This window comes from Siphateles boraxobius, unplaced genomic scaffold (genome assembly GCF_051911475.1).
Source record: "Siphateles boraxobius isolate OS27281-9 unplaced genomic scaffold, OSU_SipBor_1 76, whole genome shotgun sequence".
NCBI lineage: Eukaryota > Metazoa > Chordata > Actinopteri > Cypriniformes > Leuciscidae > Siphateles > Siphateles boraxobius.
Window position 1 is genome coordinate 2394267 of NW_027509204.1, and position 144179 is coordinate 2538445.

The following is a 144179-nucleotide window of genomic DNA, read 5'->3' on the forward strand; positions in this document are numbered from 1 at the left end:
GTGTGGCGGACTTGATTTGACTTTTTAACATCAGAAAGAGTCTTTAAGCACATCATGTAGCTTTTAGACCTTCTGGGGACCCTCTGAGCAGAAAAAAGTTCAAAAGGTCCCATATGGACTACTGTATGGCGGTTTTAACATCAGAAAGAGTCAATAAGGACATCACGTAGCTTTTAGACCTTCTGGGGACCTTCTGAGCAGAAAAAAAGTTCAAAATCTCCCATATGGACTACTGTCTGGCGGACTTGACTTGACATTTTAACATCAAAGAGTCTATGTGGACATCGTGTAGCTTTTAGACCTTCTGGGGAATCTCTGATCAGAAAAAAAGTTCAAAATCTCCCATATGGACTACTGTCTGGCGGATTTGACTTGACATTTTAACATCAGAAAGAGTCTTTAAGGACATCACGTAGCTTTTAGACCTTCTGGGAACCCTCTGAGGAGAAAAAAAGTTCAAAATGTTGACTTTTTAACATCAGAAAGAGTCTTTAAAGACATCACATAGCTTTTAGGCCTTTTGGGCACCCTCTTAGGAGAAAAAAAGTTCAAAAGGTCCCATATGGACTACTGTCTGAAGGACTTGACTTGACTTTTTAACATCAGAAAGTGTCTATAAGGACATCACATAGCTTTTAATACTTCTGTTTACGCTCTGAGCAGAAAAAAAGTTCCAAAGGTCTCATATGGACTACTGTATGGCGGACTTGACTTTTTAACATCAGAAAGAGTCAATAAGGATATCACATAGCTTTTAGACCCTCTCAGGACAAAAAAATTCAAAAGGTCCCATATGGACTAGTGTCTGGCAGACTTGACTTGAATTTTAAACATCAGAAAGAGTCTATGATGACATCTGTAGCTTTTAGACCTTCTGGGAACCCTCTGAGGAGAAAAAAAGTTCAAAAGGTCCCATATGGACTACTGTCTGGTGGACTTGACTATTTTCTAACATCAGAAAGTGTCTATAAGGACATCACATAGCTTTTAGACCTTCTGGGGACCCTCTGAGCAGAAAAAAAGTTCAAAAGTTCCCACATGGACTACTGTCTGGCGGACTTGACTTGACTTTTTAACTTCAGAAAGTGTCTATAAGGACATCATGTAGCTTTTAGACCTTCTGTGGACCCTCTTAGGAGAAAAAAAGTTCAAAAGGTCTCATATGGACTACTGTCTGGAGGACTTGACTTGACTTTTAACATCATAAAGAGTCAATAAGGACATCACGTTGCTTTTAGACCTTCTGGGGACCCTCTGAGCAGAAAAACAGTTCAAAAGCTCCCATAAGGACTACTGTCTGGCAGACTTGACATGACTTTTTAACATCAGAAAGAGTCTTTAAGGACATCACATAGCTTTTAGACCTTCTGGGCACCCTCTTAGGAGAAAAAAAGTTCAAAAGGTCCCATAAGGAAAACTGTCTGGCGGACTTGACTTGACTTTTTAACAGCAGAAAGTGTCTATAAGGACATCACATAGCTTTTAGACCTTCTGTGGACCCTCTGAGCAGAAAAAAGTTCAAAAGGTCTCATATGGACTACTGTCTGGAGGACTTGACTTGACTTTTAACATCATAAAGAGTCAATAAGGACATCAAGTTGCTTTTAGACCTTCTGGGGACCCTCTGAGCAGAAAAACAGTTCAAAAGCTCCCATAAGGACTACTGTCTGGCGGACTTGACTTGACTTTTTAACATCAGAAATAGTCTTTAAGGACATCACATAGCTTTTAGACCTTCTGGACACTCTCTTAGGAGAAAAAAGGATCAAAATGTCCCATATGGACTACTGTCTGAAGGACTTGAGTTGACATTTTAACATCAGAAATTGTCTACAAGGACATCACATAGCTTTTAGACCTATTCAAGTCCACCAGACAGTTTTCCTTATGGGATCTTTTTAAAAAATGTTCTCCTCAGAGGGTCCCCAGAAGGTCTAAAAGCTACATGATGTCCTTAAAGACTCGTTCTAATGTTAAAAAGTCAAGTCAAATCCGCAAGACAGTAGTCGATATGGGACCTTTTGAACTTTTTTTCTCCTCAAAGGGTCCCAGAAGGTCTAAAAGCTACAGATGTCCTCATAGACTCTTTCTGATGTTAAAAATTCAAGTCAAGTCCGCGAGACAGTAGTCCATTTGGGACCTTCTGAACTTTTTTCTCCTCAGAGGGTCCCCAGAAGGTCTAAAAGCTACATGATGTCCTCATGGACTCTTTCTGATGTTAAAAAGTCGTCAAGTCCGCCATACAGTAGTCCTCATGGGACCTTTTGAACTTTTTTTCTGGTCAGAGAAGGTTTAAAAGCTACATGATGTCCTCATAAACTTTTCTGATGTTAAAAACTCAAAAGGCTTTGTTGAATTGCAATGCATTCAAGAACTAACTCATTTTGTATTTTATTAAAGAGATGGGCAATGCAATCTGTTGTTTCAATAAATGTTTTGTTTATTTCATTCCATTGCATAAAAGGACTAACTTATTCCTTTGTGCAATGAAAAAAACTAACGCTTAAAAACTGCTATTAAATTGCACATATGATAAAGCGATAGAATAAAAAATAAGCGATATACACTTTTTTAAATTGCAAAGCATTCAAGAACTAACTCCTTTGTGCAATGAACAAACTAACCATAATCATTTGTGTATGAAGGAAAATAGTTGCATCAGCTATTGAAAGGACAACTCACAGCATATTGTCGTATTGCATACAGCTCATTAATTTGTGTACTCGCGAAAAAACATCACAAAGCATCCAATGCATGCAGCAACTAACTATTTCCAATGTTCAACGAAGAAATGTGCAATGTAGCGTGCTGTTGCATTGCACAAGCGTTTTGCATGGAATAATGACATTTAAAAGCAATATACACTTTGTTGCATTGCAATACATTCAAGAACTAATGTGTTTCATTACATTGCACAAGCGTTTTGCTTGGAAGAATAAAATTTTAAAGTAATATGCACTCTGTTGCATTAAAATGCATTCAAGAACTAATGCGTTTCATTACGTTACAACAGCGTGCTGTTTCATTGCACAAGCGTTTTGCATGGAAGAATAACATTTAAAACTAATATGCACTTTGTTGCATTGCAATGCATTCAAGAACTAATGCGTTTCATTCCATTGCAACAGCGTTTTGCAAGGAAAAATAACATTTAAAAGTAATATGCACTTTGTTGCATTGGAATGCGTTCAAGAACTAATGCGTTTTTTCCATTGCACCAGCGTGCTATTGAATTGCACAAAGCGTTTTGCATTGAAGAATAACATTAAAAAGTAATATGCACTTTGTTGCATTGCAATGGATTCAAGAACTAATGCGTTTAATTACATTGCACAAGCGTTTTGCAAGGAAAAATAACATTTAAAAGTAATATGCACTTTGTTGCATTGCAATGCGTTCAAGAACTAATGCGTTTCATTCCATTGCAACAGCGTGCCTTTGCATCGCACAAGCGTTTTGCATGGAAGAATAACATTTAAAAGTAATATGCATTTGTTGCATTGCAATTTATTCAAGAACTAATGCGTTTCATCCCCATTGCAACAGCGTGCTGTTGCATCGCACAAGCGTTTTGCATGGAAGAATAACATTTAAAAGTAATATGCATTTGTTGCATTGCAATTTATTCAAGAACTAATGCGTTTCATCCCCATTGCAACAGCGTGCTGTTGCATTGCACAAGCGTTTTGCATGGAAGAATAACATTTAAATGTAATATGCACTTTGTTGCATTTCAATGCATTCAAGAACTAATGCGTTTCATTCCATTGCAACAGCGTGCTTTTGCATTGCACAAGCGTTTTGCATGGAATAATAACATTTAAAAGTAATACTCGCTTTGTGGCAATGCAATGCATTCAAGAACTGATGCGATTCATTACAGTCCACAAATTGCACAAGCGTTTTGCATGGAATGCATAACATTTCAAAGTAATATGCACTTTGTTGCATTGGAATGCATTCGAACTAATGCGTTTCATTACATTGCAACAGCGTGCTGTTGCATTGCACAAGCGTTTTGTATGGAAGAAAAACATTTTAAAGTAAAAGTAATATGCACTCTGTTACATTAAAATTCATTCAAGAACTAATGCGTTTTGCATGGAAGAAAAACATTTAAAAGTAAAAGTAATATGCACTCTGTTACATTAAAATGCATTCAAGAACTAATGTGTTTCATTACATTGCACTAGCGTTTTGCATGGAAGAATAACATTTAAAAGTAATATGCACTCTGTTGCATTGCAATGCATTCAAGAACTAATGCGTTTTGCATGGAAGAAAAACATTTAAAAGTAAAAGTAATATGCACTCTGTTACATTAAAATGCATTCAAGAACTAATGTGTTTCATTACATTGCACTAGCGTTTTGCATGGAAGAATAACATTTAAAACTAATATGCACTCTGTTGCATTGCAATGCATTCAAGAACTAATGCGTTTCATTACATTGCACAAGCGTTTTGCATGGAAGAATGACATTTAAAAGTAATATGCACTCTGTTTGCATTGCAATGCATTCAAGAACTAATGCGTTTCATTACATTGCAACAGCGTTTTGCATGGAAGAATAACATTTAAAAGTAATAGGCACTCTGTTTGCATTGCAATGCATTCAAGAACTAATGCGTTTCATTCCATTGCAACAGCGTGCTGTTGCATTGCACAAGCGTTTTGCATGGAAGAATAACATTTAAAAGTAATATGCTCCCTGTTGCATTAAAATGCATTCAAGAACTAATGCGTTTCATTACATAGCACAAGAGTTTTGCATGTAAGAATAACATTTAAAAGTAATATACACCCTGTTGCATTAAAATGCATTCAAGAACTAATACGTTTCAATACATTGCACAAGCGTTTTGCATGGAAGAATAACATTTAAAAGTAATATGCACTCTGTTGCATTAAAATGCATTCAAGAACTAATGCGTTTCATTACATTGCACAAGCGATTTGCATGGAAGAATAACATTTAAGTAATATGCACTCTGTTGCATTGCAATGCATTCAAGAACTAATGCGTTTCATTTTATTGCAACAGCGTGCTGTTGCATTGCACAAGCGTTTTGCATGGAAGAATAACATTTAAAAGTAATATGCACTTTGTTGCATTGCAACGCATTCAAGAACTAATGCGTTTAAGTTTGCAGCGTGCTGTTCCATTGCACAGCGTTTTGCATGGAAGAATAACATTTAAAAGTAATATGCACTTTGTTGCATTGCAATGCGTTCAAGAACTAATGCGTTTCATTCCATTGCAACAGCGTGCTGTTGCATTGCACAAAGCGTTTTGCATGGAAGAATAACATTTAAAAGTAAAAGTAATATGCACTCAGTTACATTAAAATGCATTTAAGAACTAATGTGTTTCATTACATTGCACAAGCGTTTTGCTTGGAAGAATAAAATTGTAAAGTATTATGCACTCTGTTGCATTAAAATGCATTCAAGAACTAATGCGTTTCATTACATTGCACTAGCGATTTGCATGGAAGAATAACATTTAAAAGTAATATGCACTCCGTTGCATTGCAATGCATTCAAGAACTAATGCGTTTTTTCCCATTGCATCAGCATCTTGTTGCATTGCACAAAGCGTTTTGCATAGAGGAATAACATTAAAAAGTAATATGCACTTTGTTGCATTGCAATGCATTCAAGAACTAATGCGTTTCATTACATTCCACAAATTGCACAAGCGTTTTTGCATGGAATGAATAACATTTCAAAGTAATATGCACTTTGTTGCATTGCAATGCATTCAAGAACTAATGCGTTTCATTACATTGCAACAGCGTGCTGTTGCATTGCACAAGCGTTTTGCATGGAAGAATAATATTTAAAAGTAAAAGTAATATGCACTCTGTTATATTAAAATGCATTCAAGAACTAATGTGTTTCATTACATTGCACAAGCGTTTTGCTTGGAAGAATAAATTTTTAAAGTAATATGCACTCTGTTGCATTAAAATGCATTCAAGAACTAATGCGTTTCATTACATTGCACAAGCAATTTGCATGGAAGAATAACATTTACAAGTAATATGCACTCTGTTGCATTGCAATGCATTCCGGAAATAATGTGTTTCATTTTATTGCAACATCGTGCTGTTGCATTGCACAAGCGTTTTGCATGGAAGAATAACATTTAAAAGTAATATGCACTCTGTTGCATTAAAATGCATTCAAGAACTAATGCGTTTCATTACATTGCACAAGCGTTTTGCAAAGAAGAATAACATTTAAAAGTAATATGCACTTTTTTGCATTAAAATGCATTCAAGAACTAATCCGTTTCATTACATTGCACAAGCGATTTGCATGGAAGAATAACATTTAAAAGTAATATGCACTCTGTTGCATTGCAATGCATTCAAGAACTAATATGTTTCTTTTTATTGCAACAGCGTGCTGTTGTATTGCACGAGCGTTTTGCATGGAAGAAAACATTTAAAAGTAATATGCACTCTGTTGCATTAAAATGCATTCAAGATATAATGAGTTTCATTACATTGCACAAGCGTTTTGCATGGAAGAATAACATTTAAAAGTAATATGCACTCTGTTGTATTGCAATGCATTTAAGAACTAATGCGTGTCATTACATTGCAACAGCGTCCTGTTGCACTGCACAAGCGTTTTGCATGGAAGAATAACATTTAAAAGTAATATGCACTTTGTTGCATTGCAATACATTCAAAAACTAATGCGTTTCATTACATTGCAACAGCGTTTTGCTTGGAAGAATAACATTTAAAAGTAATATGCACTCTGTTGCATTGCAATGCATTTAAGAACTAATGCGTTTCATTACATTGCTCAAGCGTTTTGCTTGGAAGAATAACATTTAAAAGTAATATGCATTCTGTTGCATTCCAATGCATTCAAGAACTAATGCGTTTCATTCCATTGCAACAGCGTTCTGTTGCATTGCACAAGCATTTTGCATGGAAGAATAACATTTAAATGTAATATGCACTTTGTTGCATTTCAATGCATTCAAGAACTAATGCGTTTCATTCCATTGCAACAGCGTGCTGTTGCAGTGCACAAAGCGTTTTGCATGGAAGAATTACATTAAAAAGTAATATGCACTTTGTTGCATTAAAATGCATTCAAGAACTAATGCATTTTATTACATTGCACAAGCGATTGTACAAGCGTTTTGCATGGAAGAATAACATTTAAAAGTAATATATGCACTTGCATTAAAATGCATTCAAGATCTAATGCGTTTCATTCTATTGCAACAGCGTGCTGTTGCATTGCACAAGCGTTTTGCATGGAAGAATAACATTTAAAAGTAATATGCACCTTGTTAGATTGTAATGCATCCAAGATTCAAGAACTAAAACTCATTTCCGTTTTTTAATAATAAAACTAAAAACATTTTTTAAGGTAGCCCATGTCCTACTCTTAAACCGACATGATTTTAATTATTGCTAATTGCCCTGCTAATTTAGTCAGTATAGATGTACGTTCACTAGCTTCTCTCCTTTCTGTCTCTTTCTCTTCATGTGAAATGAGTAGGCTAACCATGCTTACATTCATAAATATAAACTTTATTTCTATTAAATCTTCAAAACTATACATGTGTATACATGTGTAACATGATGATGTTAAGACCGCCAGACAGTAGTCCATATGGGACCTTTTGAACTTTTTTTTCTGCTCAGAGGGTCCCCAGAAGGTCTAAAAGCTACATGATGATGTCCTTATAGACACATTCTGATGTTAAAAAGTCAAGTCCGCAAGACAGCTACATGAAAAGCTACATGATGTCCTCATTGACTCTTTCTGATGTTAAAACGTTAAGTGAAGTCCGCCAGACAGTAGTCCATATATGACCTTTTACAACTTTTTTTCTGCTTAGAAGGGTCCACAGAAGGTCTAAAAGCTACGTGATGTCCTTATTGACTCTTTCTGTTGTTAAAAAAAGTCAAGTCCCCCAAGGTCTGCTGTCTTGCGGATTTGACGACTTTTTAACATCAGAAAGAGTCTGTAAGGACATCATGGATCTCTTAGAGTTTCTGGGGACCCTCTGATCAGAAAAAAAGTTCAAAAAGTCCCATATGGAGTACTGTCCGGTGGACTTTACTTGACTTTTTAACATCAGAATGAGTCTATAAGGACATCATGGATCTTTTAGACCTCTTGGGGACCCTCTGACCAGAAAAAAAGGTCAAAAGGTCCCATATCGACTACTGTCTGGCGGACTTGACTTGACTTTTTAACATCAGAACGAGTCTATAAGGACATCATGGATCTTTAGACCTCCTGGGGACCCTCTAACCAGAATTTATTTTCAAAAAGTCCCATATGGACTACTGTCTGGCGGACGTGATCTGATTTTTTAACATCAGAAAGAGTCTATGAGGACATCATGTAGCTTTTAGATCTTCTGGGGACCCTCTGAGCAGAAAAAAAGTTCAAAAGGTCCCATATCGACTACTGTCTTGCGGATTTGACTTGACTTTTTAACATTAGAACGAGTCTTTAAGGACATCATGGATCTTTTAGATCTCTTGGGGACCCTCTGACCAGAAAAAAAGTTCAAAAAGTCCCAAATCGACTACTGTCTAGCGGACTTGATTTGACTTTTTAACATCAGAACGAGTCTATGAGGACATCATGGATCTTTTCGACCTCGTGGGAACCCTCTGACCAGAAAAAAAGTTCAAAAGGTCCCATATGGACTACAGTCTTGCGGACTTGATCTGACTTTTTAACAACAGAAAGAGTCTATAAGGACATCATGGATCTTTTAGACCTTCTGGGGACCCTCTGACCAGAAAAAAACGTTCAAAAAGTCCCATATGGACTAATGTCTGGCGGACTTGACTTGACTTTTTAACATCAGAACGAGTCTATGAGGACATCATGGATCTTTTCGACCTCCTGGCCAGAAAAAAAGTTCAAAAGGTCCCATATGGACTACAGTCTTGCGGACTTGATCTGACTTTTTAACGACAGAAAGAATCTAAAAGGACATCATGAATCTTTTAGACCTTCTGGGGACCCTCTGAGCAGAAAACAGTTCAAAAGGTCCCATATGGACTACTGTCTGGTGGACTTGACTTGACTTTTTAACATCAGAAAGAGTCTATAAGGACATCATGGATCTTTAAGACGTTCTGGGGACCCTCTGACCAGAAATAAAGTTCAAAAGGTCCCATATGGACTGCTGTTTGGCGGACTTGACTTTTTAACATCAGAAAGAGTCAATGAGGACATCATGTAGCTTTTAGACCTTCTGAAGACCATCTGAGCAGAAAAAAAGTTTAAAAAGTCCCACATGGACTACAGTATGGCGGACTTGATCTGGCTTTTTAACATCAGAAAGAGTCTTTAAGGACATCATGGATGTTTTAGACCTTCTGGGGACCCTCTGACCAGAAAAAAAGTTCAAAAAGTCCCATGTAGACTACTGTCTGGTGGACTTGACTTGACTTTTTAACATCAGAAAGAGTCTATAAGGACATCATGGATCTTTAAGACATTCTGGGGACCCTCTGACCAGAAATAAAGTTGAAAGGGTCCCATATGGACTGCTGTTTAGCGGACTTGACTTTTTAACATCAGAAAGAGTCAATGAGGACATCATGTAGCTTTTAGACCTTCTGAAGACCATCTGAGCAGAAAAAAAGTTTAAAAAGTCCCACATGGACTACTGTATGGCGGACTTGATCTGGCTTTTTAACATCAGAAAGAGTCTTTAAGGACATCATGGATGTTTTAGACCTTCGGGGGACCCTCTGACGAGAAAGAAAGTTCAAAAGGTCCCATATGGACTACTGTCTGGCGGACTTGATCTGAATTTTTAACATCAGAAAGAGTCTATGAGGACATCATGTAGCTTTTAGATCTTCTGGGGACCCTCTGACCAGAAAAAAAGTTCAAAAAGTCCCATGTAGACTACTGTCTGGCGGACTTTACTTGACTATTTAACATCAGAACGAGTCTATAAGGACATCATGGATGTTTTAGACCTTCTGGGGACCCTCTGACGAGAAAGAAAGTTCAAAAGGTCCCATGGACTACTGTCTGGCGGACTTGATCTGAATTTTTAACATCAGAAAGAGTCTATGAGGACATCATGTAGCTTTTAGATCTTCTGGGGACCCTCTGACCAGAAAAAAAGTTCAAAAAGTCCCATGTAGACTACTGTCTGGCGGACTTTACTTGACTATTTAACATCAGAACGAGTCTATAAGGACATCATGGATGTTTTAGACCTCCTGGGGACCCTCTGACCAGAAAAAAAGTTCAAAAGGTCCCATATGGACTACTGTCTGGCGGACTTGACGACTTTTTAACATCAGAAAGACTCTATGAGTACATCATGTAGCTTTTAGACCTCCTGGGGACCCTCTCACTAGAAAAAAAGTTCAAAAGGTCCCATATGGACTACTGTCTGGTGGACTTGATCTGACTTTTTAACATCAGAAAGAGTATTTAAGGACATCATGTAGATTTTAGACCTTCTGGGGACCCTCCGACCAGAAAAAAAGTTCAAAAAGTCCCATATGTGCTACTGTGTGGTGGACTTGATCATTTTTTTAGCATCAGAAAGAGTCTATGAGGACATCATCGATCTTTTAGACCTTCTGGGGACCCTCTGACCAGAAAAAAGTTAAAAAAGTCCCATATGGACTACTGTCTGGCGGACTTTACTTGACTTTTTAACATCAGAACGAGTCTATAAGGACATCATGGATCTTTTAGACCTCCTGGGTCTCTAACCTCCTCTGACCTCCAGAGTCTAAAAGACTCTGACCAGAAAAAAAGTTCATAAGTTCCCATATGGACCATATGATCTAACGTTACATTGCACAACGTTAGATCATGTGTGCAATGCAATGCACAAATGTTATCTCCTCCTTGTAACAAAGGTATTAGTTAGTTCTTGTATGAATTGCAATGCAACAAGTGCATGGCTTATATGTTATTCTTAATTGCACAACATTATATCGTGTGTGCAATGCAACGCAAGAGCACAAATATTATCTTCTCGTTGCACAATGAAATGAGTTGTTATTGTGTGCATTGATAAGCAACAAGTGCATGGGTTATGTAATTATTTTATTGCACAACGCAATGCAATACAACAGTACATTTGTTATCTCTTCTTTGCAAAAGTTAGTAGTTGTATATGCAATGTAATGCGAATGCATACGTGCTATGTGGGTATTTTCAGTGCACAAATCTATAAGTTAGATATTTTATGCAATGCAATGCACAGCTGTTATCTCTTCGTCGCTCACCGGAATGAGTTAGTTGCATTAATATGCAACAGGTGCATGCTTTTATACTATACCATTATATTTCATTGCACAATGCCTGTGCAATGCAATAGCACATTTGTTTTGTTGCACAAGTTAGCAAATGCAATGCTAATCATGTCAGATCGTTAGATACGTTAGGTATTTTTTTCAATTCAATGCAACAGCACAAATGTTATTTCTTTGTTGCACGGAATGAGCTATTTCTTGTCTTCATTGCAATGCAAAAAGTGCATAGCTGATATATTATTCTTCACCGCTCGTTAGATCGTGTGCAATAAAATTCTCAAATGCGATTATTCATTGCACGTCTGTGCAATACAATGCAACAACACATTATCTATTCGTTGCACAAGTTAGTTGTATGCAATGCAATGCGAATGTATTTTCAATGCACAAAGGAAGTTAGATCTTTTATGCACTGATATGCAATGCAAAGCGTTGTTTCTTCAATTCACAACGTTAGAACGTGTGTGCCATGCAATGCAACAGCACATGTTATCTCTTCATTGCACAAGTTATTTGTATGCAATGCAATTCAATGCACAAAGGAAGGAGTTAGATCTTTTATGCATTGAAATGCAACATATTCTAGAGTGTATTCCCAATTGACCATTTGAACACATTTCTGGCCAAAGAGACCACTATCGTGAAATTTCTATAATTACTCAAGCAATCTGATGTTAGGTGCCTATGGACAGTAGCCTAGTCCATATTTAACATATTGAACACATTAATTGCCCAAAGACTCCTCAAACTTACTATACATACTTTAAAACTCCTTCTGATGTTATGTCACCCACAGAAGTCCATATTTGACCAACTGAATATATTTCTGGCCAAAGAGTCCTCATCTTTCCATACATACTCATTGTCTCTCTCTCTTGTTATATAAGCCCTACAGAAGACCATTTTTGACTTACTGAACATATTTGTGGTCATGGAGTCCTTGATCATGAACTTTCTTTACACATTGCCTGCTTATGATGTTACATGAGACAGTAGTCCCTATTTGACCAACTGAACATATTCCTGGCTAAATATTCCCTGAACATTAACTTAGTATTCATATTCATGATCATTACTCATACTTCTGATGTTACTTCAGCCATACAGAGTCCATATTTTCCCCTACTGAATATATTTTTGGCCAAAGAGAATTTTTTTTGTTATTTGAAAATAACTTACTATGCATACTCAGAGACTCCTGGTTTTACATTACCAGAAAGTAGTCCATATTAGACCAACTGAGCACATTTCTACCCAAAGAGTCCTCAATCTTGAACTTTCTATACATATTTGCTCCTTCTGATGTTACATGAGTCAGACAGTAGTCCATTATTAACCCTTTGAGCAAATTTCTGGCAGAAAAATAACTTACTATGAATACTAATTGACTCCTGATTTTATATCAGCTAGCGAGTAGACCACATTTCACATATTGAACATATTGCTGGGCAAAGAGTCCTCAAATATTATTTTATTATACATAGTCATTGACTCCTTCTGATGTAGTCAGATATGTAGTCTGTATCAGCCATACAGAAGTCCACAGGCATACTTAAATTTGACCCATTGAACATATTTGTGGTCATGAACTTTCTTTACATACTCATTGCCTGCTGATGTCACATCAGCCCCAGTCCTTATTTGACCAACTTAACATATTTCTTGCCAAAGAGTCCTCGATCATGAACTTTCAATACATACGCACTGACTCCTGATGTATGAAATACCCATATAAGAATTATCATATATACATATATTAAAATTATTTATATGATGGCTTTTTATATGGTACTGTTTGTTAGACAATATGTGATCATTATATTGTATGTCCAAATTATATATGCAACTGTTATAATTCCGTATACTCATATAGCATTTGTTATGTTATGTCATATATGAAATACCCATAGTAAATTTAGTATGAATACGTAAATTAAAAATATTTATGTGATGGTTTTGATTGATTTTTTACAAGGTAATATGTAAACAATATATGTATATTTTATGTATACGTTTATTTAAACAACATATATGCAAACATTCAGCATACTTAAATAGGATTTTATATGGTTTTATATAGTTTTATACCACATACGAAATATAGTAAAACGTGTTTATATGCATATATTAGATATTTATATAATTATTTTTTATGCGGTACTGCAGTATATGTTTAAAATAACATATATGCAAACATATGCAAACATTTTGTATGCTTATAGATCTCTCCTATTCATTTTAAAAATAAATGACAGAGCAATAGATAAATTGCGACAAATTCTTCATTTGTGTATTCATCTGTAACACACTTTCATTTCCGTAAAAAAAAATGTTTTAAAGTTTGAATTCAAATCAAATATTAACATTACTGCACAAACTATACTTCTCGCAAAGCATGGAAATAAATGGTTAAATTCACTCAAACCATATACTGTATGTAAATCGAAGAGTCCTTGTGGTCACCTGTGGAGTCTGGATGTCATCTAGTGGAAAAGTTTGGTACTACACACAAAATAAATCTTACTGTAAGTTATTTTTTTGAGATATCAACCTAAAATTTAGCACAGACATGTTTTGTAAAATATGTCTTTTTATATAAAATATAAAAACATTTATTTGATATATTTTATATTTTCATAAACTTAAACTTCCATAACTTTTTCAAACTTTACTTTTACAACTTTTTATTTCTACAACAATCTGTGAAGTGTTCCCTTTAAAAAGAGAGATGGTTCTCACTGCGGAACATGAAATTCACGGGGAGGAGTCGGATCCAGATCCAACTCCTCCCACCTTACATACACCTAAACCTAGCCAACTCCGCCCCCTGATCCCTAAACACACCCCTAATCCCTAAACCCAACCCTAATCCTATCCATCTCCACCCCTTGGATCTTGATCCGACTCCTCCCCGTGGATCTCATGTACTGCATTGAGGTGCTACTGGAGAAAGATACCAAACTTAGGTCTGTGCTCTGAAGTATTCAAGATTCTTATCAATTTAAGTTGGAAAAGTCATTTTCATCAGTTCTCCTCTGGCCAACAAATGAACAGTGTATGATTATGATTCAGTCAGCATTACATGTCAGAGGTCAGATTGGATCAGAACACCATATTATGCAGTTCATCTGTTTGAAGACCGGAGTCATCACGTATGGACAAGAGTTTGTTGAGGATCAGTGTCGATCGCTGTCGTGTTGATGAGGACTTCACAGGAGAGTCTAGTGGACACAATCTCTGCTGACAATTCAGGGATGTGTTGTGGTCGTGTCCTCCATCTGATCTGGATACGGCCCGGGTCCGGCTGATTAGAGTAACCTCGGAATAAACAGAAAGACTAAAATTAGCGTAGATGCCATTCTTCTTATGATGTTGCGCTGGGTGCGATTTGTGAAAAAAAAAAAAAAAAAAAAACAGGGGGGGAGGGGTGTTGGTTGGGGGATGTTTTGAAACATTTTTATTCATAAAGCATGGTCCTTCCAATGGAGACCAGGGAATAAGGCCAACTAGGCTGAGGAAAAGAGGCAGCCGTGGCGGGGTCCAGTGGCGTCATGCCCATTCAAAGTGATGCACGTGCCCCCTCAGATTTTTCCTCCCTGGTCATTTTTTTGTCACAACTTTATTCCTATTATGCTCCATAATACCAGAGCCTATAACGACTCAAATGTATTCTTCTGGATGTGTGATAAATCGGTCAGCATCAGCCCGCCCCCTTTTCCTAATATGGTGTCTGTGTATATCAAATCTAGAACGCTACGCGTGTATCGCTCTAGAATCTTTGCTGTGTATGTTCAAGCAACTAGCTCGTCTCGCACGTTGAGCTGGCAATGTTTTACAGATGGTCTTTAAGTGGTAAGTGGGCAAAGCAACAAATCGGCATTGAATTAGTTATCGGATGAAATTAAAAGGTAGTGGGATTATTTGTGGTTAACCTGGAAATTTTAACTTGATCAAAAAGTTATGGATTTGATATTAGCTGCGAATTCAGAGCATTAACTTAAGTTGTGTCAGTGTAACGTTATCGATAGCTAGCCTAGTCTAACCGTAAACTAGTTGGCTAACGTTACTGCCTGCCATACAAAGCCAATAAGCCATAGTAGGTTAAATGTATAAGTTACTAGTTGTTCTGTTAGCTCATAAATTACTCTTTACAAGTTCCTTATTTAAAATATAATAATGAGCAGTGTAGCTATAGTATTTCAATGATTTTACTAAAGTAATGTTACATATTACATTTGATTTGTTTACTTTTTTACATTTCTGTCAAATATTAACCATTTTCAAATAAACGGGGTAGTGTTAACCTTATTCACCACTGAAATCTGTCAAACTTGTTTCAAAGTCCTTCATCACATATTAATATTAAAATAACTTAATTCTAGAGCACCACAAAGTCAGACCTCAGCACCTTTATGTACCTTTAATGTAAGATCGTTCTTAGGTCACATACCAATTTAAAATCATAATATACTGCAATGTACTGTTTTTAAAATCATGTGTAGTAGGCCTTTAAGTGTACAGTAAGTGTGTGTGTAAACATGCTTTAATGAAGTAGACTTCAAAAGCTTTTGAATTTGAGCTTACAGTTCTTTCATCAACCTGTCTTTTACATAAACTTACAAAATAGATACTTTAACTTAGTCCTCAGATAGAGGGGGGTTGCTGCTAGCTCCGTTAAGGTATTTCTGTCCCTCCCAAACTGCATTGAAATGGTATGTTTAGCAGCCAGAATTAAAAAAAATTCAAGGAGACCCCTGCTAACATGATCCATATCACCCGTCAGAAAACAATTGCAACGTCTCAGATTGTGCCCCCCCAGAATTTTGGCTTGCATGACGCCCCTGGCGAGGTCCGTCGGAGGCTGAAAAGACAGGGTCATCGGAGGATCCCTCTCCCCTAAATAATCCTCGCCAATGTACAATCTCTCCGGAGTAAGGTGGACGAACTCCAAGCAAATGCCAGATTTGTATCGGACTACAGGAATGCATGCCTTATTGCACTGACGGAGACGTGGCTTAAAGAGCAGGATCTACAACCCGATCTGGAAATCGATGGTTTTGGAGTACCGTTAATTGCGACTTGACAGGGACCCGGCAGCAACAGGAAAATCACTCGGTGGTGGTCTATGTTTGTATGTAAGTAAGAGCTGGTGTAACACAGTTACGGTCAGAGAAACTGTGTGCGCCCCTGACATTGAACTTATGTCTGTCTCTCTCCGTCTTATTACTTGCCGAGAGTTTCCACAGATATTTGTCACACTCGTAGGCGTATATATCCATCCGAGGGCAAACGCGGAGAACGCATCAAAGACAATTGTAAAAACGGTGCAAAGGTTACAAAGCATTGCCCCTGACGCGCCGAACTTTATAATGGGCGATTTTAACCACTGTAGGCTTGGTAAGTCGCTAAGTAACTTTTCTCAATATGTCACCTGCCCTACAAGACATATGAAATGCTTAGATCTCTGTTATGGCACCGTTAAGAAAGCTTACAGGTCATTTAGTAGAGCTCCTTCCTCTAGGTCTGTCTGACCATAACAGGAACTATTGGACTGTTACTCATGCACAGACTGGGATTTATTTAAGGAAGAGTGTTCTGATTTGGATGAACTTGTTGAGACTGTTTCTGCTTATATAAATATCTGTGAAAATGAAATAATTCCTAAAAAAACAATTCCAATTTTTCCAAATAACAAACCATGGGTGTCTAAATCTGTTAAACATATTATTAATCAGAGAAATATTAGCTTTATGCTGGGGGATGCCATAGTCTATAACAACCTACCAGAAGCAAGTTAAGAGGGAGCTCAAATTAGCCAAACTCAAATATAAGGACAGAGTTGAATCCCTTTTGAGCAGTGGCCACTCTCGCCCTGCATTGGATGGTGTGAAGTCAATGATGGGCTTGCAATCCAATACAAATAAAACCCTCTCCTTTAAGACAGAGTCTGAACTTGCAGTCAGTGATTGTTCAGTTGGTCAGTGATTGTGCCTGTGCCGAAGATAAAGGTACCCAAATCACTCAACGATTTTAGGCCAGTGGCTCTTACATCTCTTATTATGAAATCCTTTGAGAAAATTATTAAACAGGAGATTATAGAAATGACACCGTCTCAACTTGATCCCTTACAATTTGCCTATAGAGCAGGTCGAGGAGTTGAGGATGCGATAGGTATGATAGGTATGAGATAGGCCTGCTCAATACAGTTTTTAATCATTTGGAAGGGGCAAAAAAATTTGTGCGATTATTATTTATTGATTTTTCATCAGCTTTTAACTGCATTCAACCCCACATTTTAGCAGATAGACTTTTAAAGAATTATAACATTAACCCAGGTCTAACAGCCTGGTTAGTTGACTTTTTAACCTCAAGATCTCAAAAGGTTAAGGTTAATGGTGTCTTATCTGGTAAACTTTTATCTTCTACTGGCTCCCCCCAAGGATGTGTCCTTTCTCCTCTTCTTTTTGTATTATACACAAATGAATGCCGTTCACACTAAGATGATAGACAGATTTTAAAATTTGCATATGATTCTGTAATTGTGTCTCTTTTAAATGAAAATGTGATTGATCATGGACCAATAATGAAGGATTTTGAGTGGTGTAAGTGTTACTTTTTAAAAATAAATGTGTCCAAAATGAAATAACTAATTATTGATTTTAGGAAACAGAGCCCATTTCTCCCCCTCACTATACACAAGAATACAAGTACCTTGGCACAACAATTGACAGTAAGCTATGTTTTGATTCTCACACTGATGCTGTTTGTGCTAAAGCCCAGCAGCGAATGTATTTTTACCGTAGATTGAGGAATTTTAACATTGACTCCACTCTGATGAAAATGTTTTATTCTTGTTTTCTTGAGTCTGTTTTAACTTTTTGTTTTATCTGTTGGTTTGGTTCCTTGTCTACAAAGAACAAAAACCGACTTGAGAGCATTGTTAGAACATGTAGCAAGATTGCGGGTATTAACCCCCCCCCCCCCCCCCTCCACATCTATTCCAACAGAGTGGCCAAGAAGCCTATAGCTATTGCAGCTGACCCCAGTCATCCTTTGTCCTGCCAGTTTAAGCTACTCCCTTCAGGCCGTAGGTACTCCATGCCCAGATGCAGGTCAAATAGATACAGAAACTCTCTTATCCCGACTTCGATATCGATATTAAACAAATTGCCAGAACTGTTTTAATGTACTTAATAACTAACTTTTTCCATGTATTTTTAGAGATTATGTGTGTTTTATACCTTGTGGTAGTGTTGTGTGTTGTGCCTTGTGTTTATCTGCTGGCTGTACAAATAATTGCCCCTCGTGGACAATAAAGTAACCTTGAACCTTAAAAATAAATCATGAGAACATGAACTTCATCACTGCATTTGCAAGAATTGTAAAATATTTTTCTTATTAACTCATGAAGTAGCCTAACGCAATATTTTTACTCTAATAGCTTATCTTTCCCCACACATATGAACTGTGATCATGCACAACGAAAAAACATGCAAGAATTAAATCCCCCTCCCAGTAAGTTTTACTGCTGCTGTTAAAGTAATAATGTTAACGTTACATCGCGATGCTGAGTTACAGTGAAATGATAGAAAAGACAGATGCATTATCTGTGTTAGTCAATTTATGGCAAGCCAAAGTATTCATGAACGCCTGGTCAGGCGTCTGATTGCACACTGACCCGCCAAAAGAGTGCGTTTCGACAGCCAAACCATAATGATTGCGAAACGAATAACGATAAGCCGATAAGCCAAACCATAACGCGCTTTTTTCTTTTATTTTTTTACAATAAAAACGCGCGTTTTTAACGTGCGCTTTGTGGTCACGGAAAACATGCGTCAGACTCAGCATCAAAACGCGCGTCTTCGACGCCTGGGGTGCTTCTCATTTCTTATTTATGCATCTTCGTTTCCTTTCCTCGCTTCCTTTCCCAGCTCCTCAGCTCCTCCCCTGTAGGTTGTGAGGGAAGGACGCAAGGGGTGCTTCTCAATATCCATCCTCGTCTCCTCGTTCCTCTGTCCTCCATCCATGACCCGGAAACCGATCGAGCTCAGCCATCTTGAAGGACATCTCAATTCTCTAATTGCACCGCGAGGAGGCGAGGATCGAGGAGTGAGGAGGCTTTCAGAGGAGTCATGAGCGAGGATACACAGGTGTATCCTATGCGGAAGTGTTTTATTGACTAAACGTGACGCACGTATACATTCTCCTCCCCCTTCACATCGGTCACAATCTGTTTTAAAGTATACTTTACCTTTGCAGTTTATATAAACCACACATTACACATATTTCAACAGGGTATATTGCTTTATTATTATTTATTATGAATTTCTTAAATAAACAAACTTCAACAACATGAGGGCAGATCCTTTGAGCGCTGCTGATGACGCAGTGAAGTGACGCTCGAGTGATCAAGTATTCCAATGTATAAAAAAAGCTTTCATTCGATTCCTCCGTCCTCATTTTCTTTCCTTGCGTCCTTCCCTCAAAACCTACAGGGGGAGGAGCTGAGACGCTAGGAAAGGAAGCGAGGAAAGGAAACGAGGATGCACGAATAAGAAATGAGAAGCACCCAAGGAAAGAAAATGAGGACGGAGGAATCGAATGAAAGCTTTTTTTATACATTGGAATACTTGATCACTCGAGCGTCATTTCACAGCGTCATCAGCAGCGCTCAAAGGATCTGCCCTTATGTTGTTGAAGTTTGTTTATTTAAGAAATTCATAATGAATAATAATAAAGCAAGATATCCTGTTGAAATATGTGATATGTGTGGTTTATATAAACTGCAAAGGTAAATTATAAATTATAAATTAAATAAATTAAAAAGATTGTGACGATGTGAAGGGGGAGGAGAATGTATACGTGCGTCACATTTAGTCAATAAAACACTTCCGCATAGGATACACCTGTGTATAAATTATTTATTATAATTTATACACAGGTGTTATTTAGCTCATAACTCCCCCGAAAGCCTCCTCACTTCTCGATCCTGAACTGGCCTACAGCATTTATTAATCTTTGCTAATGTTAATTTCAACGTTTACTAGGCCTATTGATTATTAAAAAAATGTTTTTGTTAACATTACTTAACAAATTACTTAACATTAGGCTACTTAAAACTGCAAACTAACTAACTTTTTATTTTATTATTAAAATAAAAAGTTTTGTTAACATTACTTAACAAATTACTTAACATTACTTAACACTGCGAACTAACTAAAAGGGCACACTTCTCAGATTATTAAAGAAGTAAAACAAAGTTGTAAAAGTTAAGTTTAAAAAGTTTAGAAGTTTATGAAAAATTAAAAAAACTGATGTTTTGTAAATATTTATAACATTTTCAACTCTAAAACGTCAAGAAAACCAATGCTACAAATCTCAACAAGTTCTGGGCCAGATTTTAGGTTGATGTCTCAAATGAGCTTTAGGAATGTTTTTTTTTTGTTTTTGTTTTTTTGTGCGCAGTACCAAACTTTTCCAGTAGATGTCATTCAGACTCCACCGATGACTCTTCGATTTCCATACATGTTTTTAGTGATCTGAACCTTATATTTCCATACTATTCCAAATATTAATGAAGTACACATTCTATTCAGTAATAGTTAGGGCAGTAATGTTAATATTTGATTTCAATTCAATCTCTAAAACACATATAAAAATGTACGGAAAGAAGGTCTCTCTCGCGCACAGACACTCGGTCTCTCTCACGCAGTTCGTTTCGCATGGAAGTTTAATGGACAACAATAATCAGTACAAACGTCTTGTTTTGAACTATTGTTTAATAAATATAAATAATTCGAGCACATAAACTTTAATATGGATGATTAAATTAGATTGAATTTATGTAATAAGATTTCATTAATAATCACTGTGTTTTTTTTGTCAAAGATGTTAAAATCTTTAACAAAATGTTTGACATTATTTGACAAGCATACACACATACATGCACACAAAAGACACTAATGCACAGAAACACAAACCTATAGCCTACAGTTTTGTATTGAGTTTTAATTGCATTTTTAATTAAATATTCTTTAAACTTTCTATTTAATGAAATACATGTATTGTATTGTTGCTACTACAGTGTCAATTTACTGTTAAAAACACACTCGGCGTCTCTCGCGCACTGTCGCTCTCTCGCAGAACATGACATCCACGGGGAGGAGTCAGATCCAGATCCAACTCCTCCCACCTTACATATACCTAAACCTACCCATCTCCGCCACCTGATCCCTAAACCCACCCCTAATCCCTAAACCCACCCCTTATCCTATCCATCTCCACCCCTTGGATCTTGATCCGACTCCTCCCCGTGGATCTCATGTACTGCATTGAGGTCCTACTGGATATATTGACCAGAAAGGGGGAAATCCCATGCGTCCCCCCGGCAAATCGCATCCTGGTTATATCAGGTATAAGTGCAGAAAATAAGGGAAGATATGGCAACAAGTTAGTCTAGTCCACAAACACTGTGCATGGAAGAAGTTTTAGCAGTTGGGCTTGTGTGATAATGAATTGTTGATTGAATTGATAATGAATGAACAATGTTGTATAACAATGCTTAATCACAAAAGCTTGTGGCTTGTGGCTTGGTTTATGTTAATACATTGCTGTTAGACATTAATACTGTCTAAAAGTTATCTAAACTCATTGTATTGTGTTTTTTAGATGGGGATGTAAGCATGAAGAGTTGCGAAAATGCGAAAAAACAATGAAATGTAGCATCGCCTCTCACACTCGAATGTCCTGGTAGAAACAGATGTATTCCAGATTTCACTCTCACATCCTTTTATTGGGGCCTTGCCTGATGGATATGTTTCCTGCAGCTGTTTATGGTTCAGGCGTCAAAGAAATGAAGTGCCCATTTTGTACCAAGGAGCTCTCTGTAAACGAGGCAGCAAACTCTGCTCCAAACTTTTGCCTTAAAAAAACCGATGAGTGTGGAAGCATCAGACTGACTGAAGCGGGACCATGCCTATTATTATCAAGTTAACATGCAGTTATTTGTTACTGAAAAACCTTATTGTGATTTTAGTGATTTTATACTTTGGACTGCAAAGTATTTCACCTTTTGTGGAACGAGTGAAACCATCCTTAATAAGCCTGTTAACAAGCAGAATTATTGAAGGAAAGAAGAGAACAGAAAAAGAGACGAGCAGAAACACAAGAACTACAACTGACTTCAGACACAGCTTAGATGAAATCAACTGAAGAGAAAAGAAAACATTAAATCTCTGAAGATCTCAGCAGAGGAGGATTAAACAACTCCACAAACAGCATTACCAGCTTCACTTATTACTAACCAGACTGACTTTATTTCTGTCAAACGTCTACAAAAGTTCTTATTGAGAATTAACAGAGGTTTTACTCTATTGTGTTTCATGTGAAGTCACCATAACAGTGATTAGTGTTTCCATTAGTTGGGGGCTCTTAACTCTTATTATATATTTTGTCTTTTTTGGCCGCTGTGAGTGTGTTTGTCAAACACATTTGCAGCAGCAAAGACAGCTAAAGTGAATGAGATCAGGTGATGCTGGTTACCTGTTGATGGTTTTAAAATCATAATGATGATGTAATTTAAAATCTAATCAAATATAACAGTTTACAAATCAGCAGTATTATAAAAATCATTTAGAAGATCTTAAACATCTTAACTAAAAGTAAATCTACGATGACACATACAGTTATCAACCTGCACAACTTCTGTCAGTCATGGTTCATACCAAGTCAGTTAGCCCCAAAAAGACAAAAATAATTTTTCAGATTTTCCGAAAAAGACCCAGCCGCCAAAAACAAAACATCATAGTTTTAAATTAGACAACATGGTCCTCGAACACTACACTTACAAAATCATTTAATCGTCCTCTGCTGAGATCTTGAGAGATTTAATGTCTTCTTTTATTTTCAGTTGATTTCATCTAAGCTGTGTCTGAAGTCAGTTGTAGTTCTTGTGTTTCTGCTCGTCTCTTTTTCTGTTCTCTTCTTTCCTTCAGTTATTCTGCTTGTTAACAGGCTTATTAAGGCTGAGAAGAGTCCATATTTAATATACACAGATTTTGTGGCTCAGATAAGGTCCAGTTCTGGTTTATTTATTTGCTCTTGGCTGACATGTGGCATTGCTATGGCCTGCTTGTGGCCCAGATCTGGCAAACAGGAGTGAGCCACTGAAGAGCCGTCATTCGTCAAGAGCCGAAATCTGCATCATCATCCCACATGTGCCAGATGTGGGCCGGATCTGGACCATCACAATGTTGCTATGCGGGATGCTTTGTGGTTGTGTCTTTCCTCCATCTGATCTGGATACGGCCCGGTTCCGGCTGACCTAGTTTATGCAGTTTACAGTAAGAGAGAAAGAACATGTTATCTGGATGTTTTGGGAAAGTCTCCTGAGCTCGAGCAATTTAAACCTTGAAGAAGCGGTGTGTCTGTGTGTCTGTGTGTGTGTTAGTATTCTTTGTTACAGGTTGGGGAACAACTGGCATTATTGGAGATTGACTGACTCCTTATTCCGGATAAGCTGGCGCCCAGAAACGCAGTTCTGTGACCTGGAAGGTCACGATGTGCCTATGTGTGTCAGCTGCATAATCGATGGAGATATTCTTCTGTCTATCTGTCCATGTAAGGGAAATCATTATGTTTATATATTTCTTAGCCAATCAGAATTATTCTACCTGAAGTAATGACATAGCTTAGACCTTGGTGAAGGGTATAATTGCTTTGATTTTAGTGAATGTAAGACAGAGTAAGGGCTCACAGGACAAACCCCTGTGTGAGTCTTGAAGCTGACTTCTGCCTGCTGAAACTGCAAACTATCTTCAGTAAAGTTTTTCTTCAATTTATTATAATTGCACACAAATAGTGTTTTATTTTTATTTTTATTTTTTTACTCAATTCTTTAATTGAGTCAGAATTATAATAAATTGGGTGGTGATGGCGCAGTGGATAAGACACATACCTGTGGTGTGAGAGACCTGGGTTCGAATCCACTGTGAGACACCAATGTGTCCCTGAGCAAGACACTTAACCCCTAGTTGCTCCAGAGGCGTGCGACCTCTGAAATATAAGCAATTGTAAGTCGCTTTGGATAAAAGCGTCAGCTAAATGAATAAATGTAAATGTAAATGTTCTTTTCATTAGTTCCAACATAGTATTGCTATTTTGGTATAATTTTCTTCTGTTTATATTTACTACTTTATAGTCTTGTAAATCTATACACATTTTCAGGCAGATTTTTTTCCCCCGTTCTCAGTAAACCATTTCTTTATTATTGACTTTATTTTTTAAATTTATTTTCAGCTGCCTGGATGAGCTAACACTGAACACTTCTGATGCTGCCCAGTCTGATGCCTTGTCCAAATACCCACTCTTGAGAGCGACAGAGCGTGCGCACGTGACAGTAAGTGAGTGCACAAGACTGTCAAATGTCTTAAAAATGCCAAAGTGCAGTGCTCTTAATTCACACTAAACCCACACTATCTCCAATTAGTGCTTCAGAGGGGTATTCGAGGCTAAGCGTATCCCATCATGCATTATATTCAGGAACTCATGTAACCCAAAATCACGAGATGTCGGGGAAAACATTCCACTGTAATTTAAATTAATTAGATACATATAATTTGGTAGTAAAAACATAAAGTGTTGCACATTTTATTGGTACAAGATAATTTATCTATGTTGTACAACATTTGCAACGATTTAATCACTTAAGCACCACAGTTTTTTTTTGTCAATTTGTGTCTTCTGTTAGTTACATAGCAACTACTGAACAGACATGTAGAAGTTTATTTTAAAATGCAAAGTATTGAAAATATAAAAAATAGTAAACTCTGTAAACACTTGCATTTTTTTGTGTCCCATTGAGTAATCAAAACTGACTTTGATTGTCAATCACAATGTCTTAAGTCCAGTGAGAAAAAAAGGTAAAGGGATAGGTCCCCCAAAAATGAAAATTTGCTGTTAATTTACTCACGCTCATGCCATCCAAGATGTAGGCGGCTCCTGACGATTCATTGAGGTCTTATGAAGTGAAAACGATCGGTCTTTACAGGATTCCTGTCATCATTAAGCATCAGGAAGCTCCAGACAGCCATACGCACTCAGGACCGTTTGAATAGGCTCTGGATTACAGGTAAAAATGCAGTAATAAATGCTCAGTTTCTTGCACAGGCCGATCATTTCACTTCACAAGACCCCAATGAATCATCAGGAGCCATAGGTATTAATTCTGTTTTGCCTGTATGTGTTTTTTGACCCAAGTGACGGCACACTTGAATCACCAAGGACCACGGTTTCTAGTATAGATCTTCTTTACTGTTCTGCTGAAGAAGAAAAAAAGACACCTACTGTACATTTTGGTTGACATGAGGGTGATTAAATTAACAGCAATTTTTCATTTTTGGGTGACCTATCCCTTTACAGGATTTAAGTGATTTAAATAGTTAAAGAACTAGAATTTTATTGTAAAGTAATGCAAATAATATATAGATTTTTTTTAATATGCACACATTCACTCTTAAGCATATGCCTAATATGGAAAAAATGACTATTAATGTTTCATGTCTTGACACATTCAATTATGAATTACATAAATCTCATAAATTAATCAATTTTTTCAAAATGGGGAATTTTGACAAAAATAAAAAGTTGAGTAGTTTCTATAGTGCAAGAGATGTCAAAGTCTGCCTTTTTTTATTTGATTGGTCATCTCAATCATGAAACTTATTGAAAGAGGGGGAGATTTTGAACACAGCGGGACTTCAGGAGCAGGGTTGAAGAGAGATATCCATAACTGTAGACATTTAACTAGCACAGTGTAACAAGTCTTATGCGTAATCAGTCTGTTGATCCATTAGTGGCTGCACCGTGCTCTCAGAGACATTAAAGAGCCAACTAAAAGCTGGAGCACACAACTTTGGCCCAAAGATTCAATGTGATTCAGAGTCTACAGTATTCAGATTTTGGGCAGATGGAGTTGACATCACAGAAAATCACGTATTGTATGATGGGAACAGACTCAGATTTCTTTAGCATCTGATTCCATTCCATTTATGAATGACAGAAAAACACAGGGAGATAATGCCTTATCTAATGCTTGAAGTCAAAACCAATCAAGTCCGATGGTGTGAAACTTAAAGCAAGTAAAGCTGGAGACAAAGCTAATAAGAATTATGCATAACTGTATTATATATCTGTGCTGAATGTATGGGATTGTTTCTGTCATGGATTGTTTTGTAAAATATTAGGTAATTTATTATTGTGCTATGTACATCATGGTTATGTTGATGACACGATGCAAAGCCTTAAAATGTGTCTCAGTTTGTGCCTATAGTCCTCAATCATACTTCAGCCGCCAAGGCTGTTTAAAATAAATTACTTTCTACTCTTGGTTACTACTACCTTAAATATGTATGTCATACTGTATATATAATGCTGATAAACAAATACTCTTAATTTGATGTTTTGAATGTATATATATATATTTTGTTTTTGTTCAGTTTTTTAACCAAATCTTGGACATGCAATGTAAAAAACAGTGATTGGTCAATGGTAATGCCCAAGTATTTGTAATGTGACACTTCTTCCATTTCTGTACCAGAAAGTGTACAAATGTTTGGGAAATAGTTTTTAGTTGATTTTCCCAGAGTGAAAGTCATGACTTTAGTTTTTTTAGAGTTTACAACCAATTTTAAAGTAGGCATTGCAAGATGTTAAAAGCGGATTGCAAATTTGTGATTGTTCTCTATTGTTCTGGGTCCACATTAGATCAAGCAGTGTCATCAGGATAGTAATGATACTTTGTATTTTTTATATTATTGCAGAGGTTGTTTGTATAAATGCTAAAAAGAAGAGGGCCAAGGATTGAACCTTGAGGCATTGAGCCTTTTGAAATATTTATGAAGGCAGAAGTGAGAAGTACTTTAATAAAAAGTTAATTATATAAAAGGTTAACATTGTGTTCTCCCTGATAGGTAACTGTTGAACCATCCCACTTGCTTGTTCTGATATTCCAATAGAGGTGAGTCTTTGAAGGAGTATTTTATGGTCCACTATGTCAAAAGCTTTTGACAAGTCAATAAACAGTGCTGCACAGTGCTGTTTATAATCCAAAATTTTAACCAGGTGATTGACAAATTTTGAAACGCTGTTATTGTACTATGTTGTTTCCTAAAACCGGATTGAAATTCATTCAGAATATTGTAATTAATTAGATAATCTTTTAATTACAAACTGATGAGTGATTCCATTAATTTAGCTAATACTGACAATTTAGAAATAGGCCTATAGTTATTTATGTTTGCAGGATCACCACCTTTGTGAAGGGGGAGCAGATTGGCAGATTTCCACATGGCTGGTACTTGATTCGTGGCTAAAGAAAGGTTAATTAGGTGTTCAAGCACGAAGTGCTGAAAACCTATTGTAATTGCTATTTGAAAAAAGAAATTCCCCTAAAACGCATTGTGCAGCCCAAACCGTAAGACCTAGAGACTTGAAGGTCGGCCAGATGGTAGGCCACACTTTTGGGGAGAACCTATCAGAGTATGACCCCGATTGGCCCATAGGTGGCGCTACAGCAACAAAACATACTAAATTGCCCATAACTCATAGACCGTTGGTCATTTAGAAAAGGGGCGTGGCAAAATACAGTCAAAAGCCTATAAGATCGGACCATAGTTGGCGCTATAACTGTCAAAAATCTTCGAAACCATGTATTTCCTATGGTAAATTGCCTGTATTAGCTGTAAAAGGTCTATTCCATCTATGATCATTTAATGTTCACATCATAATGTTCAAAACCAGTGCAGTATAATACTCTGGACTGTCTAGATCAATAATTATCAGAAAAAGTTGAACTTCCGCATTTGGATGACTTTAATAGGGTCACTTCAATATCTGGCCTTGACCAAGTGTCCCCGAAAGCCTATATCTCTTCAATGAATGCTCAGATCTTCTTAAAAACAAGTCAAAACATGTGACTCTAAATAAGCATGACAGTTTTTAGACAGATTGGACCAAATAAGCCTCTATAACAGTTAAAAAGGTGAAAATGATATGAATTTACACTCACATTAACTCAAAATTCATCTATTAAAGTATTGCTACTGAGTATTGTAACACATTGAGAAATGTGAATCCTGAAGGAGACTTGCAGTAAACATTTTGTTTTTCCATCACATAGTTCAAATGTCTGTATCTACAACAGAATGTGTGTGTGTGTGTGTGTGTGGTTGTGTGTGTGTAGTCCTATATTTCTGAATAAATGCTGAATAATCGGATTAATAGTTTACAAAGACATTATGTGAAATGCTTATGGACCATTAAAGTATATTTTCATAATGACACATCCCAATAGCATTGAAAAAAACAACAACATTTGTCTTTGTGTGTGTGTGTGTTTATGTGTGTGTGTAAGCATATGTCTAAATAAGAGTGCAAAATCACCTGTGAAACATTTTATTAATAAGTATAATGGCCAGCAGAGGGCAGTAGAAGACCACTTATTGGCTCAGTTTAATTTTGACAGACTTGATTTTTACCACTATTCTGCACTAAAGCAAACCTGTTTTTCCATGTTAACTATTATAAGACAATCATTTTTTTGTCAGTTTATCACTTCATTAATATTGACACTTCACATTAATGCTAGCAATGTGGTAAATCATGGTAAATCACGATAGAAACATGGTAAATCATAGTAAATAATACTATTACATGGTGTATCATGGCAAATCATGCTAGCAATGTGATGAATCATGGCAAATCATGCTACAATCCTGGTAAATCATTCTAGAATGTGGTATATCATGGTAAATCATCCTATAACGTGGTAAATCATGGTAAAATGGTAAATCATGCTAGAATCATATTAAATCATACTACAATGTGTTCAATTGTGGTAAACCATGCTAGAAGAGGGTAAATCATAGTGAATTATACTAGAACTTGGTATATCATGGTAAACTATTAAAATCATGCTAGATTCATGGTAAATCATACTGGAACATGGTAAATCATGAAAAATCACACTAAAATTTGGTATATCATGGTAAATCATGCTAAAACATGGTCTATTCCATCTATGATGTCAGTGTTTAAATGCTTGCTACATAAAACTTAATTTCTTTTGAAGCTTTTGAGCTTAACTGCCTTAACTGCTTGAACACCGCTAAATGCTGCTCGCAGCTTAAATTAAATATGTAACTGTATTGGCTATCAAATCTGCAGGTATTTTTTAAAAATATGGTTCCAATTTGTCTGGACCTAAAGATTTTTTTGGATCTAGATCTTTCAAGGCCTTCCTTACTTCTGGTACGGTTACTGTCTTGAAATGAAATGGCTGGGCTGACAGTAACTGATCAACAGGACATGTAGTGGGAGAGCTGGAAAGTGGATTGTGTTGTGTTTCATAAAGGGAGCTAGCAGCAATGAAATGATTGAAACTATTGAGAATTTCATTTTTATCAAAGATTTTTTTGTCATCAACAACAATACAATAATAAATGATTATTTGGTTGTTGATAAGTTTATTCCTCAAGGCTCAACGCTGGGCCCTCTGCTCTTCCGTGCCTTCGCCTTCCCAAAACTTGCTCACAATCTTTTATTCATCTTTATCCTGATGACACTGTTATTTACTCTTCCTTATCTGATATTTCATACATCAGTCCTCTCTCCAGTCAGATTTGAAGAGGTTTTACAAAAAAAACTTGTCCTCAATAAAAATAAGTCTTATGGTGTTTACCAAAGGATGCCATCACTTGCATTCCTTTGATTTAGATATTAGTTTTGATGACGGGTCACCCGATCACTAAAGTTGATCTTGGTCTTTGGCTTGACCCCGAACTGTCCTTTAAGCCCTACATTGATTTCATTATCAAAAAATCGTATGGTTGATTATGTTTTCTTTATCGCTCAATTCATTGCTTTTCATTTCAAGTCGGAAAAAGATTAATCTCCCAATTAATTCTTCCTATTATTGACTATGCATACATTATTAACCAAAACACTTCAGATACCAATTTAAAACCTTTTAATGTCATTCACAATTGTTTATGTAGGTTTGTTTTGAGATGTGCTTACAGAAACCACCATTATACATCCAAAGTTTGTATGTTATTGGGACCCCCTCAAAAATGAGATGTTACATCTCAAAGGGCTATCCTTTCAATAAATTCAAATTCAGCCTAACTTTCCTCATGTACAAGATTGGAAACATTTTCAGCCAGTGTACCTGCCTCAGTTATCAGGACCTGAACTGCTTCCTCGGCTTTATCCAATCAACGACTACACTACAATCAAAGGCCAAAAGAAGAATTAACTACATAAAGAAAAGTTGGCTTAAAGTAGTACAGTACAGAAGGAAAGTTATAAATCTGATATGGATTTTAAACATTAACTGTTATTTATATTTTGTTGGTCAATGCACAACTCACTCCACTATATTTAATGTCAAATTAGGTGTAAAGACAGACCTTAATAGTGATATTTTTTTGTAATATTGCCTATTGGGAGAAAATTAGGTTTACATGCTGCTTTTCCTAACAATGCAAACAATTTCCACATTAGATGCAAGTGTTTTCGAAATTCACTTTTAATTACATTTTTGTAATGAAGTTATTTCCTCTGCTCATGCAACACTAACCCATCATGAAATAAAACGTTTATTTTTAATTATTATTCAAATCGACAATAAGAAATTTTTCAGAACCTAAAAAAATGCAATCAGGTGATAGTAAAAAAAGAGCATATTTAATGTTTATAGATCACAAAAAGCACAATGTTCTCAAAGCAAAAGCTATTATTATTCTTTTTGAGGGAGGTATGATAGACAGAAGATCAAACACAATGACAAAAGCTCAGAAGTGGTTACATATACAGATTAAACTCGTGTATGGATTATGATAGATATCACAATTTGTTTTATTCAGTGCAGCAGTTCTATGAATCACATTATGGCTCTTGCTTACAACGGCAGATTTAGAAGAAAACAAATTATTCATTAAAACAGTTTTTCTGTCTCTCTTAAGCAGGCTTCACAAAGCTGAAGATTTATTCTGTCAAAAATGGCCACAATGTTAAATCTGACTCAAACTCACAGTAACAGAATTATCAGTATCAGTATCAATGAGCATGTCAAAAGCTGCTGTAGGTTTACGAGAAAGTCTTCTGTCCTTTCAGAACCACTTTATCTGCCAAAGCAAGTCAACTGAACTAAGCCCTAAAACATTTGAACATTCACATCAATAACTGAAAGAAGCTGCACTCAAGAATTCTTCAAAATATTAAAAATCAAAATATTATTGTTCACGAAATGAAGCGACTGGCCATTCGTTTTTTGCAGATAAACACTTGTAAGAGCACTTTGGACGGAATCAGTGGTTGCACTATTCACACAATAACATGCTACATAATCACATTAGTTTCCAAAGGTTGTCCTGAGCTTCAAAAAAAAAAAAAAAAAGACACGTTTCACATCACAACTCACTAATACTTAGACTATCTCAAGCTATAAAAACTACTGGAAAAAACTACTGAAAATAATAATGGCAATAATAATAAATGAGTGCACACAAACATTTAAATAATCAAACAAAAGCAGACAAAACTATGCAGCTCTGGCATATTCAATCAGATATGAACCAGCATTTCAACAAACTGGGATGCAAATGAAAAAGCTATTGTTTTAAGCATGCAAGCAATACTCTTGCGCAAGTATCCAGCACGCTTATACTCCTGTATTCAATGATAAGGCACTTTCTTCGGTCTTCAGGTGGAGAAGATTTATCTGGAGTTGTAGTCTGGAGAATACAAGCGTAATCTTGGGCTTCCCTTCATGTCTGAAGACATGCTGTTGTTGAAGGGGCTCTCAGTCAGCTTAGCTACACCTGAAACAACAGAATCATTTACAACCCAGTCAGTAATCAAGGTTACAAATTTTACTAAACCAGAAGAAATAATAATAATAATACAAGCAAAATGTGGTAAAGTCCATCGGATCAGTTGCCATTTTCTGCCTGTGTGCAGGTTGTGTTCTGAACAACAAGAGTGATAGACTCTGCTGTCAGATAAAGAAACTCAGATGTTGCTCTGTCAGTGGATGCAAAGAAACGATAGGTTACTGTTTGTTTCTCTGAAACATTGTGTGGAGAGATCCTCCTATAGAATGGGCATCCGTAATTGACCTCTGTAGAAGCATCCATTTCATTCAGGAAGGCTAACTCTGAAGGCTAACTCTGAAGGCTAACTCTGAAGGCTAACCCTAAGAAGCTTGATGGATGGACGCAGAGAAGCCATACATTATAATGTTTGCAAAACAATGTACACCAAAAAAGTAAAAACTAACCTCAAAAAACGTAATAGATAAAGGAATCATGAAATTCAGATTTTTATAAGGAGAGGGTGGAAAAAGGGCCCATATTTATAATAAATGATATGAATGTTGTAACTGAAATAATAAACATCCCTTAGTGCATCCCATAGTGCACTGTGTAATTTTTAGCGGCATCTAGTTGTGAGGTTACGAATTGCAACCAACAAAAGTTACGGTGGCCGACCGAGAGTAGCCAGTTCAGCAATGAGGTTTCTTTACAAAGATAAAGAAATTAGGTTTACTTAATTATTCAGTAAAATGATATGTTATTGCGAATATATTGTTCATCATTGTGTCAGTGTTTTATTCGCTGACTTTGTCGTTCTTCATGCAAAGAAGCTAGCTAGTGACGAGATGCGTTTGTTACTTTAGGGCTCCTGTAGAGACACGTCGGCTAATTGCAATGTAAGGGGGCCTCTGTATTCGGTGTACAGTTGGTACTCAACCAGAATAATACTTTTAAATTGCGGGTGTGTATTTGCTGCCTTTTATAAGCATATACATATGCTTACATATACATAAATATTATAAACATAAGAGGCGCTACAATCACAGACTTTGAAAAGAGTCAGTTTATTCTCTCTATTGCGTAATGTGGCGCTGCGGCTCATTCAGAGCGATTGAAAGCTGGTAGCAGATTAATTCAAGTGAAAAATTGTAGTTAAACGAATTCATAATCACAATACTGAAATTAAATTGAATAAATATTGAAAACATTTCAACATAAAACATTGCAATAGAAACATAGGTTACCAATGAGGCTTTGCAAGAGCATAAAAGACGTTATCTTAACAGCGTTCTGACGGTAGCTCTGTGGTCAACGCAACATGAGCCTCACGGAACTTCAAGCCATCCGAGATCGAATCTCATTGAAGTCTACATGGAATGCAGCCTTTTATGTTTTACCATTCTTGGTGCTTAAATAGGTAACCGTTTATTAGCGAGTTTATTTATTTAAAGGCAAACTTTTTATTTAATTATCAATGGCACATTACAACATAAGTTTGCTACAATTCCAGTAGAGCCGCTGCAAAGATGACAAAACTGATGAAGGAAGATTGTCAGCCGATCGCGTCAGAAAATGAAAATGAAGAAGCTTGTCTTTAATCTGCTAAATTATTGTTTTGTGAATCATTCACGAAATTGAGATGACTGACCCGCCCATAGACTATACCCGGCCATAGCAACGGAAGAAATTTTTCAATACAGATCCATACATTGAACAAATCAGAAAAAGACTGATTTTGTCATGGCTACACAAAATAACAGACTAACGAAATAGTACTGCTTTCAATATAAAAACCAATGAAAATGTAAAAGAACACTAAAATTAATTAAGTTTGAAACCACATCGCACATTTCAAGGTTTAAATAAAGTCGGGACACTTTATTTAAAACAGCTGCATCGAGTTTAGAGCTTATTTCCTTTGCGATGTTAAAATAAGAAACACAGAATCTTATTCTTGCGACATTTTAAATTTGTATTGCAAAATAAATTGCAGCTAAATGAAACAATTAAAACAGTACAAAATGAAAATAGTCCAAAGCAACATAAATTAAGAACATGCGTTTTTCTTTGCCTCTCTCTCGTGCTGGATCTCTTTTTTAGCAAGTTTCGGGTCTCTCCCGAAATTAAACATTTAAGGGTTAAAACACATACCGCTGATAATACTGTATATGTCACTGCGTGTGTAATCCATACAAATCACGGAAAAAACGAACAAATTATTTAGCCTTTGTTGCTTCAAAGACACAGCATGCCTTGTTGAATTCACCTTACAATAAAACGAGGTGGATCGCAAATTAAAGAGCTCTGTATCTGCTGATCACTCCCATTCGTTTCTTGGCATGAACGCGTTTCGTCAACAGTTCATGTTTAGATAATGCCAGATTGTTGACAATCATACACACTGCTCAAACATTATAAAACTCTACAAAACCAGTTGAAACCACTGGATTGAACACTTCAATTTAAATTTTGTGTGGAAAAACTTTAAATATGCTACAATAAACTACAATATTTATAATTTAATAAGATATGGGGCCTACATTTGGAAACATCGAGAGATTTATCCTTAAAATAATTTTGCCTTTGCCTGCTCATCAGGCTATCCGACACTCTCCATATGAAAGAGGAACATTAACACCTATTGTCCTGCGCGCACGATAAAGCACTGAACTGTACCTCCAACAATCATTAACAATGATTTCATTTTCAATACAATCAAAAAACAAAGCAGCAAGACGGCAAGTTGTATTTGAATGAAATGAGAGCGCGCGTCCGTTGTGATGCATGGATGTGCGCTGTATAATGCGTTGCTATTGACGACGGTCATTATAAGGAAATGCCACACAATAGAATCTTGCTTTTAAAAGTGCATAGAGCTGCTTGTTTTACTTGTTGTTTGTTGATTTTCAAATATAAAACTTGTTGTAATGTTTTCAGTGTGAGCATTATTATCTAAAAAATACAAACATGTACATACATGTTGCTCACATATTACGGTAGCCCCGTTTGTGCTATATAGAGTGAATTTACACCTTTGCCATTAACAGGTTAACCCTCTGGGGTCGGCGTATCGCCGGCGATACCAGCTCACTTTTTTCCTTATCAGTGCAAAAGAGACTCAAATTACTCATTTGATTTTGATCTTACATATAAGTGCTGTACATCATTACATTCTGTTAAAGTGTGTATTTTTTTTTGTGGGTACTCACAATAAAAACAAAGTGTAGTGCTTTTCGTCAAATAAAGAAAAATAAACATGATGCGTTTTACCTTCTCTCGTCAGTGAGGTCAATTCTGAAACGCGTCCGAAAAATGAACTGTAACTCTGTCAATACTTGTCACAGAGATATGAGAGATTTATCTTTATGAAGCTGAAATTCTCTTCTTTTAAATGAAGTAATTTATATAAAAAACAAATATTCTCAGTTTATGTAATCTGTATGAAAAGAGAGAGATGACAGTATTTTTCTTTCCAGCTCATTATACCTCATTACACGTTAATGTGCCACGCCCACAGAGAGCGCGCGGTATTCAAACGCAAATGATCTAAGCTAGGGGTTTTCAAACTTTTTGTGTGTGTGGACCACTATTTGTAATCAAGAATTTTCACGGACCACCTCATAATACACATAATAAAATATATCTACACACGGTCCTTCCTGAATTAATCCACACCTCTAAATAGGTTTACTAACATTAAAACTATAACTGGTCATCACATCAGTACAACAGCTTGTTAAAAGAAAGTTTACTGCACACAATGGCTGCCACATATTTAATTTATTTATTTACTCAAGCGCCCGAGGGCATAATCAGGTTCATTTCAGGGATGCAAACATGTATGGTCAAAAAAGAGAGAGGTAATCGAAGCCCTCGCCCCGCAGGAAATATCCAGAAACTTACATTGCCGCCAACCCCTGCCACCCCTATAGGCACATATAGTAAAATGAAATTCAAATAAAGTTTTAACAAAAAAAGGTTTTATAAAAAGATAAACCTCACATATTTCAGCCTTTAAATCATTTTTATAAAAAGAATGAGTCAAAAAAAGATAAATTACTTGACATTTACATCGATGCACATTAGCTTATCTTTTATTATTAGCTAATAGTAAATTCGGTCCGATTTTCCCGTGCCGTCTGTCATTGCTATGCGCGCTCTCCACAACTTAGTTGTGCTTAGTAGCTAATAGATTTCCACCACCGAAAAACGCTTGCTGTAGCTCTGCTACAAGATTTATTTACGGAGAAGAGAAAAACACACGTAGTGTTTGGGTGCACGTGCATTCTTACATTCTTCATTGACTGAGCTTTCAATGTTTACGGAAAGGATGAAGCTGATTTGTTTGTTCTTGTCACATGAACTGCGGTGCGTTTGCGGCATTATGAAAAGTTGAGGTGTTTTCATCTCGCTGCGCCTAAAAAAATTAGTGCGTCACTTCAATTATGAGCCCACTTGCCGCGCGCCTACATGAAATAATGAACTTGAGAGCGCAAAAGACACGATATGTGAACGGCCCCTTGACGAGCTACCTCCAATCGAGCGACGTGTTGGAGACCCCAGTAAAAGATATGCACCAAGAAGAAACACTAGTGTTTCACGCTTGCGCGCATACTGCTGTTTTGGCGTGCAGTGTTCTGATTTGCTTATTTCCTATTTACTTGTTTGGTGGAGGCAATCCAGAATTACTGTTGGTGAAATTATAATCAGACAAATATTTTATATAATGACAAAATATTTGCCTCTGCCGCTTTCCTCTTCAGAGAACCTGTTGCTATCCACCGATCCATGTTGTGGTTCTAACGGCACTGAACTTGAACGTCACGGCCGAGCACCACTAGCCTATTTTAGTAATCACACAATAACCTGACAATTTAATTTAAATTTTATATCAATATAGGCCTACATATTCTTTTTACTTTTTATTTTTTTTATGGGGATTCCTGGTAAAATGAAGGTAAAAAATATTATTTTATATTTTATTTTGCCTTTCCACGGACCACCTGCAGTACCCTCACGGACCACTGTTTGGGAACCACTGATCTAAGACAAGCCATGCAAACATGGCAACGCCCACCAGCTAGATTATAAAATCATGTTTAGTAAGTTACCTACTACCGCTGTGTACATAGGGTATCCCTACCCTATGAGGAATAATACTATCTAATAACCCTGGAAAATGTATCAAAAGTGCTGGTAGTTTCATGTCGAGGAGCAACGGATCCAGCTGATGTAGTAAGTCATTTATTCTTAATTGCTTTGTTCTAATCACGATATTGAATAGTGTCTATAAACCCTAAAAAGACTGTTTAAATATGAATTGCTTGTCTGTGTGACACATAACGCGTAATGAGGTATAATGAGCTGGAAAGAAAAATACTGACATCTCTCTCTTTTCATACAGATTACATAAACTGAGAATATTTGTTTTTTTATATAAATTACAGCACTTATATGTAAGAACAAAATCAACAGAGTAATTTGAGTCTCTTTTGCACTGATAAGGAAAAAAGTGAGCTGGTATCGCACGCTTTGTTTACTACAGTTATACAGCGCGTGTCTGTGCCGTTCATTCACTCTCGCATCTACATTAGTAAACGTTATGTTTACATGAACCCATCCAAACTATATTGCTATAGCCTACTAAGATGAGTAAAAATAGACTGAAATATGTTGAAATAAAATCTGTATGAGTCTGTATAAGCAACAAACTGCAAATTAACATGTATATGCTAATATATCATACACAATATGTTACAGAATAAATATGAATGTTTAGACAAGATTTTGTGATTAGTTTTGGATAGATTATAAAGTTTTGACTTTAAAAAAAGACTACTGTCACATTAAATAGGTACGCTTTTGTTCACCAATTTCTGCTCATGTTAAATATACTATATGATGTTTTGTCAAAAATAAATTAGGTATATTGAATTATCAACTAAGATGTTATTATGGTGTTTGTTCCAATATTCAAAATAATGAATCCTTACCTTTTTTAACACGTATGGTAAAATGTATACTTTTTACAAAGAAAGAATACACTTGAAATATTGTTAAAATTGTAATTGTTGTTGTAATTGTAACCTATTTGTAATTGGTTACAATTTCTAATTGTAAAATATGTATATATAGATAATTTCTTTTGTCCTTGCATTCTTTGGGACCCTGTGACACACCTGTGTGAATGCTGCATATTAATTAGCCTCATTATGTATGTGGCACATTATCCGGCCTTTGTCTTCTCGGGTGTGAACACGCCTCCACGCATATTGCCTTTCCAAACAAAAGGTGTCTTATCAAATTTAAATCAATGTATTGTTTTGTGTAAATGATTAGGCAGGATGATTTTCAGATCATTTTGAAGCAAAAACTCTAGGCAACAATGCCCATTAGTCAAAAGTCTTGTAGACACATATTTAGTATGTGTTTTGGGGCCTTATTTCAGACACTTTAAGTTTTAGTTTTTTCAATAACCACGCATAAACAATATTCTCTCAAAAATACAAACATGTACATACATGTTGCTCACATATTACGGTAGCCCCGTTTGTGCTATATAGAGTGAATTTACACCTTTGCCATTAACATGTTAATAACTGAAAAAAGCACAAATGTCAGAGCATGTCAGAACAACTCCAGGACCCAGAAAACCCCTCAGACCCCCAGGGGTTAACATTATGCTGGGGTAAAGTTCATAAATGATCGTTCTTTCCCATTGGGTTTTGGAAAACTATGTTGTGTGGACCTCTATCCCTCTAGGGGGGTTCAGGGGAAATATTTTTACATTTTAAGGTTAAATGCATCAATCTGGTGCACTCTGAGAGCTCAAAATTAAGAGCTTTAACCGGCTTCGACCCATGAACTGTGCACATTGAACAAAGAAAAAGCATTGACTTGTACCTAAAGAGGGCTCAAACTTATTTTTAGTTATGATATAGAGTCTCAGTCCACATTACATTATCACTGGTCTTTTAGAATTGCAAACAATTATTATAATAATATAATAATGTTTTATATAATTATTCTTATGATGGAAAATCCATATAGTCTATAAATGTATGCTAGCCTACTATATAAAGGAAAATTAATATTTCGAAGTAAATTTTATATTACGCTATAGGAATAGGAAAATTACAATACTTTCGTCCTAATTTCTTCACTTGCAAGAAATAAACCCTTGAGTTTTTATTTTGGAGAAAACACCAGATCACCATGCTGAAACGATCGTGTGAGCAAAGTGCGCACTTCTTAATGCCTACTTAAATAAAGTATTGTGCTATTCTGGTCTAAAAAACGAAATATAATACCGAAAACACTCGACATGTAGACAAAACAAACATAACATCTTCCCAATCCCAAACACATATGTGACCGGTCACGGAAACTAGGGACACAAGTCGGTTCTGGGGCATTTTGAGTTATTCATAGATTCTGAAAGTGTAATCTCCAAGCTTTCCAACGATGTGTAACATGTGGAAATCTGATAATATTTGGAGAAGTTGTGGCCATTTGAAGCTAGGCACTTAAAAAAGCTCAAAGATGAGAAAACGACCTCTAAAGATTGTGCAGTTCTCACCTGTCTCTGCTGCTGGGAGTGACAATAGGGCTCATTTACATCTCATTTAGATAAGCCATACCCCCTGTAAAGCTCCCCCCTGTGCTTTACAGCTTTTTTTGCACTTCAAATGAGTGCACTTCTGCCGCACTAGGCGAAAAACAATTGTGCTGCCCCTCTATTTGCAACGTACCAGCAACAACACACAAAGACCAATAATGCCATATAGCCTACATGTAAGGCAAAACCAGCAACAACACACAAAGACCAATATGCCATATACTGTACATATAACGCAAAACCAGCAACAACACACAAAGACCAATATGCCATATACATATAACGCAAAACCAGCAACAACACACAAAGACCAATAAGCCATAGGTTCTACATATAACGCAAATAGTGCGCAACGCTCGTGTGCCCAAAATGTCAACAATATCAAAGTTTATGCAGGAGGCAAATGCCTGCTGGCATTTTTCTTTAAGCAGTCATGACAGGAATTTTCCAAATAATCACATTTCACCTCCTCAAATTACTGTTGCAAATCTCTTTACACCACTTTCTTATGTGCGTATACACACACAAAGAAATGTCCGCAAACACATTATATCATCAGCAGGTTCAGCATCTTAAATAACGACTAAAGAACAAATGAAGCTTAACTTACATTTCAGAAACGCGCACAGCGGGCCTTCATCGCAGCAAAGGTCTTAACTGCATCCTCTATTTCGATTCTCTGTGCCAGTTCATGTTCTATGGAGATTGTTGCCAGTCCATTAACTCTGTTCCCTGTTCAAAAAACGTTCCCCATTCAAAGCAATCGGGACGTCACATATGAAACAGACAGCCATCGCTGTCAGCGAGCCGAGCCGCCGTATTCAAGCACTGCGCCGCGCCCATACCTCCGGTTCAGTTTCCCGAGCCCACGAAGTGCGGCGAAAACATTTTCGGTGTAACTGCCACGGTTCATTTCGTCTGCGACAATCTTTGCGGCATCCATCTTCATTGAATTTTGATATCAGATATTATGCTGTGCTCTGGCAGGCTCTAAGTAGCCATGCGGTTCACTTGGAGGGCGGGGGCAAAAGCGCCGGGTTATTCAGTATGGATATACACACAGACAATTACACGCCACGCCCCTACTGCATGCTAGAATCTCCGAAAACAAGCCGATTTCAACCTCAAAATGTAAGCTTTTAAATATACCAATACTGCTATCTCAAACATGGAGAGGCTTCTTCGTGACTTCAATTAACAGATTCTGCAAAAAATGTAACATCACCAATATTGAAAAAAAAACTCTTCTTTCTCATTTTGCTCGAAAGTTGTGCTGCCGACTTGTGTCCCTGGTTTCTGTGACGGGTCACATATCAAGCTTATTTAAAAACCTTGAAAGCCTAAACACTCATTCAAAGTACCTGGAAAAGGGAGATAAACATAACCATAAGTTCCCGCGTCCTCAGCACAGCTGACTGAAAAATCTAACACACCAAGAGAGGCGGGACTTAAGCCAGAACAGCCAATCATCAGCCGGTCACACTGAGAGCCGGTGCCATGTTTGAGAGGGAGGGGGAGAGGAGGCGAGCAGCGAGCGCACACACAGAGCGGCCAGAGAAACGGAGGATCGACTGTAGTGAGGCGTTTCTGCAAAACTGCGGAAAAACTGCAGAAAAAGAGCGGGTGTTGAACCCTCTCACCGGGAAAAGTGTCCCCAAGAGGTGCAACGCCCCTGGTATCTACACTGTGTATGTAGAAATGTCTCATTCTAAGGTAATAAAAACATAGGCATGATATTGCATTTCTGTCAGCAGATCCTCCTAAATATTACACAATGCACCTTTAACTTCCTTTAGCACACAAATAATTTTGTTAGACATTTTATACTGCAAAAAGTGGTCAGGTGTTGATTGGGCAGCATTTATTGGGGTTATATTTGGTTACATTCTTGCAGGGGTATTTTCCACATGCATGTACCTGTGGGAGGCGGAGTCTTCTGGATGAATGCAGGATGATTGACAGGATCTCTTGGAGAAAACAGCAAATGGCACACTATAAAATAAAGATAGATAATTGTTAAAAGACATAAAAAAAGAATAATCACTGTCCTAAAACCCATTATTCATGATATTAAAAAGAGTTGGAGGATATGGAAGCATTTACCGATGATGACAACAGCAGTGGCAGCCAAAAGAGCGAATAAAGTGAAGAACATCACTTGATAGGAGTCAATAAACTGCTGAAGAATATTGGGCCCATCTGATCCATCTACTATTTGTGCTAAAAGAAAAGGTGAAGAAGCATGAGCATGAGCAGTCTGGTGTGCACCGGTGACAGCCATTATTAGACTGAATGCCAGTGGACGGTGCCATAATGTATTCATCAATAGTTATACATTATAAATAACTGCTCGAACTGAATATGACAGTCAAAAGGAAATTAATTTGCTTGTGTGACATCACAAATCCCACAACATCCTAACGAGCTATTTTTGGAGCTTGGTTAAATAAATGTTGTTTTCTGAGGAGGATGAGCTTAAGCTGAGCAACATGCAAGGCACTAGGGCTGGGCTGCATATCGAGTTTGTACAATATATCGATATTTTTTCCCCCACGATATGTAATGAGGCAATACCGTTTATATCGATACAGTAGTTTGATACGAGCACATCTGAAAAATAGTGGAGTACGCAGTGTGAGCTCCTGCAGTGAAAGAACAGTACAATTTGTCCTAAACATGACACAAGCTTATTAAGCACTTCAAAATAACTGGTAAGATAGTTAACAAGTTTAAAGCAGCTTGCCCTGTCAGATGCTGGGACAGATAGCCTACTGTTAGTGACTGAAAGATAAATACTTGCGCTGTTTAATGCGTTTGAGACGTGGTGCTTTCCTCCATGCTTAACTTACATTTCACTGGTATATTCTCCATCTGTAAATGCTCAAACAAATCAAACAAATATGTCCATTACACTGTCAGGAGAGGACGAGCTTCTGCAAATGTATCTCCGCTAAAATTCAAGCTTCCGTGAATGAGCGCCGCCGCGCGCATGCGCGCCAAACAGACGAGCACAATTGAACAGTAGCTTAATTCTGACTAAAATACATATAACTAAAATATTTGTTGTTGGAGACAATAAACGTGCCATATGTGGAATTTAAAACCTACAAGTATATTTTTATGGAAGTGACCATTATAATGGGGTAATCAAATGCAGGCCAATATAATTAGTTCGTGCTTTTGTTTTTATTTTAATTTTTAGTTTAGCCTTTAGTCATTTTTAAAAACAAAAGCATTATTTTTGTTTTTAGTTTGTAATGTTACAATGTTAGAATGTATTGTGATTTTAACCACCTTTTTGCACATAATATATTGCATAGCCTACATTACATTCCCTATATTTGTTTCCATATCCTTCAATATCAACATTGTTTGGATATCATTGAGCAGGATGTGAAATAACATTTTTTTTTAAATAAATACATTTTCTTTATCCAAATAGAAAAATGTAAAAAGTACCGAGATATATATCGTATATCGCCATTTAACTAAAAAATACCGAGATATGATTTTTTGGCCATATCGCCCAGCCCTACAAGGCACTATTTAAAAAATCCCGCAAATGTTAAATGATAATCAGATTTCTCATGTCATGACCCCTTTATCTACATGGCTACAAAATAATTATATGTTCTGAAACCGCTATTTTTGGCCATTCAATTGGGTGCCCAATAAGACACTACAATAAAAGACATCTTGTTAATGTAGTCTTGACCATAAAAACATTTCTTCCTATGCTATCAGACTGGTGTGGAGTAACAAACCTTGCACAGAAGTGGCGCTGGCTGCTAGATGCATGACGGACACAGGGATGAGCAGCACCTGATCACTGGAGCCGCTGCTCACAGACACTGACGCCGTCAGTGCTCCCTGCGGCTTCACCACACTAACCGTGTACCTGACGTAGCTCGGAAAGCTCTGGGAAACCTCCTTCTGCTCCACCACAACTGCAGGAGAACTGCTCTTCACCTGAACGTCACAGAGAGCCAATCAGATCCACACGTTATTTGAGCAATCTCAGACACATCAACACAAACAGCAGGGCAAGAGAAAGGTGCAAGCATTACGTCCAGCTGCTGCAGAGCGCCTGGCGTCCCGTAGATGGTCAGATCAGTAGACGTGTGCTGGTTACTCAGGATGATGTCCGTCTGATCCGCGTAGATGCCTGGATTGACAGGCAGTCGAGCGCTGATCTGATGACCGGTGAAGTGACCCTGCACACCGGCCGTGACGTCCACGTCAGTCATGGACATGCTCAACACCTTCACCTGCTGCTCATTCATGGGCTTGAAGCTTAGCGCACAGCTGTAGAAACCTGCCGGTCACAGGAGAAAAAGATGACGGGGTTAAACTTTGATTCATTCACTGAAATGTCTGAAGTCCAGGGCAGCCAGAGAGACCTGTGCTGGGGTCAAACGCGGTGCGAGTGTGGTAGACATCATGAGCAGAGAAGTCCACAGCGCTGCTGGTGAAGCGCAGGTGACAGCTGACGGAGGACTCCGGGTGGAGCAGAGCGATGCTGTCCGACTGGGACGAGGAGCAGATTCCTGAGGACACAACACAACAATTAATGATCAAATACAACAACACGTGTTTAACAATCTTTTACATGTGCATGTTCATTTAGCAGAGACTTTCAGTTCATTCACAGAATACAATTATTCAGCATTTGCGATCAAATCCATGTGTTGCTAGTCCTATTCAAATGTATTCATGTTTTTAGGGTGTACTATAATGTGTTTTCATACTTGATTGTTCAAAAAAACACAAGACTTCATAAAAGGCCATAATAGGACACATTTAAAGTGACAGTTATTTGAATGAATGTTAAATAAATGAGCTTAGCTAAATAAATACAAATAAGCTTCAACAGACAATGCCTAAAGCATCAAAAACACGTTTTAATAAGAAATCTTTAACACTCACTCTCACACAAATACGGATCCAAACTTCATGCTCACACAAGTACTCAAAACTATTTACTTGTGAGACTAACCTTTACTTGTAAGATTAAAAAAGCTTACTGTCTTTAGAAACCCAAGCTAATCTTTTAACATTATCAAGATAAAATTGCAATAATCAATGTATCGGCCTGCCCTATTCTGCACTAAGTTGATGATATATATATATTTTTAAATTATATAGATTTCTGTAGCTAATAAGAATTGCAAATAACACTGATCAGTTGTGTCATATGACAAACATTTCACTCTCAGGCCAAAGTGTGAAGACATTTGAATTAACATTATAATCACGTTGATCATACACATCAGGAGGTCAGTGACACACAACGTCGGACAAACACAGCACATAAGCATGACCCTTCATGAGCATGAAGTCAGTGTGAGGACTACAGTGTTTCAAGGAGTTATCTGTACCAATGAGGTTGCTCCCTGTGTCCCTGGTCGACATCAAGACTTTAGAGTCTCTGTCCTTCTTCACTGAGGGAGACATGACAGATGTCCGAGTTGCACCTTCAATTAAAACCTAAAGAAAATACAATGTTTCAATGCAATTACAATAATGACTGTCTTCAGTTTAACAGGAATCACTATTTAGACCACTGTCTTTTCATGATTCTTCCTAAATATCTTTGAAATATCTCCAAACGGAAGGAAGTGATTGTGATGAGTTTGGATGTCCCACAAGCGCTCACCTCTCTGTAAGTGCGGAGTTGTCCTGGGATGTCGTAGTAGACGGTGACGGTGCCCTTGTCTCTTGCCACTGCGGCTCCAGTCCTGGGATCAACCTCCAGCACAGCACTGGATGAGGAGCTCCACACACCCGACGCACCTGCCCATGACAAACACAACACGACACTTAAATACTCAATTGATTTAACGTCAAAATGCTCAGTTTGGGCTGAAATAAAGTAGTATGTAGTAGTTTTAGGCATCCGTGTCCTCTCTTACCCTCCTGATTAATAATCTGTGCAGAAAAACACACAACATCTCCCACGAGCAGCCGCTGGGCTTCGGCTGGATGAATGGCATGTTGGACGGGTAGAGCGATGAAGTCAGCGAGTCCTGCTTGCTCAGAGTCCCAAACTCCCAGAAGAGTCAGACCCACATTGACCGTACGGACCGTCAGCGTGCCGTTACTCGAACCCTTACCGACCTGCACCAAATCATCCCTGCACACATGATGTAGACCGTTAGAATCATTCATAAATAATAGATAAAATAAATATTTGTTTTATTAAAATTTATAAAAAATCATGGATCAAACTAAATAAAAGCATACCCACTGATTTTTATTAATATTCTATTGCATAAATATACATTTTAATTGTCTTTAATATACTCTATTATAATGTTCAAACACATTTGTAAATCAACATTCATTTGTGAAGAATCCTTAGGTCTGCAGATCTACTCCGTGTTACTTCTTCCACATTTACCACAGGCCATATAATGCATATCTATTAATATCCATTACTATTAAATTCAAGCATAACGTCTACACTGCAAGCATCGACACAGTAGACAGGTTTGTCAGCCTCCAGGACATTTTCTGTAGGCAAAAGTCAAAATCTACTGAATACACTGAAAAAGTGCAACTCTAGGATCTACTGATCAAACTTTTGTGCATTATTTTCCTGTTTTCTCTGTCTGCTTTAAAACAATCTGTATTGTAAAAAGTGCTATATAAATAAATGTGACCTGACTGGACGTTTTAGAGTGGCGTACCCCATGAGAGGTTTACGATCCTTCTGCGTACTCCCTCTCTTCCACTTAGACTGCATCATACCTTTCCCATTAAGATACAATATTTGCCCCCTAAATTGATTTTCCAGTGCATGTTTTTTACCTTTATGAATAGAGATTCAATAGAGAAATATGCAATGATGGTAAAAACGAAGTGATACTTTGAAATTTTAAACTAAAACCGCCAGTAGGTGGCAGTAAGTCACTGTCTTAAAGGTCCCATATTATGCCCCTTTTCACAAGATGTAAAATAAGTCTCTGATGTCCCCAGAGTGTGTATGTGAAGTTTTAGCTCAAAATACCCAACAAATCATTTTTTACAGCATTTTTAAAATGTCATTTTTTGGTGCTCAGAAAAACGCACTGTTTTAGAGTGTGCCCTTTAAATGCAAATGAGCACGGCACAGGGGGCGGAGATGATAATGATGATAATGATGATAATAATATCAGAAACTCTCAGTAACGGTGTTCATTTCGACCCGGAGTCTGAGTGCTGTATAGAGATAGAACAGGTATAGTTTACGGTTATAACGTATTTGTCATCTGCTTGTATGTATCCACTATTAATAGCCTACAAGTCTGCTGTTTCGGACCAGGTCCGAATGATGATCAAACATATACTGAGTTTAATAAAGTTTATTGTACATAACACAAAAGATGAAGCGTCAGTTTTACTTCAGAAACTCACCGTAAGAGCTGAGTAAACGGTAAGATATAAGAAGTGCGCAAGTACATAAACGAATTTCAGTAGAGTTGAGGGAGCATTTTCTTTAAAAACAAAATAATTCCACCTTGTCTTCAGCGGCTGCCTCAGATTTCGGGAGTAAATAGAGAGAGCTATGTGGATTAATACATCCAGCCACACAACACCTACAACGCTGGGAGAGATTCTCGTCAGTGCAGCAGCTGTGAACTCGATCAGGGCGGGTCTATGTTAGAACGGCAGTGTCTGTGAACACTCGTGGGCGGGGCCTGTACTTAGTGACGTCACTAAAACTGCATTCTGAAAACAGGTCGCTGGGAGACACTGCTGATGATTTATGGGGATTAATAAAAATGGAGTGAGTGGATTTTTATCACTATTGAGTGGTTATGTACACACACTGCCAACACACATTTATGTCCAAACAGCATGCAAAAGTGAATTTTGCATAATATGGGACCTTTAATGAGCATCTAGTAATTCATTCATCAGTAATGAAGCAACTCGCTGCATTTATGAATTAATCATTCAATGAATGACTCTCAGATTCGTTCAAAGCTTCAGAATTGTTCACGAAACAGATGTGTGCTGTAGTTCTCCTGTGGCTTTTGTTAGGACTATTATTTAAATAGTACTGTCAGTATTCACTCTAAACACAGTAAATAAATATTATCAAAACAAAGTATACGTTTTGTTTGTTGACCTGTTGTATGATCTGTTGTATAATGTCACGTTTGCAATAGTGTGTATCGTGTGCAATCGTGTGAATATTTGGGAACAATTGCATTCTTGCTTGTCATCAACAAAGGGTATGTTTAAGTCTTAAATCGATCTCAATCCACTGTGTATATATTTGTTCTTCATGCGAGTACATAGCAAATCTCGCTACATTACTGCCTTTCTAGACAATGTACTTTTGTAAAAGAGGGGATTTGCTAAGGCAACAATACTCTGCACACAACCTATAACATGCTTGATTGGATGTCATGCATTTACAGTATTTTTGCCAGTTGGAAATACGTTCAGTTTTGATATTTTAAGGTAGTGTAGAATTACACTAATTACATGAATGGCAGGACTCAGCATTCCGACGTGTACCACATTCTGTCACCTCACGTACCCCTGTTTGGGAAACACTGATCTAACCCATAAAAATGACTTACTTTGATACACTTTATAAGGCTAATAATCAGATTAAATGACATTTTAGACGTGCATTAAAGAGATAATTTAGATTTTCTCACATGAAGCACATTAGTTAGGTAATGTGAAAAAAATCTTTTTATAGCACGAACCGCAAAAACAAAAACATTAACATTTTCCTGTGATTGTGATTCCTGTGTAAATTCATTGACAGTCTTGCATTAATATATTACATCGGCCTACATTTAATGTCCTGTGAAACTTGTCTATTTGGATTTCAAACCACATTTGATGCTTCGGATGCTCCATTTCTCTGTGTGGTAAAAAGATCATATATTTTAGTATCAAATTACTTATAATTTTATCACAGTATATGGGCGTGTCACCCATTCTTATATTCATTTAAAAAATAAAGCCGATTTTATATGGTAGAAATACACTACATAAAATATCATACTTCAAGTTACAGAGTTTGTGATGACAGTCAAGAGAAGTAAAAAATGGTGAAATATGTTGCATTAAAGGATAATTCCGGTATTTAACACTTTGAGTCTGTTTTGTAGTTTGTTTTGGATGAACTAGAGTGGTGAACACAGACATTTTGAAAATGGGTCCTCTCTCGACCTTTTGATTATTTTAGAAACGTCTTTGACCGCTTCAGAGTGGCTGTCTATGGGAATGCACAAACATTTCCTAAAAACAACCCTTAACGTTCGTTTTCAAAACTGTGCAACTCACCGAGTGGTTAGTGGTGTTCGTTGATGATTAAAAACAAATATATCGGCTAGGGTTGTAACGATATATCGTGGTACGATGTATCGCGATGCAAAAATGTTACGATATGTATCGTAGAGTTATGGCGATTATTTTTTTTAAAACTATATGACGTCCGTTTTATTCTATTGGTTGAGTTACCGCACCCGCGTCACGCTTGCATCACTGCATTCACGCTCAAATGAATCGCTTGAACTGAGCAGTAGCAGGGCAAAATGAGTTTGACGGAAATTGAAATAGAGGAAGGTAAAAAAACAGACAAAACACGAACTGTGTGTAAATACTGTAAAGAAACACTGTTACAGTTATACACGACGTCGTACACAACAAATATGATGTGTCATTGAGTGCTTGAAGTGGGGGAAAAAGGTGCCAGTACTCTCTTGCATTGGCAAATCATGAAATTTTAGGTTTCTACAGTGAAACACAAAACTTGGAGATATTGCTGGTACAACAACAATTTATTGTTATTAACAACATAAATGTATTTAAACAAGTCTTGCGTGTGTGTGTGTTTGTGTGTGTGTGTGTGAAAACGGAACTCCTCCAAGTCTGCAAGTCCAAAAATTTATGGTGAAATTACAGCATTTTATTTCATTAAATGCATTTATGGTAAGATTATTATATTTTCATGTCAATCTGTAATCATGTTGACCACGAATCATGCGCTGTAACTTTAATTCAGCGCGTGCAGCACAGCAGAAATAGTCTCTGTGTGGAAACGATCGCTGTACTGCTGTATAAATTGTCTCTGTGTATACACACCGTTCCTGGAACGGATCGCTGGAGCGCATCCGCGTGCAGTGTGAAAGCTCTAGTCTAACCTGTTAACATGGGTGCGGAAAAAATACGCACCACAAATTCGCGTAGTATAGTGGTAGTATAGCCTACCGGCTACATGCGAGAAGCGGTATGCAAGAAAAAGTGCAGGTACGCTTAAGAGTAAAATGTAGAAGTGCCGGTACTGCGTACCGGTGAGTACCGCCCCACTTCGAGCACTGGGTCATTTAAAACGGCACCACAAAGACGCACTCCAGCAAAGAGAGTGGAAGAAGGACAATTGTATAGACGACATCTATACAACGTAGTGGTTAGTGACACCTAGTCAATTGTTAATTTTACATACAGAAGGTTAAACTAAATCTTGATTTATATTTAAGTATTGTAAATTCTTTAAGTTGTATGTATAACAGGACATTTATTGAACACTGTTAATGTTAAATAAATCTGTTATTTGATTTTCAGTAATTTTTTAAAATTTTGTTCAAAATATTGTGATACATATTGTATCGTGAACCCAGTATCGTGATACGGATCGAATCGTGAGCTGAGTGTATCGTTACACCCCTAATATCGGCGCAATGTAGGATTTCAATCCGTGGTATTTGCTATATTGGAACTATTTTTCAGATACCTCACAACCGCAAATAAACTTCCGCTCGATATTTGAGTCTGAAGCGTTAGCACACTCCCGACCACTTGATCCCGACCACCTGACCATTTCCAAAATTTCTGTGTTCACCACTCTAGTTCATCTAAAACAAACTACAAAACAGACTCAAGGTGTTAAATACCAGAATTATCCTTTAATGCTTACTTGTGCAACAAAGATTGATGCAAAATATTTAGTCCATGCTTGATAATATCTGTAAACATTAAAATATTATTCTATGTTAAATATACAAGTTTTTTAGGGGTGGCAACACTGATTTTTCTTACAGTGTAGGGATTGTGTAAGTGTTTGCATGTCATGTAGATGGTTTGATTTCCTGATTTCGCTGCACCTGTTGGTGGAGAAGCTGAGCAGGGAGTTGTGGCTGTGTAAGGTTTCTCCTGTGCTGTCGTGGAAATGAACGGTGAAGGTCAGAACGGCTCCCAGCGGAATGGTGGACAGAGTCTCTCTGTTAGACGTGTACATCACTGGACTCGTGCTCAGACGCAGGTATGATACGGTCACCACCTTAAACAACAAAACACAAACACTGAATGTTTTGGTTATTATTTCCGAATCAGCAGTCAAGAACTACTGTGAATTACAAAATATAAATATGCGAGTGATAATGTGCAGTCAGCCAGTCATTAGCCGCTAAAAATCACGAAACGTTTATTAAACTGCAATTTAAGTTACTTATCCTCTATTTTGTTCACCATTAAGAAACGTTTATTAGGTTCTGTAAAATGCACTTAAAATTTAATAAAAAGATAATCTGTTTGAAGACTGTATTGCACTTGCATAGCATCATGCATTTGGCAGTGTTACCTTCACAGCGATGATGATGGTTTGATTGACACCGAATGTTTCCTGCGAGCTAATCTGTAGCGATGCTGTTCCTGTCAGAGATCCAGATGTCAGAAGACCTTTATCATCCACTTGAATGAGAGCAGCTCTGTCCGGACAATCCAGCACACGGTATGACAGGGACCCCTGTCCATCTCTACAGGAAACAACACACAGTTGACACGCAGAGAAATACAAAAAAAACACAAACAAAAAAACAAAACACAAACTGAACCAAAAATATGCATTTTGTCTGTCAAGTTACTTAATATTATTCAATGGATCTCTGGAATACTTAAATCTATGGAAGCTTGTTTCCGCCACAGAATAAAAAATAAAAAAGGTAATTGTGAGTTTTTCCTAAATGATCAGAATTGTGTGATATAAAGTCGAAATGGCGAGTTATAAACTTGCATTGTCATGATTATGTTGTCTGCTATATCTGATTCTTATTTATTATTGGTTGATAAAAATATTATTAAAATTAAGATACAATTCATACAAAATGAAATTCACTTTAAAGAAAGGCCTTTTACAAAATGAAACTTAATTAAGTGGTCAATGTCTGACTCCTGATGCATCCCATCTTACTCGTGCTGTTCAGTTTTCATTATCAACGTAAAAAAAATAACATTATAATATCTTAACAAATATAAACTAATGCACTTATTTAATGAACTCGGGGCAAAATGCATCCTCGCAGCAGTGAGTGGGTGGTTGTTTCGGAGATGCGAAATTAGATTAGAGTTGTTTCCATCTCTCGCGGTCACCTTTTTTATTGCAACATTTACAAATTACCTCGTCAGTATTTACCGCCTCTCCCTTCTTTCTCTCTCTCTTTCTCCTCCACACTGTCACTTGATGACAAATACATAAGCATTTTTAGGCATTGAATAAATGATATTTATATATTATGTATAAGTGCCGGTAATGACGGTATTGAAACTGATACCGTTGCTATTTTAAGACCCTGCATGTATACGATATTACCGAAATACCGCCCAACCCTAATGCATGAATTGAGCTGTATCTATATGCATGTGTTGAGCTGTATCTATATGCATGTATTGAGCTGTATCTATATGCATGTGTTGAGCTGTATCTATATCTATATGTGTTGAGCTGTATCTATATGCATGTATTGAGCTGTATCTATATGCATGTATTGAGCTGTATCTATATGTTTTAGGGAATGGAGGAGGAGCCAACTGAGCAAAGAAGCGAAATTGAAAGGCAGAGGATTTACGGAGTAGACAAAGAGAGACATATATACGTTATATATATATAGAGAGATATATTATTGCTAGTTTTTGGAAGAGTTTGAGTAGATTTTGAGAGTAGTTTAGGAGTAGTGTAGATAGTTTAGGAGTAGTTTAGGTAGTTTAGGAGTAGTGTAGATAAACTGTTTTGAGGAGTGTTTACCTTTTGTATGGTATATTTGCACTATTAAGGAACCCTGGGGATACTCTGGGAATGCAAGGCCTTAAATATAGCTCTCTGTATAATTGTGTGCACAACATTTTTTAAAAAGTGGCTAAGCTAAAAAGAAAGAAAAAAGCCTATGGCTACACCCGCTTTTTTTTTGTAAATCATATTTTTTTGTATCTAACTTGATTATATCTGAATTGTACCTGTATATGTTGACATTTACAACTTGTGTTTACATTTTAAACCTTTTAAAATGCTTCATTGAGCATGTTTGTGTTTTTTGTAGTAGAAAAGCTATTGTTTTTCTATTCGGATTTTGTGTTTTTTGTGTGATTTTGGGTCCAGTATGTTGATACAGTACATCAAAGTGAAAAACTAATTGTCTGGTCATATAGGTGATGTTGTGCTGAAAAAAATTATACCAAACATTGGTATGGTAAACATTTGTTTATGTCGCAAAATAAAATAAAAAGTACTCAAAAACGGCCAAAATAGCCCAAGACTCCGAAGGGTTAAATAAGAGATCTAGCGCTAAGTGTGATGTTTTTGAAATCAAGCTGAGCGCTCATTGCCGCGGCGATCGGTTGCATGGATACAGTGTTCTCTTGTGGCTCACGTTCAGTGTTCTCAGTCTTCACTCGGACTCGCACTTCAATCTATCGCCGGAGACTCTCTATTCATTCCGGTGAAATCAGAAAATAAAATCCACACAAAGGTGTCCCTGCTTGATATAGACTGTAACCACTGATGAACAAATTCAGTTTTGATGAGATAAATAAAAAACTATTTGAGTGCGGATTAGAACCCGTAACCTCTGACACGCTTGGCAAAAGATCTACCGCTAGACCATTTAACTCAAACCATATCTGCGGATCGATGGATTTATTTACGGGTTGAGCAGAGAGGCTGCACAGAAATGCACTCAAAATGCACATCCGAATGCGTCTCTGTCCTTAGCACATTTCAAACCAAACTGACGCCTGTGGTAACGCACCGCATTTACTGTCCAGTAACGTTAACGGCGTTATTCCAAACACTGTTGAACTGTATCTATATGTGTTGAGCTGTATCTATATGTGTCGAGCTGTATAGACATTCACCATCTTCATTATATCTGCATGTATCCGACATTTAGGATGGGGAAAAAAAAGTGTTCAGTTTGTACATAAACCTTTATGCTCAACTATTAATTTTAAAGCCGTTTTATAAGTTTGTATTTATAGTGATAAATTTCACCTCTACACGAGTGGGTTGCTCGTATGGTGATCATTCAAATTATTGTTTTGTGATTTGAGAAATTTCTCAGATTTTAAGAGTTCTATGTTGTATTTTATTTTTGAGCTGTATCTATATATGTTGAGCTGTATCCATATGTGTCGAGCTGTATCTATATGTGTCGAGCTGTATCTATATGTGTCGAGCTGTATCTATATGTGTCGAGCTGTATCTATACATGTAGGAGCACTCTCCGGGCTCCTATGTAAGGATGTTATTTGTGGATTTCAGTACATGTCGGATTATCTATACATGTCGAGCTTAATCTAATGTCGAGCTGTATCTATACGTGTCGAGCTGAATCTATATCTGTAGTGCTGTATCTATACGTGTCGAGCTGATCTATATCTGTAGTGCTGTATCTATACGTGTCGAGCTGATCTATATCTGTAGTGCTGTATCTATACGTGTCGAGCTGATCTATATCTGTAGAGCTGTATCTACAGGTCCTTCTCAAAAAATTAGCATATTGTGATAAAGTTCATTATTTTCCATAATGTAATGATAAAAATTTAACTTTCATATATTTTAGATTCATTGCACACCAACTGAAATATTTCAGGTGTTTTATTGTTTTAATACTGATGATTTTGGCATACAGCTCATGAAAACCCAAAATTCCTGTCTCAAAAAATTAGCATATTTCATCCGACCAATAAAATAAGTGTTTTTAATACAAAAAAAAAAGTCAACCTTCAAATAATTATGTTCAGTTATGCACACAATAGTCAATACTTGGTCGGGAATCCTTTTGCAGAAATGACTGCTTCAATGCGGCGTGGCATGGAGGCAATCAGCCTGTGGCACTGCTGAGGTGTTATGGAGGCCCAGGATGCTTCGATAGCGGCCTTAAGCGCATCCAGAGTGTTGGGTCTTGCGTCTCTCAACTTTCTCTTCACAATATCCCACAGATTCTCTATGGGGTTCAGGTCAGGAGAGTTGGCAGGCCAATTGAGCACAGTAATACCATGGTCAGTAAACCATTTACCAGTGGTTTTGGCACTGTAAGCAGGTGCCAGGTCGTGCTGAAAAATGAAATCTTCATCTCCATAAAGCTTTTCAGCAGATGGAAGCATGAAGTGCTCCAAAATCTCCTGATAGCTAGCTGCATTGGCCCTGCCCTTGATAAAACACAGTGCACTAACACCAGCGGCTGACATGGCACCCCAGACCATCACTGACTGTGGGTACATGACACTGGACTTCAGGCATTTTGGCATTTCCTTCTCCCCAGTCTTCCTCCAGACTCTGGCACCTTGATTTCCGAATGACATGCAAAACTGAGCAACAGTCCAGTGCTTCTTCTCTGTAGCCCAGGTCAGGCGCTTCTGCCGCTGTTTCTGGTTCAAAAGTGGCTTGACCTGGGGAATGCGGCACCTGTAGCCCATGTCCTGCACACGCCTGTGCACGGTGGCTCTGGATGTTTCTACTCCAGACTCAGTCCACTGCTTCCGCAGGTCCCCCAAGGTCTGGAATCGGTCCTTCTCCACAATCTTCCTCAGGGTCCGGTCACCTCTTCTCGTTGTGCAGCGTTTTTTGCCACACTTTTTCCTTCCCACAGACTTCCCACTGAGGTGCCTTGATACAGCACTCTGGGAACAGCCTATTTGTTCAGAAATTTCTTTCTGTCTTACCCTCTTGCTTGAGGGTGTCAATGAAGGCCTTCTGGACAGCAGTCAGGTCGGCAGTCTTACCCATGATTGCGGTTTTGAGTAATGAAACAGGCTGGGAGCTTTTAAAAGCCTCAGGAATCTTTTCCAGGTGTTTATAATTAATTAGTTGATTCAAATGATTAGGTTAATAGCTTGTTTAGAGACCCTTTTCATGATATGGTAATTTTTTGAGACAGGAATTTTGGGTTTTCATGAGCTGTATGCCAAAATCATCAGTATTAAAACAATAAAAGACCTGAAATATTTCAGTTGGTGTGCAATGAATCTAAAATATATGAAAGTTTAATTTTTATCATTACATTATGGAAAATAATTAACTTTATCACAATATGCTAATTTTTTGAGAAGGACCTGTATACGTGTCGAGCTGAATCTATATCTGTAGTGCTGTATCTATACGTGTCGAGCTGTATCTATATCTGTAGTGCTGTATCGATACGTGTCGAGCTGAATCTAGATCTGTAGTGCTGTATCTATACGTGTCGAGCTGTATCTATATCTGTAGTGCTGTATCGATACGTGTCGAGCTGAATCTATATCTGTAGTGCAAATTGTTTTATGCAGGATCATTATTCCAGTGCCGAAGAAAAACAAAGCTGCGGACCTAAACGACTACAGACCGGTGGCCCTTACATCAGTGGTCATGAAATGTCTGGAGCGGTTGGTTCTGTCACATCTTAAACCTATCACAGCTCCTTGTCTTGATCAACTGCAGTTTGCTTACAGGGCAAACCGCTCGGTAGATGATGAGGTCAATTTAGGACTGCATTATGCTCTGGACCATCTTGACTCTCCTGGCTCCTATGTAAGGATGTTGTTTGTGGATTTCAGTGCAGCCTTTAACACCATTCTACCCGAGCAACTGTGGGAGAAGCTGTCACTGATGGGGGTGGGACCCTCTATCTGCCGCTGGATTATGGATTTTCTTAGTGACAGACAACAGTATGTTGCGGCTTGGCCAGCACATGTCTGATCCTCAGACTACTAACATTGGAGCACCGCAGGGGTGCGTGCTGTCACCATTTCTCTACTCACTGTATACCAATGATTGCACTTCCAATAATGGTTCCATCAAGCTGATTAAATTTGCAGACGATACTACATTGGCCGGCCTTATTAAGGGAAATGACGAGTCTGCTTACAGGCAGGAAGTGTCTAAATTGGTTGCGTGGTGTGATGCGAACAACTTGGAGCTTAATCAGCAAAAGACTGTGGAAATGGTGATAGATTTTCGCAGAACACCGGCCTCCCTTCCACCTCTAATTATTAAGAGCTCTGTTGTGAAGAGGGTGGAGTCAATTAAATTTTTAGGCACCGTTATCACAAATGACTTGAAATGGGAGGAAAACAGTTCCTCCATTCTTAAGAGAGCTCATAGTGGAATGTTTTTTCTGAGACAGTTAAATAAACTGAACTTTTCCAGCTTCGGTCTAGATTTTACAAGGCCACTGTGGAAAGCCTTCTTTCCGCATCGATTACTGTTTGGTTTGCATCGGCAACAGCCCAGGCGAAGGTCAGACTACAGCGTATTGTGCGCACAGCAGAGAGGCTGACTGGATAGAGGCAGCTGTCACTTAACGACCTATATGAGGCCAGAGTCAGGAATAGGGCAGCTAAAATTGCTGCTGATCAGTCCCATCCAGCAAGTGACATTTTTAGGTTGCTTCCTTCAGGAAGAAGGTACAGAGCAGTGAGGACAAGGACCTCACGCCATCTTAATAGTTTTTTTCCAAGGGCCATTTCCCTTATGAATAGCTGATCTAGCACTATTTGGACTATTTCATTATTGGATTTGATTGTTTTAGGCATGCTTTTTCCAGCTATACGCATATATGTTTGTGTGTTGAGTTTGTGTGTAACTGATGGCCATATCAAATTCCTGTGTATCTGCTGATGCATTTGGCGAATAAAGTGATTCTTATCTTATCTTAGTGCTGTATCAATACGTATCGAGCTGTATCTATATGTGTCGAGCTTAATCTATACATGTCGAGCTGTATCTATATGTGTCGAGCTGTATCTATATCTGTAGTGCTGTATCTATGTGTCGAGCTGAATCTATATGTGTAGTGCTGTATCTATACGTGTCGAGCTGAATCTATATTTCTGTAGTGATGTATCTATATGTGTCGAGCTGATCTATATCTGTAGTGCTGTATCTATACGTATCGAGCTGTATCTATACGTGTCGAGCTGATCTATATCTGTAGTGATGTATCTATACGTGTCGAGCTGAATCTATATTTCTGTAGTGATGTATCTATATGTGTCGAGCTGATCTATATCTGTAGTGCTGTATCTATACGTCTCGAGCCGATCTATATCTGTAGTGCTGTATCTATATGTATCGAGCTTAATCTATACGTGTCGAGCTGATTTATATCTGTAGTGATGTGTCTATATGTGTCGAGCTGATCTATATCTGTAGTGCTGTATCTATACGTGTCGAGCCGATCTATATCTGTAGTGCTGTATCTATATGTATCGAGCTGTATCTATACGTGTCGAGCTGATTTATATCTGTAGTGATGTGTCTATACGTGTCGAGCTGATCTATATCTGTAGTGCTGAATCTATACGTGTCGAGCTGAATCTATATCTAAAGTGCTGTATCTATACATGTCGAGCTGAATCTATATCTGTAGTGATGTATCTATACGTGTCGAGCTGATCTATATCTGTATTGATGCATCTATATGTATCGAGCTGTATCTATGTGTTGAGCTGTATCTATACTTATTGAGCTGTATCTATATGTTTTGAGCTGTATCTATACGTGTCGAGCTGATCTATATCTGTATTGCTGTATCTATACGTGTCGAGCTGAATCTATATCTGTAGTGCTGTATCTATACGTATCAGCTGTATCTATGTGTTGAGCTGTATCTATACATGTCGAGCTGAATCTATATCTGTTGTGCTGTATCTATATGTATCGACCTGTATCTGTGTTGAGCTGTATCTATACTTATTGAGCTGTATCTATACATGTCAAGCTGAATCTATATCTGTAGTGCTGTATCTATACATATCGAGCTGATCTATATCTGTAGTGATGCATCTATACGTATCGAGCTGTATCTATGTGTTGAGCTGTATCTATACTTATTGAGCTGTATCTATATGTGTTGAGCTGTATCTATACTTATTGAGCTGTATCTATATGTGTTGCGCTGTATCTATATGTGTTGCGCTGTATCTACTGTATACTTATTGAGCTGTATCTATATGTGATGAGCTGTATCTACTGTATACTTATTGAGCTGTATCTATATGTGTTGAGCTGTATCTATACTTATTGAGCTGTATCTATATGTGTCGAGCTGATCTATATCTGTAGTGATGTATCTATATGTATCAAGCTGTATCTATACGTGTCGAGCTGTATCTATACGTGTCGAGCTGTATCTATATCTGTAGTGCTGTATCTATATGTGTCGAGCTGAAACTATATGTATAGTGCTGTATCTATACGTGTCGAGCTGAATCTATATCTGTAGTGCTGTATCTATACTTGTCGAGCTGAATCTAAATCTGTAGTGCTGTGTCTATATGTATCGAGCTGTATCTATACGTGTCGAGCTGAATCTATATCTGTAGTGATGTATCTATACGTGTCGAGCTGATCTATATCTGTAGTGCTGTATCTATACGTGTCGAGCCGATCTATATCTGTAGTGCTGTATCTATACGTATCGAGCTTAATCTATACGTATCGAGCTGTATCTATACATATCGAGCTTAATCTATACATATCGAGCTGTATCTATACGTGTCGAGACGATCTATATATGTAGTGCTGTATCTATACGTGTCGAGCTGAATCTATATTTCTGTAGTGATGCATCCATACGTGTCGAGCTGATCTATATCTGTAGTGCTGTATCTATACATGTCGAGCTGATCTATATCTGTAGTGCTGTATCTATACGTGTAGAGATTAATCTATACATGTCGAGCTGTATCTATACGTGTCGAGCCGATCTATATCTGTAGTGCTGTATCTATACGTGTCGAGCTGAATCTATATCTGTTGTGCTGTATCTATACGTATCGAGCTGTGCCTATACGTATCGAGCTGTATCTATACGTGTCGAGCTGAATCTATACGTATCAGGCTTTATCTATACGTGTCGAGCTGATCTATATCTGTAGTGATGTATCTATACGTGTCAAGCTGATCTATATCTGTAGTGATGTGTCTATAAGTGTCGAGCTGATCTATATCTGTAGTGCTGTATCTATACGTGTCAAGCTGAATCTATATCTAAAGTGCTGTATCTATACGTGTCGAGCAGTATCTATACGTGTCGAACTGATCTATATCTGTAGTGATGTACCTATACGTGTCGAGCTGATCTATATTTATAGTGCTGTACCTATACGTTTCGAGCTGATCTATATCTGTAGTGCTGTATCTATACGTGTCGAGCTGAATCTATATCTGTAGTGCTGTATCTATACGTATCGAGCTGTATCTATACGTATCGAGCTGTATCTATATTTCTGTAGTGATGCATCTATACGTGTCGAGCTGATCTATATCTGTAGTGCTGTATTTATACATGTCGAGCTGATCTATATCTGTAATGCTGTATTTATACGTGTCGAGATTAATCTATACATGTCGAGCTGTATCTATACGTGTCGACCCGATCTATATCTGTAGTGCTGTATCTATATTTGTCGAGCTGAATCTATATTTCTGTAGTGCTGTATCTATACGTGTCGAGCTGATCTAAATCTGTAGTGCTGTATCTATACGTGTCGAGCCAATCTATATCTTTAGTGCTGTATCTATACGTATCAACTGTATCTATACGTGTCGAGCTGATCTATATCTGTAGTGATGTATCTATACGTGTGGAGCTGATCTATATCTGTAGTGATGTATCTATACGTGTGGAGCTGATCTATATCTGTAGTGATGCATCTATACGTGTCGAGCTGATCTATATCTGTAGTGCTGTATCTATATGTGTCGAGCTGAATCTATATCTAAAGTGCTGTATCTATACGTGTCGAGCTGAATCTATATCTATAGTGATGTATCTATACGTGTCAAACGGATCTATATCTGTAGTGCTGTATCTATACGTGTCGAGCTGAATCTATATCTGTAGTGCTGTATCTATACGTGTCGAGCTGATCTATATCTGTAGTGATGCATCTATATGTATCGAGCTGCATCTATGTGTTGAGCTGTATCTTTACTTATTGAGCTGTATCTATATGTGTTGAGCTGTATCTATACGTGTCGAGCTGATCTATATCTGTAGTGCTGTATCTATACGTGTCGAGCTGAATCTATATCTGTAGTGCTGTATCTATACGTATCGAGCTGATCTATATCTGTAGTGATGCATCTATACGTATCGTGCTGTATCTGTGTTGAGCTGTATCTATGCTTATTGAGCTGTATTATATGTGTTGAGCTGTATCTACTGTATACTTATTGAGCTGTATCTATATGTGTTGAGCTGTATCTATACTTATTGAGCTGTATCTATATGTGTCGAGCTGATCTATATCTGTAGTGATGTATCTATACGTATCGAGCTGTATCTATACGTGTCGAGCTGATCTATATCTGCAGTGATGTATCTATATGTATCGAGCTGTATCTATACGTGTCGAGCTGATCTATATCTGTAGTGATGTATCTATATGTATCGAGCTGTATCTATACGTGTCGAGCTGTATCTATACGTGTCGAGCTGATCTATACGTGCTAAGCTGTATCTATTAGTGGTGGAACTGGATCACAAAATTCACGGTTCGGATCATTTCCGGTGATCAGGACTGAAGTACCTGTTAGTTTGGAGCTTCAGCAGGGAGTTTGGTGACATCAGTATCTCTTCCGCTTGAACTTCTGGGTTCAACAGCTGCAGTTTCTCATAGACCTGAAATTTGATGTATGGTAGAGTCAATCTTTGCTTTCTGTTTAGCAAATGAATGACGAATGAGTTTCCGTTTACCTGAATCTGTATCTCATCATGGAGTTCAAGGGCATTGTCCTCCAGATGTCCTGCCAGAGGAACAGTGGCCTTCACCACCACCCTCAGTCCAGTGCGGCCTTTACTCCTGCCAAACACACTCATGGCAAAGTTGTGCTCAGCGCTGAGCTGCACGGACGCCTGCAGGAGAGATCACACACACACACACTGCTTACACTGAAGTCACTGGTGGTGACCAGACACTGTAGTCAAGGGTCACCACAGAAATGTGTATACTAGGGATGCGCGGTATACCGGTACTGCAAAAATACCGGTATATATTATATTTCAAACGGTACAATATCATAATTTTGTTCAATTCGGTGTTGTAGAAATTTTTATATTCTCATTGATTTTAGTTCTTTATCTGTGCTGTGTACGAGAACAGAGGACTCTGTTTTCCTGTTGGTATGTTTATACAGCTTGGAGGTGTGTGTGAGACAATCAGCAGGTGGTTGGGCAAGTGACCTCTGACTTCAGAGGTGAGAAGACCCTCTGCTTTTGGGGTAGTCATAAAGTTCCTTTGTTCCTCTTGTTTAGACAAGAGATAGAACAGTATAAGACTGCTGGCAGCCCGCTGCTCAAGGTCTCACTCCGCCTACAGCTGGACTGTATGGATGGACTGGGAACTTCTTGCAAGAATAAATCTTTTAAAACTAATTTGGAATCCTGATGTCTCTTATGCTGTGATGCTATATTGTTAGTTATTGTTTTTGCCGCAACAGATTGGTGTCAGAAGTCGGATTCCTTGAGGTTTTCTTCTGGTCCTGACAGCGGATTTGACGAATTGATCATCTCAAAGCACAGGCTTTGATCTTACCTCGCCAAATTTAGAGAGAAGAGCCAAAACTGCTATCAGGGCTAGGAGGAACCCACTGGAATCAGAAAGAACTCGGTGGCAGTAAAAGCATCTCAGGTAAGAGACAGTAAAATTATTTTATTTTGTGCAGTGTAATTTGATATAATTGTGAGTGAACATGAACCATATTGGCTGAGTTTGTCTCTTTGGTACGAGCAGAGTAAGTTTTGAGGGAGAGATTGATCTGACAGAATCAGACCGGTCTCTACAAAAAAACTAAGCTCCTGTAGGTGGGAACAGAAGTACCATAATTGCTCGTAGGTGAACGGGAAGAGTCACAACTGAAGTACTGGTTTATTCAAAATCTTTGATTGTAACTTAATTAATTCCAGTAAAAGCGCTTGAGTTAATTCTATGTAAAACAGCGTACGGAAGAAACGCGCTTGAACTAATTCTTGTGCACGCTTGATTGATTGGGTGCGCGGAAAGATTGAGTAAACCATAATTACAGAGCATAATTTGCTAAAACCTGGCCGATTTTGGGTGAAAAAGTCGGATCTGTCGAAGACGTTTGACAGATTAGTAAAACGCGCGTCAAAAGGAAAAATCCAAGAGAGAAGATTCAGCCAATATGGAGTCAACGTTAACGGTAAGCTAGCTAATTTTTAAACAAAAGTTTTCGGTCAAATGAAAAAGAATTATGGACATAAATGTATAAAAATGACAGAAAAGTTGATCAAATATCATGATTTTCCTGAAGAAGGGACACTGAGCAAAATAAGATTGAATGTTGTGAAAAGGACAGTTTAAAAAAAAAAAAAAGAAACAGTGAAAAGCAACAGAGTTGTTGCATCTTGTTTTAGTCTAAAGAATGTGAGCAGACAGATTGTTGGCTTGAGGAAGCAGATAGGAGGGAACGAAAACAAATGCAGAAAGAATTAGCATGTAGGACTGAATTTGAAGAAAGATTTGGTATGAAGAACTGAGGATGTAGAAAGAAATTAGAATGAAAAGAATCTGAATTTCGAAAGATGGTATCTGCATGTAGGGAGCAAGAAGACAGGAACACTACTAGTGTTGGGAGAAAAAGAGATAATAGATGGCTAGAGAAAGTATTGGTAAGGAGAGGATACAGAAGGAACTGGCATGTAGGGAAAGATTGAGAAGAAATATAGTAGAAAACTATATGTGATGAAAATAAAATTTCAGACAGAATTTATGGAAGTCAAATTAACTGTTTAAATGGTATGAAAAGTGAGTTTCATAATAAAATAAGGCATTGAGTATATTAACAGGGATTAATTTGGTATAAAGATAAGGAATGTTTTCATTAAGCAGAATGGGAAAAAAATCTATATTTTAATGATAAAATAATGATTGAAATGATGATGTGAATGTGCTGTATTGTATTAATGTTATGAAAACAAAGGTATTGAAGAATAGATTGCCATATTTTTATAACAAAAGTTGAAGGTGCTAACGGCTATGATAGCTGTCTGTGTAATGACTGAGACGAATAATAGAATCTTGTGGTTTCTGGGAAACAGTAGAGGTGGAACTGAGGAATAATGATAATATTAAGTTGAATCTGCAGATTTACCATTTGATAGAAGAATAAGTTTTCAAACCAGTGTTGATGAAATTGATGACATGCTAAATTTCTTTATACTGTATGAATAGTAACTGAACAGTCATGACACAAATAGTGAGACAGAAGAGAGCAAATGCTGTAAGCAGCTCTGCTCTGAAGCCCTCACCTTAAAGAGATTTGCAGATGATGTTTAGTTTTAGTTTGATAACCATTGTGTTTTTGAACCTAATGGGTCTATAAAAGGGGGTAGTGAAAAGATGGATTAACCATCAACCTTCGTTTATTATAAAAGGAATTGGAAAATTATAGTTTTATAAAAAACGAATGCATATATCCTGGTTGTTTTGTAGATGATGTCTGTATCTAATAAGGAGTGACTGAGGGTCCAGCTGTACTGGGAGTACAGCAACAGTGCTTGCTTATTTAGCCCGACTTCCAGATATTAGATATGTACTTGTTCTGTAATTAGTGTTGATGATAATACAAAATTAGTAAGATGTAAAGACAGCTATGTCTAAAGATTATGGAAAATCAATAATGAACAATGTCGGATATGATGTTTATATAAAAGTTTGATTCTGATTGGAAAGATAAACAATAACTTGACTGGCTCAAAACAAAGAAAGTGCCAAAAAATGATACAAATTTGAAGACAATTCTGTGTTAATATGAGTTAGAAAGTAGATTAAGGTTAATATGATGAAGACTATATGATTCGGCTATTGTAATTGTATTTGCAGCTGGGACAGTGGGGGAAAAAATGCAGAGAACTGTCAGTGGCTCTGTTTGCTTTTCCTGAATAGGACACACTGCTTCAGGGGTGTGAAGTAAGCTGGAGCTGTTTTGAAAGCTCACGTGACCAAACAATAGGCAGGATAACAGAGAGTGTTTTATTGCGGTCAGCGGGGGTCATTTTGCAGTGACTGTAAATGTTTTGAAAGTACAACAGTATTTAAATGACAATATTGAAGTTTTGTTCTGAGAAGGAACTAAAGAAAGTTGATAGATGGAACTTTTGAAAGTTGTAAGAAGATTGAAAGATTTAAGTGCAAGGAATTCCTTTTGAAAGGAAAGAATTATAAAAAGTACCGGTTGACGTAAAATTACAGATAAGACTAAATGAGTTGTAAAGAATTTTAAAGGTACCGGTAAATAAAAGGATGATTGTGTTTTGAATGAAATGCTTTAATAAGGTTTTAGATGATATAGGGAGACAAATCTAATGAATGATTTATAGTGATAATAAAAATGTATCACAAGCAGAGAGCGCAGCCTCAAAGGTTAGTATTGATCCTAATTGCAGATTGGTAAACTCCTAGAGAAAACATTGAAGTCGGGTATTAAATTATGGTAATTGAGAACCTGACAACTAAAATTTAGATGAAATTTGAAAGATTATTATTTTTATAAAGATAAAATAGGCTAAGCAAAAGCAGCGTTAGGGGATTAACAGTTGCTAAATGTAAATGACATTCGATTGAACAGAGAGCTTGTTAGTGTTGACCATGAAAGAACTAGAAGCTGATGTGTTGATTTTAGAAGATTTTAGCTTGTGATTTGGCTGAAACAATTTGATAATCTGAATCTGATGTGTGCTGGGGCTGAAACTGCCAGTATGACAGATACTCAATCTGAGTGGAAATTTGTAATGTCTAAATTCCCTGTATGGGCAAAAGAAAACTATAAAAATTATGCTTGTATTGAAAATACATGTAATTTATGGAAAAGATGCCTTAAGCCGGGCTAGAGTTAAAAAGATGGTATATAAAGCCTGAAGTTAGAAGTTTATGAAAATGCAAATGTACCAGTCCTGAATGCCTCAAGAGTCTCTCTCTCATTCAATGTCAGCAGAAAGCTGTCTGAGCACAATGTTTCAGTTGAAAATCATAGATATGGAAAAGCTAAACCAAATCATGCTACAGGTAGTTCAGATTTGATAAATTTAGAGGACAATTTGTAAATGTTTTAGAAATAAAACTGAGTGACTTTAAAGAAGTCTTTAAAATAATAATACAGACCTTAAACGATAGAGGTGACATTTTTAGCCTATTTTAGAACCAGTAACTTCTTTGTCTCATTTAGTCTCCACCGATGGCTCCGACTACAGATGAAGTACACTGAATGTACAGTTGTGATCTAAATTCTCTGAGTATAATCTAAGCATTGCGATTTTGTTGAGGATGTCTAATAGATTGATTTGATTAAATACTGTTGTTATTGTTTTAGGACACTCCTACTGGCTGTGAGGGTTCTTGAATGTCTTCTCACCCACACCTAAGAAAAGTTTGTATTTATTATTGTCAAATTTTAGAAGAGCCTCTCTGATAATTCTGCCCAATTGGATGGAGCTGTAACCAGTGCGCTGGATGTCAGCCCAGAGACGGGTAAGATCTTCCGATGGCCATAGGGGGACAACCCAAGCCAGGACTTTCATCACCACTGGGGCACCTGCCCACCAGGTTGTGGAGGTGTTTTCTGTGCGAAGAGAGTGGATATGATGCTACTTTGGGCCAAGAGCATCAGAGAGGTCCACTCCCAAATATACTTTAGAATGAACTCATCCTCCAAAACGGCTTAATTATCAGATAAAAGAAGTGAAGTTATTTTGTTTCTTCACCATTGGGATTACACATCCTGAGCAAATGGTAGTCAATTGTATAAATGGGGCCGGTGTGAGACACAGGGAACCTTATCAGACAATGGGGTGTCTAAACGTCATTAACATACAGACCACAGGGGGGTGCAATTATCTGATGTGGAGACAGTAGCAAAACTTTTTGTGATATTGGTTGCCTTATAGGCAAGAAAATGTATAGAAGTGTTGATTTTGAGCTAATATGTCTATGACATAGTTTGAACTCCTGAAGGTCACTGGACATGGTGGTGGCTAAAGATGAAGACAGCTTTGTAGATCTGAGAAAAGTCTGAATAACAATGGTCAAAGTTTAGTGTAAGGAATTTACATTCTGTCTAAAATACATTCTTAGGAGGCTGATTGAAAATATTATTAGTTTGTTCAAGAGAGAAAGAGAGAGAGACTGTCTGAGTGAAGGAAGGGAGATGGTACTCTGCATTTCTGTTATCAGTCAGCCAAGGCAAACTGAAGAAAAGTAATAATGCACCAAAACAATCCAGCTGACTTTTCTAAAATCAAATGAATAATGAACAGACATGCTCTGAAACTGGTTTAAGAGGCCATAAAACATTAGATAGAAGATACAGGGAAAATGTAAGGTTAAAATGTCATTTAAATCTTTTTAGAGAAAAGATAGAAATATGAGCGGTTCATAGTCAGGGACTATGAGTGTGAATGTTAATTCATGTTTTGTACAGTATGTGCTAGTTTAGGACAACTTTTTTGTCTGAATAGTGTGTATAAATGTGTCATTAACTTCTGGAAAGAGTGTTTTGGCATTATAGATGGGTTAAGGCAAATTACAAATTCGAAAGGAAGCTGAGAAATTTGAGTCAATCTGATGAGAAGACAACACAGAACATAGGAGGAGCTTTAAGTTGATTGATCATTGAGCTCTGTCTGTTAGTTATTATTTTGGTCATTTATGATGGGCAGTAGATTTGAATTACTTTCTGGACAGGTTTAAGTATTGATGTGTAAATTAGAATTGTGAAGTCGTAGATAGCCGTCAGTCATATGTTGAGAAAATGTAATAGATTTGACAGTAGAAAATATCAGATTATCCAGAGAGCCCTTTACAGTTAGGCATCGTAAAAAGGGGGAGATTGTTATTCGACTGACGTTGACGAAGTGTGCACACAAAAAAAAACCTGACCAGACAAATTGGTGACCTGAAGAATGTTTGTAGATGACTGAATTGCGAGACCAACAACAGGCCTGAAAAACAGATTACGCTGTGAGAAGAAGATAAAGTAATATTTTTGTTTCAGAGGCAGAGAAAGATGTCTAAAGGAAATTTGTCTGAAGGACAATGTTTGGGTTAAGCAAACTTTATCCAAACAAATGTTACCAAACAAATATGAACAAATATTGCAGTTTTTCCTGTTGTTCAAACAGTATTGGCACTTGTAACAACAAGGTCATGGGTTTGATTTCCGAGGGAAAGCAAGAACTGATAAGAATGTAAATGTGTCGTCTGATAAATGTAAGAGAATCTTAGTATGTTAAATTGATAAAAAAGATGAGATCTAATTTATCAAGAGGAGGATGATAATAATCTGTCTGTAAGTGTGCAAGTAACAAGAATTGCTTCGACAGGAAACGCCAGGCCAGCACAGCAGACAAAAGAAAACTTTGTGACAATAACCTCAACATTTGTTTTTCTTCACAGAAGATGTAGACTTTTGCGCACATGACATGAGCAAAGACACACACACATGAACAAATGGTCAGATTAGAGCCTTTCAACTCTCCAGGGAGTTAGAAGGACCATTTGTCTAAAACCAGCTGATCTTGTCATACAGAAGTGAACGGGCAGAGCAGACAGTGCCCAGTGAAAACAATGTGAATGAATTTGACTAGTTATCCTGACCTGGGTTATTATTGTGGCAGAAAGGTGCCACACTTTGCGCAGCGCTAACTTAAAAAGTTTCATTTTTTTAGGTTGTCAGAACGGATTGCATCAAACAGAACTGATTCTGTTCCAAATGTATACATATTGTCTTGTTAACATGAGCAAAAGTGAAGACAGAGTGCCTAACCTTGTGCAGTGCCTAACTTAAAATTTTCATTTTGCAGGATGCCAGGATTGAACCAAACAGAACTGATTCTGTATTGTTTGTTAACATGAGCAACATGGGTTGAGTGTTTTTTTTTTTTTTTTTTCAGGAGAAAAGGACCATGAGTGCTATTCAATGAGCAAGAAATTATCTGATGATATGTTTCAGGTTGAAAATTACACAGGTCACACCAAAAGGGATGACAAGACAAGCGGTCACTAACAAAATCACTTAAGGCCTCCATTTCGCAGGTGACAGCCGACAGCAGATGACTCATTCCAGTGGGGGTGCGATCGTGATCAAAGGGAAAATCTTGTAAGGATTTGAAAATGATTGGAGAGTTTTAGACCTGGGTCCAAACATCTCAGCTTAAACTACAGCAAACAACATCAGCAACCCCACACGCCAACACGAAGAATAAAGTGGGTGATCAAGGAATGTGCTAGAAACATACCTCGCCCGCCAACGCTGGAAAAACCATTTCAACGGCGCGCAAAGTGTCAAAATGGTGAAGATGGAACGTCCATGCATGGGGCAACGGATGATCAACACATCTGGAGAAAGATGTGGACCAATTGATGGTTCAAGTTTAGCAGAAGAATATGTTTTTGATGATGATTTTGACGATTGTATTTGATTGAATCAAACTAGATATTGATTTGTTTAGTGCAAATGTAGAAAATCTATTAACTAATGTGTAATAAGCTATAAACTACATTGGTTAGAAGGAATGTCTGCGGGACGAACGAGATAATCATCACACCTGGAGGAGGATGTGCACCAACTAATGATTTGAGTCTAGCAAAACTTTTTGTGATGATTTTGATGATTTTATTTGATTGGGTCAAACTAGGGCTTACTATTGATATAGATCTAATAATTTGATTGGTTCAAATATTTTCAGGAGAAGTAGAAAATCTATTAATTGATGTGTAACAAGCAAAAATATTTTTTTGAACAAATAAGCAAATTTTGAATAACTAACATTGGTTAGAAGAATGGATAAAATGATAAAACTTTTATGGAAAGATTTTATTAAAAAGGGCATTAAAATAGAGCTTTCTAAATTGAAATAGTAGTGAACAAAATATGGTTAGGAAAATCAAGGTGATTAATGGAAAAGGCTAATAGTAGGAATTAGGATTGTATGTGTTATTTTGTTATTCATGGGTGAATAGGATTCTGTTCAATTGGAAAATGACAGGCTAACCCAAGGCTGAACAAAATTATGCAGACGATACAAGTAGCGGAAGTTACAGCGAAATGCTTTAATTGAGTTAAGGTATATTTTTCCTACTAGAACCTATACTATTTACTGAGGTGACTGAGAGTCTGATTTAATGTTAGGAATGCGATAACAGTGCTTATCCATTTAGCCTGGCTTCAGATAAATTCTTTACTCAGCAAGTTGCTTGCTAAATACTATCCCCATAAAATAAAAAACAACCTAAGCTTTTTCTTCTAATCTTATTTCAACAAGTTTAAGCAGAAAATGAAAGGTAAAATTGAAGAATTGTAGAAGTGTGATGCAATGACTTAAAATTGTTGTGTTTATTAAGTAATCAAAGAGAATGATAAAAAAAGGGGGAAACTGTTGTAGAAATTTTTATATTCTCATTGATTTTAGTTCTTTATCTGTGCTGTGTACGAGAACAGAGGACCCTGTTTTCCTGTTGGTATGTTTATACAGCTTGGAGGTGTGTGTGAGACAATCAGCAGGTGGTTGGGCAAGTGACCTCTGACTTCAGAGGTGAGAAGACCCTCTGCTTTTGGGGTAGTCATAAAGTTCCTTTGTTCCTCTTGTTTAGACAAGAGATAGAACAGTATAAGACTGCTGGCAGCCCGCTGCTCAAGGTCTCACTCCGCCTACAGCTGGACTGTATGGATGGACTGGGAACTTCTTGCAAGAATAAATCTTTTAAAACTAATTTGGAATCCTGATGTCTCTTATGCTGTGATGCTATATTGTTAGTTATTGTTTTTGCCGCAACAGGTATTTGATGCGCTGTTGTTTCGAAGTTCACCGCTAGGCGGCAGTGCGCTACCTAAACTGACGCGGGTCACACGAAACCGGCAAACGGTGACAACAGAGGAATACAATGGATCAAACGAATTTCGACACGCCCGAAATTAATAAATAGAGAGAGCAGTATGAGTGAAATAAGGCATTACTTTGCCAACAAAATTAATGAGAAAAGTAAAGAAACAGATCTCAATGCACCACTCTGCAAACGGGGAGGGAACACATCAAATCTGCCTATAGCACTTGACTTATCCGTTGCTCATCTTGACTTGTTCAAAGAGTTCAGATATCGACAGGTTAGTCCATGATTCAACTGATTTAATTTAGACTTTTATTGAACACTGAACAGCGCACATACGTAAGAGCTTATCAATTATATATGATACGGTAAACACGAAAGCTCAAATCTGCTTGCATGACACGCTATAGTAAAATGAATGGCATATTAGTGCCGCTGTGGCGACCCCTAAAGGAATAAGCCGAGAGAGAGAGTAATAGTAGTAATATGAATATTACTAATATTACAATTAAGCTACATTTGTCAACATTCATTAGGAAACCTGACCTAACAGTATTATAGCATTTATTAATCTATATCATTCAGTAATTAAATGACCTAGCAAATTAAATATACTAATACATGTTTAGTAGTGATCGACCGATATTGATTTTTTATAACCGATACCGATACAGATTATTTGCATGTGTATGTGCCCGATAACCGATATGCAGAACCGATATTTATTTGCTGTTATACTTCTGTTTTTGGCACAATTATTACAACACAAATGAACTGAACAAACCATTTTATTTATAACAATCACTCCCTCCTTGCATACAAAAAAAAAAACCTTTATATTTATACACAAATAAATAGAGGGGTCTGAGTCTAAAAAATAAAGTGCACTGTTACTAAGTGTCTTTGTTTAAAAATAAAAGCTTTGATGAGGTAAAAAATAAAGCACAAAAACTATTCTAACATATTTGGATATGTTTATTTGTTTTCATAAATGGTAAACTAATCAAATTACAATAAAAACATTTATATTATTACATTATATAATTTATATCTAAATTATACATATCATTTATAAGCATCAGCGGCAACAATGTTAACAATAGGCAAAATAAATGTTAAAAGTCTAATGTTTTCATATGGAAAAAATAATTGACAGGGGAGTCATATCACCTTTGCAGAAATGTAATTCATTTTAAACAGTTTTAGAAGGTTTATGTGCCGTTTAATAGGTTTAAACTAAGAGTGAGGAATAATTCACTGGGTAATATTAATTCACTGCATAATATTAGCTGGAATAGCCTATATCATCAGGAAAGTAACAAACAAAACAGCACATCATTGCATTTTCCAACTAGTATGTTATTAATTATTATTAATATTTTTTTCGGTCTAGATCATGAAATGCTTTATGACAAAGTGCTGTTTTTATCTATGCATTTACACATAACTATAACATTAGGCTATACGTTACTCAACCGCGATCGCGAGTGCAGAAAATAAATAATTAATTTCCACAAAGCGGTATATTTAGATGTGTATTAGCGAAATAATTGCTATGTAGTAAATGATAATATAATCTAGTGTGTTTAAACAAGATAATCTTGTCAAAAGTTTCATTCAGTGGCCGTGCTCGAGCATTGCTGATCATCAACCCAGTGAGTGCTCAGCAATATGAACGAACTTTTTTTTCGAGACTAATGGTGAGCAAATACAACAGATAGAGAATTAAATTCAGCGCTTTTATTTTCAACATGCACTCATTCATGTCTGTTTTATTTAATTCATGTAAAGTTACGTCTTTATTGGGGAAGGACATGACGGATTACGCTACGTGGCTCAATGAGTTCGTCTCAATTTTTTAGAACCAAGCTGCATAAATAAACTATATCAGGCATTTATGTCTCAAATCTCATTTCTGCATGCATGTCTGTTATGTTAAATAAAGTTGAATAATTAAAGCAAAGCAAGTAGAACATATAGGCTACTTTACCTATGCACAGAGTTGTTATTGACTGATCTCCTCAGACGCGGGCTGCAATGGCGGAATTCTCAAAACGGCCACAAGATGGCGCCGTTTATCCGAAAATGCGATATTACAAAACCGATTCCCGATTATGGGAAAATGCTTAAATATCGGGAAAAATATCGGTTAACCGATACATCGGTCGATCACTAATGTTTAGCATGTTAACATTACTTTATGCAATGCATTAAACTAATATGAACCCAAACAGTAACCAAACTAAGATGAATAAATGCAATAAATGTTGATAATTCTCTGTTGATGCATGACAACTAATGGTTTACATGTCATGTCATTATTCTATTATTATTATTATTATATGTTAATCTATTATTATAGATATTAACTGTATAATTTCAGGGTTTTTTTCAAAATCAAAATTTAACCTACAGTATGTTCCCTGACTGAATTATTATTATTATTTTTTTTTACATTTTGATACCTTTTCTTTGCACATTTTGGTAGTGGAGAGTTTCAAGCAGTGTTTTTTAAGTGTCACTTACATTGAGACTTTTTTTTTTTTTTTTACCTGTGGTATCGATTTAGTATCGATACCGAGGTATTAGGTTCTGGTATCGTACCGAAGCCAGAATTGTGGTATCGAGCCATCCCTAGTGTAAACAGACCTGCCATTTGGACCAGGTCATGTGTTTTGTTCTTTAAATAAATGTAGCAAAAACCACAAATTTTTGTTTGATTTTCACATTTTTTAATTTTATATTTGGTTACACTTTATTTTTAGTCATTGTTACATGTGTTACATGTATAAGTGCTGTAATCAACCAAAGAAAATCTTGGTCGACTGAAGTCCTGAAATTTTGGGGGGTGGGCGGGGGGCAGATTAAAAAAAACGTTAGATTAATTAGCTGCGCAGTATTTGGTAACCTTGTCTGCCTAATTGAATTATAAATAAACATAAAAAACTAGTAGGCTACTTGCAGTATATTAAATCGTTTTTTTACCTAATTATTTTGCACTGAAATGAGTATGACACACGAGTCTGTCGGCTCTGACAGCGTTGCATCACGTGCACCTGCACAATATCATAGCCTATGATTTCCGAAAATAGTACTGTCAACCAGTGATATCAGCACAAGAACTGTTGAGGAATATGCAACAATTTAGACAATTGTTTTTGTCATGTTATAATAACTGACAGACACTGTGCATGTCCTCGCACAGAGCGAGGCTGAAGCTCAGCTTCACGGCTGAGACACCAATAGACTATTAACTTTAAACTTTTACTCTTAAACACACAAGGCACGTCCACTTAAATAAAAAAGGCGACAATTCCTTCCGTGATATTATTTTTGCGTTTGGATGATAGAGGAGAATTAACATCCAGTGTGGTCTGGGTGTGTCTGATGCTACTGTCGTTGCGGGAGGGTGCCCCTGCAGTTATAAAACGATTATTAGACTAAAACATTGAAATATGACAATTCTGATATGTTCATAATAGCCTACTCAAAACAGACGTGTCAACCTAACGCAGACAAGTTAGCTTACCGTTTTTAGGTGATATGCCATGTTTGTAGTCGAGCTGTGATATGCAAACTGTTGCTTGCAAACTTTGCATTCTACTTTTTTCCCCGGTATCTAGTTTTGTAAAATGCTGCCACACTGCCGATGTCTTTGACATGGTAAAGGAGGACTGACTGTAAATTAAACGCGCATGAATTAAATAAATATTCCGCAAACCACCAGACCAAGGCCTTCTAGTACTTTATTCAAACAAGGGGGAGTTCTGAAGACAGACTGTTACCTGTGAAATGGGTGCCCCCGATTAGCAATTAGTGCTTTCCACCTGATAAAATTAAGGCGAGACATGGCAGGCAAAAACATAGTTTTTTTTTCACTGGTCAATTTTGAGTCAAAGTCTTCTTTCAGACTTGGGGTGAAAAATGTCCGAAATACACATTTAGGTCTTTATTTTACTACACTTTGTCGGTTCGCGTCTGTAGATTTCTCATAAATTCATCAAAAGTTTTCGTTATAAATCATCCCTCTGCTCCGCGATCGCGATCTGCACCCTGTCATTACACACACCGTTAGAAAGCTCTCTCTCTCTAGTACAATACTGCCGGATCCAAATATGGTCATTTCCTTTTTATCAGCAACCAATCGTGAAAGTAAAAGGGGGGATTTTACTCTAAATACGCAATCTCATTGGCTGATGCTAAATCTTTAAAGCCCGTTTTCTCAAAATGACCTTTCTCTCATACTCCAAGTCCGAAATCTCCACTTCAGTAGCACCTATATACACCAAACTTTCCAGTCTTGTACCTAGTTATATTATGGAGACATTTACAGAGGGATTTGTAAATATATTATTCCTAGCCTGATTTATATAACATTTTATTCCAAAAAACATGGCGAAAATCATTTTTTTAATGCAATTGACAGTATATTCTGATTTACAGGATAACAAAAGTAGATATCCATATATCCCTCTGTAATTTTTTCCCCATCTAATATGTGAACACAATGAAAAAATAATTTTGAACCTGGCTTTATCCAATACTCAGATTTCGTTTTTTAAAATATATGCAAATTAGCGTATATTTAATTAGATTATGCCTCATTTGCATATTTAAACATTAAATTACAGAAAACTTGTAATACATTTTTTTCTCATCTTAATGTAGGTGATCAACTGGCAAAGTTTCATGGTGTTATCTGCTAGTTAAAAAAGTTACCCTATTCACCTGTAGTGTCTCGCCTTAACACACCAAAAAAAATCGACCAATCAGATTTTTGGTCGAGCCAGAACTTATCGACCAAAGAATTGACTAGTCGACTGGGAGATTACAGCCCTAACATGTAGTTATTATATTAATAACTTTATGCATAAATAAAATAAAATTATGCATAATTACATGCAATTAACCCTAAAACAAACACTAACCATATAGTTAGTACATTAAGTTACTTAACATTACTCAGTACTATATAATTAGTGTAACAAAGACACCTTAAAATAAAGTACAAGTGGTACAGTGAAAATTTTTTATTCATTTATTTTAAAAAACGGTCTAGATTATTAATTTTGTACCTAAACAAAGTTTCCTTGGCTTTCTATAATTACAGTGTAACAGTTACACTTTATTTTAAGGTGTCTTTGTATATTTTTTATATTGGTACAGTGTTATTTTTTTTTAAAGGTCTAGACTAATCCTTTTTTAACTAGTGTTTTGCAGTAAACAATTTTTATGTACATTGTAACAACAGTTGTTCATGTCTTTTTCCTTTCACTTTTTTAAACGTATCGAGAGCAAATGCAAAAATATTGATATCACACATCGTCAATACTTGAAAAGAATATTGAGATACCAGCTCTTACTGTGAAGTTAAATCAACACACGAACAGTGAAAACAAGTAGTGTGCATCCGAGAAAGTGTTTTGCTCTGACCTCTGCGTGGCGTGTGTGCACGTCCAGAACGTCTCTCTTCGTCACAGACCAGTGGAAGGTGAGACCAGGAAGAGCGTTCCCGAAAGAGAAGGGCGTCTGACTGCTGCTCAGGCCCATCACATACACCGGCATCTACAAGACAGCAAAGCTGTGTAACGAGACTAAACACTCGGTAGACAAACACTGCGCAAATCATGATGTGTGTTTACCAATGTCCCCGTCTTCATCCTGGTGATGGGAGCTCGGATTCTTATGGCCTTCAGCTGCACCACCTCAATGTCCACTTGATCCTGTCAATAACAATATCTAAAGGGTTAGTTCACACAAAACTGATCATTCTGTCATAAAGCACTCACTCTCATGTCGTTCCTCTTCGAAACACAAATGAAGATATTTTTTAGGAAATCTGAGAGATTTCTTTCCCTCCTTTGAAAGTCTGTTCACCCAAAACTCTGTTCATCATATAAAGCGATCGGGTCCCTTCAGAATATTTGGGTTAAACTGCTCATTTCTTTTGGATTTATTTTACAATCTCTTTATGAAGGTTTTGAACCGTCGTTAAGAGACTGTCATGGAGGGACAGAAAATTCCAGATTACAATAAATCTTCATTGGTGTTTTGGAGCAGAAAGAAAAGCTTTTGGGTGTGGAACGACATGAGGAAGAACAACTGATGACAGTTTTAAATATTGGGTGAACTATCCCTTTAACTCATTCACCACACAGACCAATATGGTTTCAACAGGCTCCACATGTGTTTGCAGAGAAGCATCACCTTTGACACCACAACTAGTTTGCCGGTTTCGGTGTCGACTGCCTGAACCACGCCGGTCACGCTCATGTTGCCCACCGACAGGCCCTGCACGTGTCCCAGGCTGTTGACAGAGGCGATGTGCTCACGGGAGAGAGAGAAGAGGATGTTGGACTGGGGCTGCGGGCCTCCCTCTGATGTGATCTATAAATGAACATGCAATTCATCCTGACATCAGAAGACCGATCATAAACATGCCATGTGTGCGGTTTGAGGCGGCACATGAAAGCAAGTGTTAAAAGAAACACCTCAAAGCGTATGGAAAAGCTGAAAAGTAGTTGTGTATTTCTTTTACTTTCTGAAACATGGATGTTCTGTCCATGTTCAACACTGATGCAGTAATGGTGTCATGACGTTTCATGCACAGATGTAGCTCTATAACATTAAGAGATTCAAAAAATGGTTGGAGGACCACTGACAAAGATCGCAAATCATGTCATCAATGTTGCTTTAAGACTGATAATGCGCTGAACACTGAAGAAAAAGATTTTTGTTATTCTTTTCGACCATCGTCCAGTCATCCAGCACAAGACAGTCTCATTCACTAATTATTGTGTGGACGGTTCATTTTAACACGCACAGGAGAACTTCTCATGGAAAATTAAATGAGAACACATGGGTATTCACAATTTGTTCTTAATGAATTTGCAGTATATTCTGAATGAGTGACTGCACGCTTGAGGTTAGTAATTTGCCTTAAATATTTTTGTACATTTAGAATAAATTTTAGTACTATAGTTATGAATCATGAATAATGATTTGTTTGTGAAAACATTGTGTAAGACCCAATGGCTAGCACATGTATTGTGCATGCAAATCAAAAGATTAATTCAGATTTGAAGAAAATTATTCAATCATAAATCTGATTACTTTGCATTCATGTAAACAGTTTCATCAACAAGAATGATTTAATTCTGAATAAAAAAATTAAAAAAAGGTGTGCATGTAAACGCAGCTACTTCTGGAGTGCAACATGTGTTCAACAGCTCATTTACACATCAGATCTGAGTGCATTAGATAAGACGAAAGTAACTAAAATGTACTGGAATAAATAAAAATGATTACGTACCTGCATCATTGCTCCAACTATTAGAGTGACTTTCCTGGGCAGCAGTCTGAAGGGGGGAAAGACCTACACACCATAAAAACACATGCAAGAAAGAAATCTTCAGGAATTGTTGCCACCATGAAGGATCTGAGGATCCAATTTGAGTTTTCAGAAGTAACCTGTGTAGCTTCAAGTCAATCATTTATATTCAATTATTCAATAATGTTTACCATTTATCATCCATATCATTTAATCGTGTTATTTTTATATTACTTACTATTTTTTATTGAAATGTGATTTTGTGGGGTAAAACTTGGATATATAGTTTTTCATTTTTATCCTAGTGAGTATCTTTGTCGATCTTGGTTCATTTGCTGTTGTAGGCTGTCAAGACATTTATAAATAAAGGAAATAATTTAGCGAAAAACTGTAATGCAGTCAACTAATGTTGTAATGCGACCTGCCTGGAACAACAATAGCTGTGTGTTTACTGGAAAATAATGGCACACCTTCAGTAACCAATCAGAATAAAGCATTCAACAGCCCTGTAGTATACCTACGAAAAAAAGTTTCAAACAATCCTTTCAAAAAGCTGTAAATGACGGCACAGAAGAAGCTTACTTCAATTTGTTGGGGTGCAGAGGTGATTTTCCTGCCGTTTTTGTCAATGACGAAAGCAGACACACTGGTTTGTCCGATCACCAGACCTTTGACCAGAAATGTGGCCGTATCTTCTTCTGACGAATCGGGCAGAGTTCTGACAAACAACAGCAGTGTATTAGCTTTCACAGACGCCAGCACATGCAGTAAAGCAGATCTGGGGTCGGTTACTCACTGCAGAGATATGATGGACGACGCTGCCCTCAGCTTCAGGTTCATCACAGAGAAATACTTGGACAGGAAAGGCTTCTTGTTGGCATCCAAAACCCGAACGTATGCTTTCACTGACTTGCCGATCTCAACCTAAAATGAGTGTGTAATCTGAATTTTAATTTTAATTTCAAAACCACTTCATAAAAGATCATAAAGTGCATTGAACACATTCAAGTTTTTTTTGAGTGGATGTCACCAACCTTGTCGACCACACGCACATAAACCTCCAGAATATCAGAGATGTGAACTGTAGCCGTAGCGGGGGAAGGAAAGGTCAAACAAAGGTCATGAACCATCACCTGCAAGACCCCCGCTTGAGCTGGGACAACCTGAGTCACAATGACATGAGATTAATTCAAAACTACATTGATTTTACAGTGTGCAGAAGAAACAAGTCATTACCAATTTATATTGTGCAGTCAGCTCACTAACAGAGTTTGTGAAATACTTTAATGTTCCAGAGAAAATTTTAACTCATTCCTCAATTTACAAAAGTTAAAAAAGTGTAACAGAAACACATTAATATTGTCTGTGTAAAGTTATATCTTCTGTTATGACCATGTAAATCCCAGTAAGTTTCACATCATACCACACTTTAGCATACTTTCAGTAGCACTTATAAAAATATTTTTAAAGAATAAACTTAATTACAAACTTAACTTAACATTTTTGGTATTCAATTTTACAATTTAGTTGCAATTTAGTGCATTTCGAATACATTAACTTTAAATGTAATATCGAAAAACAACACAATATAGTTACAAATATAATCAAGTACTTAACATGTGCGTTAGTCAACATCAAAATAAGTGTTCTTCTTCAAAATACAACAAAAGATTAATAATGAATTAAAATGTACTTTAAGGTAAAAGTTTTAATTTGACATTGCAAAGTGGACTTTAGTGTGTTAAGAAACAAACATGAAAGTGAACTCTCTTTAAGTGCACTTAAGCGGTTGCTTTTATTTAACTTTATATTTCCTGCAAGTACACTTTTTAAAAAATATTCTTTGAAGGTTTGAAGTACACTACACTGTACAATAAAACACACTTATTTTTCACAAGTGAGGGATACCAGAAAGCGATTGTTTACATAAAGGAAAATCCAATCATATAAACGAACACTTCCCTTCAATCAGTCTCGCCTTAAAAACGATACAGATCAATCTTAACATCTGCGATGTTTGCAGTCTGCTATTTTATACACTTCCACAATTTTAACTGTGGTTTTCACAAAACTCACAAGCTGAAATGTAATCTGAAACATTCCCACAGCAGGCTAGAACCCAGTTTGAGCTGTTTTAACTGAAAGCAACTACTATCTTTACAATTACTATCTTAAAATATATCGGTGCCACTGTTTTATCTCAAGATGAACACCAGTAATGTTTTTATCTAAGTTCAATTAGAGCATTTTAGTAGTTTTTATAAATATGTCCAAGGCCTAATCCTTGCTTAATCTAAGCCCTGTCTGTGAAACCAGGCCTGAGTCTACTGAATAAGTAACCTTTGCTGTCGTCTAGAGCAGAGATGTGCAGTATAAGCTCTCCTGGTTAATAGACTGTCAATAACACTTATAAGAATACACTTGTTTAATGGGAATAGAACAGTTACAGGTCAATGATAACTTAAACCCATGGGATCAAAAATTAACTCCTCTTTTTGTAGGGGGATTTGTAATATAGTGCATCAATTTGGACGGACAAATACAAAATGATGAAAAACACACACATGTGAAAAAAAACCCTTGAAAACAGTTTACATTCACTTAAGACAAAAATTAGCTGTGTAACAGTATATTGGATCCTGGATTCTGCTATTGCTAATTTGCTTATTTGTTCTTATTGTATTACTGACAGTATACTATAACAATGTTTGAAATTTATATTAGTTAGTCTAGTAAATTAGTTAGTTGTTCTTTAGGCTGCTGATTTTTGTTCATGGTATTCAGCTGCAACAGAATATTTTGCAAAAAGACACAATAAATATGTTTGATATCTAAATGTTTGACTTCAATATTTTTTACCATATTGGAATCGAAACTGGGAATCTATAAGCAGAACCAGAATCGCTAGAATTCAAACGATACCCAACCCTAATGTTTAGTTGAAATCGTTTTTTTGCAATACAAAATACCCCCAATACCCCCTGACAGAGCTCATCTTCTACTGAAATAGGAACAGTCCTTTACCTGAGCAATTCCCTGGGACTCCTGAAACGTGACCTCTGCGATTCCACCGACGCTCGCATTGATGTAGAAATAACCGGAGCCCTGCTGAAGAGTCAGATCCGCCTGCAGAGAAGTGTGTGTCAGGCACACTGGACAAGCTCTTTCAGGCACAGCAGAGCGTGTGTGTGTGTGTGTGTGTCTGAGAGAGATATCTTACCGCCACATCGGGATGGTTGTATATGGTGATGGTGTCAGGGGTCACCCTCACGTCCTCTACTAACAGAAGGTCAAGCGTGGCCGAGACGGGGCTCAGAGGATCAAACTAACACACACATGTAAACAAAACACATGAATCAGAGCTCCAATTTAAACTAACATTCAAAACGATCCAATATGTATGAGTTAAAAGGCAGTAGTCCACAGATATGGATTTTTTTGCTGGCTGATGCCAATTAAAGCATCTCAAAAACACCACACAGACATATAAACAACATTAAAAGCTTGATTTTTAACACCGAGGGAATAGTAAATAAAATAAGCATTGCAATTATATTTAGATTTATTTTACTTAATATTTACTACAAAATATTTATTTGAAAATGTATCAATCTGATAGGTTTGATTTCGGATTTATACTTTAGATAGCAACTACTTTAATCTGTAATCTTATGGCATTTTTAAAAATCAAGAAACACGTGTGCAGTGCCGGCCGGTCTCTCCTGTGCACATCTAATTCACACAGCTTCAATCATTCACACGGACAGAGAACGTGCGTTTGTAAACGGGTTACTATGAGCTCTTCAGCTGGATTTCCCAAAGTTTGGGAGGTTTGTGGAATTACATGTGTAACAGGTATTTAAAGACTTCTTGAAATTATATAAATGCTGATTTTCGGAACGGCAACGGTATATATAAAAAATCTATGAATAGACAAATCTGTTAAACAAAGATGGGAAACTAATAAAGACAGAACTGGTGTCTTGGCTCTCAATACTGTCAAAATAAAAAGTCCAGCTCACAACATTTAATTGCCCAAACAATAAACTTGCCAAGACCAAACATTAGCTGATATATCGTCTGTGTGATATATTTGTCGACCATCAAATTTCCTTATCGTTATCTTAGCAACATGCTAGGAGAATCAGGATAGGAATAGAATTAACTCTATATTTGTGACTATTGGTCAAGAAGAGCCTTTGAAATGAACCTGAAGCTCCTCTTCAGTTAGCAAGCGTCTGCCAGTCGCTAGGGTTGGGCCGATGGACGATGATGGCTGACAGATATCTCGATGTTTAGCCGGCATCGCGACCCCCCCCCCCCCAGGGTGTGTCTGATATGAATAAAAACCGTCGGCAAATAATTTGAATGGTTTGTTATTGCTGCTTCCATAGACACGATTGTGTATTTTACAAACTATAAATGTATTGTTTTGCAATAAATTATATGTATTTAAATGTCTGAAACCTAAAATAAACATTATGTGGTTAAAAACACTGAACAGTTGTGATATAGCCTATGACAAGCACTGATCGTGTCTGTCTTTGGCTCAGCGCCAGCCATAGCACAAAAGCACAGTTTGAATCTGGCAGTGTTGTCACGCCACTGTACATTCGCTCCTCAGTGCTCAGCTGCTGCAGAGTGTGCCAAAATCTAAATTGCTAATGAGATATAGAGGAAAATATCTAGTGGAAAATAAGAACAAGATTCTCTAGTTTCCCCTAGAGAATCTAGGGGACAACTAGATCCCCCCCCCCTTCCGATATCATCGTCCATCACGATGTTTCACTGTAGACATCGTCTGATACCAAATTGGTAGACCTCTGCCAACCCTACCAGTCGCTGTAAACTGCTGGCTAGGCGTTAGCACAGAGCTAGCATGTGCGGTTTCAGCTTCCTGTGCTGTTAGCTCTGTTGTTGGCAACGGTAACTGTGGTGATGTGTGTGGTTAGAGAGTTGGTCATTTCCTGCTGAGGAAACGAGGCGGCTCATGATCTCCAGAAGTGGAGGATCAGGCCCTCTCTGAACCAGATATCCACTGAACACTCGTCCTCTGCCTGCCCACACGGCTCTGACAGCCAGAAGTGGAGGATCAGACCCTCTCTGAACCAGACATCCACCGAACACTCGTCCTCTGCCGCCACACTGCTCTGACATCAGAAGTGGAGTATCAGGCCCTCTCTGAACCAGACATCCACTGAACACTCGTCCTCTGCCGCCAAACAGCTCTGACAGGCAGAAGTGGAGTATCAGGCCCTCTCTGAACCAGACATCCACTGAACACTCGTCCTCTGCCGCCACACGGCTCTGACAGCCAGAAGTGGAGGATCAGACCCTCTCTGAACCAGACATCCACCGAACACTCGTCCTCTGCCGCCACACAGCTCTGACAGCCAGAAGTGGAGGATCAGACCCTCTCTGAACCAGACATCCACTGAACACTCGTCCTCTGCCGCCACACTGCTCTGACAGCCAGAAGTGGAGGATCAGACCCTCTCTGAACCAGACATCCACCGAACACTCGTCCTCTGCCGCCACACGGCTCTGACAGCCAGAAGTGGAGGATCAGGCCCTCTCTGAACCAGACATCCACTGAACACTCGTCCTCTGCCGCCACACTGCTCTGACAGCCAGAAGTGGAGTATCAGGCCCTCTCTGAACCAGACATCCACTGAACACTCGTCCTCTGCCGCCACACTGCTCTGACAGCCAGAAGTGGAGTATCAGGCCCTCTCTGAACCAGACATCCACTGAACACACGTCCTCTGCCGCCACACTGCTCTGACAGGCAGAAGTGGAGTATCAGGCCCTCTCTGAACCAGACATCCACTGAACACACGTCCTCTGCCGCCACACAGCTCTGACAGCCAGAAGTGGAGGATCAGACCCTCTCTGAACCAGACATCCACTGAACACTCGTCCTCTGCCGCCACACTGCTCTGACAGCCAGAAGTGGAGTATCAGGCCCTCTCTGAAACAGACATCCACTGAACACTCGTCCTCTGCCGCCACACTGCTCTGACAGCCAGAAGTGGAGTATCAGGCCCTCTCTGAACCAGACATCCACTGAACACACGTCCTCTGCCGCCACACAGCTCTGACAGCCAGAAGTGGAGGATCAGACCCTCTCTGAACCCTCGTCCTCTGCCGCCACACTGCTCTGACAGCCAGAAGTGGAGTATCAGGCCCTCTCTGAACCAGACATCCACTGAACACACGTCCTCTGCCGCCACACAGCTCTGACAGCCAGAAGTGGAGGATCAGACCCTCTCTGAACCCTCGTCCTCTGCCGCCACACTGCTCTGACAGCCAGAAGTGGAGTATAAGACCCTCTCTGAACCAGACATCCACTGAACACTCGTCCTCTGCCGCCACACAGCTCTGACAGCCAGAAGTGGAGTATCAGGCCCTCTCTGAACCAGACATCCACTGAACACACGTCCTCTGCCGCCACACGGCTCTGACAGCCAGAAGTGGAGGATCAGGCCCTCTCTGAACCAGACATCCACTGAACACACGTCCTCTGCCGCCACACAGCTCTGACAGCCAGAAGTGGAGGATGAGGCCCTCTCTGAACCAGACATCCACTGAACACACGTCCTCTGCCGCCACACGGCTCTGACAGCCAGAAGTGGAGGATGAGGCCCTCTCTGAACCAGACATCCACTGAACACACGTCCTCTGCCGCCACACTGCTCTGACAGCCAGAAGTGGAGTATAAGACCCTCTCTGAACCAGACATCCACTGAACACTCGTCCTCTGCCGCCACACAGCTCTGACAGCCAGAAGTGGAGGATCAGGCCCTCTCTGAACCAGACATCCACTGAACACTCGTCCTCTGCCGCCACACGGCTCTGACAGCCAGAAGTGGAGGATCAGACCCTCTCTGAACCAGACATCCACTGAACACTCGTCCTCTACCGCCACACTGCTCTGACAGCCAGAAGTGGAGTATCAGGCCCTCTCTGAACCAGACATCCACTGAACACACGTCCTCTGCTGCCACACAGCTCTGACAGCCAGAAGTGGAGGATCAGACCCTCTCTGAACCAGACATCCACTGAACACTCGTCCTCTGCCGCCACACTGCTCTGAAAGCCAGAAGTGGAGTATCAGGCCCTCTCTGAACCAGACATCCACTGAACACTCGTCCTCTGCCGCCACACTGCTCTGACAGCCAGAAGTGGAGTATCAGGCCCTCTCTGAACCAGACATCCACTGAACACACGTCCTCTGCCGCCACACAGTTCTGACAGCCAGAAGTGGAGGATCAGACCCTCTCTGAACCCTCGTCCTCTGCCGCCACACTGCTCTGACAGCCAGAAGTGGAGTATCAGGCCCTCTCTGAACCAGACATCCACTGAACACTCGTCCTCTGCCGCCACACAGCTCTGACAGCCAGAAGTGGAGTATCAGACCCTCTCTGAACCAGATATCCACTGAACACTCGTCCTCTGCCGCCACACAGCTCTGACAGCCAGAAGTGGAGTATCAGGCCCTCTCTGAACCAGACATCCACTGAAAACACGTCCTCTGCCGCCACACAGCTCTGACAGCCAGAAGTGGAGGATCAGGCCCTCTCTGAACCAGACATTTACTAAACACACGTCCTCTGCCGCCACACGGCTCTGACAGCCAGAAGTGGAGTATCAGGCCCTCTCTGAACCAGACATCCACTGAACACACGTCCTCTGCCGCCACACGGCTCTGACAGCCAGAAGTGGAGGATCAGGCCCTCTCTGAACCAGACATCCACTGAACACACGTCCTCTGCCGCCACACGGCCCTGACAGCCAGAAGTGGAGGATCAGGCCCTCTCTGAACCAGACATCCACTGAACACACGTCCTCTGCCGCCACACGGCTCTGACAGCCAGAAGTGGAGGATCAGGCCCTCTCTGAACCAGACATCCACTGAACACACGTCCTCTGCCGCCACACTGCTCTGACAGCCAGAAGTGGAGGATCAGGCCCTCTCTGAACCAGACATCCACTGAACACACGTCCTCTGCCGCCACACAGCTCTAACAGCCAACTTCTATCCTACTTTTATGCTTAAAAAAAAACAATAAAACCAAGACAGCCACAGTAACTTTACATTGTAATTATACACCTCCGTGCCAGCTTTGCAATTTAACCCTTGTAATATTAATACAATAAATATTAATTTGGTTAACAATAGTTATCCTAATTTTAAAAAAAAAACTTGCCAACAAGAATAAACACATTAATAAGCAAGCATCGTGTGTATTATTTTTATATTGAACTCTGCTGTCCAAGCTGCTTTTTGAAGTAATACAAGAGATGATGATGGGCGCTTAGTGCCCTGAACCTGACATTCATAATTAGATAAATTCATTAAATTTGTTAGCTTTTCTCATTACATTAGCCATACGGATGTGTTCACGTCCACGCCATGACACGGCATTTTAAAAACCTGGCGCTCAAGTAAAAAGAAGTTAAACTTTTTAAAAACGAGTCATTCCACAAAAAACGGCCTGTGTGTGAACTGGCCTCGAAGGCTTTGCGTAAAAAAAAGATGATAAAAGAATAAACGTGCATATCGACTGCAATCTTGTTTCTATTCCTGACCATGTTTTGATCTGAAGTAAATGAAGTCGATTTATTGTGTATTTCGTTGAGGTTTCACATGACAGAAGAGGAACTCACTCCGCTGGGAACCGCGGCGAGCTCCAGGTGAGGCGTCTGATAGCCGACCGCGCTCACAGTGATCGCCGCCACACCCGACTCATGATGCACGAGCACCGTCTGATGACCTGCGGAGCACACCACATGCACACTACATATATGCATCACAAAATATCAGGGCTGAGCGGCATGACGGTATATGATTATGTGACAGTAGAAGTGTGTGAACCAGTTGATTAAATATGCAGAAAAATAGAATTCAGTACCACTGTTTTTATAATGGTTATGTGCTTTATAGGCATGTAAAAATTTATACTTTATGTAAGTAATTATGCTTATTCTCATACTTTGATACCTGTACTACTATCATGTCACCATTGCCTTTTGTCTTGATTAGTTGGGGACACTTAATATTCAACAATATTATTGATCTGCCTGCATTGACACCGTTATATGAGAACTGAACTGAGCTTTGTTTTACAACAAAAATGAACCATCACTGAACTTACACTGGACTGTGACGCTATTTTCTTCTAGAAACAAACTTTGTTGCATTATTTTCCGGTTGTCTCTGTAAAGCTGCTTTGAAACACTCTGTATTGTAAAAAGCGCTATATAAATAAAGGTGACTTGACATTTTGGGTTTTCTGGCAATTTTTTGTTAATATTATCAACTATTTGTTTCAGCTGTAATCTTATGCTCATGTTTTAATGTTTAAATTGATTTATTGTGATATATGCAATATAAAATTACTCTGTGTTAGGATTTTTGCCATACCATCCGTCCCTAATACATTTGTGTTCTTCATAATTATCAAAGATCTCAGTATTCATTATAAGGTACCGTGAAGTTTTTTCTGCTTGCTGTTGTCCTCGTGCACGTGTAGTTTCATGGGCATGCTGGGTTCAATGCTGGCCAGGGAAACTCGGGAGGACTCCCAGATCATACTCAAAGAGCTGAAGTTATCAAACCTCCGGCCCTGCTGGTCGAACGCAGACACGTCCAGCTCTGGGTTGTGATAGTTTGAAACGGGCACCTGCAGAAAAAGCACAAATGCTACTGAACTTCCTGTCATGTGAAAGGGATTGGTTGATTATGATTTCACTTTTCTATCTTTAGTTAGTGTGTAATGTTGCTGTTTGAGCATAAACAACATCTGCAAAGTCGCAACGCTCAAAGTTCAAAGCATAGGGAGATATTTGCTTTTACAGAAATCGTTTTTTAAAGGGTCACTCCACCCATTTGCATTAAGATTTCCATTGTTAGAAATCCAGTCATACTATTGAATGGTCGTGCAACACTCTTTCATTTTCCCCTGATACGAGAGAAATCCTCTATTTACCTTTTTCACTTCCTCCTACAATGACGCAAAAATCGTCATTTTACGTCATTGTAGGAGGAAGTGTAAAAGGGGGGGGATTTCTGTGAAGACTACAAGCACTAGTTCCCAGCCTTTCAAACCCGCCCATAGGGGGTTGGACCTAATGCGCTAACAGACCTATCAGATCAGTGCCAGTGTGTTTGATTTCACCGGGAGAAACTTTTTGAAAATATGGATGAAGGTACTGAATACGCAGTCGGATGCATGATGGATGATCTGGATTTTGACGAAGTTATGATAGAAACGGATGTTCGTGGCTGCCTTTATGAGCCACAGTATAGCGACGAGCAGCTGAGGGCTATGGAGGAACAGGAGGCGGCTGAAGCTGCGGTCACCACACCCGATGCAGACGATCTGCCTGCCGCGGACGAGGAGCCCGCAATGGCTCGAGCTGGGGCAGATTGGTGGTGCCTGTGCTCTCACTGTGCACCAATGGACACAGAACAAGAGTCTGTCTGCTGCCGAGAATTCCAGCGGTGCTACGGAATCGGAGGATGACACGGACGTGTGTGTTGTTGCTCACCCGAGTTTCGCACCCCATATGGATAGCGGCGTCCTGGAGACCTACTTTAGAATACCTAAGTTCAACTGGCAACGTCAGCCAAAGCCTACAGGGTCAAATGGTCATCTTTCTGTAAAGTAGGTTTATTTTCATTTTGTTAATACGCTAACGTGGCAGGTTCATTGCACAAATATCTTGCAGTTAAACTAGCTACTGTAGTGGGAGTGGTCTGCGGAGCTGAGCATTGCAATGCACTATGGGGATTGATGTCTACAATCCACAAGCACTAAAAAGTAATTTTCTGCCTTTTATCGGCGAAGAAGGTCCCAAATTAGAAATTTATGATACTATTCTACTACATATATGACCCACTTTCAATACATATTCACGTCTCCACCGGTGGAATGACCCTTAAAGGACTACAACAAACGGCTGGTCTGGACTACACCACATTCCTCCCGCGTTAGTGACATCACCAACCCCAATATTTATATAAACCCCGCCCCCGGCAACGCGATTTATAGATTATCATGACAGAAAATGCTAATCAATGAAGATAGTTAACTCCACATCAGCTACATAAATTCATCAACTAACAATTCATAAAACATCCTGTTGCTCTACATGTTGTCACTTCTTCTTGAGTCTCTCCATCTTTGTCCGACTCCGATTTGAACATAAAAGGCAAGACATTTTTTTAGTTTTTTTTTTAACCCTAAACAAATTTTCACAATTTTCACATGCTTTAAAAAATATCTGTGGGGTATTTTTAGCTAAAACTTCACATACACACTTGATAAGGACACTTGATAGTCCCCCTTTAAACCACAGACACTGAGTGTGTGTGTGTGCTCACCACTTGTTTGTTCTGCTGCAGCAGAGGGCAGGACACGTCCAGCTGTGGGCTTGTGTAAATGGGGGTCAGTGTGAGGCGTGAGGGAGGAGCACACACAAATTTCACCACCGCTGGTTCCACAGCAGGGAAGGGGTTCGTCATGGTGGGCTGGTTTCCAACAGTCACTGCTAAGATCTGCGAAGACACACTTATTTGAGCATTTCAAACTATCAATCCACATTGCTAGTGGATAGTCTAGAGCAGTGTTAATCAAATGGCGGACTGGTCCATCTGGATCGTGGGACATAATTGTGCCATTTTATCGTTTCTACAGATTTAAGTGAGCAGCGTGTCAAAACAACGAGCACTCGGGGTTGTTCATGGTATTGATCTTTCAGAGCTATATCTATAATATTTTATCTAGAGCTAAATGTGCTTCATTCAAGCCCTTTCCGCTCCGTGCACATTGCTTCTCTAAAACGTAAAGCGCCACATTAAGAGCTGCCGACGACGCAGAAACACGGTGAGCAGCAAAATAGATGCTTTCACTAAAACACAGCAGAAAACAAGAATGCAGCTATTACAATTATTTTTATCTCTGACCATTTAACTAAACAAGATTTGACTAGTTGATGTGGCATTTTTTTCATACATTTAGCATTATTAATCAGCATATAAAGAGCATTTCATAATAAACGATGTAAGAATTTGGAAAATTATTTAGAGATGGCAAGGAAAGAAAAAAAAACGTATAAATTACTATTGAGTTTGTTTGTTTTTAGAAATCAAAACTCTTATCATGAGGACAAAACAATGTACGTAATCTAATAGTTTATTATTTTGAGTAAAATATAAAAATGGCCCATGCTTTTCTCAGTTGTCTCAGTCCCTTCAATGTGCCATACACGTAGGTGTCTAAATGTAAAATAAATAAATAAATAAAAATATCATACATCTGAGCTGATCTTTTTATATTCATATCCAGTTGGGAGAAATATTTACTTTTTTGGAGTAAATCTTTGGTAAAAATAAATAAATAAAAAAATAAATAAAAAAATTCGCTTTTTTGGCTCTCTGGCCCTAAGAGTCTCATCTTTGATGACTATTTTGAGCGTTAAGGGTTTTTTCTTTTACAAAGTACTACGGGTGCCTTGATGGAAAGTTAAAAAAGTATCGTCCAGACCTGCGCTGGGAAGGAAATATAGAGACAAGAGCTCTTGGAGCTTTATTTGAATACCCCTGGTCTCGGACATGAGATTAAACTGTACCTGTTCTCCCAGAGCTCTGCATGTGGCTCTGACCAGATGTCTGGAGTAGGACCGCGAGGCAGGGCCCTGCAGAGACAGCGCAACGCTGCTGTGGTCCTCAGCCGTCAGGTTTCGGAAGAACTTGGATGGCTCTAGCACCCAGGGCCTCGGGCCTCCTTCAAACAACATGTCTTTAGAGGAGCCCAACGTCACCACAGCCACAGCCACAGGGTCAACCGGCTGCCGGAGACGAGGCACGGTCATCTACAGTTCACGGATCACTCCTCCATCTTTAAAAGTATATTCAAACATCTTACCTTGAGAGGCGGGTAGGCAGCAATGGTGATCTTCGCACTGAGGTGAACATTACTGTGGGTATAGCTGACCAACACGTTGGTGTAACCAGGGGTCAAGGCCTTAACACGAACCCCGCTGCAGTGGTCCTGACCTGGAGCAAGTCTACCTGAAGAGAAACACACACACACACACTCAAAAAATACTACTCTACAAAAGTACAACTCTACACACACTTGGATTATTTGCATAACACTTTGCTTGCTTCTGTTAAATCTGCCAATATTAATACAACAAAATCATATTTTTATCTCTTAAATAACACAAATGGAGTATCAAGACATTATTTGTAATTTTCGCATTTATAGACCATTAATGCAGGACTTCAAATCACCTGCTGTGAAAAATGTTCTCATTATCATGCATAACCCGTAAGTCTTTTTTTGTTTAAAAAAATTAGCCCTTTGTATTCCAGGTAGGGCTGGGAGTTATGACGATATATATATAATCGTTAGAGATCTTGCTGTACTGTTTATGGTATGCAAATATAGCCATATTGCTAAAAATCATTGAGACTTTAGTGAGATAAATCGAAAAAAATGCACAAATGCGAAAATAAAGAGCGGGATGTACACTGCCGTTCAAAACTTTGGGGTCAGTAAGAATTTTTATTTTATTTTTTGGGGGAAATAAAATAAATCGATAGGAGGAAAGGAAAGGAAATTGATCAAAACTGACAGTAAAGACATTTATAATGTTACAAAAGATTCTATTTCAAATAAATGCTGTTGTTTTTAACTTTGATCATCAAAGATTCATAAAAAAAAGGGTACACAACTGTTTTCAACATTGATAATAATGAGAAATGTTTCTTGAGCATCAAATCATCATATTACACTGATTTCTGAAGGATCATGTGACACTGAAGACTGGAGTAATGATGCTGAAAATTCAGCTTTGATCACAGGAATAAATTACACTTTACTATATATTCACATAGAAAACAGCTGTTTTAAATTGTCAATATTTGAAAATATTACTGGGTTTGTTTTGTATTTTTAATGAAATAAATACAGCATTGGTGAGCAGAAGAGACTTCTTTTAAAAACATTAAAAATCTTACAGACCCCAAACTTTTGAACGGCAGTGTACATGATGTTAAAACAAGTAATTAAGCGCAATAAGCCGGAATCGCATGCTTAAGGTCAGGAATCATATACTAGCTATACAATTACAATTTTAATTCCTCTCATCGATTCCTGCGTGCACATTTTAATGTGGTTTTAAATTCAAGCACAAGAAGATTCGAAAGAGATCTCAATAGGGCACTCGCACACCGTTTTCTTAACACATTCACGAATACTGAATGGAGCTCTCTTTCATGTCTTCTTGCACTTGAACGGACAAATACACAAAATTATGTCCAAATATCCTCGTAAACAGTTGTACATGTCATAAGTGAAAGTAAACAGTGACTGTTTGGTTACCCATATTCTCCAAAATACCTTCTGAAATTCATACAGGTTTGGAACAACTCGAGGGAGAGTAATAGATTCATTTGTGGGTGAATATGCAAGAAACCGAATCCATTCTCTCAGCATTAGCTCTCTCACCGTCCAGCAGCTGAAAGACGCCGTGGCTCTCCATGTCCACCTGCATGTCGAAGTGTGAGCAGTCACTGAGCGTCACTCTCTCTCCGGCCAGCTGACCGAAGATGCGCAGCGGCAGGTCCAGGTTTAAGCCCACACGGGCCTCCACTGCACATGGGCTGAACTCCATGCCCACCGGCTCAATCACATACACCTGCAGAAAATCACAAAGCAGAGTCATCATTCATTTATACAAGTGCTAGGCAACGAATAATCGCATCCCAAATCAAAGTTTGTGTTTACATTATATATGTGTGTGTATGGTGTATAATTATTTTGTATATATAAATACACACATATGCATGTATTTAAGAAATATTTGCATGTATATACTGTTTATATATTTAAACATAATTTATATTATAAATAAATATAAATATTTTTTATTATATATATATATATGTATATACACACACACACACACACACACACACACACACACACACACACACACACATATATATATATATATATATATATAACAAATTTTTCTTAATTATATACATGCATGTGTGTGTATTTATATATACAAAATAATTATACACAGTACACACACATATATTACGTAATCTTTTATTTTGGATGAGATTAATTGTTGCACAGCACTAATTTATGATTTAACGCCATATCAGCAGAAAAAGCTATATTCATGGCAATCAAAAGTATTTCAATTTTTACAAATAATTATGATTACAATATTACTTTGTTACATTGTTTACAATCATTTAATTTTCAGAAAGCAGATTATCTAAGAGAAGAACTAAAAATGTCTATGTCAAACACAATCAGTTATTAACATTTATGCATTTACATTATCCAGATGTTTTTATCCAAAGCGACTTACATTGCATTTCAAGGTACACATTTACACTTGTATCAGTTCTTGCTTTCCCTGGGAATCGAACCCATGACCTTGGCATTGCAAGCCCCAACGCTTTACTGTTTGAGCTACAAGAAAGCTTTTATTCTTATTTAATAAGGATAAATTAAAGATTCAAGAAGGATAAATCTAGAAGATTAATTAAAAACCATCTTGATTTGTACGAGCATGAGCGTTTCCCTCACCTTCATGTCCCCGTAGTGCAGAGGGTTTCTGACGTCATGGGCGTAGATGGCACTGACCCCGACGTCCCTGACCGTGGTCATCACTCCTCTCACTGTGACTGTGGCGACTGCCGAGTTAGTGGATGACCAGCTGAAGTTCCCACTTCCCCCAGTCGCCTGAAACACACAACTTCACATTAATGTACCGACTCCACACCACACACATAAGAATAGATTCAAACTTCCTCTTATGTGTTTTTGAGGTTTACAATGTTAAATGATTAATGTCTGACAAAGAAAAGAGAGCCATAAGAGACCTGGATGGTATACTGGTAGGCTCCCTCTTTAGGCTGCCATGGGAATGTGAGGATGGCGGGTTCGAGGACTATGGGGTCGTAGATCTCGACGTCCTGCTCATTACGCACAGGGACAGAGAGTGTGTGGACACTGCCTGCCTGAAGACACACACGAGGGTACAACAAACTAAAATAGCGTCTTATTATGCGTTTTAATTGCTTAAAAAAACAAATGTTCACCTTGTAAAAAGACTTACTTGATCAACGACTGCTTTCAATGTGCCATCAATGCCAGTCTGACCTCGTTTCAAAGCTTTCACGTGGTGGTACGATCCATTCACAGACGATTCCAGAACCACAAAGTACTCGCTAGGGAATGTGGTTTCTATACGGATATTCTGTGAAAATATGAGTTTTCATAAAAAAATAAAAAGATAACACTGCCACATGTTTTAAATTTAATTTACAATAAAAAATATTGTAAAAACAATTTGTTAATAAAGAACCATTTCCATCCCATATGTTCAAAAGAAAAGCATCACTTCCTATTTATAGCCATTGAAGAAACTACTGTTGTTGTTTTTTTAATTCAATTTAATAAATTACTTACCACTAAACCACATGAGTATACCATAAACCATAACTTCACTAGTAGATCACAGCAGTCAATCATCTGAGTTAATAAGTCCACTGACTTGAGGCAAAGTCGCATGAGCTTTTTGATGCGCAACAAGTACTTTATTTCTGTACTTGTGTTTTCATCAGTTTATGTGCATCTTTTAATAATGAATAAAACATTTATCCATCTGAAAGGGTTAGTTTACCAAAGCTTTTATTCTGTCATTCACCCTAATGTCGTTACAAACCCCCACAAGTCAATGCAACCAAAACTTTCATGCATTATAAAGTACAAAAAACATTGAAAAGTCTTCTGATAACTTTATGTGATGAAAAGATGTAATTCAGGCTTTTATTAACATATAAACACTGATCAGCAAATGTACTTAGAGCACATCAAATATGGCAAATCAACGCTCAAACGTGCTAATGTGTCAGGCGAGAACAATGCTTTAATTTTTAAGCGAGTGTAGTGATTTAGTACATTTTTCAACTTTTCAGATATCTCTCTACTTATGATATAATGATATTGAAGACATATTTTAAGCCCAAACTCAACTTACGTCAGACAGATAAATCTTGTGTCCTGACTTATCAAACACTTCAATGAAGATCTCATATGTCCTCCCAGTCTCTAGGACCCAGCGATCCTCAGGATGAATCTTGAATGCTAGTAGAGAAGACGACAAACAAAAAAGTTTCAATCAATTATAGTCAATCAACTATACTAAAAAATCGTATTAAATTACTTATCAATGTAATCAACCTAATAAGATTACAAGTTGTCGAAATTCCTGACATTTTTCTCCATGCAAAGCTAATGAAGAGACAAACCCAAGTATCCAGGCTCCACAACATAGATGGTGCTGTTGGGAAGTCGGGAAACGCCCTGCATCCCGAGACCTTGGCGTTCAGAATCAAGGAAACCTCAGAGTAAAGTTATCAAATCAACCGCTGCAAACACAAGCAATCATCTGTAACTCAGGGGAGTCTCTGAGTCGCACTGAAGCTGCTGAGTGTGAGGATACTCTTGTGGTCCAGCACGATGTTGGTGTGTCCATGCTGAAGGGCGAACACTGTGGAGCTGCTCTGGTCCAGGTGTGCGACGGGAGCCTCGGGGTCCCCGCTAGCGGTGACCACACCGTTCTGGAGCTGAAGCTCGTACTGATCACAGGGCATGGACAGCTCTGAAGGGGAGGAGGACACACTCAGACACTGGTGTAAAACCCAACATAGACAACCACATTTCCATTAGATTTTTCCCCAATATTTAAGTTAAAACTATAGTGATTATCAATGTATTGATAATTTAGAGAGAGGGTGTGTTATCCAGCTCCTTCCTACAGGGTTTAGATGGCAATACAGAGGCCATAGTGCAGCTTTAACTTATATTATTAGACATTGGTAATGGATTATATTCTGATAAGTTTGTTATATTTGGCCAAAAATCTCAAACACGCTGTAATAACCAAAGAGTAGGGGTGTAACCCCTATCCATTATCATGTCACAGTATATCGTAATACAAAAAAGCAAAAATTTGTGGATAGTGACAATATGTATTGTGTATATAGTTCACCCAAAATAAAAATTACTTTAAACATTAAACTGCTATATATAAGGTTGAATATAATGTATAATAAAACAATGGGGGAATATTTGTGGGTCCTGATAATGCCAAATATCTGATGTTACCAATAAAATTGGCTTACATATATCTAGTCAGTGAAAGAGTGCAAGCATATGCGTCTAAAATAATTCTGTATTTTCAGCTTCAGAATCATGAATATTGTTATTCTGGTGTCTCTATTATCCTGTGCTTTGGGTTTCAGCACCAAGTCCAAGACTATTCATTTACACACACAATGTTACAACAAATTTAGCATTTTATCAACAGTATATTTTTTGTTTACCTTTTATTATATGTCCTGGAGTATTGCAATAATATTGTATTGTGAGTTCAATATCGTGATATGTATAGAATCGTGACATGAGGCCATTGTTACACCCCTACCAAAGAGAAAATCATTTATTGATAAATTAACCCTCTCTCGCCCGCGCGATAGTCTCACTTTTTTTCTTATGAGTGCAAAAGAAACTCAAAATACTCTGTTGATTTTGATCTTACATATTAAGTGTTGTACATCATTAGATCCTGATAAATGTCTATTTTTTTGTGGATACTCACAATAAAAACAAAGTGTTGTGCTTTTCGCCAAATAAAGAAAAACAAACATGATGCGCGTTCTGCCTTCTCTCTGTCAGTTAAGTCCATTCTGAAACTTGTCCGAAAATTAACTGTAATTCCGCGAATACTTGTCATACAGGCACGAGTGTTTTTCCATAATGAAGCTTGAACTCTCTTCTTTTAAATGAATTAATTTATATAAAAAAACAAATATTCTCAGTTTATGTAATCTGTATGAAAAGAGAGAGATGTCAGTCTTTTTCTTTCCAGCTCATTATACCTAATTTTACGCGTTAATGTGCCACGCCCACGGAGAGCGCGCGGTATTCAAACGCAAATGATCTAAGGCAAGCCATTCAAACATGCCAACGCCCACCAGCTGGATTATAAAACACATCGTGTTTAGTAAGTATCTTACTACAGCTTTGTACACAGCGTATCCTTTCGCTGTGAGGAATAATACTATCTAATAACGCTGGAAAATGTACCAGAAGTGCTGGTAGTTTCATTTCGAGGAGCAACGGATCAGGCTGATGTAGTAAGTCATTCATTCTTAAGTGCTTTGTTCCAAATGCGATATTGAATAGTGTCTGACTGTAAACCGCAAAAAGACTATGAATTGCGATGAATTGACAAATGAATTGACAAATGAATTGTTTAAATATGAATTGCGTGTCTGTGTGTAGGCTAAATGATGAATGAACGGCACAGGCGCGCGCTTTGTTTACAGTTATACAGCGCGTGTCTGCGCCGTTCATTCACTCTCGCACCTACATTAGTAAACGTTATGTTTACATGAACCCATCCAAACTATATTGCTATAGCCTACTAAGATGAGTAAAAATAGACTGAAATATGTTGAAATAAAATGTCTGTATAAGCAACAAACTGCAAATTCACATGTATACAGTATGCTAATATATCATACACAATATGTTACAGAATAAATATGAATGTTTAGACAAGATTTTGTGATTAGTTTTGGATAGATTATAAAGTTTTGACTGTAAAAAAAGACTACTGTCACATTAAATAGGTACGCTTTTGTTCACCAATTTCTGCTCATAGTTAAATCAGGGTTCGTACAGACTCTGTGAAATGAAATTCCAGGACTTTCAAGGACTTTTCAAGCACTACTTTTTTGGATTTCAAGGACTTCAATCGGCACTTATCAAACAATATCTTTATTATTATTTGTATTTATTTCATTTTATTTTTTTACTCAAATTAAACATATGGTATCTGATGTTTCACTTCATAGAGGTCAATCCATTGACCAGCGCTGTCAGGGATGGAAAATCCCCTTAACCATTGAAAGGATATTGAAACTGAATTTTTTCCATTATATATTCCAATATATATGATTGACCTGAAGAATGAAAGTTGTATTAAATACCTAATATCATGCTTTATATATTAATATCATGAGAAATAGCTCTATATCTCAGACGGGCTGCAGCGTTGATTTAGCGTGAACATTTTATTTTTTCAACAAAAAAACACCACAATATTTTGAATTAGGGATGCACCGATTCCACTTTTTGCAGAACGAGATACCGATACCGTAACCGATCCCTGAATTTTCACTGCATTTGTAATTTTTAAATGTTTTAGTAGATAAACCAAGAGAATATAAATCATATTAGTTGGCTTCATTTGTTCATCAAACATATATTTCTTTCAATTATTTTCATGCTTAATTAAGCCTGCTAAAATACATTGTATGAGCTTCTGTTACTGTACATTCTATTGCTATATCATATTGTATCTTTCATTGAATAGCACAGCACATATTTACACTAGAGCAGCTCCAGCAGGGTCAGTGCTGAGGATTGGGTCAGTGAAATATCAATTATTTAATCCAATTTTGATACTTCAACAAAAACTTCCTGCCTAATTAATGTGAATTTAAAACATTATTAAAGGTAAGCAGTCAGCAACAATATAAGAACTAATAATCAACTTACAAATAAATACAATAGAACAAAGAAAGGCTACAAATGAAATAAACAGTGTTTTTAGAGTTTTTCGGGTAGATCTAACAGATACAGAAATTTGAATAAAGTAATAAAATGTGAAAAAAATTGCATATTCATTACTGGAACCACTCGTTATACAAAAATCAGATAACAGTTCATGTTTTACTTTAATTACATATATGATTTAGTTTTCATCCAAATAATACGTGCTGAGTGAACGATCAGCAATCAAGAGCAACCAAGAGCATTCAACAGAACTGCGCTCTCTCTCGTCAGTTAACGTTAATAATAAGCTACATGCCTCGTTTTATTGTCTTTGCCATTGACGTCCGACTGAACTACAAACCTTCTACTGATTTCCTTCAAAACTTCCTTCTGTTTAAAGGGATGCGCTCGCCCAGCTCGCGCGTCTGTGCCGCTGCGCGCTCAATCCACTGCGCGGTTTCCTCTGATCAGCGCGCGCACCACAGCTGTGTGTTATATACACACGCTGCCTGGGAGGCCTATCGGTTGTTGGTATCGGAGCATTTTTACATGAGCTCGGTATCGGTGCATCCCTATTTTTAATAATTCAAGCACTTTTCAAGTACCTCTTCAAAAATATGGCTGTTTTCAAGGGTTTTCCAGGACTTAAATTTCAAAAAGTCAAATTCAAGTACTTCAAGCACTTTAAGCACCTTGTACGAACCCTGTTAAATATACTATAGTATGATGTTTTGTCAAAAATAAAGTAGGTATATTGAATTAACAACTAAGATGTTATTATAGTGTTTGTTCCAATATTCAAACTAATGAATCCTTACCTTTTTTAATACGTATGATAAACTACGTATGATACTTTTTACAAAGAAATACACTTGAAATATTGTTAAAATTGTAATTGTTGTTGTAATTGTAACCTATTTGTAAATGGTTACAATTCCTAATTGTAAAATATGTATATATAGATAATTTATTTTGTCCTTGCATTCTTTGGGATCCTGTGACACACCTGTGTGAAAGGCTAATTAATATGCAGTTCATTATGTATGTGGCACATTATCCGGCCTTTTGTCTTCTCAGGTGTGAACACGCCTCCACGCATATTGCCTTTCCAAACAAAAGGTGTCTTATAAAATTTAAATCAATGTATTGTTTTGTGTAAATGATTAGGCAGGATGATTTTCAGATCATTTTGAAGCAAAAAATTCTAGGCAACAACACTCATTAGTCAAAAGTCTTGTGGACACATATTTAGTATGTGTTTTGTGGCCTTATTTCAGACACTGAGTTATAGTTTTCTCAATAACCACTCATAAACATTATTCTCTAAAAAATACAAACATGTACATACATGTTGCTCACATATTACGGTAACCCCGTTTGTGCTATATAGAGTGAATTTACACCTTTGCCATTAACATGTTTATAAATAACTGAAAAAAGCACACGTCAGAGCATGTCCGAACACCTCAAGGACCTAAAAAAACCCTTAGACCTCAGAGGGTTAATAAAAGTTCACCTGTAATCTTTCCTTGACGGATTTTCTGGACTTTGTATGTGATGGAGGTGCCGGCCAGCAGATAAACGTCATACGCAGGACTCAGGAGGATGTTTTCCAGAATCAGCAATCTGACCTCGGCAGCACCAACATCCTGCAAACAGTCAACCACCATCAGGACAACCACCATCAGGACAACACATTCATGAGGACACAATCAGGACAACACATTCATGAGGACCAGTGTTGTGTGTAACGCGTTACAAAGTAGTGCGTTACAGTAAAATAACTACTTTTTCGGGTAAAAAGTAGTGTAACGCGCTACTCATGAAAATTTGGCAACGAAACGTAGTTAATTTTTCAATTCCGCACAATGTTACTTTTCCCAGAGACAGATTTGACAGCGACACTGTCTCCTCAGCTGCGCGCTTGCAATAGTCACAAGCTCCAAACGGTATGTGACAGAGGCTGGTAGCAGAGCAATCAATTCTGTGAATTACACTGCGCAAATCAAAAGTAATACTACCCACAGAATATTCTTTTTTTTTTTTTTTTGTGTTCGCATTTATGAGGAAAGAAATGTTATGGACGTAACAGTTCTTTGGACGTGACCACTCTGAAAGCGGCACTAAAAGACTCCTTTAAAACCTTCACAGAGACCTCAAACAGGCATTTAAAACACCAAATATTAAAGGTGCAATGTGTAAAAATTTTGAGTATCTATTAACAGAAATGCAATATGACATCCATCCAATGTTTTTATTACCTTAGAATGAGGCATTTATATCTACATAGGCACGGGAATCCCCTTCTATGAAGGTCGACATATTGTGACGTCATGTTTCTACTGTAGCCGACAACGAACAAACAGCGTTACAGAGCGCGTTTCGTCACTACCTTGAAAGAGAAGCCGCAGAAAGCTAGAAGCTAGCCATAAACACCGTGAGTAGTGACTTTTCCCTTGTCAGTGGTGTAAAATATGTAGTTGGATTGTTTCATGTAACTTAATTCTTCTCCCTTGCTGTGTTATGGCTTTGCTATGTGGGGATAAATGAGCTGGTTACGTTCGTGAGACAGCTGATTAGTACTCTTGTCATTGACCGTAAAACAGTTACAGGAATCACCAACCCGTCGATCTTGGAAGCATTTTAAGTCGATCGAGTTTCCAAAAATCAGAGAAAAAAAGCCTATTGTGTGTAGTAAATGGTGTCTAGGGGATGTGAGGCGCGCGCGCTGTTACAATCACGTTATTTTTGCCGCACGCACCTTTGGGCTCATGCGGACGCGTCGAGTTTAAACAAGGCTTTACGCTTTAACCAGCGCGCGCTGATGTTTGCGTTCATGGAACTTCTTGACTGTAGAGAATGTACAGTGAGATAATGTAGAGAACCACTCGTTATACATAAATCAGGTAACAGTTCATGTTTTACTTTAATTACATATATGATTTAGTTTTCATCCAAATAATACGTGCTGAGTGAACGATCAGCAATCAAGAGCAACCAAGAGCATTCAACAGAACTGCGCTCTCTCTCGTCAGTTGACGTTAATAATAAGCTACATGCCTCGTTTTATTGTCTTTGCCATTGACGTCCGACTGAACTACAAACCTTCTACTGATTTCCTTCAAAACTTCCTTCTGTTTAAAGGGATGCGCTCGCCCAGCTCGCGCGTCTGTGCCGCTGCGCGCTCAATCCACTGCGCGGTTTCCTCTGATCAGCGCGCGCACCACAGCTGTGTGTTATATACACACGCTGCCTGGGAGGCCTATCGGTTGTTGGTATCGGAGCATTTTTACATGAGCTCGGTATCGGTGCATCCCTATTTTTAATAATTCAAGCACTTTTCAAGTACCTCTTCAAAAATATGGCTGTTTTCAAGGGTTTTCCAGGACTTAAATTTCAAAAAGTCAAATTCAAGTACTTCAAGCACTTTAAGCACCTTGTACGAACCCTGTTAAATATACTATAGTATGATGTTTTGTCAAAAATAAAGTAGGACCCAATCACGTTATTTTTGCCGCACGCACCTTTGGGCTCATGCGGACGCGTCGAGTTTAAACAAGGCTTTACGCTTTAACCAGCTCAGCCACAGTAACAGCTCATATTAGCCATCTAAACTTTTACTACCCTGTTAGAAAAAATATATAGTTGCATAGTTTCATGTGGTTCTTCTCCCTCGCTGTATTATGGGTTTGCTATGTGGGGAGAAATGTGCTGGTTACGTTCGTGAGACAATCAACTAATTACTATTATTATATTATATATTAAGACCTCACCTGACCTCACCTGACTATGGCTTTGTAAACTTTATCCTTGATGTGGTTTATAATGGACTGTGGTACAGAAACTTGGTTTACTCTGGCTATTCTCTGCCGTCTCAGACGACGATGTTCGTCCCGTTTGAGACACGGTAGCTTCTTCGAAAGGGAGGGGTGAGCAGTGGGCTGAGCCCTTAGTGTAAACTCGCAACCGAACCGCTAGATGTCGCTAAAAGTCACACACTGCACCTTTAAGGATTGGGATATCAAGCAAAATAATATTCGATGATTGCTCGAAAATCGTACCTCTCCCCCCACATGCTTACAGTAAGACGGCGTTCACTTAAATCCTGCTCCGATATTAAATTTCTCTGTATAGGCCTACGTGTTTTAGCCTATATAGTCATTAAAGGAAATGATATAGTTTCATATTTATGTTTAAATAAAATAATTTATTTTTTAACTTCATCTATGTTGATTATATGAAAAGTGAAAAGCATAAGATCATAAGATGCGCAATCTGGAGACAAATGGAGTGGGCAGACATGATTTTGACCACTTCATTAAGTTTGTTTTTGTAGAAAGCTTTTCTTTAAAGTGAATTTCGTTTTGTATTAATTGTATCTTAATTTTAATCAATGTTACATCAACCAATTGTCTGTATTTAATAAATAAATAGTAAATATAGCAGGCAATATAATCAGGACTTCAGGAGCTCCGTGCCGGCGCTTGAACTGGAGCGCGTCTCATAAATGATCCGAAACTCGGCGTATAAGCTACTTGCCTTAAATATCTGAGAAATATAGAAAGCTTGAAATGTGTACTTTAAAACAAAACTATTCAAAACAAAAGAAAACCGACTACTATCTGCTCATGTAATCCGTATGAAATGTGCATTTCTCTCTGGCGCGTACACTACTGCGAAGATCGCGCGTCAGCATCGTCAACTTTATCTTTGCAGCCGACACTGACAAAGAAAACACTTGTTTATTAATAAACAATTGAAATGTCTACTTGATATATTTGACATTCATAATCATTACTTTTGCCGGTTCTTTGTGACATTTTTTATGAATGTGTCACCACCGCTCAATAGTTAATATTGTTCTTTGGTGTTCAGTTTATACAGGTTTTTCAACTGTTATTTAAATAAAAATACTTATTTTTCTATCTCAAAATCGCTATTTTTTTCTAGTTTTTCAATAAGTAGAGTTTATAGTAGAATTTTATGTAGGCCTACACATTTAGGAACAGATATTGGGTTCTGCCCAAAGTCAAGCAACATAAAAGTAACGAGTAACGTAAAAAGTTACTTTCCAAAGGGGGTAACTAGGTAAAGTAATGGATAACTTTTTTAAGAAGTAACGAGTAACGAGCAAACGCTACTTTTTAAAAGTAACTTCCCCAACACTGATGAGGACACAATCAGGACAATACATTCATGAGGACCCAATCAGACAACCACCATCAGGACAACCACCATCAGGACAACACATTCATGAGGACACAATCAGGACAACACATTCATGAGGACCTAATCAAGACAACACACTCATGAGGACCCAATCAGGACAACACACTCATGAGGACCCAATCAGGACAACATACTCATGAGGACACAATCAGGACAACACACTCATGAGGACACAATCAGGACAACACATGCATGAGGACCCAATCAGGACAACACATTCATGAGGACCCAATCAGGACAACACATTCATGAGGACCCAATCAGGACAACACATTCATGAGGACCCAATCAGGACAACACATTCAAGAGGACCCAATCAGGACAACACATTCATGAGGACCCAATCAGGACAACACATTCATGAGGACAAAATCAGGAAAACACATTCATGAGGACCCAATCAGGAAAACACATTCATGAGGACACAATCAGGACAACACACTCATGAGGACCCAATCAGGACAACACACTCATGAGGACCCAATCAGGAAAACACATTCATGAGGACCCAATCAGGAAAACACATTCATGAGGACACAATCAGGACAACACATTCATGAGGACCCAATCAGGAAAACACATTCATGAGGACACAATCAGGACAACACATTCATGAGGACCCAATCAGGAAAACACATTCATGAGGACACAATCAGGAAAACACATTCATGAGGACCCAATCAGGAAAACACATTCATGAGGACAAAATCAGTCAACCACCATCAGGACAACACACTCATGAGGACCCAATCAGGACAACACACTCATGAGGACACAATCAGGACAACACATTCATGAGGACCCAATCAGGACAACACACTCATGAGGACCCAATCAGGACAACACACTCATGAGGACCCAATCAGGACAACACACTCATGGGGACACAATCAGGACAACACACTCATAAGGACACAATCAGGACAACACATTCACGAGGACCCAATCAGGACAACACACTCATGAGGACAAAATCAGTCAACCACCATCAGGACAACACACTCATGAGGACCCAATCAGGACAACACACTCATGAGGACCCAATCAGGACAACACACTCATGGGGACACAATCAGGACAACACACTCATAAGGACACAATCAGGACAACACATTCATGAGGACCCAATCAGGACAACACACTCATGAGGACAAAATCAGTCAACCACCATCAGGACAACACACTCATGAGGACCCAATCAGGACAACACACTCATGATGACCCAATCAGGACAACACATTCATGAGGACACAATCAGGACAACACACTCATGAGGACACAATCAGGACAACACATTCATGAGGACCCAATCAGGGCAACACACTCATGAGGACCCAATCAGGACAACACACTCATGAGGACCCAATCAGGACAACACATTCATGAGGATCCAATCAGGACAACACACTCATGAGGACCCAATCAGGAAAACACATTCATGAGGACACAATCAGGACAACACACTCATGAGGACACAATCAGGACAACCACCATCAGGATAACACACTCATGAGGACACAATCAGGACAACACACTCATGAGGACACAATCAAGATAACACACTCATGAGGACACAATCAGGACAACACATTCATGAGGACACAATCAGGACAACACACTCATGAGGACCCAATCAGGACAACACATTCATGAGGACACAATCAGGACAACACATTCATGAGGACCCAATCAGGGCAACACACTCATGAGGACCCAATATGGACAACACACTCATGAGGACCCAATCAGGACAACACATTCTTGAGGACCCAATCAGGACAATACATTCACGAGGACACAATCAGGACAATACATTCACGAGGACCTAATCAGGACAACACATTCACGAGGACACAATCAGAGAAACACTCATTAGGACCCAATCAGGACAACACATTCACGAGGACACAATCAGAGAAACACACTCATGAGGACACAATCAGAGAAACACACTCATAAGGACACAATCAGGAAAATACATTCATGAGGACACAATCAGGACAACACATTCATGAGGACACAATCAGGACAACACATTCACGAGGACACAATCAGAGAAACACATTCACGAGGACCCAATCAGGACAACACACTCATGAGGACACAATCAGGACAACACACTCATGAGGACCCAATCAGGACAACACACTCATGAGGACACTATCAGGACAACACACTCATGAGGACCCAATCAGGACAACACATTCATGAGGACACAATCAGGACAACACATTCAGGAGGACACAATCAGGACAACACACTCATGAAGACCCAATCAGGACAACACACTCATGAGGACACATTCAGGACAACACATTCATGAGGCCACAATCAGGACAACACACTCATGAGGACACAATCAGGACAACACATTCAGGAGGACACAATCAGGACAACACACTCATGAGGACCCAATCAGGACAACACACTCGTGAGGACCCAATCAGGACAACACACTCATGAGGACCCAATCAGGACAACACACTCATGAGGACCCAATCAGGACAACACATTCATGAGGACACAATCAGAACAACACACTCATGAGGACACAATCAGGACAACACATTCATGAGGACACAATCAGGACAACACACTCATGAGGACACAATCAGGACAACCCATACATGAGGACCCAATCAGGACAACACATTCATGAGGACCCAATCAGGACAACACATTCATGAGGACCCAATCAGGACAACACATGCATGAGGACACAATCAGGACAACACATTCATGAGGACACAATCAGGACAACACACTCATGAGGACACATCAGGACAACACACTCATGAGGACCCAATCAGGACAACCACCATCAGGATAACACACTCATGAGGACACAATCAGGTCAACACACTCATGAGGACACAATCAAGATAACACACTCATGAGGACACAATCAGGACAACACATACATGAGCACACAATCAGGACAACACATTCATGAGGACACAATCAGGACAACACATACATGAGGACACAATCAGGACAACACACTCATGAGGACCCAATCAGGACAACACACTCATGAGGACACAATCAGGACAACACATTCATGAGGACACAATCAGGACAACACATACATGAGGACACAATCAGGACAACACATTCATGAGGACACAATCAGGACAACACATACATGAGGACACAATCAGGACAGCACATTCATGAGGACACAATCAGGACAACACATACATGAGGACACAATCAGGACAATACATTCATGAGGACACCATCAGGACAACACACTCATGAGGACACAATCAGGACAACACATTCATGAGGACACAATCAGGACAACACATACATGAGGACACAATCAGGACAGCACACTCATGAGGACACAATCAGGACAACACATTCATGAGGACACAATCAGAGAAACACATTCATGAGGACAACAGGACTTTTGCTAACATTTTCATATCTATGCCATGGCCAAAAATCTATTCATATGAAGTATAAAATCAATCACACATGTGACATGGACCTTATAGATTGCCTCTTGTATTTTGGCTTTGAGTTTGGCGTGGCCAGTTTTGATTCCTGAAACGAGGATGATATCGCCCTGATGTCCCACTCGCTCCATCTCAGAAATATACGCTGGAGGAGTGTACGCTGACTCTGCAAACCTCAGGACCCTGCAGACACACACACACACACACACACACACACACACACACACACGTCACGCGCAGGTAAGCTTGAACAGAGCGCAGTCGTGTAATGACATAAAATGAATGTAAAATAAGGATGTGAAGGATAGATCCTTCACTTCAATAAATGGTGCTATCTTATGATTGTCTAATGTTTTGTCACAAGGAATGTTTTTTTAAAGATATATCTTTAAGCAGATTACAATCCAGACAGGACAGTATGTTTTCATTTACATATAATAATAATTCATATAAAATGAAAGGATAGTTCACCAAGAATTGATAATTCACAATTTCCCTACTCTTGTGTCGTATCAAACCTTTATGACTTTCTTTGTTCCATAAAAGAAAAGAAAGTGTTTTTTTGTCTACACAAGGGGTGTCAATGAAGTCGCCACTAAATTCCAAAACAGTTCTCACATTCTTTAAAATCTTCTTTTGTGCCGTCTTACAACTTCGGAGAAGTTGAGGATGAATAAATTAATTTATTTTTTATTTTTGGGTGAACTATCCATATAAATATTGTGTTTAGCCCAGCTAAGGGATTAAAAAACACGCTTATAATGAAATCCATATTTGTTTTGTTATGCTTAAGAAAATTACATTTTAAATATTCCAACATGAGGAAATGGGATAAAACAGGACTGCGAAGTAAAAGAAAGCATGATTTGGGGACAGGAAGTGAGCTCTTACTGTAGGGTGTTGTAGGAATCAGGGAAACCTGCCATTTCAGCGTCCTTCACGATAGTCCATTCGAACAGCACACTGGCTAGAGTACTGAAGGTGTTTCCTGAAGACCGAAGGAGGAACACTTTTACCCAGACTGCACATGAATGACACGAGTACAATCCTCCACTGTCAGAGTCATCCTGTGTCTTACATGCGATTCATTAGGCACACACGCACATTTGCACACACACGCAAGGTCTCTCACTCTCTCCCTCTCTGCCGTGCGAGCGCTACACGGTTTGGTGCTCGCGAGCTCTAGATTCCGGGAGATTTGAACTAATTTGTGGGCATCAGGGAGCGCATCGGAGAGCGCATCAGCGCTATCAATATACGGGAGACACCCGGAACTTCAGAGAGACTTGGGATGTCTGCAAGTGTAGTATAGACGAATTGACAAATTAGAGTGTTATTATGATTTCTATGAAATATTAACCACATATTATACCAAACTACGTAAGATTTTGTTTTTAGATATTATATTCTTATAATGATGCTCTTTTCCATCATGATATCAAAACAGGTGCATCACCCAGTCCAAAAAATTACATCAAAATTTATATTAATTTAAGATCTTTTAAGCATGCTTAGCCATAGAATAGGTATAGTCCAGAATACTATAAATGTAAATTTAATTTATCATTATATGTATGAATTACATTTTCAAGTATTTTTAAATAAATGAGTCATAACAAAAACATTATGATACTGTAAGTGTATCACAATTAGTCTTAAATATTTATATAATTTGGACGCTAGACTTAATCTTGTTGTTAATCTTTACACACAGAAAAAATCCCACACATCTTGAATGGCTTGTTAGTTTTGTAATCAACTTGTTCACATCTTTAGCTTAAATGAAATGAATACAAATGATAAGTAGATACTTATATGTTCAGCTTGGAAAGTTTGAGGTTTGACCTGTGGAAAAAACGGTCAAATCTTAATTCCTCCAACAATTTGAAAGCAACAAAAATCATTAATCAGATCAAGACAGATGTATTATTACAATGCACTAGGGGTGTCCCCGACTAAGGATGTTCATAGTCGAATCAGAATCGTAAAGTCTTCCCTATAGTCGACTAATAGTCGAATCGTGTGTGTGGGGTTAGGGAGGGGGCGGGGCTTTAACATTTTAAAGCCGCGATGTACAGAGCATCACACAAAGATATAGAAAAAAATATAGAAAAACATTTCGGATCAATACAACTAAGAAATAACATAAATAACTGCAGAAAGGCCACACTGCAGACAGGATTTGCATTTCACATGCAAATCAAATTAAATCGGCTAAATTGCCTGTGCGAGCAGGGTCTAAGTACCTACAGAGCGCAACATATGCAGCGAAAAATCATCAACAATTAATTTACAGAATTAAATTAGAACAGAATATACCTTTCTAAAAAAAAAAACAAATAAGTCTGAATCAAGTCACAAGATGCAGAACAAATGTGTGCAAAGTGCCTAAAGTGCAGGGGAACATATATTCAAAACACAAGCCACAAATAGTTAAATTAGATTACCCTGAGTGATCAATAAAAAAAAAAAAAAATTAAGATATTATTAAAATTAATAATATAATTATTATTAAAAGCATACTGTATAGCCTACAGAAAAGCAGATGAGCCCAGAATATGAACGCAACGCGTTTAATTAAACGTAATTTTCCTCCCATTGAAAACCGTCATTATAAAGAAAACGCTTTACGTGACTTTCTATAGGAGGAACACGTTGCGTTCATATTCTGGGTTCATCTGCTTATCTGCACATTGTATGGTTTCTTAATGAGGTAGCCTACTTTACATTAATTAAGCCATGTAAAAGGGCCCTAGCGTTTTAAAAGCTGCTTTTTTCACGTTAAGCGTTTTAGAATGTCCAAAGGAAAACCAACTTGTTAACGTTGGCCTGCAGAAGTGTGATCATGGTTTTCCTGATGCTAAATCCAGTCCGGGAAAACATCCTTTCTGATGGTGTGCATCCACTCTTTAGATTTTCTTATCCCAGACATTTTTAAAGATTTAAATCCCTGCCGCCAAAACGCTCCTCTATCGGTCACGTATCGAAAGTGAAACTTAAATCGGTCACGGGGTGTTTGGATTTATTCATGCACGTTAAAAATATTTATTTAAAGCTTCTTCCTTTGCACATTTGTATTTACAGCATTATCATAATAGGCTCCTATATTAACGTAGTGACAGAAAACCCGTAGTTCTATGTGAAATCAGACATTGAGCACCCTTGTAACCTCTGCGAAGATTCGACTGTGACATTGGTAGTCGAATCAGGCTCCTCGTATCGATGCATCGAATCTTCGACTGTTCAGGGTCACCCCTACAATGCACTGCACTCTTCATTTTTTAAAGTCCCCTGTAGTGAAGATCAAGCTTTTAATGTTATTTGTGTCTATGTGGGGTTTTTAATATCCTTTAATACAAACCATGTGTAAAGTCAACACCATTGCTGAGTATTTTCTCCTTAAAGGACAATTCCGGCGCAAAATGAACAAAGGCGTAAATAACACATGGGTACAGAGTCGACCGTTCTCTGGGATGCGTTTTCATGATAATCAAATGTACCCAGAACCTTGAACGCCGTGCTACATGCTGGTCGATAGTCACAGTTCAGCTCACGTAGCTCTGCGTTCGTGGTTCGACTGTTCTCCAAAGATGGCTCCTGCTTGTATACGCGAAGTGAACTGTCTTTATAAAGTATCTTCTTATTAAACTGTCTGTACACTTACAAAGTTCTCAATGCCCTGGTTTGCAGGTAGAGACCCTCATTATGCTAGCGTGTTAGTGTGGGGCTATTTTGAGCCTTGTTAGTGGTATTAACTAGCGATTTTTATTTTTACTTATTCGATGCCCCATACACTAGCGTTATAAGCTAATCTGTGGTTAAACTAAAACTAACGTTAAAACTGGGTACATTCGATTATCATGAAAACGCATCCCAGAGAACGGTCGACTCGGTCTCTAAGCTGAGTGAGTGAGTGGAGGCGGGGCTCATTTGTATATTCATAGAACCGCGTATTCTTAATGAGGCAAGAGTGTAGAGTTACATTCAAACTATTTTAAGGCATGAATCCTTAAAACTCATCTTTGATCACCAACATGACATATTTAAAAACAACAGGACGACTTTAAAAGAAAGTTTTCATTTTATGATAACTTTTTACATATCCTATGTCATTCGAAAGTGAAACAGGAATGGTATAGCACAACAAAATGACATCCTTATAGATGTTAAATTACAATTACCTTATAAAACTGACTACTATAAAGTATTGTTTTTGCTTGGCGATACAAGCTAAAGAAGAAGAAGAGTGAGCTGTGTGCATGAAGACTCACCCTCTGAGTCGAGCGCATGGATCTTCAGCTCCAGTGGAGAATCCTCCAGGTGAAGCTCTCGCGTGGTGGACTCGATCTGGATCTCACTGATAACATCCACTATAGCATCACAGCGCAGCACCTGTCCCGTCACTGAACACAGATCAACACAAGGACTGAGCCAAAGCCAATCTTCACAGGTGGACAATTACTCTGAAACTACATTTGCTAATAATATGGTCAAACAACAAAATAAGTAATATGAAAACAAACTCTTATTTAGGCACTATAAATTGATATCAGTTCATTTCCATTCAGTGTAAGCTGATCGGAGGATTCGTTGCGCAACAGAGCCCAAGCGTCTGATAAATTGTTATTTATACTGTTTTTATTTCTGAATTAAGTTGAATTAGGAGGTCACACACACACACAGCCTCAATCAGAAGTTCTGGAAGCTCATAAATGTACAGTAAGGTTGGAAGAGACTCGTGTGAAATCATACTTTCAGTCAGTTGAGTTTGTGGCAAAACCTTTTACAGTGCTTGTATATTGTTGTCTTTCAATGCATATGATAATTAATACTCAGAAAGTAGAACTTAATGACAAGATTTTATCATGGATAGATGCACTTTTATCATAGATAGATGCACTTTTATGGTCTTCAAGACAGAAACAGGCATTCACTGCCATTATAAAGCTTGGAAGAGCCAGGACAATGTCATATACACCTAGGATGATTCGAGGGTGAGTAAATCATGGGCTAATTTTCCTTTTTGGTTGAACTATCCCTTTAAGCATTTGCCTAATTAAATTCAAACAGTGACTTTTTTTGCCGGGCAGTGTATATAATCATTTTAGATGGTTTGTAATACAGCACCCAGGTCATTTGGACTACTTTTATACATTTACGGTGCTTATACGCATCCTTTCTGAAGCTCAAACGCTCCAGTCTCAGTTCACGCCAATTGTGTGTGAGAGATGGGTTAATAACCGATATAATAGAGCATAGCACATTGTCTGTCATTATCAATCATAAGATTACAAACTAACAAGGAATGACAAAGCTAACCAACAATAAGAAAGCCCCAGTGTGTGTCACTCACAGACGTCTTCAGCGAGGATGATGCTGGTGAGGCGTGAGGGCTGGGTGGAGCGGGCCTGCAGGACGGCCCTCTGAGAGCACTGGCGCTCGTCCACCTCCACCGCCTCCACGCTGGCCACCTCCGGCCGGTTCGAGGACCTGCGGACACACACGCACACAGACATTAATACAGCACCTCCGGCTGGTTCGAGGACCTGTGGACACACACACACACACACACACACACACGCACACAGACATTAATACAGCACCTCCGGCTGGTTCGAGGACCTGCGGACACACACACACACAGACATTAATACAGCACCTCCGGCCGGTTCGAGGACCTGCGGACACACACACACACAGACATTAATACAGCACCTCCGGCTGGTTCGAGGACCTGCGGACACACACACACACACACACACACAGACATTAATACAGCACCTCCGGCCGGTTCGAGGACCTGCGGACACACACACACACACACACAGACATTAATACAGCACCTCCGGCCGGTTCGGGGACCTGCGGACACAAACGCACACACACACACACACACACACACACACACACACACACACACACACACACACACACACACACAGACATTAATACAGCAACCTCCGGCCGGTTCGAGGACCTGCGGACACACACACACACACACACACACACAGACATTAATACAGCACCTCCGGCCGGTTCGAGGACCTGGACACACACACACACACACACACACACACACAGACATTAATACAGCAACCTCCGGCCGGTTCGAGGACCTGCGGACACACACACACACACACACACAGACATTAATACAGCACCTCCGGCCGGTTCGAGGACCTGGACACACACACACACACACACACACAGACATTAAGACAGCACCTCCGGCCGGTTCGAGGACCTGCGGACACACACACACAGACAGACATTAATACAGCACCTCCGGCCGGTTCGAGGACCTGCGGACACACACACACACACAGACATTAATACAGCAACCTCCGGCCGGTTCGAGGACCTGTGGACACACACACACACACACACACACACAGACAGACATTAATACAGCACCTCCGGCCGGTTCGAGGACCTGCGGACACACACAAACACACACACAGACATTAATACAGCACCTCCGGCCGGTTCGAGGACCTGCGGACACACACACACACACACACACACACACACAGACATTAATACAGCACCTCCGGCCGGTTCGAGGACCTGCGGACACACACACACACACACAGACATTAATGCAGCACCTCCGGCCGGTTCGAGGACCTCCGGACACACACACACACACACAAATACAGCACCTCCGGTCGGTTCGAGGGACCTGTGGACACACACACACACATTAATACAGCACCTCTGGCCAGTTCGAGGACCTGCGGACACACACACACACACACAACATTAATACAGCACCTCCGGCCGGTTCGAGGACCTGCGGACACACACACACACACACAACATTAATACAGCACCTCCGGCCGGTTCGAGGACCTGCGGACACACACACACAACATTAATACAGCACCTCCGGCCGGTTCGAGGACCTGAGGACACACACACATTAAACACCAGCTCCGGAGAGGGACCTAGGGTTCTAGAAATGTATGCATTTTGTAATGTAACACACATTTCACCGGTAACACTTTACAATAAGGATCCATGTTAAATGGTCAAGAAGTATTTTCCTTTCAATTGAAACAATGCATATTATCTTAGTTAATTTCAACATTTAGTAATACATTATTAAAATCAAAAGTCGTATCTGTTAATATTATATAATGGACCTGAGCTAACAAGAACTGAATGAACAGTTGTAATTTTATTAACTAACATTAACAAAGTATAATTAATCCTCAAATGGTTGTTTCCTGTTTACACTTCTTGTCTTTGTGGTCTATATGACACCAAACATGTATAGAGCGATTGTGCAAAAAATATACATTTAAATAATACAAATTATATATCATTTTTTTCCCGTTTACTTCTCATCTATACATTTATGCTGTGTTTTGGGGGACATGAAGTACTTTTTTTTTACCTATATACTAAAAAAAATCCTCAACTACACCTTTAGGGTGCATATGAAATATTACATTTTTATGAAAAAAAAAACTTAAATAGGAGTTGTTTCTGGATATTGATATTACATAATTCTGCCATCTGCTGGTTAGATGTTTTTTTTTTTTATGCACATAATATAGTTTTAGCTAGAAAGTGTAATTACCATATACTTCCAGCAGTGGCCCCATAGAGATCCATTCATTTTCTGGCTGTGACTTAAAGGGCACCTATTATGCAAAATTCACTTTTACATGGTGTTGAACATAAATGTGTGTTGGCAGTATGTGAGCAAAACCACCCTAGAATGATAAAAATCCACCCAGTGGTTTTTTTACAATCTCAATAAATCATAAGCACTGTCTCAGAACGAGCTGTTCCAAGATTCGGCTCAGTGTGACGTAGAATTGAGCAAGCGCCACCAACGTGGTTTGATTGACACTGTGGTTTTGGCATAGAGCGGGGTGATCTGTTCAACATCCTCCATTGTTTCAATGACGGTGTTTGTTCTGACGATTTGTGCTGCCTTGTCGAAAATGTCTCCTAAGAAACATAACTTCTGTTGTGGGATGTAATAATGTTCAAAGTAGTTTTCACTTACTTCCGACATCAGAGCCACTGAAAACGCAGTGGATGGATTTTATTTAGGAAGGAAAGGCGCCACTTAAACTTCCAAAATACATTTATGTTTTGTGACTGACTGTTTTGTGAACGAGGGTCAATTCAAAGCAGGTCTTGCTTCAAAGTTAATCCTCAAGTTTTGATCGTTGCCTACTGTTCGCGATCCAACGTCACCTCCAGTAGAAGTAAGAAATAATATGTGACAAAACGCTATTTGTTGTATGGAAGGTTACAAGACGGATGTAACAACAATTTTGATGTCTTGTCTTTACAGAAAACATGCACAGTTTTGAATACAATATCTTTAAAAAATATCTTTATAAACGTGTGGTCACACACTATACAAAAAAGGTTTAAATTATTACACAGACATCCTACGACGACGAAAACAACTTCAGTCGCATTTGTTGTTGAATTGGATGACATCAACTGAAATTACTATTTGCTCAAAAATCATAAAATACACTTACTTCTACTGGAGGTGACGTTGGATCGCGAACAGTAGGCAACGATCCACACTTGAGGATTAACTTTGAAGCAAGACCTGCTTTGAATTGACCCTCGTTCACAAAACAGTCAGTCAGAAAATGATTTGCGCAAACAAACTTATTTTGGAAGTTTAAGTGGAGCCTTTCCTTTGTAAATAAAATCCATCCACTGCGTTTTCAGTGGCTCTGATGTCGGAAGTAAGTGAAAACTACTATGTACATTATTACATCCCACAACAGAACACTTATGTTTCTGAACACCGGCTGTCGTTGAGACAATGGAGGATGGTGAACAGATCACCGAGGGCGGGGTCTATGCCAAAACCACAGTGCCAATCAAACCACGTCGGTGGGGCTTGCTCAATTCTACGTCACATTGAGCCGAATCTTAGAACAGCTCGTTCTGAGACAGTGCTTATGATTTATTGAGATTGTAAAAAAAACACACATTTATGTTCAAACACCATGTAAAAGTCAGTGTTGCATAATAGGTGCCCTTTAACTTTAGAATAAGAAACACATTTTTAAAAAGTAAAAAAAAAAGAATTATAGTCAAGCTTTAGTCGAATAGGAACAAGAGTAAACACACCTGTGCGTCTGTGTGTGTTTGTATGCGCGCACGTGCATGTGTGAGTGTGCATGTGTGAGTGCTTTTCCCATTCATTTTCAATGTGGGTTCACATTGACCCCAAAGACAAGAAGTGTAAACTTTCGTTTTTAAAATACCTTTAGAACAATCGAATCGAGCCCAGTTTGTGTGTGTGTGAATAGATAGATAATGTAGAAAAAGTGACAACATTTTATGCAACTGAGATGAAGGGAACCATGTTTATTAACAACGGAAACGTCGATTGGGATCATAAAGACCCCAAGAACAGATTTTAATACTGTAACAAATATATTGCTCATTGTGAGACAATGTTAGTTAATGCATTAGCTAAACTTATCTAAAGAGACGTGATAATACTTTATTTGTCCCTTTAAAGAGAAATGTGTTTTGGGCAATACAAATGAAGCTGAATAACCATCATCGATAACCATCACACAGCCGTGTCCTTTATTATTAATAATAAACTAAACTTATAAATATATGAAGAAAGAACTGATACAAATCAGTGAGTGAGATAGCTGTGCAAAAAAAGAGTGCAATAATGTTAAAATAAAATGCAACTCTTAATATTTAACATATGACATTTACATATTATTGATTTAAAATATTTACTTATCTACAAAGTACACAAATTGAAAAAGTGAGATTTGAGCAATTATAACAAACATATCACAACAGCACCACGTGCTTGAGCTTTCTGCATTCATCGTTACAGTACCAATACATTAATTGTTATAGTTACTCTTTTAAAAAAAAAGGTCTACTGAACTTTATCATTTGCCATGTCAAAAACATGTTTGATGTTACAACTGGACAAGGTATTCAATATTACACTAGAAATGCATCCGTATATATTACTTTACAAATATACATCTATATGTAATGCACTTACCAGCGATAACATCCTTCAGTTGCTTCCAGTGTAAAATTGATTTTTGTGCTTCTGGCAAGAGGTAATAAAACTTTAGGTATGTTGAGTTTGGCAGCGTTGGTGAAGCTGATGATGAACGCAGATGTGAGGATGAAGACCAGCGCGAGAGCACGAGCGCTCATCATGATCACAGCACTTTATTTCCCGAGATATTTCAAGTTATGGATATTAAACTATTCGTAGTTAGTGTGTGCCGGTTTCTCCAGTAGCCTCCCGCCACATCCCTCACACACACACACACCCCTGAACTGAACTAATGTGACAGCAGTGATGATCTCTCATCCTACACCACGCGCTACACTCCACACAGTCCGCGGCGCGCGAGCTGCACAGTCACTGCTGTTACTTTCATTATTGCTTCTCTCTGAACTCAGTGCTTTAGGTGTGCAAATTAGAACAAAAAACGCGAATATTAAAAATATAAGTCAGTAAAATAGGCAATAACTTTACCGGAGCATGCAAAAAATTATACTTTTTGAATACACATAGACGCCTGGAAATACCCGCCGCACGTTATACTATCGAAGTGGAATGATGCATGCTGGGACTTGAACTCCGTCGTTCTGAAACACAGTGACGAGTTTCCTTAAAGACACAGTGTAGTGATGTGTAGCGATGCTTTCATTATGCCGGGTTGAAGTGGCTTTACAGGATTTTGAGTAGCTAATTAGAAATGTTAAAAACGGGGCACAGCTCTCCTGATTCATTTTAATCACTTCTCATATTAAATAATATATAAAAAATTGAAACAGCAAAGGTCAAAGTGCACTGCTGGACCTTTACTAACACTCACAAACAGACTCTGGAACAGTTGCTGAATACAGGAAGTGACTCGATCTGATGTGATTATGATTTACAGCTAAGAAAACCACATAAATATTTATATAAGGCATTGCAAGTCTCGTTGGATAAAAATGGCTGGCAAATGCATACATCTAAATGAAAACCTTTATTTCACAAATGACTCCAGATAATTCCATGAAAATAATATGAGAGCATGACAAAGACTTAACTGGAACCTGTACCACCACTCAATAGGTCAGACTACATAACCAAATAATCGCTTTCTTCCCCTCCCTCACAGGTCAAAATGTCTCGAAGCCCTAAAATTATGCCTTTTTTTTGTTCAGCAAGCTTATTTTATTTCATTTTGATGATATTTTTTCTATTTTTAATGCAATTTTTTGGAGATTTTTATTTTTTTATTTACCTTAAAATTATTAGATTTGATCAATAAATAATAAATAAATAGTAATTTAAGCACATTCCTCACGATTTCATGCATAACCCTTTTAATTCATTTCAAAATATCTTACATTGGGAGCACTAGCGTAGCCAGAAAAGCGTCTCTGGGTGTGCATAAGAAAAATTGGATGTGCCACATTTATTGTCAAATTAATGTGCAAAAAAACTCGGACCCGGCGTATCACTAACTTTACAGAATAGACTGGGCTGATGTGTAAAACTGGCTTGCCACATAAACATAATACTAGGCCTACAGTATATAAAATATAACTCAGGGCTCAACATTAAGGGTTTACATGTGCTTGTCCTTAGAACAAGTAAATCGGCCATTCTCTTGTCCAAGTACAAATCCAGAAATCGGTTTAAATGTCTGCTTCATCTTTTATTTTAAATTCTTAGATTTGATCAATAAATTCAATTGAAATAATAAGACACTATGCTGTTACCAATAAAATTAATTAATTTACACTGAAAAATTACAACTGCATTAAATAATGTTATGAGATTGTTTTAAATATTTTTTGAAGATACAAATATGACATATTGGAAAGAATTATAGCCTACTTTTAAACATGAAACTAAACCACCAGTAGGGGGCGGCAGGTGACCGTCTTAATGAGTGAGTTATTGAGTCATTTATTCAAATGATTCGTTCAAACGGCTGAATCGTTAAGAATCACGTAAAGAATGAGGCAGTTGTTTAATAGGTCATGCAATCTTTGACTCAATCGATGCATTCAAAGCGCTGAATGAATCATTCAATGCAGTTACGTGTTCAGGTAAGGTGCGCTGTGGTTCTTGGGATGTTTGTTTGGAACTATTTTCGCTGCTCAAATAGAACAAAAACAGTCAATATTGTGTCTAAAATGTAATTGACTTGATATGAATTACTTGTTTATTGAACTGTCATATGAAATCAGTGTCATTTGCAGTCGTGATGGTATTCAGCACTCGCAGTCACGTGATGTTGCTTAACTGTATGTATCATATCATGTTATAAATATAAAAACTCCACATTCATTTTTTAACCGCTCTATGTTCATAAAGTTTCTTTGTGTGATCTGCGCTCATTTGTTTTCATTTGTCCTCATGAGGCTGCGCGAGCCTCAACAGCACAACCGTATTACCAGTCAGCTGCTGTTCGGATTGGTTGGCAGTCCGAATGTCGGCAGATATTTTGTTAACATTATTTTGTTTAAATAATAATTTAAAAATTAAAATACATTTTAAACGTACAAATATTTTAAGTAAATAATAATAGGGCAAGTTTAGGAAACGTTTTTATTAAAACTTTAAAAAATAATTCTGCATCTATTTTAGGTGTTTGGGCCAGTGATTGGGAGTCTTTGCGAAGAGCTCAAACATGACAGTCTGGGGCTCAGGCCCGGAAGCAGACAAACTGGCTAAACCGACCGTCTCATGTCACTGAGGTCAGCTAAATCCCATCACATAGAGACTCTTTCACCTAGATATCATCACATAGAGACTGTCTCTGTTCCCCGAATTAGGAAATACAAAAAACTTCCAAACCCATTTAAGGGTAAAAGTTGTATCGATGTTCAACAAATAAAAAATAGATATAATACAGATGAACAAATGATAAAGCTTGGTTTGCTGAATATTTGATCCCTTACTTCAAAAGCACTTATTGTTAATGATATGATCACAGATTATAACCTAGATGTGCTGTATTTGACAGAAACCTGGCTAAAACCAAACAATAGGCTACATTACTTTAAATGAGTCCACCCCGCAAGATTACGGTTATAAACATGAGCCTCGTCTGAAAGGCAAAGGGGGAGGTGTTGCTGTACTTTATAGTAATATCTTCAGAATTACTGAGAAGTCCAGTTTCAAATATAATTCTTTAGAAGAGTTGGTGCTTAATGTAACAATATCTAGTGTAAATGATAAATCACGTTTGAGATTTGTGCTGGCTACTGTATACAGGCCACCTGGGCACCATACAGACTTTATCAAAGAATTTGCTGACTTTCTATCAGAGTTAGTACTGGCTGCAGATAAAGTCCTAATTGTTGGTGATTTTAATATACATGTAGATAACGAAAAAGATGCATTGGGATTGGTATTTAAAGACATTCTTAACTCTATTGGAGTTAGACAACACGTGTCAGGACCTACTCATTGTCGTAATCAATTTTTGAAATTCTGCAGCAGAGTGATGACATCTCAGATCATTATCTAGTCTCGTGTAAACTTAATTTAGCCAAGGCTGCAAAGCCGTGTTACTCGTGAAACACATGTAACTCCGTGTTACAAATATGTTAGTCCTATCACTTCTGCCACTAAAGATCACTTTAATTAATAATATTCCTGATCAGTTTCATCTCCTCAGCATCCCAGATAGCTTAGAAGAACTCGATATTGCGACAGAAACTTTTGCCTCTCTTTTCCAGCACTTTAGGCACAGTTGCTCATTGGCACTTAAAGAAGATTAAAGAAAATAGTCCAACGCCATGATACAACAAGCACACTCAGGCCCTTAAGAAACAAAACTAGACGTTTTTCATATAGAAAGGCCTTAAAAACGGCTTAGAAGAAAACAAACACATCCCTAGGTATTTATTTGACAGTGGCTAAATTGACAAGAAATAAAGCTATCGTCGCTTGATAAACTTAAGATTGAGCCACTGTAGTCACTTGGACTATTTTAACAATGTCTATAATAAATTTTTGGGGAACAAGTGTCAATCCCTTAGAAGCCTATGGAGGAGTTATTCAGCTCTCAGATTTAATCAAAAATATCTTAATTCGTGTTCCGAAGATGAACGAAGGTCTTACGGGGTTGAACAACATGAGGGTGAGTAAATACTGACAGAATTTACATTTTTGGGTGAACTATCCCTTTAAGTAAGGCAGATAAATAATATTGTTGAATATTAAATTAATTAAACCAAGTCAGGTAATCAATAGCTTCTTACAATTATGTGTGCAGCAACAAGGTTTCCTGAAGCTGTGCTTTTGTGCAAGGTCACAGCCTCTGCCATTTTTTCAGTCTTATCGAGGGTCTAATTTTATGTCTCTCCTTTTCTCCCAGGTGTTGAAGCAGTTGTCTATTCAGCACAACATCTCGTCTGCGTATCATCCAGAGTCTCAAGACTATGCTGAAGACCTACTGCAGGGAGTTTGAGAGAGACTGGGATGATGGCTCCTCTTCACAGTTAGAGAGGTGGTTGAGGAATCCCTTGGTTTGGCCATACTCTGAGGCAGCTCTTGAAATTGGTAAAGGAGAAATGTTGAGAATTCTGCTCCTACTAACCTAAGACTAGTGTCTAACATTCGTTTCAGGCTTAGGCTGTGAACTGGCCAGAGAAAATCTGAAAGCCGCTCAGGAGAAGATGAAGTCTTGGTATGATCAAAAGGCAAAGCATTGTGTGTTTTGTTCAGGAGACCAAGTACTTGTGCTCTCACCAATACTGGGTTCTGCGTTGCAGGCTCAATACAGTGGTCCATATACCATTGATCGGAAAGTTGGTGAGTGCAACTATTTAGTTAAGACTCCGGATCGTAAAAGGAAAATCTGAATGTGCAATGTTAATTTACTCAACCTCTATAGACAATGTTTAATTACGGTCAAATTAAGGCTTAAGGCCTCGGCTGTACTGAATGTTCCATCTACTGAGACCATGGGTGTCAGAAGCAAAAAAAATGTTCCCGAAGGCAAATGCCTTTTCTAAAATCTCCATGCAATAATGAGTGAAGTGAATGAGTGAGAGTAAAAATTAAACGAGCACAAATCTGTCTATGCGAGCATCTCTCAGAAATCAGAGCTTGGCAAGAGTAATATCAACTCAAATAGGCTACTACATGTTCTACAATATGATATTGTATATTATTGTATGTACAGGTCCTTCTAAAAAAATTAGCATATTGTGATAAAGTTAATTATTTTCCATAATGTAATGATAAAAATTAAACTTTCATATATTTTAGATTCATTGCACACCAACTGAAATATTTCAGGTCTTTTATTGTTTTAATACTGATGATTTTGGCATACAGCTCATGAAAACCCCAAATTCCTGTCTCAAAAAATTAGCATATCATGAAAAGGGTCTCTAAACAAGCTATTAACCTAATCATCTGAATCAACTAATTAATTATAAACACCTGCAAAAGATTCCTGAGGCTTTTAAAAACTCCCAGCCTGTTTCATTACTCAAAACCGCAATCATGGGTAAGACTGCCGACCTGACTGCTGTCCAGAAGGCCATCATTGACACCCTCAAGCAAGAGGGTAAGACACAGAAAGAAATTTCTGAACAAATAGGCTGTTCCCAGAGTGCTGTATCAAGGCACCTCAGTGGGAAGTCTGTGGGAAGGAAAAAGTGTGGCAAAAAACGCTGCACAACGAGAAGAGGTGACCGGACCCTGAGGAAGATTGTGGAGAAGGACCGATTCCAGACCTTGGGGGACCTGCGGAAGCAGTGGACTGAGTCTGGAGTAGAAACATCCAGAGCCACCGTGCACAGGCGTGTGCAGGAAATGGGCTACAGGTGCCGCATTCCCCAGGTCAAGCCACTTTTGAACCAGAAACAGCGGCAGAAGCGCCTGACCTGGGCTACAGAGAAGCAGCACTGGACTGTTGCTCAGTTTTGCATGTCATTCTGAAATCAAGGTGCCAGAGTCTGGAGGAAGACTGGGGAGAAGGAAATGCCAAAATGCCTGAAGTCCAGTGTCAAGTACCCACAGTCAGTGATGGTCTGGGGTGCCATGTCAGCTGCTGGTGTTGGTCCACTGTGTTTTATCAAGGGCAGGGTCAATGCAGCAAGCTATCAGGAGATTTTGGAGCACTTCATGCTTCCATCTGCTGAAAAGCTTTATGGAGATGAAGATTTCATTTTTCAGCATGACCTGGCACCTGCTCACAGTGCCAAAACCACTGGTAAATGGTTTACTGACCATGGTATTACTGTGCTCAATTGGCCTGCCAACTCTCCTGACCTGAACCCCATAGAGAATCTGTGGGATATTGTGAAGAGAAAGTTGAGAGACGCAAGACCCAACACTCTGGATGAGCTTAAGGCCGCTATCGAAGCATCCTGGGCCTCCATAACACCTCAGCAGTGCCACAGGCTGATTGCCTCCATGCCACGCCGCATTGAAGCAGTCATTTCTGCAAAAGGATTCCCGACCAAGTATTGACTATTGTGTGCATAACTGAACATAATTATTTGAAGGTTGACTTTTTTTTTTTTTATTAAAAACACTTCTTTTATTGGTCGGATGAAATATGCTAATTTTTTGAGACAGGAATTTTGGGTTTTCATGAGCTGTATGCCAAAATCATCAGTATTAAAACAATAAAACACCTGAAATATTTCAGTTGGTGTGCAATGAATCTAAAATATATGAAAGTTTAATTTTTATCATTACATTATGGAAAATAATGAACTTTATCACAATATGCTAATTTTTTGAGAAGGACCTGTATATTTAAATGATTTAAGCCTTGTACAATATGATGGGCTACTCGAATGAATGGAATAAGCACAGCCGTCTCAGCAAACAAACCAGCTCTAATTGCAAATAATCAACTAAGATTCATATACATTAATTAATTACTACTTGATGTGTCTATTTAATCGTTTTAAACTTCATATGATCTGCATTCTAACTGTTAGAAGCTCCGGTTCCCATAGGAACCTGAGACTCGTGTTTGGGACAGCCACATGCGCATTGGCTCGTCTGGCCTGAAAAGTAAGTGTTTGGTGGGACTCTGAATGAAGGTGGGACTCTGAAGGTGGAATGGGTTTGAGCAGCGTGGAAATCAACACTGTAGCTAAAACGTGGAATGGATTTAAATTTATTAGGGCATTCCTCAAGTGGAATGGATTTGACCTGACGGCGCTCTGAAAAGTGAACAGACATATGTGCTAAATTAGAGATGGTAGAAGTGAGTGGGTCCAATATCATTGGTCTTAAAAGGTGGGTGGGTCTTGTCCCACACATATACAATGGCTCCGACGCCCATGACTGAGACCGAAGGAGGTGTTGCTGTGTCTGAGATTGCTCATCTACTGAGACGGAAGGAGGTGTTGCTGTCTCTGAGATTGCCCATCTACTGAGACGGAAGGAGGTGTTGCTGTCTCTGAGATTGCTCATCTACTGAGACAGAAGGAGGTGTTGCTGTCTGTGAGATTGCTCATCTACTGAGACAGAAGGAGGTGTTGCTGTCTGTGAGATTGCTCATCTACTGAGACAGAAAAAGGTGTTGCTGTCTGTGAGATTGCTCATCTACTGAGACAGAAGGAGGTGTTGTATCTGGGATTGCTCATCTACTGAGATAGAAGGTGTTGGTGTCTGTGAGATTGCTCATCTACTGAGACAGAAGGAGGTGTTGCTTTCTCTGAGATTGCTCAACTACTGAGACAGAAGGAGGTGTTGCTGTCTCTGAGATTGCTCATCTACTGAGATAGAACGAGGTGTTGCTGTCTGTGAGATTGCCCATCTACTGAGACGGAAGGAGGTGTTGCTGTCTCTGAGATTGCTCATCTACTGAGACGGAAGGAGGTGTTGCTGTCTCTGAGATTGCCCATCTACTGAGACGGAAGGAGGTGTTGCTGTCTCTGAGATTGCTCATCTACTGAGACAGAAGGAGGTGTTGCTGTCTGTGAGATTGCTCATCTACTGAGACAGAAGGAGGTGTTGCTGTCTGTGAGATTGCTCATCTACTGAGACAGAAAAAGGTGTTGCTGTCTGTGAGATTGCTCATCTACTGAGACAGAAGGAGGTGTTGTATCTGGGATTGCTCATCTACTGAGATAGAAGGTGTTGGTGTCTGTGAGATTGCTCATCTACTGAGACAGAAGGAGGTGTTGCTTTCTCTGAGATTGCTCAACTACTGAGACAGAAGGAGGTGTTGCTGTCTCTGAGATTGCCCATCTACTGAGACGGAAGGAGGTGTTGCTGTCTCTGAGATTGCTCATCTACTGAGACAGAAGGAGGTGTTGCTGTCTGTGAGATTGCTCATCTACTGAGACAGAAAAAGGTGTTGCTGTCTGTGAGATTGCTCATCTACTGAGACAGAAGGAGGTGTTGTATCTGGGATTGCTCATCTACTGAGATAGAAGGTGTTGGTGTCTGTGAGATTGCTCATCTACTGAGACAGAAGGAGGTGTTGCTTTCTCTGAGATTGCTCAACTACTGAGACAGAAGGAGGTGTTGCTGTCTCTGAGATTGCTCATCTACTGAGATAGAACGAGGTGTTGCTGTCTGTGAGATTGCTCATCTACTGAGACAGAAGGAGGTGTTGCTGTCTGTGCGATTGCTCATCTACTGAGACAGAAGGAGTTGTTGCTGTCTCTGAGATTGCTGAGACAGAAGGAGATATTGTTGTCTCTGAGATTGCTCATCTACTGAGATAGGAGGTGTTGTATCTGAGATTGCTCATCTACTGAGACAGAAGGAGGTGTTGCTGTCTGAGATGGGAGGTGTTGCTGTCTCTGAGATTGCTCATCTACTGAGATACAAGGAGGTGTTGCTGTCTGTGAGATTTCTCATCTACTGAGAGTGAAGGAGTTGCTGCTGTCTCTGAGATTGCTCATCTACTGAGACAGAAGGAGGTGTTGCTGTGTCTGAGATTGCTCATCTACTGAGACAGAAGGAGGTGTTGCTGTCTGAGATGGGAGGTGTTGCTGTCTCTGAGATTGCTGATCAACTGAGACAGAAGGAGGAGTTGCTGTCTGTGAGATTTCTCATCTACTGAGAGTGAAGGAGTTGCTGCTGTCTCTGAGATTGCTCATCTACTGAGACAGAAGGAGGTGTTGCTGCCTCTGAGATTGCTCATCTACTGAGACAGAAGAAGGTGTTGCTGCCTCTGAGATTGCTCATCTACTGAGACAGGAGGTGCTCTGTCTGAGATTGCTCATCTACTGAGACAGGAGGTGCTCTGTCTGAGATTGCTCATCTACTGAGACAGAAGGAGGGGCTGCTGTCTCTGAGATTGCTCATCTACTGAGACAGTAGGAGGGGCTGCTGTCTCTGAGATTGCTTATCTACTGAGACAGAAGGAGGTGTTGCTGTCTCTGAGATTGCTCATCTACTGAGACAGAAGGAGGTGTTGCTGTCTCTGAGATTGCTCATATACTGAGACAGAAGGAGGTGTTGCTGTCTCTGAGATTGCTCATCTACTGAGACAGAAGGAGGTGTTGCTGTCTCTGAGATTGCTCATCTACTGAGACTGAAGGAGGTGTTGCTGTCTCTGAGATTGCTCATCTACTGAGACTGAAGGAGGTGTTGCTGTCTCTGAGATTGCTCATCTACTGAGACTGAAGGAGGTGTTGCTGTCTCTGAGATTGCTCATCTACTGAGACTGAAGGAGGTGTTGCTGTCTCTGAGATTGCTCATCTACTGAGACTGAAGGAGGTGTTGCTGTGTCTGAGATTGCTCATCTACTGAGACGGAAGGAGGTGTTGCTGTCTCTGAGATTTCTCATCTACTGAGACAGAAGGAGGTGTTGCTGTCTGTGAGATTGCTCATCTACTGAGACAGAATGAGGTGTTGCTGTCTGTGAGATTGCTCATCTACTGAGACAGAAGGTGTTGTCTCTGAGATTGCTCATCTACTGAGACCGAAGGAGGTGTTGTCACTGAGATTGCTCATCTACTGCGACAGAAGGTGTTGTCTCTGAGATTGCTCATCTACTGAGACAGAAAGAGGTGTTGCTGTCTCTGAGATTGCTCATCTACTGAGACAGAAGGAGGTGTTGCTGTCTCTGAGATTGCTCATCTACTGAGACAGAAGGAGGTGTTGCTGTCTCTGAGATTGCTCATCTACTGAGACAGAAGGAGGTGCTGCTGTCTCTGAGATTGCTCATCTACTGAGACAGGAGGCGTTGCTGTCTGTAAGATTGCTCATCTACTGAGACAGAGGAGGTCCTGTGTCTGAGATTGCTCATCTACTGAGACAGGAGGTGTTGTCTCTGAGATTGATCATCTACTGAGACAGAAGGTGTTGCTGCTGTCTCTGAGATTGCTCATCTACTGAGACAGAATGAGGTGTTGCTGTCTCTGAGATTGCTCATCTACTGAGACAGAAGGAGGTCCTGTGTCTGAGATTGCTCATCTACTGAGATGGAAGGAGGTGTTATCTCTGAGATTGCTCATCTACTGAGACAGAAGGAGGTCCTGTGTCTGAGATTGCTCATCTACTGAGATGGAAGGAGGTGTTGTCTCTGAGATTGCTCATCTACTGCGACAGAAGGTGTTGTCTCTGCTCTATCTCAGTAGATGAGCAATCTCTATCTCAGAGACAGCAACAGATCCTTCTATCTCAGTAGATGAGCAATCTCAGAGACAGCAACAGATCCTTCTGAGTAGATTGCCTGATTCTAAAATCTTGGCTTATTTGGACTTTCATTTGTCTTCTCAGAATTTTTCTGAGCGCTGTTATTCAGTTAATTGGTCAGCATTTGCAGGAGTTGCAGGATGTGAGGCTTAGCTTGATGGTTTGGTTATAGTTCTAGCTGGTGTCAACACTTGGCCCAGCTTGGGGATGTGTTCAAGCGGTTAATGGCTGCAAATTTGACCTTGAACCTCTCTAAGTGTAAGTTTTGACAAGCCACAGTAACTTACTTGGGCAAAGTTGTTGGGCATGGTCATGCGTCATTAGGCCAGTCAGAAGGAGCAAAATTAGAAGCCATTGTGAATTTTTCTGTACCATTATCTCAGAGGGAATTAAAACATTTCCTAGGCATGGCCGGATCCTATAGGAGTTTTTGCAGAAATTTTGCAACCGTTGCTGCACCTTTAACTAACCTTAGTCCCAAGTTTCCTTTTGTTTGGACTGAGTCATGTCAGACGACCTTAGACAATCTGAAGGCATTGTTGTGCAGTTCTCCTATTCTTGCTGCCCCTGATTTCAACAAACCCCTCAAGCCAGCTGTAGATGCGAGTGATTCTGGTGTGGGTGCTGTACTTCTCCAAGATGATTCAGTGGGAGTTGAGCATCCTGTGTGCTATTTTTCAAAGGAATTTGATATCCATCAGAAGCACTTCCTTACGAAAAAGAAATATACTTCAAGTTCATTTTATTACTTAAAGTATACTTAAAATATATATGAACATTACTTATATAGTAAGTATACTATTATCAATGTGTATTTGAAGTAAACTTGTAAGTGTACTATTTCAATACTACTTGGGACTAAATTGGCCCACTTTTAGTATATAAAAGTATACATTTAAGTGTAGGGGAGAGCCGGGACGATTGAAACGCGGGATGGATGAAACATTGAGATTTCCTTGAAAACCACTCACGTCATGTACGTCAAATTTCGTCAGCACATACAGCACGCAATGCCGACATGACCCGCGAAAAAATTTCTTCTTTACGTCATGCCGTTTTAAAGTTAGAGCCGGAAAACTGTTTTTGAGTGCGGTGAGTTAATTATTTCGTGCGGTACTTTTTTTTGACGGACACGTTGTATTTATGGTTTCATGTGGCATTGTAATGATAATACAGCAGGTGTATTTGATAGTGCACACTTAAGGGTGTGTTGCAGGACTGAGTTTTTTAGTTTAAGTGCAAATCCGGTTTAACTGGCAGGAGACGCTGTCGAGACGGATGAAACAAGTGTTAATAATTTTGTTATGTTCATAACAGGCTATTCAACTAGCAAACACTCAATATGACTCGAAGAAATGTAAGAAAATGAATTGTAAACTGATTTGTCTGTCTTCGTCAAAATAGCCTATGAGATTACGTAAAATGCGCATAGGCTTATTATCGCCTGTTGTCTATTGGGCGACAGAACAAAAATGGTTAATATGAACCTTTAAATTTAAATAAATTACAAAATATGTTTGTAACAATGTGTACATAAGTTACTTGTCCGGTATTGTTCATAAAAACAAGCATTAGATGAATAGTTGACGTTTAAACTGTTGTTTCATCCGTCCCACCCGTGTGTTCCCGCTCAGGCGGGACGATTGAAACAAAGCACAACTACCATTCAAAGTTAATTTTTACTTAAATCATTCTATATTTGTACCGAATAACACATGATACTAAGAGAACACATATGTGAGTTGTTGACCACAAAAAGAAAAAAATCTATCTGTAACCTTTTCTTAGAAAACAACGTTTATCTGAAAAGTGTTTTAACTCTCCCCTACTATAAGTGTAACAGTAGTAAACTTGAAGTAAACAACTAGGTGTCTCATTTGTAATGCACCTGTACTACAAGTGAACTTGTATTAAAATAGTAAACTAAAAAATGTACTACGTATACTAGTAGTTTATGAAAGTACACACTGAAGTGTACTCTCAGTAAACTACTAGTTTAGTAGTTTATACTGCAAGTATACTTGTAAGTTTTCTTTAAGTGAACAATATTATACTTATAATTTACTATTTATATATTATTTTTGCACTTGCAGTATACTAATATGTTCAAAGTAGTATGTTCAAAGTTGTAGATATTTTTTATACTTGAAAAATACCTTTAACTGTACTTTTAACTCATTTTAAAAACATTGGCATAGCTTCATGCATTCTTTTTTTTATCAACACTAAAATGTTGCCTTTCTTTATAAAACTCACTGACATTCAAAACACAAACGTTGAGAAAATCACATTTTTGTCAAAGATTGCGCCTTGATCAGATTCAGAACGATGATTAAAACACAGATGGAGTAGGCTACAACACCCCAAATCTTCAGTCGTTTTCTCTTCATGGGTTACGCTTCATTATTTCATTTGGTAACATTAAGCAGTTTTGATTTACACGCTGTTTAATGTTTGATGATCACGTTATTTTACATTTGCGTGAACAATCTTCTATCACTTATTTCAGCATCTCCTCCTCCTGTGTTCTGATCCGGAGATTCTGTACTAGAAGTTGTCAGAGCGCCCCCTACTGTATAAAAGTGAAAACATGGAGATATTAGATAAAAGACATTAACTCTCTCAAGATCTGATTAAACAAGTCCACAAACAGCGTTACTAGCTTCACTTATTACTAACCAGATTTACTTTATTTCTGTCAAAACACATTAATGGCTCCCAGCATGCATTGTGGCATGAATAAATTATGCAGCTGGATTATTTTTTTATTGTCACCATTGTTGAGGTTTGTATGATGAGTGTTGATCTCTAAGTGTCTCATCTTATCTTTCACGGTTGATATTATTACTTAATTCTCAAAAAAAAAATGTTTTTGTAAAAATAAGCAAACCTTCAGAAAAAGCTGTTGTTTAAACCCCTTTAATGCATCACTTGACCATTAAAGCAGTCATGTTGATCTGCTTTATCAATGCAGAAATGTTTTCTGAAAACAATGGCTGAAGAAAAGGGGACGTCACACGAAACAATTCATCATCATCATCTCTGTTAATTCTCAATAAGGACTTCTGTAGACGTCTGACAGAAATAAAGTCAGTCTGGTTAGTAATAAGTGAAGCTGGTAATGCTGTTTGTGGAGTTGTTTAATCAGATCTTGAGAGAGTTAATGTCTTTTATCTTCAGTTCATCTAAGGCTATGGGTGAAGAAAGTTGTAGTTTGTGTTCTTCTTTCTTTAAGTGCTTTTTCACAGTCGGTGTTTGTTTGATTGAAAGAATGTTTCAGGAACACCATACTAACCTTTAAATAACATTATATATATATATGTGTGTGTGTGTGTGTGTGTGTGTGTGTGTGTGTGTGTGTGTGTGTGTGTGTGTGTGTGTGTATATATGTATATGTGTGTTTGTGTACATGTGTTCGTGAGTGTGTGTGTGTGTACAGTAGCCTATATGTGTGAGTGTGTGTATATATATGTGTGTATATGTATGTGTGTGTGTGTACATTGTGTGTTTACAGTATATGTGTGAGTGTGTGTGTGTGTGGCAACAGCAGGCCTGAGCAGTTTTGTTTGAGTTCCTGTTGACGTCAGTGACATTCAAGAGAAGGAAGGGTTAATAAATTTATTTCTATAAAGTTATTTCTAATGTTCTGTTTCCTCTATACGTGACTTAAAAAAAATGTGATAGATAATTGTGGCAATGTCTTTTTTTCTCTGAATGCAGTCCTGCGCATACAGGCAGGGTTACATATATCAGACAAATTGTCATATTTCAGAAACTGACTTTTGCAAGACACAACAGGCAGGACTTTCATGCTGCATACCACAGAAACCACATTCAAACTATTACTTTCTTCATCTTTACCCTACAGGTTAGGTGTATAATCCTGTGTACTCCTTCCAGAAGATCCCGGCTTCTGCAGGATACACAGACACATTTGTGTTTTCCCTAGAGCAAATGCATGAAGTGTCTCCCATTTCAAGAAGTCAGCTATACAGAGCAAAGATCTACTTGATGAGGCATGAATTATATGTCTATGATAATGTAATATTTTCATCCCTCTCTAATTCTTGAGGCGTGGGACAATATAATTTTAATCCCAATTATGTGCTTATCTGTCCCAACCAAAAATGGCAGCGTTGTCATACAATTTGAGATTTTTGGAATAATTTGCATCATGTTAATAGCAAAACCTGAAAAATTTGAGAATTTTCAAAATTAATATTTAAAATTATTTTTATATTAATTTATATATTAATAATTTTCAGTTTTGCAGTCTGATTTTGTCATGGGACAGAAGAAGTAGTGTAATATTGGGAAATAGCGTCCACAAACCTGCGTTCACTTGTGCTAGGACACCACTAGGTGGCGCTGTGCTTCAGGAAAGGACAATGCTGATTTTGTTTTTATAACTATTTACACATTGAAATCTGTTTACAGGTGAAGTTATCATATAATCTGAGCAGAAACGCACACGTCACCTGTGGAAAGCTATGATGAATTCAACACTGATTTCATCCTCTCATTTTCATGGACTTCAGGCCTGTTTAAATAACACTTGGTTTGATATTTTGATGTTGTCTTATCAATCAAATGCTGCTAGTGTTTTTATCAGAACTAGAGTTGCGTTTCCTATGCTTTTTTGCAATGACGTTTAATGACCAGCGGCCGTATTCACAAAACATTTGATCCTACCTGAATCTTACTTTTATCCTTAAAATGTTTTGTGAATACGACTTCTGCTGTACAGCCGAAACAAACATTATTTTCCTGTTATCTCTGTAAAGCTGCTTTGAAACAATCAGTATTGTAAAAAGTGCTGTATGAATAAAGGTGATGACTAAAGATTTTAAAATGTAGGCTAAATTTCACTAATTGAACAAGAAAATTTTCAGCTGATTGTCTACATGTCTGTATCTCGAGAGATTGCAGAATTCAAGTGACAAACAACTGCCACATTTCCATTTGCCTGTACATAAGTGAACGGTAACACTTAAGAATACTGTTCCTTTATTAATGAATATCTACTGGAACAAAAGAGTTTACTATTTACTACTGTATGAGTATTAACTAACAAGATACTCTGATTAACACATTAGTAATAGAGCTCAGATGAATGTGGAAGTTCACTATTAGCTAATCAATAACTACTCTTTTTCATACCTCACTGAAAACTACTAAGAACTACTATATACAGGTTCGTAATTAATATAAATAATGCATAATTTATAAATTAAGGTAATTGTAACTCAGTACTGAATCAAGTGTTACAATCTTTCTAAAGGAACAAATATTTATTTGGATCAGTTTTATAAAGTGAAGATCATGAAAACACTAGTAATGACTAAAGTTACCAAATCCATCAGAAGAAATTATTATTCATAATATTACAAAAATCTCAAAAACTTACAATGACTTCAGTCAATATTAGTTATCATGTTTTTCACTTTATAATACTGATCCAAATTATTAGTAGTTCCTTTAGAAGGATGTAGTAACACTAGAGTCATTACTAGTGGATTACAGTTACCTTTTTTTTTATAAATTATGCATTATTCATGTTAATTATGAACCTGTACGGTAGTCTTCAGTGAGGTATGAAAAATAGTAGTTATTGATTAGCTAATAGTGAACTTCCACATTCATCTGAGCTCTATTACTTACGTGTTAATCAGAGTTTCTTGTTAGTTAATAGTAGTTACTAGAATGTTAATAGTGCGTTACTCATTTGTTCCTGTGTAGTTATTCATTAATGAAGGAACAGTATTATAACGTGTTACCAAATTAACCTTTATGTTATGTCATCACAGAATAAAATCTATAAATGAAGAAAAGCCTTATGTAGAAAATGCTCAGCAAGGCTCTATCGCCTATTGCATCAATAGTGTTCAGTGTTTTTGGCAGTCAAGTCGTCACCTTTATTTATATAGTGCTTTTTACAATACATATTGTTTCAGAGCAGCTTTACAAAAATAACAGGAAAATAATGCAACAAAGTTTGTTTCTGCTGTACAGCAGATCTAAAAGAAAAAAGTGTTACAGTCCAGCTTAAGTTCAGTAATGGTTAATTTTTGTTGTAAAAAAGTTATTAATTTAGTTCATTTATATATATATATATATATATATATATATATATATATATATATATATATATATATATATATATATATATATATATATATATATATATATGTGAGCATTTTCTCCGCTCTTGAGAAAACAGTGATGTCATCGTCCAGCTCAGTTCAGTTCTCATATAATAATGTCAATGCAGGCAGATCAATATTATTGTTGAATATTGACTAATTAAGCCAAAAGCCAAAGGCAACAGTGACAAGGAACCGAAACTCCATCATTGACAGAATGAAGAAAAAAAAACTTTTGTGAGAACCCAGGCTCAGTCGGGGGGCAGTTCTCCTCTGGCCAATGAACGAACAGACTTCATCATGCGTTGTGGTCGTGTCCAGGCGAGGGTCCTCCATCTGATCTGGGTCCGGCCCGGATCCGGCTGACTACGGATTATTTTATTACTTTAAATTAAATGTCAGTTTTTTATCATCTAATACAATGACATTCAGATATTTTAAAGAGCGAGTCTGAAATATGTGAGGGGGCCACTGTAAGACTGTACGTGTTCAGACGACAGTGCATTACAGGCAGGGACATTTGGCAGCTCAGACTGAGGTCAGATGCGGGACGGCCTCTTCAAAGGGTGGTGCAGGTGAAGTCTTATGAGAAAGGAGTGAGAAAGCTCGAGATAAAAGAGAGGAAAATGACGGATGAATTTAATGAATGTGATCATTGTTTCCCTCCGCTTTGCTGTTTCACATCACAACGCTCATGGAATGTGTAGCTTTACCTCACTCACTGATCTCAGAGCAGTTTCCCTATTCACACACACACCACTATCATCCACCGGCCCTGTGTAGTGATCCCAGAACAGTCCTGTGTCCTTCGGTTGAGGATCTGGAGAGGACAGACTGATCTGAGTTCATCTTCACTGCTTAGGCATGATATTGTGCTCAAACACTGATAAGAGTCCCGCATTCGTGTCTTTCACAGTCACAGCCTTGTGTCAACAATATAAGAGTCGTTTGACGCTCACGTTTGTTATCTTGCAGAGCAGAGACTTCTGAGATGTTGGGCTCTGTGTAGAAGGAAACTAAGTGTGATCAGTGTGTGTGTGTGATTCCTGCTCACAATATTTTCCTCCAAACAGATTATGTAATTTACAGGTGACCTTGTGCCTAAAGCTGCTGTATGTGTTTCTTCAAAACATTGTTCTGTTTGCCAGTTAGCATAGAGCCATATGAATATTAACTCTGTAAAATGAATGGAATACTGTGCTAAACTTTAAAGGCAAAAAACAGTCACAGTGATTCTAACTAACACTTTTTAGTTAACTTTACTTAATGTCTTAACTTAATTGTATAAATCTAGTAATCTGTACTATTCACATACTATGCTTTGTTTACTCAGAAAGCCCAAGTTAAAGGTGCAATGTGTAAAAATTGAGTATCTATTAACAGAAATGCAATATGACATCCATAACTATGTTTTCAGTGGTATATAAAGAACTTAATAAACCGTAATGTTTTTATTACCTTAGAATGAGACATTTATATCTACATAACCGCGGGCGCCCCCTTCTTTGAAGGTCGACATATTGTGACGTCATGTTTCTACCGTAGCCGAACGCGAACAAACAGCGTTACAGAGCGCGTTTCGTCACTACCTTGAAAGAGAAGCAGCAGAAAGCTAGAAGCTAGCCATAAACACCGCAAGTAGTGACTTTTCCCTGGTCAGTGGGGTAAAATATGTAGTTGGATTGTTTCATGTAACTTAGTTCTTCTCCCTCGCTGTGTTATGGCTTTGCTATGTGGTGCTGGTTACGTTCGTGAGACAGCTGATTAGTACTCTTGTCATTGACCGTAAAACAGTTACAGGAATCACCAACCCGTCGATCGCGGTCGCCAAGTCGATCTTGGAAGAATTTTAAGTCGATCGCGTAGAGTTTTCAAAATCAGAGAAAAAAAGTCTATTGTGTGAAGTAAATGGTGTCTAGGGGACGCGGAGGCGCGCGCACTGTTACAATCATGCCATTTTTGCCGCGCGCACCTTTGGGCTCATGTGGACGCGTCGAGTTTAAACAAGGCTTTACGCTTTAACCAGCTCAGCCGCAGGAACAGCTCATATTTAGCGAGCTAAACTTTTACTACCTTGTTAGAAAAAATATATAGTTGCATAGTTTCATGTGGTTCTTCTCCCTCGCTGTATTATGGGTTTGCAATGTGGGGAGAAATGTGCTGGTTACGTTTGTGAGACAATCAGCTGATTACTATTATTATATAATATATTAAGACTATGGCTTTATAAACTTTATCCATGATGTGGTTTATAATGGACGGTGGTACAGAAACGACTCGGTTACTAACGTAACCTCGGTTCCCTGAGAGGAGGGAACGAGTATTGCGTAAGTAGCTTACGCTATGGGAAAACTCCTTTTCTCGAGAATATTGAAGTCTTTATGTAAAACGCATTGCAGCTGCACAGCTGACAGCAATGAACGAAGGCAGCTCGGTCATTGGCTGTGCTGCGGCAACTTGCTCGAACCAATGACGGGGCGACTCTGAATGCGCGACCAATGAGCGCGCTTCGCGCCCGCGCGCGTCAGAGCCCGCCAAGATGGGCGTGGCCAAGAGCTATATATTGGGCGCCCCGTCATGAGAGTTCTTTAGGTTAAAACGACTGAAGCGAACTAACCAAGCACAAGCACGGCAGCTTACGCAATACTCGTTCCCTCCTCTCAGGGAACCGAGGTTACGTTAGTAACCGAGTCGTTCCCTTTCGAGAGGTCTCTCCTATTGCGTAAGTAGCTTACGCTATGGGAACACCATGCAAAACGCCGTGCGTGCTGAACTTCGCCTTATGATAGCCAGAGGCAGGTGCCTGAGCTAAAAAAGCAAAGTTATCATCCAACTAGCCGGCAGAGGCGAGCTTTATATGTGGGAAAGAATACAGAGCGGCTAGAAGGCGCTCAGTGTGACACAAGCACATACATAATCTAGATACGAACTCGTAGTTCAACTAGCATCATGCTGATAGTACATTGGAATGCAGTGTCGGGACCTGTAGGTTGTAGAACCTGATAAATGTGGACGGTGAGGCCCAGCCTGCCGCCGCACAAATATCCTCGATCGGTATCCCGCTCGACCATGCCCAGGAAGAAGCCACACTCCTGGTGGAGTGTGCTTTGACTCCCCAGGGGCATTGAAGTCCCTTAGCTTCATAAGCCAGCGCTATAGCTTCAACTATCCAGTGAGAGATTCTCTGCTTTGAAACGGCGGAACCTTTCGTACGGCCGCCAAAGCATACAAACAGTTGTTCTGTCTGTCTGAATAGGGCAGAACGCTCCAAATACACTCTGAGAGCCCTAACGGGGCAGAGTAGATTAGCGTCGTGTTCGTCTGCTGGGGACGATAGCGCAGTTAGGGAGATAACCTGTGCTCTGAAGGGAGTGGTGAGCACTTTAGGAATATACCCATGTTTCGGTCTAAGGACGACCCTGCAGTCGTTAGGTCCGAATTCTAGGCAGGCAGCGCTTGTCGAAAGCGCGTGCAGGTCGCCCACTCTCTTGACCGAGGCGAGTGCCAGCAAGAGCGCAGTCTTGAGCGAGAGCTGTTTAAGGTGCACGGTTCGGAGTGGTTCGAACGGAGGCCCTTTAAGAGCGTCTAGGACAGTAGCTAGGTCCCAGATCGGCACTGAGGGGGGGCGTGAAGGGTTCATCCTCCTAGCGCCCCTTAGGAAACGAATAATTAGGTCGTTTCTTCCCAATGGACGTTCCATTACAGGGTCGTGTGATGCTGTGATGGCCGCCACATCTACTTTGAGCGTGGAGGGGGCGCGGCCCGCCTCCAGAAGCCCTTGTAGAAAAGCGAGTACGTTCGTAATCTCGCATGTTTCAGGGTTCAGGCCCTTGGCATTACACCAGACACTGAACACTTTCCATTTCTGGGCATATAAGCGTCTCGTGGAGGGCGCCCGCGCCTCAGCGATGGTTTTTAGTGCTCCGCTCGTGAGGTTCCTGGGAACCCGTTAAGGGGCCATGCATGAAGGGCCCACAGATCGGGGCGGGGATGAAATATCATCCCGTTGGCCTGACTGAGGAGGTCTGGCCTCAGTGGAATCGGCCGTGGTGCAGATTGCATTTGCATCAGATCTGGAAACCATGTTTGGTTCTTCCAGAGTGGGGCTATCAGCAGCACTGCGTCTTTCTCCTCTCTGACCCGACTGATGACCTGCGGTAGCATCGCGATCGGGGGAAAGGCATATAAGGGACGGCTCGGCCAGCTCTGGGCGAGCGCATCCATGCTTTTCGTGAAGAAAAGAGGGCAGTGCGCGTTCTCCTTGGAGGCGAAGAGGTCGATCTCCGCTTTGCCAAAGGTTTTCCATAACCAGTGAATCGTCAGCGGGTTGAGAGCCCATTCTCCTGGGAGAATTTTGTCTCTGGATAGCATGTCCGCCCCCTGGTTCAGGGCACCTGGCACATGCGCTGCTCTCAGCGAGCGCAAGTTGTGCTGGGACCATAAAATGAGTCTCCTGGCCATTGAATGCATGGAGCTCGACCTGAGTCCACCCTGGCGATTTATGTACGATACTACCGTCATGTTGTCCGTTCGGACCAAGACGTGTTCGTTTCTCAGCTGTGGGAACAGGGCTCTGAGAGCCAAAGCGACCGCTTTCATTTCCAGACAGTTTATGTGTAGGCGCTTCTCCGGGTTTGACCAAAAGCCGGAGACAGGCCTGCCCTCGTAAAGGGCCCCCCAACCTATTTTGGAGGCATCTGTCGTTATCATCTTTCTCCTTGTGTTCACACCCAGACTCACGCCTGACTGGTACCAGTCGGCGGCTTTCCAGTGCGTCAGGGCTTTTATACAGCCGTGGTTCGCTCTGATTAAAAGGTGGCCCGAACGCCACGCGTGAGTAGGGACGCGGCTCTTGAGCCAGCGTTGGAGAGGGCGCATATGCAACAATCCTAGCTGGAGTACGGCCGATGCTGAGGCCATGAGACCGAGCATCCTCTGAAACCGCTTGACGGGGGCGAGCGCGCCCGCCCTGAATGATGTTGCAAGGCGCCGGATGGTGAGCGCGCGCTCTGATGAGAGACGCGCTGTCATTTGCATCGAGTCTAGAACTATTCCCAGGAAAGAAATCCTCTGGCTGGGAGATAGTATGCTTTTTGCAAAATTGATTCTTAGACCCAGGCATTCTAAATGGCTGATAATCCAAGATCTGTGTGTTATTAACTGACTCTCTGATTGTGCTAGAATCAGCCAATCGTCGAGATAATTCAGTATTCGCACTCCCCTTCGCCTTAGGGGGGAAAGTGCTGCATCCATACATTTTGTGAATGTACGGGGAGCCAGGGACAGGCCGAACGGAAGTACTGTGTACTGGTACGACTGTCCCTCGAAAGCGAATCTCAGAAACGGCCTGTGATGAGGCGCTATTGGAATGTGAAAGTAAGCATCTTTCAGATCCACTGAGAGAAACCAATCTCCTGGGCGTACTTGCGCGAGGATATGCTTGGTTGTTAACATTCTGAACGAGCGAATCATTAGTGCTTTGTTCAGGTGTCTGAGATCTAGGATGGGGCGGAGACCGCCATCCTTTTTCGGGACGAGAAAATAGCGGCTGTAAAAACCTGCCTCGCTCAGAGAGGGGGGAACAGTTTCCACAGCACCCTTTTCTATTAGTTTGCGCACCTCGGTGCGTAGAACATGTGAGCACTCTTTTCTCACTTTCGTCTCGACCACAGTCGTAAAACGTGGTGGTCTGCGAGCGAACTGGAGCGAGTATCCGTGCTTTACTATATTCAATACCCATTTCGGCATATCTGGAATATTTTCCCATGCCGCTGCGTGTACAGATATGGGCTGAATACAGGCTAGGGGCGGGCCGCTGTGACGCAGGGACCCGGCCAGCGAATCGCCTGAGCTCATAGCTCTCAGAGGCGCGGGCGCGCGCTGAGCAGCTGAGTGAATGGGCGCGTGTGTGATTACAGCAGCGCGCGCTGTGTCTGTAAAACTCGCAGCCTGGGCTGGGGTTATGTTTGACACTGTAAGGACAGTGTTTTTAAGTGGGGGTGCATAAACAGTGGTAGGCACACGCGTCACTTTTATAATGTTTCCCGCTTTTACTGGGGATGAATTTATAACTGTGTGAACAGTGCTTGTGTGTAGTGGTGCGTACATGACCGTAGGCACGTGATCTACATTCATGGGGTGCGCAGCTTGAGCTGGGAATGAATTTGGCACTGTTTTGACAGTATCTGGGAATGCACACCTTGTGGACATGTGAACCCTTAGTGACACAGGCAGAAAAAGACTCTTTTTGTGTTTTCTGTGCGTCGCCGTAAAAACGGCGTTTGTTTGCAGGTGAGCGAGCTCTGTGACTGGCCCATTGACTGCTGTATGAACATATCCAGCCGCCTGTAAGGGGACTGGGTAATGCTTGAGCTTTTGCAGAGAGAGTGGTCCGGCTTTTGCGAGACACGCACTCTCTCTTTTCATTCTTGTGGCTAGGACGGCTTTCGAGGCTCGGGGTTCAGCACAATCTTGGGCCGAGGACCCCGTCGCTCAGAAGGCGGCTTGCGGTTGTGAGAGCGCGAGCGGCGTCGAGCGTCAGCCTGAGGCGCGGGCTGAGAGGCGGTGGGGGCTGTTCTAGCCCGCTGCGGCTGCGGCGGCCTCTGTCTGCTCTGCGATGAGCTGGAGCGCTTGGGCAGGAAATGCCGCATAGCTTGTGAAGCATTCTGGGCCTCAGTGAAGCGTTCGGCGAAACCCTTAACCGCCGGTCCAAACAGCCCGCTGGTGGAGATAGGCGCGTCGAGAAATGGCGCCTTATCCGCGTCCTTCATCTCAGTCAGAGTCAACCACAGATGGCGCTCGAGAACAGTCAAATTAGCCATGGCACGGCCGATAGACTGGGCGGTGGCCTTCGTGGCTCGCAGGGCTATGTCAGTCGCGCTGCGTAGGTCCTTAAAGGCTTCGGGTTCGGGGCCAGACTCGTCCATAGAGCGGAGAAGCTTGGCTTGGAACACTTGAAGTACCGCCATAGAGTGAAGCGCTGATGCAGCTTGGCCGGCGGCGGCGTAGGCGCGACCGGCGAGAGCTGAAGTAGTGCGGCAGGGCTTCGAGGGGTGGGAAGCTTTGGCTTTCCATCCGGTGGTGGAGGGCGGGCAGAGATGATTGGCCACGGCCTCCTCGAGGGGCGGTGTTCCCTCGTAGCCTCTTTCCTTCGCGCCGTCCACAGAGGAGAGCGAGGAAGAAAAAGAAGGCTTTAGGCGCGCAGAGTGGGGGGCTTTCCACGACTTGGTGAGTTCGTCGTGAACTTCCGGGAAGAAGGGAGAAGGCCTTTGCCGAGGGGCCTGCTGGCGCCCCTGCAGAAACCACTCATCCAGTCGGCTCCGGGTTGGTTCTTCGGGAGAAGACCAATCGAGCCCGAGGTCTTCCACGGCCTTAGAGAGAACGCGGATAATCTCGCTATCCATGGTGGAGCCCCCGCTCGCGCTAGCTAGCGTCGACGGGGCGGGGTCGAGAGTGGAGCCCGGCCAGTCGTCCGATGCAGCGTCGATTGACAAGCTGTCATCCATTCCCCCGTCGTCCTCGGACGCGCCGAAAGTCACAAGGCCCACCGCTCTGCTAGAGGGGTGTGGGTCCGGCTGGGTGAACTGAACCGGCGGTGGGGAAGGCAAGAGCGGCGGTGAAGCACGCGGAGACTGGCTCGGCGTGACGTCACTGAGCTCAGGTTCAGGAAGCCTCTGTGAGCGGCGCTTTTTCTTAGTGCGCGGCTCGAACAGAGGGATGGCGGCGATGGGCTCGCTCACGGCGAAAGCGGCGAGGCGAGCCCGCAGTGCGGAGAGACCCAGGTCGTCACATTCGGGGCATCCGCCCTTGGTCAAAGCAGCTTCTGCGTGGTCCCGGCCCAGGCAGCGAGCGCAGATGATGTGACGATCCCCGTCCGGGAGAAGGTCTCTGCACGACGCGCAGGAAGGCATTTGAAACAACGCCTTGGAAAATTTGCTCTTTTACAAGTGTCGCAGAGCGAACAGATGTAAATACTTGCGTGAGCAGTACGCCGGATGGCTCAGTAGGATCGCGTTAGAAGGCGGCTGAAGGTGCCGACGTCCTCGTAGCAAATCCCGCTGGTATGCTTTTCGACGGCGAAGCTTCAATAATCCGGAGGATCCAGCGAAGAAGGTGTTCGCTGAAGGAGATTAAATCTAAAGAACTCTCATGACGGGGCGCCCAATATATAGCTCTTGGCCACGCCCATCTTGGCGGGCTCTGACGCGCGCGGGCGCGAAGCGCGCTCATTGGTCGCGCATTCAGAGTCGCCCCGTCATTGGTTCGAGCAAGTTGCCGCAGCACAGCCAATGACCGAGCTGCCTTCGTTCATTGCTGTCAGCTGTGCAGCTGCAATGCGTTTTACATAAAGACTTCAATATTCTCGAGAAAAGGAGTTTTCCCATAGCGTAAGCTACTTACGCAATAGGAGAGACCTCTCGAAAGGGAACAGTGACAATGTTACACACTCTTAGCTTACTCTTGCTATTCTATGCTGTGTCAGATGACGATATGTTTGTCCCGTTTTAGCCACCGTAGCTTCTTCGAAAGGGAGGGGTGAGCAGTGGGCTGAGCCCACAGTGCAACTCGAAGCCGAACCGCTAGATGTCGCTAAAAATCACACACTGCACCTTTAAGGGTAATTGATTAGTTTGAGTGTGGTTTTTGAGGCGGGGAAAATCTTATTTGACATTTCACTCATTTCCTCCACTTCTGCAGTTATCTTTCTCTGTTCCAATTCACTCGTTTCCCAAAGTCATCTTGAATTATCAATACAACTGAAAAATTTGAGAGAACATCATGTAAGCTGACTTCATAAATTGATGTTGATTTTTCTAAAATGTTTTAGTCACCATTATGGTGATTAGTGTTACCTTTGGTTGGCCACTTGGAACTTCATTTATACTATTGTAACTCTCTTCCCATGATGCAGCGATGCAACAAGAAATCAGTAATTCAGTTTCAAATGAAGAGAAGTAATATATAAATGTATATTTAATATATAAATGTATATGTATTTTTATGTATGTATGAATGATGTATAACTTAACTGTATTTCATGTCAATTAATGATAATTTATAATCTTATCAAGTACTCTCTTATCAAGTTATTTTTTAGTTACTAGAACTCTTGTGTAAGTGAACTATACTAACAAAGCATTTGTCAGTACCACATACTATTCCTATTTCACTTTACTTGTTTTTTTTTCTAGATTTTACAGTGAACGAAAGTTTCTGAACGCTAAGTTTTTAGCGTTTTTGTTGTTGTTTATGTATCTTTTTATTGTCTTTTTTTATAGTCATACCCTGACAAAAAAGGTTTATTCAAGTGTGTTATTAGTATAATCCTTTTAAACTAAAAAAAAAGAAGCATACAGTCAGTTTATTTTGTACTTCTCAGAAATATACTTAAAATTACACTTAAGTATACTTGACTTATACTGACAGAAAGTCTAAGTGTATTAGCTCTCTCCAGCTCATATAGACTGAACAATGGCAGAAATGTGTGTGTTCAAACCTGTTTGAAGCCTCATTATTGGTGCAATACCGTTTGGTGCCGCTGTTGGCACAGAAATTATACACTGCAATATGAAGAAGAGACATATAGGCAATGCTTCAAATTATGACATTTCCTGCTGATTATTGTTTACACAATTGCAAGTGAGTGCAGTGAGACACTGTAAAATAGATGAAAACACCTTAAAGACACAAGTTTCATCATGGTAAATGCCACATCCATAAACATGCATTTAGAGACCAGGCTTTTCCTCAGTGTTGATCTTTGCGAGGGAATTTCCGCTCCTTCTAATTTAGGAAAACCTCAATAGAGACGCTTAATTTTGGTCAAGTCTTTCA

At 39.0% G+C, this 144179-nt stretch overlaps 1 protein-coding gene across 1 annotated transcript; it reads right to left on the reverse strand.

Moving 5' to 3' along the window:
- Nucleotides 1-31016: 31016 nt before the first annotated feature.
- nup210 (nucleoporin 210) lies at nucleotides 31017-118213 on the reverse strand. Its single transcript, XM_077217748.1, has 40 exons — nucleotides 117610-118213; nucleotides 112933-113069; nucleotides 111851-111982; nucleotides 108471-108567; nucleotides 107612-107762; nucleotides 100403-100535; nucleotides 95765-95923; nucleotides 95571-95639; nucleotides 95300-95406; nucleotides 94376-94516; nucleotides 94140-94277; nucleotides 93844-93999; nucleotides 92743-92932; nucleotides 91153-91298; nucleotides 90857-91075; nucleotides 89610-89783; nucleotides 87714-87906; nucleotides 86891-86997; nucleotides 81441-81545; nucleotides 81245-81346; nucleotides 79255-79383; nucleotides 79017-79144; nucleotides 78803-78938; nucleotides 78203-78265; nucleotides 77098-77277; nucleotides 76533-76613; nucleotides 76324-76455; nucleotides 61746-61904; nucleotides 61579-61670; nucleotides 51374-51548; nucleotides 50898-51073; nucleotides 45699-45919; nucleotides 45443-45579; nucleotides 45165-45273; nucleotides 44187-44333; nucleotides 43854-44101; nucleotides 43551-43755; nucleotides 41890-42006; nucleotides 41704-41778; nucleotides 31017-32174 (listed from the first exon to the last, which is right to left on the reverse strand). The coding sequence occupies exons 1-40, from the start codon at nucleotides 117771-117773 to the stop codon at nucleotides 32071-32073; spliced, it is 5634 nt and encodes a 1877-aa protein (XP_077073863.1). The 5' UTR covers nucleotides 117774-118213; the 3' UTR covers nucleotides 31017-32070.
- Nucleotides 118214-144179: the final 25966 nt, after the last annotated feature.

What these genes read in the sequence shown, in the direction of transcription:
- nup210 (XM_077217748.1), bottom strand. Translation starts at nt 117,773, where the DNA reads ATGATGAGCGCTCGTGCTCTCGCGCTGGTCTTCATCCTCACATCTGCG. An exon ending in CGTCTTTCAGCTGCTGGACG is followed by an intron (nt 91,299 to 92,742) that starts GTGAGAGAGCTA and finishes GTTTCTCTTCAG; the next exon opens with GTAGACTTGCTCCAGGTCAG. An exon ending in CTGCCTACCCGCCTCTCAAG is followed by an intron (nt 91,076 to 91,152) that starts GTAAGATGTTTG and finishes CGTCTCCGGCAG; the next exon opens with CCGGTTGACCCTGTGGCTGT.